At 37.2% G+C, this 121896-nt stretch overlaps 4 protein-coding genes and 1 pseudogene across 9 annotated transcripts in view; 1 reads left to right on the plus strand and 4 right to left on the minus strand.

Annotated features, from left to right (window-relative positions):
- The window catches only part of LOC127424615 (ETS domain-containing protein Elk-1-like), a 27341-nt gene extending 26423 nt beyond the window's left edge, over positions 1 to 918 (minus strand). Inside the window, exon 1 of one of the 2 annotated variants that reach the window (XM_051669964.1) lies at positions 211 to 918. In XM_051669964.1, coding sequence (XP_051525924.1) covers positions 211 to 235 — 25 coding nt within the window. In that variant the 5' untranslated portion in view covers positions 236 to 918. The remainder of the gene's footprint in view (positions 1 to 210) is intronic. The other variant, XM_051669965.1, reaches the window with a different exon arrangement.
- An 834-nt stretch (positions 919 to 1752) lies between these two features.
- uxt (ubiquitously-expressed, prefoldin-like chaperone) lies at positions 1753 to 5850 on the minus strand. 3 transcript variants are annotated; one of them, XM_051669975.1, is made up of 7 exons: positions 5761 to 5850; positions 5504 to 5619; positions 5130 to 5211; positions 4825 to 4892; positions 4615 to 4722; positions 4449 to 4512; positions 1753 to 4339 (listed from the first exon to the last, which is right to left on the minus strand). In XM_051669975.1, the coding sequence occupies exons 2-7, from the start codon at positions 5587 to 5589 to the stop codon at positions 4277 to 4279; spliced, it is 471 nt and encodes a 156-aa protein (XP_051525935.1). In that variant the 5' UTR covers positions 5590 to 5619; positions 5761 to 5850; the 3' UTR covers positions 1753 to 4276. The 3 variants fall into 3 exon arrangements, with proteins under 3 accessions (XP_051525935.1, XP_051525937.1, XP_051525936.1); XM_051669977.1 differs by having other exon boundaries at positions 5504 to 5604; positions 5761 to 5817; XM_051669976.1 differs by lacking the exon at positions 5761 to 5850 and having other exon boundaries at positions 5504 to 5754.
- A 17-nt stretch (positions 5851 to 5867) lies between these two features.
- LOC127424623 (ER membrane protein complex subunit 3-like) lies at positions 5868 to 11919 on the plus strand (annotated as a pseudogene).
- Positions 11920 to 13390: 1471 nt separating this feature from the next.
- On the minus strand, positions 13391 to 35399 carry LOC127424609 (ubiquitin carboxyl-terminal hydrolase 11-like). Of its 2 annotated transcripts, XM_051669951.1 has the most exons (21): positions 35187 to 35399; positions 34115 to 34224; positions 33806 to 33936; positions 31692 to 31809; positions 30349 to 30494; positions 28935 to 28996; positions 28343 to 28442; positions 27495 to 27668; positions 26759 to 26917; positions 26242 to 26466; positions 25310 to 25393; positions 25097 to 25191; positions 23126 to 23332; positions 20976 to 21097; positions 20428 to 20895; positions 19705 to 19775; positions 17984 to 18096; positions 16896 to 17045; positions 16645 to 16760; positions 16465 to 16553; positions 13391 to 15644 (listed from the first exon to the last, which is right to left on the minus strand). In XM_051669951.1, exons 1-21 carry the CDS (start codon positions 35297 to 35299, stop codon positions 15480 to 15482), a joined length of 3018 nt encoding a protein of 1005 aa, XP_051525911.1. In that variant the 5' UTR covers positions 35300 to 35399; the 3' UTR covers positions 13391 to 15479. The 2 variants fall into 2 exon arrangements, with proteins under 2 accessions (XP_051525911.1, XP_051525913.1); XM_051669953.1 differs by lacking the exons at positions 33806 to 33936; positions 34115 to 34224; positions 35187 to 35399 and having other exon boundaries at positions 30349 to 30480.
- A 5791-nt stretch (positions 35400 to 41190) lies between these two features.
- Positions 41191 to 120498, minus strand: LOC127424610 (metabotropic glutamate receptor 6-like). Of its 2 annotated transcripts, none has more exons than XM_051669954.1 (12): positions 120192 to 120498; positions 106752 to 107357; positions 87105 to 87321; positions 86466 to 86601; positions 73377 to 73531; positions 72739 to 72879; positions 71719 to 71919; positions 67918 to 68057; positions 63250 to 63873; positions 57103 to 57414; positions 49485 to 49736; positions 41191 to 42823 (listed from the first exon to the last, which is right to left on the minus strand). In XM_051669954.1, the coding sequence occupies exons 2-11, from the start codon at positions 107307 to 107309 to the stop codon at positions 49494 to 49496; spliced, it is 2727 nt and encodes a 908-aa protein (XP_051525914.1). In that variant the 5' UTR covers positions 107310 to 107357; positions 120192 to 120498; the 3' UTR covers positions 41191 to 42823; positions 49485 to 49493. The 2 variants fall into 2 exon arrangements, with proteins under 2 accessions (XP_051525914.1, XP_051525915.1); XM_051669955.1 differs by having other exon boundaries at positions 49481 to 49736.
- Positions 120499 to 121896: the final 1398 nt, after the last annotated feature.

Below are 121896 nucleotides of genomic sequence, written 5' to 3' on the forward strand. Positions count from 1 at the left end.
TTAGCACTACTTTAAGGCAATCATATGGGTATGAACAAAATGTTCTGGTTTATTAAACATCATCCATTTACAAATGAATAGTACACAATGAAGAGCAAGCTGTGAATGTATTAACACTTTTTGAACAAGCACAAATTCATCCAAAACTCTGCAGTCACCAATTACTAATACAATCACTCCATTGCCAAGCTTCAGCAGAAATAAACTTACCACTGATCAGAGAGTTGGACTCCATCTCTCCACAAAACAAAACGTGTTAACGGATATTTTATTCTTTGGCGATTAAATCACATCCATAATTCTGCTTCGAGGTGTCAAAAGTCGATGATATGATTGCGTTTGGATGTTATGTAACACATGCACTTCTCCTTCCATATTAGTTGACATTAGCGGCTAAGTCGCTAGCTCTTGCGGTAGCTCAGTCTGCGCGTGCATTCGCTCGCGACTGTCCAACGTTCCTGTCAGACGGAGTGAGGACTTGTTTGAACGTCAAAACACTCCGGTAAAATAGACAGAGGTCGCGTTTAAAAGGTGGAATATCACGCCCTGGCTTTAAAGTAATAAGATACGCCTAAGTTATGGTTCATTCCTGTGTGGTGAGCGGCCAGGGAGAGCAAATAAATCGAGACCCCATATCTGGTAGCCGTTGGTCCGTCCACTTCAGCGCGAGCTTCCCTCGTTCAGTGGCGTCCAGGCAACGGACAGAAAGTCCTCGCGCTCTAATCATCCGCGAGTGCGGCTGCTGCAGTGTTGACAGTGTAAAGAATGCAATTCAAAATCGCGGCAGAATGGCCCCTTTATTTAAAAGTTTTTGACAATAACAAACCCTGCTTTGCTCCACCCCCCCACCTTTCCTTCCTGTTTCCACAAGCGCCTCGACTACATCTGTTACACACAGTTTTTCCCACCTCTCTTTGGTCTGCGAGTCCTTGTGCGGCCGTGACGTCACCGCACAGGCATGACGTTGGTCGGCTGAGCAAAATGAATGAAAAGACAAACTTTTGTGAGATTTGTGTGTGTGCATTGTTTTTTTCTGTGCAACGAGGCTTGTCATTCATCACAAAAGCCGAATAAAAATCCTTGCACAAAGAAAATACACATAGGCCTAAATCAATTTGTGTAAATTCTCTCTCACAAGCACAATCCACAGGTTGTTGGTGCAGGAGCGTTTCCTAAAATGTTGCTTTTCGTGCACATTTGTGGCATTGCTAAAAAAAATATGACAAAATAATGTCTAGCACGCATAGGTCATCTTAAATGCCTTAATATTTGAAGCATAAAAGCACTTTAGAAAATTTCCTCCTTTTGGGAATGTACAATAAATTCTCCTCTAAATTCTGAATTCTTTGAACCATAAATCCTCAATCTGTAATTTGAGATCCAGCGCTGACAACTTCACATCACAACGATTGTGTTGTGTGTTATTGTGCCCAAATGCGGCAGTGAGTCTTTGTACAAAGAAAAATAATCTATTTCAGGAAGCAAATCTAACACTGCTGCCACAATTCAACATCCAGTTTCCATGGCAACCGTTACTTGTATGACAGGGTAGCCGTCACACGGATGCTGCAGAAACGTAAAATCAACCGCAGTCTTCATCAGTTAGCTAAAACTGAAGTTCAATGAATGATCAGTCAATTAATTGTCACTTTAATCCCAAAGGCAGCACCCACAAATAAAACCTGTTTTTGAAAGCATTTTACAAATGTCATACAAATAGGATAAAGAACTGACCATGAGGACAAGTTATTCTAAAGTTTGTTCTCTTTTTATTTGTAGATATAACAACATAATGTTAACTACATTTTTAATTACAGTAGACTTTGTGCTAAAATATATTTTATATACTTAAACTGTATTCAGATAAACATCTGTTCTGAAATGTTCACATCTTTTTTTACAACCCCAATTCCAATAAAATTGGAACAGTATGGAAAATGCTAATAAAAACAATTTTTAAATTCTATTCACCCTGTGCAATATTGAAAGCACTACAACAACACATTATTTGATTTTTCCCCTTTTTCTCCCAATTTGGAATGCCATATTCCCAATGTGCTTTTAAGTCCTTGTGGTCGCGTAGTGATTCGCCTCAGTCCGGGTGGGGGAGGACGAATCCCAGTTGCCTCCGCGTCTGAGATCGTCAACCCACGCATCTTATCACGTGGCTTATTGAGCATGCTGCCACGGAGACATACCATGCTCAACTCACCACGCGCCCACCGAGAACGAACCACATTATAGTGATCACGAGGAGGTTACCCCATGTGACTCTACCCTCCCTAGCAACCTGGCCAATTTGGTTGCTTAGGACACCTGGCTGGAGTCATTCAGCTCGCCTTGAATTCGAGCTAGCGAACTACAGGGGTGGTAGCCAGCGTCTTTACCACTGAGCTACCCAGGTGCCCAAAAAATGCTGGGAGAGTTGAGTGTTTACCACTGTGTAACATCACCATTTCTTCTAATAACACTTATTAAGCATCTGGGTACTGAAGACACAAGTTTGTTAAGTTTAGCAAGTGGAATTTTCCCCCATTCATCCATTATGCAGGTGTTAGTATGGGGTTTTCGTTGCTGTATTTTGCACTTCATAATGTGCCACATATTCTCAGTTGGAGACAGATCAGGACTACAGGCAGGCCAATCTAGCACCTGCATGCTCTGCTCACATAGCCATGCACTTGTAATCCGGGCAGAATGTGGTTTGGCACTGTTCTGCTGGAACATGCAAGGACGTCCCTGGAAAAGACAGCATCTGGATGGCAGTATATGTTGCTCCAAAATTTGTACATATCTTTCTACCTTAATGGTGCTCTCACAGATGTGCAAATTACCCCATACCATGACAACCACTGGCTTTTGGACCTGATGCTGAACAGATTGGATGGTCCTTTTCCTCTTTGTCCCGGAGAACATAACGGCTTTTTTGTCAAAAAACTATTTGAAATGTGGATTTGTCTGACCACAAAACATGATACCACTGTTCTACTTTCCATCTCAGATGAGACCGAGCCCAGAGAAGTCGGTGGCGCTTCTGGACAGTGATGATGTATGGCTTCTCCTTTGCATAGTAAAGCCTTAACTTGAATCTGTGGCTGCAGTGGCAAATGGTGTTGACTGACAAAGGTTTACCGAAGTATACCCAAGCCAAAGTCATGATATCCATTATAGACACATGACACATGGGATCAGAGATTATACGCATTTAGAAGTGGTTTTCCAGCAGGCCAACCCCAAACCACATACTGCCCGGATTAGAGTGCACGGGTGCTAGTCCTGACCTGTCTCCACTTGAGAATATGTGGCGCATTATGAAGCACAAATACGGCAACGAAGACCCTGTACAATTATGCAGCTTAACACCTGCATAATGGATGAATGGGAGAAAATTCTGCTTGTAAAAACTTAACAAACGTGTCTTCAGTGCCCAAATGCTTAATAAGAGTTATTAGAAGAAATGGTGATGTTACACAGTGGTAAACACTGACTGTCCTGACTTTTTTGAAGCATGTTGCAATCATCTGATTTGAAATGTGTATATTTAAAAAAAAAAATAAGTTCACAAGGGTGAAACATCAAATATTGTGTTGTTGTAGTACTTTCAATATAGCACAGGCTGAACAGAATTTACAAATCATTCCTTTTTGTTTTTATTAGCATTTTCCATACTGTCCCAACTTTTTTGGAAATAGGGTTGTAATATTAGATCTACAAATAATGGCTTTGTAATATAATCTTAAAATAGACCAAAAAATAACAGCTTAGAGGTAAATAGTAATATATAACTATGAATGTCGTGTCATTACCAATTAATATGCATGATTTGAACGGTCTGCCTAAGATACTATAAAATCACACATGACATTCCTCCCTTTAAAATAATAACATTTCCTGATCTGAATTTAACATCATTCTGTATTTACAGGTACCTAAACCTTTTACAGCAGAATCCTTCTGCTCTAGATATGAAAAGAGGGCTTGCACATGTTCATCTTTCTTTGCAGAAATATCTGCATTTATATAAACTGCATGATCTTAAAGGGGTTTAAGTAATAAAATGTGCTAGTGTATTGCATGCACAAACAGAGGCATAGTTAAAATGATCACCAAATGGCACAGAGGTGCAATTTATATAGCTAATTTTTCAAAACAACAGTATAACCTGTTAAAAGGCAAGGTTCATCCTAACCTAACTGCCATAATGTTAACATTGTTTGAAACAAACATTAAGTCATGTGCAAAAAGAATACTCCGTGCTTTTATAAGCTGTATTATACTAAAACACCTCTCTCCTTCTGGTCTCTGGAAGATCCTTTAGACCTTGCAATTCCCTCAATCCCTGTAAAAAAAGAAAAAGAAAAAAAATATATATATATATATTTTACAGTTGTTACTTCACCGTGTATTGTAAAAATAAATATAAATAAGTGCATCATAATCATTTGCACCTCCAGAACCATGCGAATATTGGCCTTTAACTTTGCCGCATCTTTAGTCAGAACCTCAGTATATCTGAAAAATGTAAGCAATGATAAACATCTCAAAGTAAATAAAAGAATACAAACAAACATAAGGATATTTCACTAAAAGATCAAAAAACAAATGTACTCTCACTCGGTTAGTTGATTTGTCTTCTTTTCGATGAACTTCAAAGCCTCGGCATGTGTGAATTCTATGAAGAATCCATATCCGACTGCCACACATATTTTTGATGTATCAGGCCTAAAGCAGAAAGAATCCTTTATGAGACTGCCCTTTTAAGAGGTATTGAGAGAGGTCTTGACACACATTTGTTTACCAAGACACCAGACTTGCGTTACTTACACATGAGCCTGTACGTAGAAACTGCACCCAAGATCAACATCTGTTTTGAGTTCTTTGCTGTCAGATTCCTAAAGATGGGTAAAGGGAATACAGTAAAGCAAAATCTCATAATCACACACAATACAGAATGAAAGAGGCAGAGATACAGTAAAAATATAAACATAAATAAAAGACACTCAAAACATAACATCATAAGATCAGTTACAAAGCACACTAAGAAAGTTTGTGGGTAAAAACACATAAAAGCTGTTCATCAGGCCAAGTGCAAAATGTTTGTTGGTGGACAAACGCTGCAAATCCCCAACCTGAATGCTTTTAATTGTGTTCTTCAGCTGCAGGTATTGTGCCATCTTCTCATACACACCATCTCTTTGCTCCAACACTCTCCTGTCAAAAACACAGGAGAAAATAATAATAGACCACCCTTACAAAAAGTACTATGGCAGTGCCACGGTATAGTGATATATACTACGGTATGAAAACATTACCATATTCATTTACAATGGTTTTATATGGTGCTCCAAGGAATAATATGGTATTACCATGCTACATATAAAAAAGAAAGAAATAAAAAACCCATCGGATTTAGCATGATTCAGTTCCTAAAAAACAAGGTAATATAATGGCCCTTCTTATCAGTGCATGTTCCATCAACGTCATGAATATCAGTTATACTTACTGTAAGTCTCGCCTCAATACCTCACTGATGAAAGTCTCATACTGCAAAACTTTTTCGTTAATAATATCGGGTGCCCCAGAAGTCATGATATGCGGGAAAATCTGGTTGCAGATAGACTAAAATAAGACAAATGCAGTCAGATACTTTCTTTAAAATTAGTCTATGTATTTAATCTTAACTTGCATTAAACATAGCCAGTCGTACGCTGGGCTAATGCGACGATTAAAACCTGCAGCTTTTATAACGCAATAAGTTACCTATTAGTTTGTTTAGACTGAAAATCCTCTGCTTTTCCTCCAGTGTGTCACGTGGCTCTCCGGTTGTTTACAAGATACCCGGAAACGTCCCTGCGACGGGAAATGACGTCATAGCAAAACTATTTTCTACTTTTTTCAAAACTTTATATTTTACATAATTATAGAGAAGAGCTGCATAATAAAATACGAACGTATATTTAAATTTTGTCAGTAGGTTCAAAGGTCAAACAACAGCTGCGCAGATGGCGCATGCCCGTGCAGCAATGTGCTTTTACTGTGGCAGAAAGTGCGTTATAATTAGCTTCAAAAGTGGCAGTGATGGGTTTTCTTAAGTGATGTAATAGTTGTTTGACTTCAGACAGTTGTTGTGCGGGGATGGCAGGTCCAGAGCTGTTGGACTCCAGTATTCGCCCGTGGGTTGTTTTGCCCATTGTCTTCATCACATTCTTCGTCGAGGTTCTGCGGCATTACGTCACTCAACTTATTCACACGGAGAAGAAAGTTGATCTGCAGCAGGTGTCTGACAGGTGTGATGACTGTTATAAAAAATAATGGAATAATAACTGATGATCCATTTATTTTATTTGTTTTATGTTTGTTATTATTATTTCAAGAAGTGGTAGTTGCAGTAGTATTTCATTTTTTTATATTTTTTATTTATTTTGTTCACAACCAGGTGTTGCTGCGTAGCCGTGTACTGAGAGAAAATGGAAAATATCTTCCCAAACAGGTATTCATTTCTTCAATTACCTTACACCATATGTTTGCAAGGAATACCTGATCACTGATAACGTTATTTCTTCAGTCATTTGTCATGAGAAAACACTATTTCAACAACCCTGAGACTGGATTCTTCAAGAAAGTTAAGAGAAAGGTGATCCCCAAAAACCCCATGACAGGTAAATGCTTCTTAAAGGAACAGTGTTGGGTGTAATCTGTTTACTAAGTAATTCATTACTGTAATCTGTTTACTTTTAGTCAAAAAAGTAGTGCAATGCATTACATTTTAAATTCTTGTACTCCGATTACAGTTACTGACTTTCAATTAATTACTTTTAAGAACATTATAGGGAATACATGAATTATGGCCTCGTAATGAATCATTGTAAAGGAGAAATGTGAGGTGCTGAGTGTATGACTTTTGTGTAACAATAAACAAAAATGAAATATAGACATTATATTTAATTTGTTGAGCAGAAAAGTGGTTATACTTAAATATAAATTAAAAGTAAAGTAATTAGTAATATGATTACTTTTTGAACAAGGTTGTTGTGGCTTACTATTTTACTTACTATTACTGATCCCAGATGTGTATGACTTTCTTTCTACTTTCTACATTGAAGCTATTTAGAAGAATATGCCAGCTATGTAGGTCCTCACAATGCAAGTGAAGTGTGACCAAAACTTTGAAGCTCCAAAGAGCACATAAAAGCAGCATAAAAGTAATCCATAAGACTGCTGTGGTTTAATCAAAGTCTTCTAAAGCAATCTAGTTGGTTTTGGGTGAGAACAGACCAAAATGTAACTCCCTTTTCACTATAAATCTTGCAAGCAGTCTCCTTGGCGATCATGATTTCAAGCTCAATTACACTTCCTATAGCACCATCTAGCACTCTGCTCATGCGTCAAGCACTAGGAAGTGCAATCGAGCTTGAAATCATGATCGTGCCTAGAGATGGCAAGATTTACAGTTAAAAAGGAGTTATATTTTGGTCTGTTCTCGCCCATACCCGACTGGATCGCTTCAGAAATCATGGATTAAACCACTGGAGTCGATTACTTTAATGCTGACTTTATGTGCTTATTGAAGCTTCAGATTTGGAACCCTGTTGACTTACACTGTATTGACCTACAGATCTGAGATATTTTTCTAAAAATCGAAATTTGTGTTCTGCAGAAGAAAGTCGTACATATCTGGCATGGCATGAGGGTGAGTAAATGAGAGAATTTTCATTTTTGGATTAAATGTTCCTTTAAAGATGTAGAGTAAGTCCTAGACATCAAAGAAATCACCTATTACATGGCTTCATTGTAATGTCAGTCTTCCATCACTCTGTCTGTATTGACAAGACAACCTTTCCCTTTTTCACTCTCAGACACCAGCATGTTAATGGACATGATGAAAGGCAATCTGACCAATGTGCTGCCAATGATTCTGATTGGAGGATGGATCAACTGGGCCTTTTCTGGTTTTGTCACAAGTAAGGGCAACCTGTATACTACTGTGCAAGTTCTGCGTCTTGTGATGAGTCTTCTAATCTGACCACCACAAATGAAAATATTCAGATATAAAGAGAATAATGAGTAGGACTCAAAATTTGGGTAAACTAATGGAGAGAAAGAGGGGTTTTTGTTTTATGGCCATCACAGAATAAGTAGTATAAATGATTAGAATACATCCATAAGCTTGTAAGAGTTGCATTAAATTGCTGTAAAGGTAGAAATGTTTTTTATGGTGCATGTTTCCTGCGCAGCTAAGGTCCCGTTTCCGCTGACACTCAGATTCAAACCCATGTTACAGAGAGGAATTTAACTGCTCTCTCTGGACGCCTCGTGGTACAGTATTTGCATGTCTCATTGTACCTGATTTTTCTGTTTATTTTTATCAGAATGTGTTTTTGGAACATTGTTTACTCATATTGATAATTTATTTTTTAATCTCTATATATGGTATATGTTGGTCTTCTAGGGTGAGTTCAGCTTCATGGTATTTCCTCAATATTTTTGGGCTCTGAAGCATGTACACCCTCATCCTTGGATAAAATAACGGTTGGTTTATACTTTCCATGATTTTTAGACCTTTTTATGACCACAGTTTGTGTTACTATTGATTATATGCAGCATGTGTTTTTATGCAGATAAATAATGGTTATGTTTGTGTTAAATCAGTAATTTGCAGCAATTTAAATCTTGCTAAAACAGTTTTGTTTATTCCTAGCTGCGGATCAGTCAAGAATTATGCAGGATCAAATGACTGGGGCAGTGATGGCTATGCCTCCTGCTCCCAATAAGGCATTTAAAGTGAGTAATATGTGAACTTAATTTTTATATGTGATGTTTATCTCTTCATGTGTTAGATGAGAAGAGGTTTATTTCCTTTTAAATAATATGAATCTCTTACATGATGAACATGCATATAGAAACATAAAACAAACATGGTAAGAACAGTTTTAAAGGGTTAGTTCACCCCAAAATGTAAATTCTCTCATCATTTACTCACCCTCACGGCATCCCAAATGTGTATGACTTTCTTTCTTCTGCAGAATACAAAATATGATTTTTAGAATAATATTTCAGCTCTGTAGGTCTATACAATGCAAGTCAATGGGTGCCAAAATGTTGACGCTCCAAAAAGCATAATAGTAATCCATAAAACTCCAGTGTTTTAATCCATATCTTCAGAAGTGTTATGATAGGTGTGGGTGAGAAACAGATCAATATTTAAGTCCTTTTTTGCTAGAAATTCTCCTCCTTGCCCAGTAGGGGGCAATATGCATGAAGAATGTGACTTAAATATGAAGATATGGATTAAAACACTGGAGTCATATGGATTACTTTTATGCTGACTTTGTGCTTTTTGGAGCTTCAAAATATTGCCATCCATTCACTTGCATTGTGAGGACCAAAGGAGCTGAGAAATTCTTCTAAAAATCTTCATTTGAGTTCAGCAGATGAAAGAAAGTCATACACATCTGGGATGGCATGAGGGTGAATAAATGATGAGAATTTTCATTTTTGGGTGAACTATTCCTTTAAATTAGAAATGCACATCAGTTGGAGTTTAAGTCAAGACTGTTTAGCCCAAGACAGACCACTTGTATTAGAATGAATGGGAGTAATTGGGATGCCAATGTGGCAGATGTAGAAAAGGAAGTCATGCCTTACGGGTAAAAGAGCCAATTACCATTTTGGAGGGTATTTAACACTTGGTCACTTCATGCGCTTTTAGTGATCAGATTGCTGTCCGATTTAAATAAGCACATTCTGTTTACACTTGTCAATGTGTTTCCTTGGCAAAAGGATATAAATCCGATCTTGAATTCCCACGCTATATGCAAATAAATCAGAGTTCACTTCTGTGATTATGCTAATGCCGGGCTGTGAATTTAATGTGATTTATTATTTGATTCAAAGTGACTTTGCCCAGTGTGCATGTGTTTTTCCCCATTTAGGGCTTGTTGTACGTAAGATATGTCCATGCACGTCAGCTGTGTTTAGTTTCAGTTTTGTCTGTGATCTGCAACCAATAAATGAAGAAAAAAGTTGTTTCTCCTACAGCGTGCATCCGTTTCTTAGTTTGTTGTTATTTATTGCGCGACACAAATACTCTGTAACAGCTGTTATGTTTTGCCTATACTGACGGAGAACCATTTGGGCGGAGTAAAGTTTACATGTGTGGCTTGAACAGCCAAATTAATTTACACTTGACCGAGTTTTGTCTGGAATGCGTCTCAAATCACCTCTTGAGTGATTAGATTTATATCCGTCTCAGATTTGTCTTGGAGTGTATTGACACTTGGTCTTTTCATGATTGGATAGCTATCCGATCAGCAAAAACGCATGAAGTGTCCAAGTGTAAATACCCCCTTAGACCCCCCCTGTCAGTCAACTCAAGGACGCATATGCGCATTAGCTGGCCCAGCCTGAAAAATAGTATTGTTTTAGCATGATCTGAGCTAAAGAAGCATTATTTATGATACCATTGTAGTTAGATGTCACTGCTGATCTTAAATGTGTTATTTGATCGAAATCTTGACCCACCGTTTTGATGATTTCTGTGTTTCACCATTCAAGTGGATAGGAGCTGTACTTTTATTCCGGTCTGTGTATCCTTAGAAAATAGCTGCCCAGGAGCGTTCCAAAGACTGATGCAGAGTGGACTGACTTGCCTTTGTTTGTATTTATAATATGGAAATTAATTTAAGTACATTTTATTTGGTAAGACTCCCAGTGGGATAGTCTTGGTAACAGCAGGCCTGATATGTCGATATGTCAAAAAAAAAAGTCTGAGAACTCCACAAACTGAAGTAAACTGTTTTGGTTGGCCATAATTTCATAAAAATTCAAACCAATTGTATTCCAAACCAATATGTCAGATTACGACTGGATGATATGACTAGAATCCTACATCACGGTTCGAGTAATTTTATCACAATGTGGTTATTTTGAGCTATTTTTGTTAAAACACCTACTTTGGTAATCCAATGACTTTTCAATTAAAAGGAACTTTTAATTTGATTTTCATTTTTTAATGTGAGCTCAATGGATTATTCATAACAAGATTATGCATAACAAATGATGAAATGGCAAATTGTCATTTGTGAATGACAAAACACTTATGTTCCTCATTTGCAAGTCGCTTTGCATACAGTAAAAGTGTCTGCTAAATGTAAATGAATGGTAAGTCTGGGATCAGTGCTAAATTAGCTACTTCAGTTTATGTGACAATTGAGTTGATGGATATTTCAGAGCAAGTGGGAAGGCCTGGAGATTGTGGAGCACAAATGGGCCCTGGAGAACATTGAAGATGAACTGATGTGTCAGGACCTGAACTTTAGAGGAGTCTTCAGCCAAGAACTCAAATCAACCATGTTCTGATGTTGCTCTAATTGCTAAATGATTGAAAACTGATATCAGCCAGTGCTCTGTTAATGATACATTTCACAAGATGTGATTCTTAACACGATTCTATTGTTGGTACTTCAAAGCAGTTGATTTCAATGATCCTGATACAGTGTTTACACCAAAGTTAATATGCAGATTTTTTCATACATGTTTTGTGTCTTTTAATATATTTATGTTTGATGTGATGCCTTGAACATATAGTGCTTTCTGGCCAGTTCTTAAAGTAACATGGTTTTGTTAGTGTCTTTGATTATACCGGTTGCTATATGGTTGTGAAACGGATGTTTTTTCTTTTGTGGTTTGTGACTATGACACCCAGTTCTTTAACAAGCCGTTCTGTCAGTCGCAGATATTATAACAGCAAATTGAATGTAGCGAACAGATACTATTTTTGATCACTCTGCAAGAGCTGGAGATGTAAATGAAAAATGTAATAATTTAATAAACATTGTATGGAACCCTAATGTGAGAAGGAAATTAATTTGTGCTTGTTTCTCTAATTGAATCAACTGAGAGGAAATGATGGAGCCGGAAGATGGTTTTTCTAATGTTTGTAAATCAAGCAGAGCTGAATCTAATGTTAACACTTAAATGGACTCGACATTTCAAAGGGGAACTCATTTGAAATGATCATTATGGCTGAACACACATTCTCATGTTGTTTGCATGGAGCTATAATATTAATATTATAAAATATTACGCACACTCAATTCAAATAATATTTTATTTTATCACTTATTTACAGTGTTTAATGTCTATACGTAAAGTGTCCCCACACTGCAAAATCGTAAATATAAAATTTGACTCCTGGTGGGATATACTATGGCAGTGAAATGGGCTTTAAAATATTGCTTCAAAAACTTGTTTATCATTGACACAATTTTGTGATAAAGCAGAATTAATTGCTGTGATATTTGGAATTGATCATATACAGCTAACCATCACCTGATGACATTTATTGGAAAATTAAGCCATTGGAGGTTACATTCAATTTGATTATGTACATTTCACATAGTAGCTCTAAGACATATTTTAATTTTATATTTTAAAACGCTCTGCATAGGCATTTATTTGCTGTAAAACTGAAACTCTCTCTATAAAAGTATTTAATAACCGTGGATTGAAACATACCGTAAGCCTTGTACAAATGGAAGACTATAGATGTGAAATGAATCTGCTGTTCATTGTAAGGTTTCATCTGAGGAACTATTTTATAAAAATAAATAAACTGTCTCTTTGTACAGTGTAAAGCGTTTCACACTAAGTCTTTATCACAAATGTGTGAGTGAATCTCACAAAACCTGTCAAAAAACACGTACGGGTCATATTTCACCCCAAATTCAAAAGAAAGAAAGAAATTATATTTTGCATTAAATGGACCGTTTTTTTTCATTGCTGTATTAATTTTCATAAAAATGTGACACCTAAACCCCAAACCTTATCATTACTGTAAAATTGCATTTAATCCTTACAGTATAGTAATTTTCCACTGTATTACAGTAAAATTACAGCAATATTTTACTTAAATCGTTGTAATTTAATTAAAACCATTAAATACATTTTTTATTAATGATTTTTAATTGGTCAGCATACATTAATGTATGCTGATTAATAAAAATCAGCCTACATTAAATGGCAGTACAACAAACAAAAAAGGAGATTTTTTCGCATTAGTTGTCATAAAATTAATTAAAATATGCACAATATAATTTCCTTTTTGCTCTTTGTCTTCCTCTCTCCTCTTACATAATGTGATGCTATTTGTATTTATGTAAAAACTCTTATTCTAATATGAAAACAGTAACATTAGTTTAAAATGTACACCATATAATCTGAGGAATGCAAAAAAGCACCTCCAGTATGCGACAGCATCTGAAAAGCACTGCCTAAAATATATATATATATATATTTTTAATACTGGGTAGGCCAAATTAATTACAATACTACGAACAGCCAAGAAACATTAATATGCAACCAGTACAAACCAAACAAATGCATTTGCAACTGCCCCTACACGTCCCTTTATTCAGAGGTAAAACAATGTAATGGAAGCCAAATGTGTCCAAAGTGTAAAATCCTTAACTTTATAGTCATAATTTATTCATATCAAAAGATGTGTATACAATTATATATTCATTTTATAATTATTAACAAAATAAAATGAAAGCTCTCCCATCCCCAGCATCTGATCCAGATGATCAAAGATAATACATCATTTATTACAATACAAAAATACTGTACAGAGGCGCCTTAAAAATCAACACAATAAAGAGCTCTATCCAGAAAGCACTTTGCTGAAATATTCTCATTGCTCCAAAGAGTTCATTATAAATTGCACACAATTAGTCCAACTTAATGTGATATTTAAATCCTGCTGTGTATTTTCCTTTTGTTTACAATAAAAATGCAATTCTCTCTGGAAAGCATGCCTCCGTTTGTGTTCTGCAACAGGGGGCCATTACGACAGCAGAATAAAAACGATCACAATAATGAAAAATAAAAATGAAAGATCTTTAGAAGCCTTTTGACATCGCTCTTGAGAATCAGAATTACAGCTCTCTCACTCCATATTAGCATCTGGCATTATGAAAATAAATAATTCACGAGTGAGTGGATACAAAGCTTTTTTTTTTTTTTACCTCCATCTTATTTCCCACTTTTTACAAGAAGATTGCAAAAATCATATTGCATTAGTTGGATTTCTGACAATGATGTCAGAGATTCCTGACAGAGATCCTCCATCCCTGCTACAAACTACCACAATGAACGTTGCTGCTCGGAACAACTCGAAGTTCTGATGGGCCACCCAAAATTTCTGATGGAAAAAAATAAAAGTTCTGATCAAACAACCAGAGGTTCTAATGGAACAACCAAAAGTTTTGATTGAACAACCAAAAGTTCTAATGGAACAACCAAAGTTTCTCATGGAAAAAACGAAGGTTCTCATGGAACAACCAATAGTTGTGATGGAATAACCAAAGGTCTCGACAGAACAACCAAAGTTTCTGATGGAAAAACTACATTTCTGATGAAACAACCAAAAGTTCTGAGGAAAAAACAAAGATTATGATGGAAAACAAACAGAATTTCTAATGAAACAACCAAAGTTTCTGATAGAACAACAAAATGTTCTGAGCAAAAAGAAGTTCTGATGGAACAACCAAAGGTTATGATGGAAAAACAAACAGAATTTCTAATGGAACAACCATAGTTTCTGATGGAACAACCAAAAGTTCTGATGAAACAACCAAAGTTTCTGATGGAACAACCAAAGATTATGATGGAAAAACAAACAGAATTTCTAATGAAACAACCAAAGTTTCTGATGGATCAACAAAAAGTTCTGAGCAAAAAGAAGTTCTGATGAAACAACCAAAGGATCTGAAGGGAATACCAGAAGTTCTGATGGATGAACCAAAGGTTCTGATGGAAAAAAACAGAACTTCTTACGGAAAACCAACATTTCTAATGGAACAACCAGAAGTGATTGAAAAACCCCAGAAGTTCTGATGGTTCCTGATGCTAGCTTCAACATAAAAGCAGTCGAGCAGTGGAACTTGGCCCAGTGTTGTGCATGTAGATCAAACATCACTGTGGATAGCAGCTTAGCTAGCTCAGAAAAGCAAACTTAAGAAAGAAAAAAAATGCATTGATGTTAGCATGTGATGATGAACTGCAGTGCAAACGACCATATGGCTGACCACAAACTCTGCTGCAGCGCAACTTCATTCACCAGATTCTCATCATTGTTGGAGCAATGCAGACAAATCAGCACGCAATCTCTACACTGGCCACCAGCCTAACCACTTTCCTTGAGTATGTCGTTAAGAAAAACAAAAAAATCTGCATTCCCACCCCATGATGCTCTTGCACCAGCCTGAGTGAGTAGCCTCTGCCACCCACTTCCTGTAGGAGTCAGAGCAGAGGCAGAGGTTCAAGTTTCTGTTGAGTAAGACTAAACAAATCAAAAAATCCCTCATGAATCTGAGAGAGGAAAAGGATGATCAATAGAATGTGAAGGAGGAAATAATAAGAGATGGAAAGACGGAAGTGTAGCGAGAAATAGAAAAAGCAGATGGAAGGACAGACGAAAATCAGTCAGTCTCCATGCTGACACAGGAAATGGCTCCATCCACTCCATCGTGGGTCTGGGATGTGATGTGGTTTTCTGGCTGGGTGGATGAGGGTACGGGTGGAGGGACGGTGGGCTGGCGGATCTTGTCTTGGCGCTGGTAGAACAGGAGGTAAGCGGCATTCGTCTAAAACAAAATGGGAAGATTGAACTTTATGGTCTTATATCAGTTTCAATGACCTGCACTATGTACAAGAGTCAAGTCAAATCAAATACAGGAAATTATGCTATAACAGAAAATAAAGCCTTTAATGTCTTAGTCATCATTGTGCTACATGATAAAAATGTGATTGTAGATTGTGCTTTAATAAGTAAATAATATTTGTTTTTAGACCTCCAAGTGAACAAGCCGAAGGTTGTAAACTAGTTTAAAAAATAAACTTTTTTTTATTTTTTTTTTAATATTTGCCTCCTGGGTTTGGTTTTAAGGGGCTTTTTTTTTTTTTTTTTTTTTTTTTTACCTTTATGAGGGGATCTAAACAAATAAAATAAAATAAAAACAAAGTGTCATCCTTGTATGCCATAAAGCTTAGCATTTAGAATACCACTCAGGCTGTAATTGGTGTCTGTGACACTGCTTATATTAGGTTCTTACACTTTAATGAAAGACTGAAAAACTTCTGTTTTTATTTTGAATAACATGCACTGCTGAATTTTGATTTCATGTAGACTTTAAAGCTGAAGTGTGAAATTTTCAAACAGCTTTCCTGAATACTCCCTCCACTGCCATTAAACAGAAAACTGATAGTGCTGCCCATTTACATGCATTGTATGGACAAAAAGAGCTGAAATGTGCTTATAAAAAATCTTCACTTCAGTTCTGCTGAAGAAGGAAAGTCATACACATCTGGGATGGCTTAAAGGTAAGTAAATCATGAGAGGATTTTAATTTTTGGGTGAACTAACCCTTTAACAAATCAAACCACATAAATACGCATTAATCTTACCACAATTTGTTCCTCCCTTGCAAAGGTCACCTTGCTGTCATCAAAGTAATACCACTGGCTATTGTCCTTGTTCCGGGCATAACTAGTATCTATTTTGTTTAAGGAGAAAAAGGCAGAAATGAAAACAGTGTATTTTGCTTAATCATAAAACAGTAATTTATATAGTAGACTGATTCATACAATGTCCGTCTCGGAGTCCACCGTAGTGGTTGGACACAGAGATTAGGTCGTATCTGCAGGGAGGTTCAGCACTGTTCACCATCTTCTTTAGGAGAAAACCTGAGAAGTCCAAATTCCTGAAAACATACAATGAGAGCTACTTTTTACAAATTCTGTGACCACATTGCAGCAACAAATGGAATCGTTTAAGAATTAGCCATTGACATTAAAAAATTAATCTGAGTATTGTGGGGGGGAACAATAGTTCTTACCGCAGAGGAAAATCCACAATTGTCTCCAGTTTCTCTCGAGAGTACTTGGTGTAGGAGAAACGCTTTAAATGAATGATAAGAACCTCCGGCAAAGACCACAGATCCAATTTCTTAGTGGCAAGCTGATGCTTTTTACACGTCGGACAATACCTACAGACAGCATTAACAAAAACTTGCTTAAATTGCATTAGCAAAATGGTTTATTGAATGCTTTACTAGAAATTATACAACAGATTACGGCTATAAAATGTGACGAGCACTGTAAAATAGCCAGGGTCAACATCTGTGACCACATTTCAGTTTTTTTTCTACATTGACGCTGCGTTCATGTTGTGTCGGAATTACTGTAATAACGAGATGGCAGTTCAGAGTTTCTACTTGGAGCCGTTTACATCCTGGAACCTCGGAAGTTCTACATTTCTATGACAACACTCATAACACCAAAACGGCTTTGTTGTTGGGAACAATCCCTACATTAATTTATCTTTATGCTCTTGCAAAATGCTCAAGGACAAAGAAAACTTCCAGGAAACAATGGCATAATAAAATGGCATATCAAACAGAAACATGTTCTTACTCTCTTTAAATGTTGAGGACATTGCCATATTTACATGACGCCACAACTGTCAAGTCGGAGTTTACAACTTGAAGTTCTTTCAAGACAGGAACACTTTTTACAAGTCGGAACTTCATAATTATGTTAATTCCGACATGATGTGAACACACCATAATGCAGTAAGTTGCTTGGCAACCATGAACAGCCTTTAATTTGGCCACAAATTAATTAACAAATGCATTAATTTCGCTACGTTGGATTGATGTGTTGATGTCGCCTTTGGCTAATAAAATATTTACTTGGAGGAAGAACTGTTTATTGTGATTATACAGTAATTAAAATAAATGTATTTATTAAAGATTAGTGTCTTTCATGATATTGCTGTTGCTTCTGTGCCTCACGTTACCTCTTGACCGTGGTACATCACAGTAAAGCACATCCTCTCATTGTTTAGCTTTTAAAAAGCACCATAAGATGTTTACCATCATCAAATTCAAGTAGGAAATGAAAGACATGAATCCGTGAAAGTTACCAGGGGTTTTCTTCTTCCAGTGTCTCTACTGTGGTAAAGAGTGCTATACATTCCTGCAGCTGTACTGTCATCTGCTGGTGAGGGACGTCCATGCTTTGATGCTTTATATATTTCTGCATAAACAAATATATAATATTGCAACAGGGACACTCAGATATCAAGTGAATACTTCAATACTATAATAAAATTTTGCTGTGGCCGATAACCGATATGATGACCCAAATAATAATCTATAATGTTTTGCCTTGCCTATCACTTGAAAAAGCATTCACACAAAAGCTTTAATCTACAAGGTGGTACATGCTTCAAATGAAACCAGGCATCAAACCGTTATAATGTACAACCCCAATTCCAAAAAAGTTAGGACAGTGTGAAAAACAAAAAGGAGGGATTTGTAAATTCTACTCAGTTGGGACAGTTGAGTGTAAACCACTGTGTAACATCACCATTTCTTTTAATAACATTTAAGAATATGGGCACTGAAAACACAAGTTTGCCAAGTTTAGCAAGCAGAATTTTCTCCCATTCATCCATTATGCAGGTGTTCAGCTGCGCAATTGTACTGGGCCTTCATTGCCGTATTTCGCGCTTCATAATTCACCACACATTCTCAATTGAAGACAGGTCAGAAATGCAGGCAGGCCAATCTAGTACCCACACTCTCTGTAATCCGGGCAGTATGTGGTTTGGCGTTGTCCTGCTGGTAAACCACTTCTGAGTGCGCTTGTTCTCCGATCTCTCAGTCGTCACGGTCTTGAAAACGGGAGTGAGTCTATAATGGATATCATGACATGGGCTAAGGAGTACTTCAGTAAATCTTTGTCAGTCAACACCATTCGCAGCTGCATCCACAGATGCAAGTTAAGGCTTTACTATGCAAAGGAGAAGCCATACATCATCACTGTCCAGAAGCGCCACCAACTTCTCTGAGCTCGGCCTCATCTAAGATGGAAAGTAGTACAATGAAACTAAGAGTCCACATTTAAATAGTTTTTGGATAAAACAACTCATGTTCTCTGGGCCAAAGAGGAAAAGCACCATCCAATCTGTTTTCAGCGCAAAAGCCAGTGTTTGTCATGGTATGGAGGTGTGACAGTGCCCACGGCATGGGTAACTTGCATATCTGTGAGGGCACCATTAATGCAGAAAGATATGTATAAACTTTGGAGCAAAATATACTGCCGTCCAGACGCAGTCTTTTCCAGGGTTGTCCCTGGATTTTCCAGAAGGACAACGCCAAACCACATACAACCTTTAACTTGCTTGCGGTCCTCACATTGAGAATGTGTGCCGCATTTTGAAGAGAAAAATACGGCAACGAAGGCCACGTACAATTGCGCAGCTGAACACCTGCATAATGGATGAATGGTTTGTTAACTTATTTGGTAGACAGTGCCAGTACCATTAAATGTAAGGAGGGAAATCTAAAATTAAGAAATAATATTAAAAGGTTAAATTAAAAAAGCTTTAAATACAAATGAATTTTAATACAAATTGTTGTTGGGGGGGGGATATATAACGCATCTAAATCAGATCAAAGAATTCCATTCACTACACTGATGCAGTCTAGACAAGTCACAGCATTAGAGCTATACTTCAGTTGAACACACAATAAACCTCTTATGGAACAAGAGCCTTATTTGAAAGAATACACTTTTTCTTAGCTGAACAACAGACACAAAGTGTTTCTTAAGGATCAAAGATCTTATTAATGATCTTACCTCAGCCTCGTTCTCATTGTAGTATTTCTTCTTCATGTCAGGGTCCCAGTCAATGGCAATGTATGGCTGAGCTGAACACAAACAGTGAGTCACACCATTAAGAGCTGGAACATTTACGCTCAAATACACTCTGAGTTAAAAGACAACATAACAGCCATTGCTCAGATCTGAATAGATGTGGATTGAGCTGCAAGAGAAGGTAAAGGAGACCCAGACGTTCTTTATTATGACCCTCACTTGTGCATACACACGACCTGGAGTACAAAAGCATCTCCTAATAAGAAAGTTTAGAGAGGTCTGTCATAAGTTGTATTTCTCATTAGCATGAACAGCATCAGGGGCAATGCTTTTTTTACCAGACAGAAGTGCATATTTTTCTCCTTAATGGTCGATTGATTTGGGTTTTTCAATAGCCAATGCGGATACTGATAAAAAGAGAGCAGGGTGGCCGATGAATATGTGATTTATGTAAATACAATATCATTAAAGCAAATGAGATGTAGACATATACAATAAAATGAAACGTTTGAAAACGTATACTTATTATTGCTTAAAATATCTGTAAAAAAAAAAAAAATCACTATGAAACAGAAAACAAAAATCACTATTGGGACATTGATTTTTTTTTTTTTGCCACAACATTCTTTTTTTAATTTTTTTGTCACTTTCTGCAGGATTTTTACTCTGAGCCCTGGTTCATTTCTGACCCTGGTGTGTACTCACAGCTGAAAGAAAAGCTGCTGCCCGCCTCGCCCATCCCTCGCTCTGTGGTGCCATTAGAATTCACCGCCTGAATTGTAAACAGGGCTTTTTTACGCCTCAGTCCGAAGTGCCGTCTTCCGGGAAGCCTTTTATTTGCCTGCGCACAAGTTGCAGCCTCTTCTCCATCTTCCTCCTCGTCTTCATCCTCTTCCTCTTTTCCTGAGGGCTCTGCGGCAGCACTTTGATCCCCATCATTGGCATCTTGGAAGTTGATGTCGGTGCTGCCGCATGCTGATTGGCTCTCATCTGTACTGCTGCCCCGGTCTGGTTCACTTTTTAACGACGACTCCTCAGCTCTCTCCTCTCCCTTGCTGCCCGGGCTGGCTTCTGGCAGGCCATTGTTCTGTCCATCAGCTTGACTGCTCTCCCTTGACTGCTCTTCCTCTTTCTTGGATGGGCCCGCCTCCTCAGAGTCTTCCTCACCCTCATCTGTATGAAAATGAAACATTATGATTGTACTGAAAGGTGTTTGCATTATTTTGACTGTGATAAAGGAAATAAGGACATACCATCACTAACTCCATTGGTCTGAGCTTTGCACAACTCTTCCTCTTCTTCTTCCTCTCCTCCATCCTCACCCTCCTCTTCTTCCTCTACTTCTTCTGAGGGGTCTGGGGGACGGACATATCGCCTGTGCAGTGAAAATAACCCCACATAAGTAAGCTAGTGGTCATTTGGCAGATGGTTTCATCCAAAGCAACACTACTGGTTCGATACTAACTAAGCTCTATGGACATTAAAGGAATATTCCGGGTTCAGTATAAGTTAAGCTCAATTGACAACATTTGTGGCATAATGTTGATTACCACAAAAAATGATTTTGACTCGTCCCTCCTTACCTTTAAAAAAAGCAAATATCAGGTTACAGTCAGGCACTTACAATTGAAGTCAATGGTGCCCATATTCAGAAATCTGAATGCTTAATTTTTTTAAAGAACTTACATTAATCCTTCTGTTAAAATGTGTATTATTTGAGCTGTCAAGTTGTTTAAATCATTGTTTTTACGGCTGTTTTAGGGTTTTAGTGTTTACAGCTTTACAGTACATTGTCACGTTGTAAAATTGGATATAACTTTACACATAAAAGTATAGTATGCAATTTTATCACACTAAAATCATGTTAACATACATACTGTTTATGTCTTGTGGTTATACTTTTGAAACAGTAAGTATTTTAACATTTATGAATTGGCCCCATTCACTTCCATTGTAAGTGTCTCGCTGTAACCACAATTTTTACATAAAAAAAAAAAAAAAAAAAAAAGAAGGGACAAGTCGAAATTCATTTTTGTGAATTTCTTGCCCCTCCTTTTCTTTCAAAAAAGCAAAAATCGCTTTTAAAGTGAGGCACTTACAATGGAAGTGAATGGGAGCCAATTTTTAAATGTTAAAATACTCACCGTTTCAAAAGTATAGCCACAAGACATAAACAATCTGCATGTAAACATGATTTTAGTGTGATAAAAACACTTACCTTTTCTGTGTAAAGTTATAGACAATTTTACAACTTCGTAGCAATGATGATCTAATGTCAACAAACCCTAAAACCACTGTGAAAATGACAATTTAAACAACTTTACAGCTCAAATAATACATGAGTTTTAACAGAAGAATTCATGCAAGTGCTTTTATAAAATTATAAGCTTCACATTTCTACCTTTAAACCCTCCAAAAATTGTCCCCATTCACTCCTATTGTAAGTGCCTCACCGTAACCTCGATTTTTTTATTATTTTTTAAAAGAAAAGGAGGAACGAGTTGAACTTCATTTTTGTTGTAATCAACATTATGCCACAAAAAATAAATAAATAAATACATTTGTGCATTGTCTGTGATTGCGTTTTGTGTCCTAATTTTAATTATTACGTTATTTGTTTATACTCTGTACAGCATTTTGGCCAACAGCTGATGTTTTTAAATGTGCTTTATAAATAAATATGACTTACTGGCAAATGCTGTCAATTGAGGTAAACTAGTATTGAACCCACAATATTCCTTTAATTAATTTGATGATATTATTAAGCGACTCAAGAGCAAGCATAGAGTTATTTCCTTATTTTCTCCCTGCAGTGGAGGCAACATAAATAACATAATGTGCCTAAGTTTCAACATGTTCATATACTTTAAACTCATTATTAATGCTACGATAATTCCATAAATACTTTTAAATCCACGAATTACACTGCGTACACTCCTTTTGTATGCTGTATGTATTTAGCACTTTTTAGGCTGTGTACTCGCTGAACGACGCAGACACATCAACGCAGAACTATACTGTAAATGCAAACCAACGCATTAGCCACAACACGGAGCCTACGTCGTAGATTCAATGCAGAAGTACAAATCAGCCTCAAGTGTATTAATGTAAAAGTTATTTCGTTTTTTTTTTTTTTTTTTAAACTAATGCTGTCATGGAGGTTAACCTGTATTGAACCCAGTACATTCCATTATGTATCTTTCTCAAGGGCTCAGTATTGATTGGATGGATCAACCCTTACTGGCTTTGTACCCACAACCTTTTGGTTACTAGCCCAAATCTTTAAAACACTGGAACACACTGTCATGTAGACTGGCCAATAACCCATTGTAAACTAAACTGATCCTTAAATTTGGTCAAAATCAGTCTGTAGCATGTCACATAACAGATCAGTTAGACTTACGACAGCCTTCTCAGTAGGAGCTGGTAAAGCTCTTCTTGTGTGCATTGAGCGCGTGGTACAGACATCAGCAGCGGGTGACCGAACAGAGAGGTGCCATAACTGTTACTGCCCGAGCCGTAATCTCTGTAGTGAGAGCGCTCACGCAAGTAGATTGCCAGAACCACCTCCTCACCATCCTGGTCCACAGAGCCGTTGCTCAGCTGATACCTGCATCAACACACCAAAAAACTCACAGTAAGAAACCAATATACAAGATTAATTAAATGTCTAGTGCCGTTAAATGTATTTAACATATTTACCTAATTTGACATCTGTGTCCATGTTCAGTGTACACACGACAACTTTGCCGACTCTCATAGATCAGCAGAAGACAACAAAAGACTTTCTTATTGGCTAAGTTATTTATAACTAAAGTGCCTTTTAACAAAGGTCTTTACATGGTGGAATTTAATGATTATCAAAACTCAATAGGTCTAAATCATATCTATAAGCAAAGCGCACTGTTGTACTTTAATCCAAATGTATGGATTTAAACTGAATGGAACAAAGAAATAAATGTAGAGGCATTTTTAAGATTAATCGCATTAACAACGGAAATATGCCCATGAGATTAAAGGAATATCATACAAGCAATACAAGTTAAGTTCAATCGACAGCATTTGTGGCATAATATTGATTACCACCAAAATTAATTTCGACTTGTCCCTTTTCTTTAAAAAAAAAAAAAAAAAAAAAAGAAAACAAATTGAGGTTACAGTGATACACTTATAATGGAAGTGAATGGGGCCAATCCATAAACGTTAAAATACTCACCGTTTCAAAAGTATAGCCAGAAGATGTTAACATTATATGGGTGTTTATATGATTTGTGTGATAAAATCACTTACTAGCCTTTTCTGTGTAAGGTTATAGCCAATTTTACAACTTCATTGCCATGACAATGTAATTTAAAAAAAAAACCTAAAATGACTGTAAAAATGACCATTTAAGTTTAACTTTACAGCTCAAATAATACATGAGTTTTGATAGAATTAAAGTGATTTATAAAGTTGTAAGCTTCATATTTCTGCTTTTAAACCCTCATAAATTGGCCCCATTCACTTCCATTGTACAGTAAGTATCTTAATGTAACACAGATATTTGCTTTTTTAAAGAAAATTAATTTTTGTGGTAATCAACATCATGCCACAAATGCTGTCGATTGAGCTAAAAGGTGCTTCAAGTGATTTTTTCATGGAAAAAAAATGTACTCTACTCCCTTAAAGATATGAATGAAATAAGTGTCCTGAGATATCTCACCGGTCTCTGTGACAGCTGTAGACTTTGTAAACAGCAAACAAAAATGTGTCGGACTGTGTACATTGACACTTTTCACCTGTCAATCACTTTGCTCGTTCTCATAGTGTTGTATTTGAACCGGATCATTGAGGCTATGATTCATACTGTTGGTCAGTTGAGGGCGCTATTGTGCCTCTGCTGAATTTGACAGCCACAGGAACAAACAATGCTGCTCTTTTGCTCGGTTTTGGTCTCAAAATTATATTTGGAGTGTGGGGTTTCTGAATGAGGCGGTGTGGCTAGTTCAACAGCTCAGTCACATGAAAGCTTCAGAATGCTAAACTTGCTTACAGCACCTTTAACCTGTATTGAACCTGGAATATTCCTTTAATAGTGATTCATTTTACAGTTTAAGTTATAACACATAAGATCGGAGCACAAATAACTTGAAATGGCCCATCATCTAAATCATTTTTGATATGTCCCAGTCATAGTTATGTTTATTGACTACTGTCATACTTTAGAGTTCTCAGGAATTAGAACAATACTGTTATAAGCTAATTTACAGGAAAAGTTAGAAGAGCCAACATTGCAATTTTTATGTACAATATGAGTGTGCATGTGCTTGTTTTGGTGTGTCTTTACAATTAAGACTCAGATTAGTTCCGTTTACTCAGATTAGTTCTCTCTTACACAAATATGTCGTCCTGGTCCAGTATAGAGCTTAAGAACTCATCAGCTTGATAAATCTTATAAAATCGGTGATTGAACACATCAGCCACAACCATCTGTACAGAGAAAATCAATTATTAGCTCAATGACTAAATCAAAGCATCACAAACAAAACCAAAGTTTATATTGTGAATTGTCAAAGTGTTTTTATAGTTGAAGAAAGCCTATTTCAACCTGGCTGGGTGGGACGTCTGTTGCCTGAGAGAGTGCAGTGCACAAGTCAAACACTCGGCCAGCTTTAGGGACAATCAACCGATACTGCAGGGGAGGCGAGACAAACACATTAAATCAGTTAACAAGAAAAACAAAAATTACAGTAAGACTGTGTCTTAAAGAAGAGAGAGGATTTATCCCTTGTCGCTTTACCGCCTTACATTCAAATATCTGCATCGTGTTATTATTCAAGTAACTAGCTTTAAACATGTTAACAGGTTTAAGTTTGGGGTTTAGGTTGGGGGGTACAGTTTATAAACTATGCATTCCTCTTCACTGTATTACAACCTATATAGCTGAAAACAACTCGCTTCACAACTCGCTTTTGAAGCCCCTCTGTGGACATTTCACCCAAAAAATGGAGCTTATGCATGCCCATATGCCCTACAGTGTTTTTGCATATCGGTGAGCACAGACTGATTTCAGCTAAAGAAAAGTCAACCTGCTGCTTCCGATTTCACTGTGAGATCAGTGTGGTCAGTTTACACTAATGCCTGCTTTAGTGCCCCTTGTGGCACCCTTTTTCTGCATAATGAATTGTGTTTGGACACACTGAAATCGAGCTTGTGTAGTTAGAAGCGTTGGCTTTCATTTCTTTGCGTAGAGTATCTTTTGGGCCTAAAGCTTGAGAATTTCTGCTTGTGATTTTCACAAATGTCAGATTACTTGGCCCTTAGCAAAACCGGTTCTGATGACATCACTACACACCACAAGCTGTCTTCCTGTTTACAGTCATGAAGCACATAATTCACATCTGCTAAACTCTTTGGCATAGGCTTACTCTCTAATTAGTATTTCTGTTGAAATCTGCTTTTATCTAGCATTTTCTGCCAGAAATAACTGTGCATTATGGTATTTTTGCAGTTATTTTGTGTATATGGCATAACACACACCTGGGCTGGTTTGGCCGTGGGGTCGAGGGAGACGTAGAAAACCTCCATGACTCTCTCTTTACTGACAGGTAAGGGCACGCTCAAGTAGCAGAAGGGGTCAAAGGTCACAGAGACCTTGTAACATTCTGGGCACACCAGCGTTGACTTAAACAACCCATGGAATGTGTCAACGATGACCGAATCATTCCGCCGTAGATGGTTGTGCCACGCTTCCTCAGCCACATCCTATAAAAAAATATATATAAAATGCTTTGGAATTACTATAGTGACACTTTTAGCAGGTTGACAAATTAAAACCATTATTAACATCTGTTTCAGGTGATTTGATCACAAGTGGACAGCGCTAAATACAGTTTTAAATTGGGTTCAAAATGTTTTGTGATCCATTCACTCAAACCACATTCAGAGGTAGTTAGAAACGCATGTGACCACACTGCACTTGTAGTGAACATTTGAGAATGTTCAGAAAGTACTACAGTATGTATTTTTGAAAATGTATCTGCAGTGGTGTGATCACCTGGTCAGGCCTGCCGTCTGCATCCCCGAGTTCAATATACTCCTTCTTCTTGACTCGGTTGAGGTCTTCATGAAGACCATCCAGCAAGAAGGACAGCAGCTCCTGAGAGTCATGTTGTTGGTAGCCCAGAAACTGTGACGCAAAGTGTCCGACCTTAGTCTACATACAGACAGACACAAGAAACGTTGGTCATTGTTAAGAAGGAACAAGTAAAAATATTAACAAAACAAAACAAAAATGTCACATAAGCACTACAGATGCGTGAGCTAACCGCCATGGTGCCAGCATCAACAAGAATCTTCATATCTTTCATTATGTTAAATTAAAGGGAGAGTTCACACAAAAATTAAAGTTGTCATTATTTACTCACCCTCCAATCCCATATGACTTTCTTTCTTCCGTGGAACACAAAAGGATATGTGAGGCAGAATGTTGACATCAGCCACCATTCACTGTCATGGCATCTTTGTTACACACAATGAAATGGACTGGTGACTGAGGCTGACTGTTATTCTGCCTAACATCTCCTTTTGTGTTTCATGGAAGAAAGGAAGTCATATGGGTTTGTAACACATGACACTAAATTATGACAATGTTTATTTTTGGGTGAACTACCCCTTTAAGATTTGTGATAAATGTAAACTTAAACAATTTCAAAAACTTAAACCAAACAGCTCTACTGGCATCAACGTGTATTTCCACAAAAATAAAAATGGATCACCACAATTTACATTACCTTAAAGACCCGGGGAACCACAGAATAGTGCCTCCCTGACCACATCTGTTTGATGACATCAGCATAGGCTTCTGCAATTTCACCCTTCATGCCTAGAGGGTTGGAGAAGTTCAGCTCCTCCAGATACAAGTTCTTTAGGAAGTACTCAGTCAGTGGTGGTATGTTACTCAGACACTGCAATGTAAAGAATGATAAGGGTTATGGATCCAAAAAAAATAAAGAATAAGTTAAAGGGATAGTTCACCCAAAAATGAAAATTCTCTTATCATTTAGTCACCTGATGCCATCCCAGATGTGTATGACTTTCTTCTGCTGAACACAAACGAAGACCTTTAGAAGAATATCTCCGCTCTGTTGGTCCATACAATGCAAATGAATGGTGGCCAGAACTTTGAAGCTCCAAAAAGCATATAAAGGCAGCATAAAAGTAATCCATACGACTCCAGTTGTTAAATCCATGTCTTCAGAAGTGATATGACAGGTGTGGGTGAGAAACAGGTCCATTTTTATTTATTTATTTATTTTTTTTTTTTAAAGTATAAATCTCCACTTGCGCATTCTTCTTCTTTTGTTTTTTGGCGATTCGCATTATTTGCGCATATCGCCACCTATTGGTCGGGGCTGGTCAAAGTTGGAGGTTTATAGTAAAAAAGGACTTAAATATTGATTAGTTTCTCATCCACATTTATAAAATCATTTCAGAAGACATGGATTTAACCACTTGAGTGGTACGGATTACTTTTATGCTGCTTTTATGTGCTTTTAGGAGCATCAACATTCTGGCCACCATTCATTTTTTTGTGTTCTGCAGAAGAAACAACTAAATATCTTTGCTTGTGACCTCTGACCTGTAAGGCTGAATTCATGAAGCAGGTGTTGCCAAGGTTTGTAAGCCCACACACTCCTGGAGGACCACGATATGAGTCCTGATCGTCAGCAGAGTTCCGCCTGGAGACACAGAAGCCCACATTAATTCCCACGTGTCCAGATATTTAATAAAACCATAACATATAAATCTGCATTTAAATGTTTGTTAATCATGTTAAACAGATCTGCTTTTGGATTACTGTGTGAACAGCAAATATCCAACTGAATCTGACAATCTCAGTTTCGATCAGGGCTATTTTCATACAATCAGATAAGTAAACGTGACTTCAGTGTGAACACTCGGATCAGAATTCATGCAATTTTTATGTAACAAACAATGCACTTCATTTACCCATCAATCACAAAATAATTAATAAATTACACTATATGATGTATTACACAGCAAGTTGCCAAAATATAAAGACAGGGCTGGAACTGACGATACATACATTATATGGACATTTCTGAGTGTTTTGTGCTTAAGACACGTGACTTTCCATTTGCCTAAACAAAAACAGAAAAGGAAACTTGCGCTAGCGCATGAGAGAGGGAAGCAGTTGTCTCCACACTCACATGATCTGAGGCCTGGATGTGGGCCACGTCCCATCTACATTCCTGATCTCCATGATCACTGTCTGCAGAGTGAGCAGAGCGTGTTAGAACACAGTCAATCCAACACACACACACACACACAAAACGGCTTTTGGGTCCATGAGAAACACATCAAGTGTTAAGTGGGTGTGCACATGTCAAAAAGGTAGTGTATGTGTTTTTACGTTTTATTGTAAGTTGTAGTAGTAACAAAATTTGTCCATGTTACTAACCCGATGGGTGAGTTTCTGGCAGTGCCTACTACTGTAAACGTCACTAAATGATTATATAACATGCAAAATTACCAGATTTGACTCATGAATATGAATGAGAGGTGTGTGGCAATGTTTGCTGCAACTATGCTGAATCTACACTGCATGGCAAAATAAATCACATTTTACCAGTGCAGTGAGTTTGCAGTCTAAACGAAATGAGTAAAAACCACAAACCATGTACAGCAAAATAAAACCAAGACAACAGATCTTTCTATTGCTTTATTGGCTGTATGCAAAAAACAAGTTAACAAACAGGGAGACCAATGTAGTCCAAGAGTGTGTCTCAATCACCTCTCTTGTTCAGTAGTCAGGGCACAGTTGGCCATTTCTAGGGCTGTCTCAATCGCAAAATCATTCCAGTGCGCTGACACATTTGCTCTCTAACAAATCCCAGAATACACTGTAAAAAAAACAGGGAGCTTCGTTGCTCACTATGTTCCCTTACTGGAAGCACCGTCAGGTCTTCTGAAGTCTCTCAAGTCGTTAAAAGACAAGCACAAGCCAAAGTTCTATTTTCTCTTTAAAAGAGATGTTGTTTGTAATGTCTTTAATTCATAATGACAATGAAAGGGAAACAATCTTTTAAATATTAGAATTGTTCGAAGAAGTTTAAAAATACACTCCTTTATATTTATATTTCTTTATGTCATTGATCTTTCATAATAACACTGTACGTTTGAATACCTACAATGAAGATGCATGACAGTGTCATTTATACAGCAATATTGTTGATTAATGCCAGCTGTGTTTTAATGCGTGAGCTTGTAATCATGTGGCAGGTGATTAAGTTATAAGTGCCCCAATGTTCAGTGGATGAACACCTTTGCCAGTGCCGAGTTTGTGTTCACAATATACTGATTCACAACACAAAGAGCTAGGGAGCTGATTGCGACGCATCTCAAGTCATGAACAAATGACTCTTATGCCAAACAGACTCTCAAACTCCTGAATAATTGGTTTGACTCATTCTAACATATGATGTGCCTAATACATCGGAGCGCAAGCTTTCATTCATGGCTGACTCAAAATGAATTAGTATTGTTTTGTATAGTATGTAGTTAAGACCTATTAGTTGGGGGGGGGAGAGACTCTCCTCACTGCATTGTGTGGTATGTTTTTACCATGCCAGAGCTGAGGCAGGCATCCAGTACAGACATGTTAAGGTTGCGTAGCCTCTCCGAGCTTGTATCTGTACTCCTCATCCACATTCGGCTTTCAGCAGTATCTGACACTTCAAACTGCTGCCGTACCATCTGATGTATGGCATCTGTCAAACACAGACTCACACATTAGTTATTTACACACAGCTACTGTACCAAACAGACATCTGCTGCTCAGATATGCCAGTCTTTCTTCCTGAAGGGCCAACGCTCTTGTTTTACAAACCATAATTACAATACGTGGCAAACACAAAAGAGATGCTTTAAAATAACATTCTATTTATCAAACCGTAATACATGGTTGGAGCTTGTAGAAAACATTTAGAAGCTGCTTAATAGGCATAAATCATTGTTTATCGTTTTCAGTGGCTATGGGCAGAAATTATAAGTTCTGAAAGCTACTGTCAACTGGTTTAAAAGATAATTTTCAATAATATATTAATAATATTTGGACACTTAATGCATTAACACTGACCCCGTTGACACCTGGTATTAAAATGCGTCTACGGTGATCTGATCACATGTGGCCAGGTGAGACATCACTGCTTCACATAATGTGGTCACATAAATGTGTCTCCTGTGACCACTTGTGTTTGGATTTGGAGGGGAGGGACTCTGTTTCAGGATGACATACATTAATCACTATGTCAGTGTGTTACTGCATGATAATAAACCGCAACAAAGTCTGAAAAGACAAAGAAAGAGCAAAAAAAAAATGGTGCGCTATTTCTCCAAGATGCAGCTGAAATTTAATCTAAGCACAAATGCAACATTTCGAGCAGAACTGTCTGTTATTTTAGTGGATTAGTTGTATTAACCAGAGCTGCAGACGTTCATGCTACTCATAAGTCCCTGCATGTTGATATCAGACACAAAGAAGAAGATCGTGAAGTTCTCATCCTTGTGTAAGTTTCTGCTTTTTAAAATTTTCAGATCGACGGTTATTTCCTTTAAACCGCTCGCAACCAACAAAGTTTAAACTCTTGTGTTAGCGCAGTAGTTAATTGACAGGTGAGGGGTGGTGCTTCACTTCTGCAAGGACGCATACAGGATGGATTAGCGTTTACAAATCAAATGCGATCACATGTATTTTTGACCACATTCAGATGTGGTTTTTGTGATCTGATCACGAAACGTTTTAGACTCCATTTAGACCTGTACTTAGCACTGACCACATGTGATCGAATCACCAAAAACTCATCTTAATACCAGGTGGAAACAGGGACTGCAGTTTAAAAAGACATTTAAAAGCCTGGCTTAAGTGTCCAACAGCTTTGGGCCACTAAATACAAGCCAACACTCACGTATCTTGTCTGCCCGACTGAATCGTGCCGGTACAGTATTCTCCAGGTTGCTAGAGAGACAGAGGTAAACCTCCACAGGGTAGACCTCGACTTTAACAGTGCTGGGAAGGTCAACGACCTGGAAAAGAGAAAAAATAAATCACTCAATTATCTAAACTCTTATAACACATAACTTAGCAGTCTTATGGAGACTTTTCTGACTATTTAATATTTATTATATCTTACTGTTTTACGGTGTTATGGCTGCCAAATTGAAAATTTACAGGGAGTATTCTGGAAATTCACATTGCTTATTAAATAAATTGTATTAATACCCCAGACATATATCATCATGCTTTCTATTAGCTTTCATAAAAATGTAAAGTTAAAACACTGGATTTTGGAATATTATTCAATACGAGTACTGTGGGCTCTATTTTCGTGACTGCGCTAGGCGTGTTTATGGCCTTGAGCAACACCTTATCTAATATTTCTGAAAGCGCTAATTCTAAGCACAATTTTCATGCCAGCGCAAGTGTTGGTGGGAGTGTATGCCCCATCTGTGGGTGTATTGTATGTTAATGAAGTGGTGCAAAGCGCAATTTGCTATTTTCCTGAGAAATAGGTCATTGCGCTAAGACGTTTTAGAAGCTAAGTTTGCAGTTTGGACATTCTACCAGCAGGTGGCAATACAGTTCATGTCCAAACTCTGAAAATATTGTGGAACATTAAATTATGTCCCTGACAATCACTTTTGCAGTTTCATGAAAAAAATGTATGAGATTTGTGTTAAACTTTCTAACTTAAATTATTATTGTATTTATACTGTATTTACAATTGTAATTATGATATGATTTATATTGGTATTTTTCCACCTGTTTTCGTAGAGTGATTTTTATGTCACTGCTAAAGGGGCCAGTGGAAGAAGCTGGAGAGGGTAAAATGTTTGGATTTGGGAAGGTGGTTATGCAGGTTTTGTTTTTTTTCCTACTTCATTTTATTATATTTTTGTTTAGTTTGAAATGTACTTTGAATTTAGAAATCGAAATCAACTGGTAGAAGTGAAGTGCACTGCATTGCACGTCACTGTTAATTCTAGCCATGATTTATATTAGATCAATTGGATTAATAATAATTACATTCTCTATAATTACAAACCACATTTTCCATGTGTATAAAAGGAGTGTGTCACTGTCATAGAGATATGCCTGACATTCAACAAGGACACAGTTAATGCACAAAAGAACACAAGTCCATATTTCTATTATTTTAATTCACTGCAAACAGTCCATTTACACAAGCAAATTCTTATGAATGTGCTGTCTTTGTTTATATTGCTGGGAATGGACTATATAATAGGACACAGGCGGTGGAGTAACCAGAAAAGTCCCAGCCCAGTAGAACTTTGCATGCACAATTTCGCCCGAACCCACTTGCACGAAAATACCTACACTTACTACACTGCTCTTTGGAATACTCTATTCTGATTGGTCAATGGCACCATCCAGTGGTCAGAAATAGCTCTGAAACAACCGCACATCCGGGGATTAAGCCGTATCACACCGCTTATCCGGGTTTTGCGAGCCATCTCTCCTTCTTCTCAGCTCAATGTGCGATCTCTACAAGTAAGCTAATAAAATAATTTCAACTCAAATCAATGTTTCATGTTGATTTATGTATTTATTTGGCAAGCAGTCTTGTAATAGGCTGAATATTGGGGAGTCAGATGGTCATTTTCACAAAATAAACACCAACAGAACTCCGATGCAAACTGGAGGTTGATTCCAGCTGTTCAGCGATTTCTTCTCAAATTACATAATTTCAACGTAAATCAATATTTTATGTCCATGTATTTATTTATTTATTTGGTTAGTAGTCGTATAATAAGCGGGATAATGTACAGTCACCCGGTTGTTATCACACAATAAACCACTTCTGGGTGATACAAGACCCCTCCACTTCATGTCGGGGTCCTGATCCCCCTGTCGAGGTTTATTGTGCGATAACAACCGGTTGACTGTATATTATCCCTTATTTAATGGACATGCCCTCTTATGTATCGCATAGCACTGCGCTTAGCACTCTTAAATAGGGCCCAAAATGTACAAAACTGTCAACCGTCTGGTTATCGATACCTTTCTCTCCAATGGAGGCTGATCGTCCATCATGTCATACCATGACAAGAGTTTGTGCCAGGCTTCTGCTGGGACCAGGACAAAGTCCTCATTTTCCACCAACCTCTCTTTCAGATGGTAGGAATCCAGATCTGCAGAATACACATAAAATCCTTCAAAAAAGCTTCTGCAGCCACAGAGTTTAAAATTATTAGGATTCACTAAGTACATCACACGCTCAGCGAAAAGTCTCGTTATACAGACATTCAAGTTTTTATGGGGCAACTTGAAACAATCTTGTGCACTGAATGACATTATTACTAGACTTACCTTGAAAGAGCTCTGTGTTGTCAATCTTCCCAGGATAAGAGGAGGAATTTTGGTCCCCGGTGTCCACATACTCTTTCCATTGATCGAACCATCTTTTGTCCAACAAATACCTGCAATAAAGGCAATCAACCTGTCACTAGTGGTCAATGTAACATAATGTAGATACATACAACCTGTCATACCAAGACCAATAAAATTCCGATACATAACATGACAGCAAATGAGATTGCGAAACTACTGACAAGGCAGACAGTATATTTTTTGGAAATGACTGCTTCTGTTTGTCAGACAGAGTTACAAATTAAAAATGGTCAAATATCAGTTGATAAATCGATATTGGTCTATCATTACTTGTCATCAGCCATGCATAGTTTTATCAACCATCTTGACAGATATCAAAGTTTATTGGTTAGTCAATCTTTGTTTTTTTTTTAAAGATAATGAGCTTTAGCACAAATCTGTTTCATGTAAACTGTGCAGGATGTCAGGGATAGACATGCATTAAGACACCAGATGCCTGTCACCTGCCTTCAGAGATGGTAAGGAATTTGAACCAGCTCTGCCTTTCCTGTCCAGAGACAGAGCACAAACCTAAAGTAACTTGTCCATCACAGAATGACACCTTTCAATGGTGAAAGCGAAACTTCTGAGAGATGTATGCAATCTTAAAACACCATAAAAGCACGTCATGTGAACAACATCTGTTCAATGAAAATAGACTTAATAGACGTAATGAGAGCAGGTATATTGGAATGTGACTGGACAAACAACCGGTCAAAACTTAATGCTGCTTAAACTGACTTAAAGAGCATTAATTAAGCAGGCAAACACATCTATTAGGCCTGAGGCATATTACGCCCCACCTGTGCGTCTCTTTATTTTATCTCTAAATCATTTTTGCTCAATTTCACATTAGCCTGGCTGCTAATAAACCTCAAAACCACAAACACAAACCAATTTATCAGCTTTATAGTGTTTTATCAGGAACGTCACTCATGAGAGCGCGAGTCTTTGTTATTGTTTACTCTTGTTTGGTTGTTTGTTTATTATTTTGGTCTGAAGTTTCTCTCACCAGCTGTCCCCGGCGCGGAGTTGCTGGTTCTGGTTGAGGCTGTCGATCTCCCGCCGCTGGGTCTCCAGTCCTGGAGGCTCGGTGGCCGAACCGGTGCTGCTGTTAGCAGCCATAATACCTTACACAGCTCGGGAAAGCTCCGTTAAAGCCCACCGCCGCATACAAACACCGGAATGTTTTGATGCAGGAAGTAGGAAGCGGTTGGGATGACAATTTCCGCCCTGCGAGACAGCGCTATGGGGGCGCGGCTTAAAGCTAGCGATAGATTGGTGTATCTTAGCTACATAGAAATACAAATAAACATACAGAGTTGGGAGGGTTACTTTTGAAATGTATTCCACTACAGATTACAGAATACATGCTGTAAAATGTAATTTGTAACGTATTCCATTACATTACTCAAGGTCAGTAACGTATTCTAAATACTTTGGATTACTTCTTCAGCACTGGTATATTTTTTCACTTGTTTTGACTATAAAAACTCTGCCAGTACAGTAAGATAAAATACACGTTAAACATACATTCTCTGAAAAACCGAAATATCTTATGCAGTGTTGTTTCTAAAACAAGATCAATCTAATTGATCTTGTTTTAAGGATTTCTATATATTTTTACAAGAAAACAATACAAAAATTATTATCAAGAATATGATTTTTGCCCTAATATCAAAGGTCTTACTAGAAAAAAAGAAATTATGATCCAACGTGAATTTTCTTGATAAAAAAATATGATTGTGCCTGGTAACTGCATGTAAAATGGCTAGAAATAGCATTTTAGCTTAGCGTAAAGCGGACAATTTACACAAGGTTTATTTCTATTTCTTCTGCTCCAAACTTACTTCAAACTTACTTCTCTGTCTGCTCGTATGAATGTAACACATCATAAGAAAGTGTTTCACTGCTGTTCAAATGCACTTTGGATCACATCATTTATATGTATACATTTTTCCATCTAAAAGGACTAAATATGAAATGAAACAAATGACAATAAAATGCAAAGTAATCTCTTCAGTAATCAAAATACTTTTTGAATGTAACTGTATTCTAATTACCAATGATTTAAATTGTAACTGTAGTGGAATACAGTTACTTATATTTTGTATTTTAAATACGTAATCCCGTTACATGTATTCCGTTACTCCCCAACCCTGTAAGCATATAAATATATGATATAAACAGTGTTGGGTGTAATGCATTACTAAGCAATTAATTACTGTAATTAAACTACTTTTTAATTGAAAAAAGTAAAGTACGGGATTACTCTTAATTTTTCAGTAATTTAATTACAGTTACTTTTGATGTAATTGCGTTAAATACTGTATAGACTATAGAACAATTCTATATAAAGCAATAGTGAATTTAAAATCGAAATGTAACATCTAATGTTAAAATATATGTTTTCTAATTTAACGCTGCCCCCTTAAATTCTTTGGCCAGTTCATGAATAATATATTTGATTGTATATGATTTCTTTGAAAGAATTAAAAGAACAGTTTCAATGTCTGTCCTTGTATTTTTCATCTGGTCAAGGTTGATAAGGGTTTTAGAAAGTAATTAGTAATAAGTAATGCAATTACTTTTCAGACAGAGTAATTAGTACAGTAATCTAATTACACTGTAGAAGATGTAATTAGTTGTTAGTAATTAATTACTTTTTTAGAGTAACTTACCTAACACTATATAAATATATTAAATAAATATAACACATTTGAACATAAATAAATGGTCAAGTGGTATAATTATCTTTCAATTTTCACAGTAATATGTTCTCCTGGACGAGTTTACTTTATATTACTTCTCCTTAATTCATTAATTCCTGTAATAAATTATAATAATAATTTACTATTAAGATTATTAGTTCTTAAATGTATTTAATTATGTATTTATTATTTAACGTAATTATTCCCAACTTTATTAATGATGTCATTTATTTATTTATTAACTTTTGAAAATATCGCCATAACTAGATCAGATTAGTCAAACGATTTTTCATAAAGAGTCTAAATAAGAAAGTTTTTTTTATAATTATTGATTTATTTATTTTTTCAGTTGTAAAAGTGCCAGTTGTATTGTAGAGCCAAGGTTGGGGTTTGAATGAAATATATACAGTAGTAGTGTGTAAAGATTGGAAGACAAAAAGAGATGCTTGTGCAGAAAGACAGCCTCAGTCATCAGGGCCGTTTCTAGCTATACGCGATATAAATGGCCGATTAGGGCCACCGAGCCACCAGAGGGCCCCGCAAAGCAAGATAATTTATGTATAAAAAAAAAATAATATATATATATATATATATATATATATATATATATATATATATATATATATATATACTGTATATATATATATTAAAAGCTGCTAGTAAGACGTTGGCAGCTGTTCTGGCTTAATTAGACAGTATAGGGGGCCCCCTTGTGGCCTGAAAGGGAAGGGAGAATGTAACTGCAAGTAGAGAGTTGTAGCTAGATGTGACAGCCACGTGCACGCTCAAATGATTTTTCATAAGGGTAATGCTTTTCATCATCTTCTTTTTTTTTTTCCATACAATGAAAGTGAATGGTGGCTGACATTCTGTCTAGCATTTCCTTTTAAGGACCCATGGAAGAAATAAAGTCATGCAGGTTTGAAACCACATGAGGCTGAGTAAATGATGACAGAAACTGTTCTGTTCACTTTCCCTTTAATTAGACTATTATAATATACCAATACTGAATTCATTTGTTTGAATATGGCCAGTATTTAGAAGCAAACATGTTAAACTACTATAAATGTCATTCAACTGCATAGCTTGGACTGCAAACACAAGGTTCTCAATTTTAAATAATTTAATATAAGAATATGCATCCAAATGTTTTGACTGTGTGACAATTCTTGCACCACAGGGTGGCAGAGTTGGCCAGTAATGCACAGCCACTCACAGTCAACTGATAAAAATAACCCAAATCAACTTTTGATCAACAACAATTGATCACTATTAAATCTAATAACAAATATTAAATCTTATTTATGTTTTTCAATGGGAACCTGTACTGTTGTAATTTTCATTAAAAAATGTTTTTATTATTATTACATTCTGATGCTGAAGGTCTTGTAGATTCAGACCATTGATGTTCCTGTAGTTCTGTTGGCAGTACACATAATGTGTAAACTAGACTTGTTTGTAATGAGTCATTTCTATAATGCTGTACATTTTTCATGTCCCTATCATGAATATCTTAATAACATTGGGAACTCACAATTTTTAAAGATTAAAGATGTATGATTATGTGATGTTTTGTGGAATTCGCTGGTTTGCGCCACTCTAAAACATTTCATCCTGTTTGATGAAATAACAGAAATCAATGTCTTCAAAATTTCAAAAGATGGTTAAAACATATTGAAATTAACGCTTACTCTTAATCACTCGCTGAACAAAAAAACTGTGTTTTCATTCTATTAAGTTCCATCCTGTAAATTTTCTTGCCATTGTGTAATTAATCAATTTATAATTCATCAAGTGAAGAGATTGAGCATATATTTAATAGTCTGGCACACCCTTTTGAAAAATAACCTGCTTAAATTACCTTAAATGAAAACACAAATGGTTACAGAGTTAAAGAGGTACTGCATAACAGGAGTGACCCTAGTATCTACATAGTATCAGACATTTAGAGTCTCAGACTTAATGCAATGCAAATATGTCATTCTTTTATTCTATTCCCTGCCTCAAAGAAGAACTTGACCATCAAACATTTCTCACTCATTCAGCACTGATTCTAAGTGCACAGCAGGACTGATGCATGAGCAGTTTATAATTTGCGGCTGCTTAATGTTCACACTGCAAAGTAGACTTGCCACGATATAATAATTTTCACACCAGTGCAGTGTTCACTAACACCAGCATTATCACTGGTTGGATGCTAAGAGGTACTATGGGGTAATTTTCGTTAAGCAATAGCCTAACACAAGGCAGCTTGATTTCAAACTTTGAACTTATTTTTTTATGATTATTTTAACAAAAAATTTAAATGAAACTGAAAAAGTGCAATTAAAATGTGTGTTGTTCAACTTTTTGAAAGATGGCTTTTCAACAGTTGTGAAGGGCAACATCTCTTTGGCATCGAACCTACTTCATCCGTTCATTCTCTCCATCATGGGCTACCGGTCGGGTATTTTGTTGTCTGGGCAAATACATCACTTATTGTGGGTTGTTGCGGGTTTAATGTTGGTGTTTTATTACCTTTCATCCCAGGACCCAGTTTAACTTTATCACAATATTCAATTACATCATCATTTTGTATTATTTTATACAAACAGCCTCCGAACAAACAGCGTGTCATACATGCGCATAGACGGCTTATCTGTCAACTGTTCATAAATATATAATAAAGTGTGTTTCTTCAAGCGCGTATCTGTGTCTAACAGCATTTATTGTGTCATTCCGAATCCGAGACATCTTACTACCCACCATGCACATTATATTCGCTACCTGCAATTAAATGTTGTCATTTCTTCACCTCCAGCGCACATGTCTGTCATCTGCGTTTAGTGTTTATGAGCTCTGATTTGAGTTGAACTTAGACTGAGTAAAATGTGCAGGAAATGATGGTTCCCCAATGGTGCCAACATAGAGTAGAATAATATTTATTATGATCATAAACAGAGAGATCATATGTTGTCAAAAAAGAAAAGACTTATAAAATCCAATGTACTTGCAGCATCATAATATGCTTATTTCTAGGTAAAACTTTACAATAAGGTTCCATTTGTTAACATTATTTAACAACATCAGTTAACATGAACTAACAATGAACAATACTTTTACAGCATTTGTGAATCTTTGTTAATGTTATTTTCAACATGTACTAAAACATTTTTCAAATCAAAAGTTGTATTTGTTACCATTAGTTAATGCACTATGAACTAACATGAACTAAAAATGAACAATTGAACTTTTGCTAACTAACATTAACAAAGATTAAGTAATGCTGAAAATAGTTAATTGTTTGTTCAGGATACCTAATGCATTAACTAATGTTAATGAATGGAACCTTATTGTAAAGTGTTACCTTTTTCTCTCTGTACTATCACACATAATTTGGGTTCTAATGTAAATAGAGCAGAATGATTCTCTTTAATGCATATTCATATTTATACCAAAGTAAAGTGATTTGTGCATTGCATGCGACAATACAATTTAGGCCTAGCTGTGCATGCAAAATACATGAGAACATGGACCCTTGCTTTTTAGCATACATTATAAGTGAATCTTGTTCTAATCTTAAGAGAGAGAACTATCTGACATTTTATATCTTGAAGTCAGGCAGCATTTGCTTTTCTTTTTTTTCTTTTTTTTTATTAATAAAATCTATTCTATACAGTACAATTTGGTTGTGATGGTTTGACTGTTGTGGTGCTCATACATGAAAAATAACATAAAAAAATCCATGGAAGGAATGTTCCTACCATTGCAGCAATTCAAGCTTGATGTACCACTTTGATGTGGCAGTAGCGGGTAGTTAGCTAGGTAGTTAGCACGATTATGCACGTTAATTAATTGGCACATCATGTAATTAATTTGATTGAAAATTTTTATTTATTGTGAACACCTGTACACCTACTTATTCATGCAATTATCTAATCAGCCAATTGTGTGGCAGCAGTGCAGTGCATAAAATCATGCAGATACGGGTCAGGAGCTTCAGTTAATGTTCACATCAACAATCAGAATGGGGAAAAAATGTGATCTCAGTGATTTCGACTGTGGGTTGATTGATGGTGCCAGACGGCTGATTTGAGTATTTCTGTAACTGCTGATCTCCTGGGATTTTCACACACAACAGTCTCCAGAGTTTACTCAGAATGGTGCCAAAAACAAAAAACATCCAGTGAGCGGCAGTTCCGTGATTGGAAACGGCATGTTGATGAGAGAGGTCAACAGAGAATGGCCAGATGGCTCAGTACATATACACACACACATATATTCATACAGTATAAATATATATATACATACAGTATATATACAGTATAAATGTGTATGACACATACTGTTTGTATATAGGCCTACATTCCTTGTAGAATGCTAGATTCCTAAAATAAAATGACAATAAAGGACTGTAAGATCACAAGACAACAATAGACAACATTATTAAAACATTTATTTTGTTCTCTGGCATATGTGAAAAACACACACTGACCATAACTATTTGCCATAAATCATTTCTGAAATAATTTTTTACTATTTGCTGTAGGTTTTTATTGAATGAAATTTGAGACCAGAAACACTAAGAAAATGTAATCTGCAAGATTCAGAAAACAATGAGTCATACAATCAGCATACAATCATGCTCCTCTGTTTTCATTTAAGGAAGTCTTGTGGCAAAGCCTTCTGACCAGCATCCATTTCTTTTCTTTGAATAAATAACAGCTGATTTGCATTACATTTGCTTTGCTTTGTCTGTTAGTGATTGTACCATTCAACAAACAGTCCATCTTCATAGAGACAATGCTTGAGACAATGTAGGTGCGTTTACCCACGCAATGTAGAGTATGAACTCAGCAGAATACATGGATATCCTAAACACTGATTAAAAAATAAAATAAAATAAAAAGTGTAAACTGCCATTCTTTAAATTGATTTCATGGGGAAACACACAGCAGTCATGTCGTAACATAACATTGTGACATAATAAGACTTTCATAATAGGAGTTTCCCATGCAAACTGTCAGTCAAACACAGAATACTTGCCTTAGAACACACAAAATAATACTTTTTACACATACAATTTCCACTTCTTCACATTCTTCTATTTACAAAGTAAAGCCAGTTTAAATGTACATTATTCTTTACTCTGGTGCGTTCTGGATACTGAATATTGATGTTCTGAGACACACCTTTCCTACAGGTTACTTTATAAAAGCACCAACATAACTTTGGCCATGGAGATCAATCTTTTAAGAATTATTAACATTAAATAAATGTTTCCTCTGAACAAGGTTGAACGAGCTAGTTAAACAATTCTAGTTACAATTATTTACATAAATATTAGATGCACAAAGCTAAAATACAGGAATGACTTAAAATAGTGTCTAATTTATTATTTGAGCTTATAATATAAAATAAAATTGAGTATTATGAGACAATTTGAGCTAATCTGAGGAAAAGTGAATTTGCTGTAGCCATTTTTAAGGTGTGCAAATGTTTCTTTAACACCAGTCAAAATCTGCATTTTTAGCAAAACTTGTGGTATTTATTTGGGTTTTACTCTGTTAGTGCTCACAAGTCCAAAATTGCACCATTGTAAACATCTTATGCTACCTTAACGAATCAACCTCATAAATGCAAAAAAGCTTTTTCCTTTTTGAGGTAAAAAAGGGAGAGAAAAAGGGAGATTGTGTTGGGCTATCTGCAAAAAATCATCTGGATGAGAAAGTTTTTTGGACACATTCTATATCTACAGTATGAAGCATATCAAGTGTTCAACAAAGATGCTCGATAAAGTATTTTCTGTTCGCAGTGTTTGCAGTTTATGTTTTACAGTCAGTAACGTTGGCTTTATTATCGTCCTCACCTGGAACAAGCAAAATACAACACAGCAAAACCCTCCCTTTGATGCAGTTCTTCTGTGATTTGTGTTCTACACAGCTGCTCCAAGGGTCACCTGTAAGTACACAGACAGATCTGTAAATATGAGAAACTCAGCAACACTCAGCAAAAAAAATAAAAATAAATTAGCTTGGCACTTTATAAGTGTGTGTGTTTTTTTCCTTTTGAGACATGAACTTGTGGGAACCATGAAGTAATCACATTCACATAAACAATGGTGGGCATGATTCGGAAGTTGCATTTTTGCTCTAAAATAAAAATTTTCCTCCACTGAGGGTTGGGTTTAGAGTAGGGGTTTTGCTAAGGGAGTAGGGTAAATTAAACATGCATTGCTGTTGACCGCATTTCATAATTTACAACTAAAATACAGCTGTTTTTGAGTGCCACCCTGTGGACATTTCACCTCAACAACACTTCCAGCTTCAGCCACTGGGGGCAGTGGTTTCGAATTTTGGTAAGCGCAGACCAATTTCAGCAGCAGAACTTTCGACCTACTGTCGCCGAATTCACAGTGTGATCAGTCTGTAGCTTTTAATGTGGAAAGAAAGTTCTTTTGTTGCATTTTTAAGCTCGAGTGCGGGAACAAAAGGTCAAACAACAACTAAAATTTTGTATGACAATGCGAAAGGGATATGGCCTCTGGACATGAAAAGTTTGGTGTGCTGACACATTGTTTATCTCTTCTAACAACATTCTCTTGTGAGCAACACCCACAAATGTCAGATTGGGAGAGAAAGCATGATATGCCATCACATCCAGTGTGTCTGCTCTGAACAGATCAGTGCTGTTTATATATCATGCCATTGAACACTCCTTTGACAAAACAAAAATGCTTCTTGGAGTCAGTTGTGGTGGATGTGGGTGTTTTCCTTTTATAACAGAAGTGAGTCATGGATGTTTTAGTCATGCTTCTCATGAGTGCAGCATTTTCTAGTAAAGACAAATACATTCCATTTGTAGATCCATTTCTTAGCAAAAGCCGGGATTTATAATAGGTGTTTTTGATAGTGTGAATAAGGTCGCCACCCATTCCATAAATACGGGATTGTCTCATATTTAAAGATGAAATGATGAGTCCCGCATCAAATCAATATGGGATGCAATTTGTCCTGTATTTAAACTGGTCAGATGTCGTCATGGTGAAATCGTTCCAGATCGTTAATTTGACATTGATATGAGTTGGAAAGTTCACCTGCGATGGGTAAGGGGCTGTCTGAAAAGTCCACACATTGTGCTAAAACTGTGAGGTTTTATTTTATTGAAAAACAGAAGGTTCAATAATATGTTCAATAAGATGTACAAAATTACACAGATCGAACAATGTATGAATACAATCACTGAGTTATAAAGACACGAAGTACAGGTGAAAGAAAAAATAAAGAAAATAAAGAAAAAAGAAATATACATATAAACCAACACAAATGTATACATAAATAAGATAAACAAATAAATAAAAATAAATATATTTTTATATGTCATGGGTCAGGAAAGTTCTAATTTGATCATAAAAGAAAGGTTATAAATTATTTAGTAACGCATTTTTTAATAACTCTAAAAGCATTTATTGCTAAAACTGTGGAGGATATGGCAAGGGACCATCTAAATATGTCACATATGCCCTTCATGAATAGATCATTTTGAGACCAAAACCAAGCAAAAGAGCAGCATTGTTTGTTCCTGTGGCTGTCAAATTCAACAGTGGCACAATAGCACACTCAACTGACAAACATTATGAATCATAGCCTCAATGATCCGGTTCAAATACAACACTATGAGAACGAGCAAAATGATTGACAGGTGAAAAGCATCAATGTCCGCGGACACATTTTTGTTTGCTGTTTACAAATCCTACAGCTGTCACAGAAACTGGTGAGATATCTCAGGACACTTGTTTCATTCATATATTTAAGGGAGTAGGAAGTGTAAACATTGTGGTGCTTTCAAAAAATTATTTTGATCCAAATAGACTGACATGGTAACCTTGGCTCAACCAATGGCGTGAGTTTGGGGTGGGGCTATCTGTTTGTCCATCCAATGGCAGGGGGTAAATATTCTGGAAACCTGTTTGAAGTGGTCATTATTTTGGCTTAACATAGTCTGCATACTGTTATTCTATCTTTTTCCAAAATCCATAAACCAAGATCAAAATGATGAATTCTAACTACTCTAACTACTCAGATTTGAAGCTACATCCATCAATCTATGTGTCTGTCTGTCTGTCCGTCTGTCTGTCTACACTATCTATCTATCTGTCCGTCCATCCATCTGTCCGTCTATCTATCTATCTATCTATCTATCTATCTATCTATAGTGCTGTGAAAAAGTATTCTTCTGTTTTTGAGTATTTTTCATACTAAATTGTTTTAGATCTTCAAACGAGATATAACATAAAACAAAGGCAACCTGAGTAAACACAAACTACAGTTTTCAAATATATATATATATTTTTATTGAAGTAAAAGAGTTATCCAACACCTATATCACTCATGTGAAAAACTAACTGCCCCCTTAAACTTAATAGCTGGTTGTGCCACCTTTAGCAGCAACAACTGCATCCAAACACGTCCGATAACTAAAGATCAGTCTTTTCACAACACTGTGGTGGAATTGTGTCCCACCCTTCTTTGCAGAACTGCTTTAGTTCAGCCACATTGGAGGGTTTTCGAGCATGAACTGCCCGTTTAAGGTCCTGCCACAGCATCTCAATTGGGTTCAAGTCAGGACTTTGACTAGGTCACTCCGAAACTTTCATTTAGCTTCTTTTAAGCCATTCAGAGGTGCACTTACTCCTACGCTTTGGATCTTTGTCTTGCTGCATAATCCAGTTGCGCTTGAGTTTCAACTCACGAACTGATCACCAGATGTTCTCCTTTAGGATTTTCTGGTAGAGAGCAGAATTCATGTTTCCCTCAGTTATTGCAAGTCACCCTGAAGCAGCAAAGCATCCCCACATCATCACACTACCACCACCATGCTTCACTGTTTTTGACTTTTTGTGGAATTCTGTATTTGATTTTCCCAATGTGTAAAAGGACCCCTGTCTTCCAAACAGTTCCACTTTTGACTCATCAGTCCACAGAACATTCTCTAAAAAGGTTTGAGGATCATCAAGGTGTGTTGTGGCAAAATTCAGACGAGCCTTAATGTTCTTCTGGGTTAGCAGTGGTTTTCGCCTCATCACTCTTCCATGGATGGTATTTTTGGCCAGTGTCTTTCTGACAGTAGAGTCATGAACAGTGACCTTTATTGATGAGAGAGAGGCCTGCAATTCCTTGGCTTCTGTCCTTGGCTTTTGTGTGACTTTCTGAATGAGTCGTCGCTGTGCTTTTGGAGGAATTTTGGAAGGTCGGCCACTTCTGGGAAGAATCACTGCTGTGCCAAGTTTTCTCCATTTGGAGATAATGGCTATCACTGTGGTTCTTTGGAGTCCCAGAGCTTTTGAAATAGCTTTGTAACCTTTCCCAGACTGATGTATTTCAGTCACCTTTTTCCTCATCATTTCTGGAATTTCTTTTGTCCTTGGCATAGTGTGCTACTGGGTGAGAACTTTTAGCCAACTTCATGCTGCTGAAAAAGTTCTATTTAGGTGTTGATTTGATTGAACAGGGCTGGCAGTAATCAGGACTGGATGTATCTAGTCCAGCTGAACCCCATTATGAATACAGTTTCATAGATGTGGGAATTTAGTTACTAAGGGGGCAAATACTTATTCACACAGGCCCAGTTGGAATTGGATAGCTTTTTTGCTTCAATGAATAACATTATCATTTAAAAACTGTATTTTGTGTTTACTCTGATTGCCTTTGTTTTATGTTAGATTTTTTTAAAACAGTTTAGTATGAGATATACACAAAAACAGAAGAAATCTTTTTCACGTATCTGTCTGTCTGTCTGTCTGTCTGTCTGTCTATCTATCTATCTAACTATCTATCCTTTGTTATGCAGTTCCTAGGGTGTTGCTAGGTGTTTGCTCACTGACCCAAAATTAAGAGTCCACCCCTAAGTCTCTATGATTTTCTGGTCCCTAGATATGGCTCTGGTCCCTTCTTTAATGTAAGTCTATAATCACAAAAACATAAGCAGCCTCAATAGACTGTACATTGCCATTCATTTGAGGTCAGTAGTTCTAGTAGATGCCTCATTATCAAAATTGATTTGTCATACTGACATCTCGACCTGTTTCTGTGTAGTAGCCAGGGGAAAATTTCCCTGTTTAAGGGCAGAGGAGTGATAGGGCAAGTGTAAGACTGCGGTAACTCTCCTCTTCAGGGATCAACACAACTAACAAAACAGGTCATTGCTTATAACTGTCAATCAACTGTCAAGTTGATGATCTGCATTAGCATTTGTTTATTCAATGACAGAACTGTATACTTCAGCACTATGTATGTACAGTATACATATGAATATGACATACATACGAAAAGAAACTGCGGTAACACTTTACAGTAAGGTTGTGTAACGCAATAGTTGTTAGTTAGCGCAATAGTTAACATGAACTAACAATAAATAACACTTAAATAGCATTTATAGGTAACACTGTACAATAAGGATCAATTTGTTAACATTAGTTACAGTTTTTCACAATTGCTTAGACATGTCTTGAAACCCAATTTATCACAACTTTAAACACAAAACCAAATCTTCAAAAAACTAGATTCACAAAACCCCTGACTCTTCTGGCAAAATCAAACAATCGCCTCAAAACCATTTCATCTGTGCTCAAAATCAAACGATGCTACACACAGCCAGTCAATTTATAAACACTATAGAGCGTTCATTAGACACTACATCAGAAAATGGAGGACACAGCGTCCAGGGCATGTAGTTATAGATTGTTTTTATTTTTTATTGTATATAGTAAGTACATTTTGCAATTACTGTCAAAAAGAAATATATAGTAATCACAACTTACAGTAGTATAGTGAATATACTGTATACTGTAAGTACTGCAGGTAATACAGTACTGAATGTCTGTATATTCAGCACTCGCATACTGTAAAAATACAGCAGCCCAACTGCAAAACCCCAAAGAACAAAACACTAATCAGTGTTTCCCAACCCTTTTCCTGGAGGCCCCCTAGCACTGCACATTTTGTATATCTCCCTTATCTGAAATACCCAATTCAGGTCTTGGAGTCTCCACTAACGAGCTCATGAGTTGAATCAGGTGTGTTTGATTAGGGAGATATCCAATATGTGTAGTGTTGGGGGGCCTCCAGGAACAGGGTTGGGAACCTCTGCTCTAAATGAAAAACACATTACAGTACAATCAAAAATGTTGTGCAACTGTAAAATCACAGTCAGTGAGAGATTAATTCTGCCTCAGCATCACTGTGTTGTAGTTGTACTTAACTTTTGCTGCCCGTGTTTACCGTTTGGCAACACGAGTGCATCACAGTGAGAAATGTGTTTAAGTGAGTGAGAATGTGTTTAGAGTTTTGCAAAAAGAGTGACTGATTCGACAAATGGGTTTAGGCCTTTAGGAAAATGGGGTTTAGTGTTTTAGCAATTCAGAAAAACTGTAATACATTATGAGCTAACAATGAATATTTAAACCATCCAGTTTGAAAAATGAAGAAATCAGCAGTCTGTGAAGCTGCATGCATGTTGAGTAATCTAATAATCAAAATTTTACATTATACATCATAATCAAAAATATAAAAGAGTCGAACTACATCTGTTTATTCACATTACAATTAATATACTCCTAAAATGTGCAACAGAGAAGAGAATTTGTATTATTAAAACTGTTATTAAGTGCAGTTGTTTTAAAAACATCATAAATTCATTAGCTGCAGAATCAGCTTTCATCAATGTTCTTCTAAGCACACAACTTTAGTAATTCATTTGCTTAGTTTCTTTGCTTCAGCATCCAAATATCACTGGCACACAGAGGACAACCATATCAACAAGCATCAATTCAGGAATGTCATGCAGGCTTAGTGATTTTTGCTTCTAAAAGCTCAGTAATATGGACGTAACGAGATGTGCTGCTTCAAACTCGAAGAAGCAAATGTGTGCTGCAGAGATAGAGAACAAGAGCAAAATAACCCCAAAAGCATTTCACTGTTATTTAAAAGAGTGAGATAGAAAGCAAGTAGAGAGAGAGAGAGAGAGAGATGCTATGGGTATAAAAATGTGAGGGGGCACTCATTACAATTCACTTAAAAGTATTCAGGGCACCTAAAATCTTGATTTTAAAGCACTGAATTGCCTAACAATCCCATCTTCGAAGCTCTGAGGACAGTTTATTGCAACAAAATATATGACTGCACATAATTTCTCGGCAGATCCCTGTTATAAGTCATTTGACAGCAGCTTGCCATAAACCATTAGAGATCACTAGAGCAAGTTAGGGATTTTCTCTGAATTCTAGTTCATGGTGGTACTTATATTCTATAAAAAGACAAAACGTGTTGCCATGATGCTAGGGAGATAAGGATGGTTGCCAGGGTCTTGTGGTTGTGATTTAGGTGATTGATCACCTGGACTACCAGGTGATGGGACCAATGTGGACCATCTTGTTCAACTTGGTTAGGGCTGATAGGCTACCATGGCTAAACTGGTGAGATCCTAGCTGAGCTGATTAACCACATTCAAAAACACAGCTCTGACCTAACTGGTTGACCAGTTTGATCACCGTAATCTCATGTGACCTGGTTTGTCCAGCAGGGTTTTTCAAGGGTTTGGGTATGTAAGTGGGTGTTACCTACTAGGACCTGCTACTGCGTCCTGTCTGGCTCAATCTTAGTTTCTCCATTCTGCTTCTCATTGATGGATTTCTGCGAGAGGCGTGAGGACATGGTGGCAGCTTGCACCACAGCCTTGAAGCTGCGCTTGCGTTTCTGTACGTTCTGCTCTGGGTGGAAGATGATGACGTAGAATTTCGGCATGTAGAGCATCCCCAGAGACACAGACGCACTCAGACTCATGGAAACGGTCAGGGTAGTCGTCTGGATGAACATCTAGACACAGAGATGATACATCAAGAGTTAGAGACCACAGGATCATCTAAACACTGAGATTTACACTTACTTGGCAAACAGGTTACTTTCTGTGAGTTAGTCACCTAAAAATAGGAGAAAAAATACATTGAAGTTTTTTTTATTTTCTGGTAAGGTGTTTGTTTGGTGATATTTCTGCTGTTTGCCCACATCCCTGAAAAAGTTTGGTTTCTTCCATTGAATAAACTAGGCTCAAGAAAGAAAGGTCACATATGTGATCTCTTTAAAGTCCCCATGAAATCAAAATGGGAGTTCTGAATTTTTTTGTTCACGTATTTTAGCTTTGATGTGAGATAATTCAGAATTATTTTATTCTACTGACAGCCTTTGTTTTATTGACAGGCAACCGTAAGAAATAAAAACAAACCTGCAAATTTACTTTCACTATCACTAGGTTTACTGAATCTTCCCTTGTTAATATTCCTCAAAAATACATGTAACCAAGTAAACTTAATTTAACAGAGTTGTGTCAATGAAAAAAAGTTTACTCTAATTAATTTATGTTGGGACAACATGAATATTTTTTGTTTGGTGTCATTTATTGCTAGTTCCTAGTGTTATTTGATATGTTTTTGAATATAATGAGAGAATATAAATGGGGATACTTGCTGGTGCCTAACGTTTATGTTGCCATTGTGTTGAAGAGTGGAGCTTGAGTTTTGGATGAGGACAATAACATAAGGTGCATGATATTTATTGCTCTCTTTATTGAGCAATTGCTTTGCTAACCATAGCATAGTTATCAAGATGCACTCTATAGTGCTTCCCACCAGCATGTATTTAGCATGCTAACATTGACCCTCACTAGCTAATATATAAAGAATTAAAATATTAATTTGAGTCTAATTTAGTTGGGTTTACCCAATTCAAGTAGGTTCCTATTCACAAAGTACTTGAGTTGAGATTACATAGTAATTTCAAGTTACGAAAACTAATTTCAAACATGTGGAACCTCTGTTGATGATTAAATCAAGTTCAGCCAAAGAGTTATCTTTTGAGTGTATTATGAAAAATAAATAAAATAAAAAAATCGTATTTGTAAGAAATATAGGGTTGTATTTCAGGATTCTCTGTAAAGCTGCTTTGTAATAATATTAACTGTGAAAAGCGCTATACAAATAATTTTTAAATTGATTGTGAAAATGTTTCTCTTTGGGTTTATCTAGCCTAACTTAATAAAAAGTAAATATTTTCCAGATACTATTTTAATCATTTAATTTTGCTTTAGTACAATGACAATATAAAAGCCACTTATATAATTTTGCAAACATGTCTTTATAATTTCACGTTTACAATTTTTCTCACAAAGGGTCCCTCGCAAGTGGATCATCATGTGTCAAAAAATTGTAAAACCGCTGTTCTAATGTACTCCTAAAAGTTCACTTTTAGCAGATATATGAATTCTGTATAAAATTTACAGTCTTTCCCTTCCAGGAAAACTGACATTATTGGTGACTCATCATACATTCACTCATTGTGTCCAATAAAACACTCTCTAGAATGAGATTGTCCTCTCATGGTTCATGGTTGTGATGCAAATTCAAGTCTATTAGCTATTCAAAAAGCACTTTGATATGTCTCACCTGATCAAAACTATTTTATTGGGTCTTCAATGGCTCAGTTGTTTCTCTTAGACAGTCCCCTGCTTCCCATTTGTTTCTCCGGAGAAAAAGACCCCAGTATTCTCACAGGTCTCGTCTAGAGCTTCAGAAGAGATCTCAACAATTTCTCAACCTGTGCTACGATTTGCAAAGATACCAAAGTCTGCAATCAAAATTTCTCATCAAATTCTTTTTAAGACCAGATCATCTGAGCTACGCTACTCACATGAATTTTACAGATTTATACTCTTACTGTACGTCAACAATTGTCTCAACTGTGTCTAGGTGCAGTTTAGGTAAAACATCTGAGCTAATGCTTTTATTTGAAACATATCTGAGAACTCCTAGAGTCTCCTGAGCTATGAAAGAGCAATCTTAGAGTAATAAAATGTGCTTTTGGAAAGAATGCCGTGCATCAAAAGACACAATAAACACTGTCAAAATGCTCATATATAGACTCCAAAACTAAATAAAGGCACAACTGCGCACAAAAGGGTGCCCACCAGGAAATGGCACATATATTATTAGCGGCATGAAATGGTGTGAAGCAACCTGGTTCGTTTAATCTATGCAGCAATAGCTCATGCTCTAATTCGCTAATTCCCGCTGACGAGGCTTCTGGCTTTATTAAGATGAGTAGACATTGTCTTTCAGGCCTCCAAACATTCCTGTTATCAGCCTCCCTCCCACAGTCAAACCCCCGGAACCTCTTTGGTGGGCGAAAGAGTCTTTGTCTCTGTGTCATGGTGTGTCTTTGGGAGATAAAGGGGAGAAGTGAAATGTTGTCTTTTTTCTTCTCAAATCATCCTGCGATATCCAAGGCCTCTTCAAAAGAGAAACTGCGAGCAATACAATTTGGACTTGCTATCGTAAAGCTGGCAGGTTGTTGCTAACTTCAATGCCTACACATTGAAATGACTTCATTTCAAATATTTTTTTACTTAAGGACTTAAATGTCGACTAAGCTCAGCTCTTTTGTTGAGGGATTGCAGCAGAACTGTGAGAACATTTTGTGGTGTAAATATCAGGAGTTGTTTCACAGAGAAGGTGGTGTTGTATTTCTATATGTTGTGCTTTTAAGATGGGGAAGGCAACATTTGAAATGTTATTTTGTAATATGCCTCTCTATAATATTGTATATGCATAAAATAGTGAGAGTCATATTCTCACTGTCAATGAATGTGGCATTCATTACAGTTTTTATACAGGAAAAGTAATACAGAAACAACTAGTCATGCCAGCGGAGAATGCAAAATACATGACATTATGCTGTAATTGTAGGAAAAACTTGGATGAACAAATGTCTATTTTTAACACACACACACACACACACACACACACACACACACACACACACACACACAAAAGATGTAAGGCACAATGTTAGGGACTGGCAGCCTCAGTCACCATTCACTTTCATTGTATGGAAAAAGATGCAATGAAAGTGAATGGTGACTGAGACTAACGTTCTGCCTAACATCTTTTGTGTTCCACAGAAGAAAGAAAGTCATTCAGGTTTGGAACAAGATGTGAGTTGATGACAGAATTTTTGGGTGAACAATCACTTTAAACAAAAGTTCATAAATAAATGAGTTGAGTTAGTGGGTGTAAAATCATTTTTTCAGGAATGTTCCAGGTTCAATGCAAGTTAAACTCAATCGACAGCCTTTGTGGCATAATGTTGATTAACACAAAAAATATTTTGACTTGCCCCTTTTCTTTAAAAAAAAAAAAAAAATCAAGGTTACAGTTGTAACGATGCTGAGCGATGCGATAAACGAAGAGACGATGGAATGAAGAACCCAAGTGCAATTTTATTTACATAAGTGATATCCAATAACCCTAACTATAAACATGAACTAAACAAAACATAAACATGAACTTGACTTGACTAAACTTGACTTAGCTTAAACAACGTTACATAAACACAATACCTGACAAAGGAAAATGGAAAACTTGAGGGCTTATATACATGGACAAGGGGAAAAACAAAGATGAGGAAACCAATGAACAGACATAACTGATAACAAGACAATAACCCAATGAAAACAAGACACAAGAACATGGAGGGAAACAGGAATCACATGACTAGGGAACACATGACATGAAACAGGAACTAAACTTAAAACACAATAAACACGACATATTTTTCAAAGTTCAATAGGGAGCTGGAGGGGGTCTTGAGGCATGGCTTGGCAGGGCGTGGAGCATGGGATCAGGGTGGAGCCCGTGGGGGGTGGAGCCATGGAAGGCGGAGCCTTGAGAGGCTCGAGGGGTGGAGCCATGGAAGGCGGAGCCGTAAGAGGCTCGAGGGGCAGAGCCATGGAGAATAGACGAAGACTCGAAGGGCCAGGGTGGAGCCGGAGGCAGGGAGGACCAAGGCGGCGCCGGAGGCTCGGAGGAGCAAGGCAGAGCTGGGGGATCGGAAGACTGAGGCGGAGCCGGTGGGACTGAGGACCAAGGTGGAGCCTTAGGGAAGGAGGTCCCCGGTGGAGCTGATGGATCAGACAGACGAGGCGTAGCCAGAGGATCGGAGAGCCAAGGCGGAGCCAGGTGACTGATTGACCAAGGCGGAGCTGGAGGGATGAGGGACCCGGTAAAGCCAACAGGCTGAAGGACCGTGGTGGAGCCGAGGGAACGTAGAGCGAGGTGATGTCAAGGGATCGACAGGCCAAGGCGGAGTCCAGGGCTTGGAGGGTCTAGGTGGGGTCGGAGGGTCGAAAGTTCCCCTTGCCTGATCAGGAGAACTAAGGGTGGGTACAAGGGCGGGAACCATCTCCAGGTCCAATAGCTCAGATGTGCTTTTGACATGGCATGGAGCAGACTCAGGCGTGGCTGTGAAGTGGCATGGAGCAGGCTCAGGCGTTGCTGTGACGTAGCATGGAGCAGGCTCAGGCATGGCTGTGACGTGGCGTGGAGCAGGCTCAGGCATGGCTGTGACGTGGCGTGGAGCAGGCTCAGGCATGGCTGTGACATGGCGTGGAGCAGGCTCAGGCATGGCTGTGACGTGGCGTGGAGCAGGCTCAGGCATGGCTGTGACGTGGCGTGGAGCAGGCTCAGGCATGGCTGTGACGTGGCGTGGAGCAGGCTCAGGCGTGGCTGTGACATGGTGTGAAGCAGGCTGAGGCGTTGATGTGACATGGCATGGAGCAGGCTGAGGCGTGGCTAAAGATGGCGCTAGCTCAGCAGCCATGACGTGGAACTCTGGCTCGGCGGCAATGACGTGGATCTCTGGCTCCGCGGCCATGACGTGGAACTCTGGCTCGGCGGCCATGTCGTGGGACGCTGGCTCGTCGGCCATGTCGTGGGACGCTGGCTCGTCGGCCATGACGTGGGACGCTGGCTCGTCGACCATGACGTGGGACGCTGGCTCGGCGGCCATGTCGTGGGACGCTGGCTCGTCGACCATGACGTGGGACGCTGGCTCGGCGGCCATGACGTGGGACGCTGGCTCGGCGGCCATGACGTGGGACTCCGGCTTGGCATCCGCCTCCCCTACAGTGAACATAGAACCAATAATCTGCAGGGCAAGGTCGATATACTGAGTAAGTACTCCGACCGCTAGGCATCAGGGAGGAAACTGGCTCACTTAATCCAAAATGGAAACAGTCTTTGAGGGCGACCTCATTAAAGTCCACCCGGCAGGCCAGAGTGCAGAAATCCTCCACATAATCCTCCAGGGGACGACTCCCCTGACGTAGGCATAGGAGTTGGATTGCTGGGTTTATGGTTAGGTCAGGTATTCTGTAACGATGCTGAGCGATGAGGTAAACGAAGAGACGATGGAATGAAGAACCCAAGTGCAATTGTATTTACATAAATGATATCCAATAACCCTAACTATAAACATGAACTAAACAAAACATAAACATGAACTTGACTAAACTTGACTTGACATGACTCGACTTGACTTGGCTTAAACAACGTTACCTAAACACAATACCTGACAAAGGACAATGGAAAACATGAGGGCTTAAATACATGGACAAGGGGTAAAACAAAGATGAGGGAACAATGAACAGACAGAACTGATAACAAGATAAAAGACAATAACCCAATGAAAACAAGACACAAGAACATGGAGGGAAACAGGAATCACATGACTAGGGAACACATGACATGAAACAGGAACTAAACTTTTCAAAATAAAAGACATGAAAAACATGAATCAACAAAATCAGATGACAACAGTGAGGCATTTACAATGGAAGTGAATGGAGCCAATTTTTGGAGGTTCAAAGGCAGATATTTGAAGCTTATAATTTGATAAAAGGACTTACATTAATTCTTCTGTTAAAAATGGTGTGCTATTTGAGCTGTAAAGTTGTTTACATTTTTATGGTCATATAGGGTTGTAAGGTTTACAGCGTTAAGTGGTCATGGCAACAAAGTTCTAAAATTAGACATAACGTTACATAGAAAAGGCTAATAATGCGATTTTATCATTCTAAAATCATGTTAACATGCATACTGTTTACGTCTTGTGGCTATACTTTTGAAACAGAGAGAATTTTAATGTTTACAGATTGGCCCCCATTTAATTCCATTGTAAATTTCTCACTCTAACCGAGATTTTTGCTTTTTTTAAAGAAAAAGAGGGACAAGTTTGAAATAGAGATTTGTGTTAACATTATCCCACAAATGCTGTTGATTGAGCTTGTATTAAGCCCAGAATATTCCAGTCTGAAATTTACGTGAACATGACAACATACAGTATTTGTAACACATTATAACATGTTTGGCTGCAGGTTTCCAGTGAAATGTTCAGCTGGGGGCGCCAAAAGCGAGTAAAATGGTGTCATATTCAGACGAGGTATTAAGGTGAATTTTAGATTAATGTTTTTAAAACATACCTCCCTAACGTAAAACTTTTTAAAAACCTAACCAGTAGTGTTTTAAAATATAAATGAGACCTTTAAAAAAAGACATCCTTACCAAATCAACGCCTAAACCTAACCATAAGTGTTTTACAATATAAATGAGATGTTAAAAAAGACATCCTTACCTTATCGACACCTAAACCTAAACATTAGTGTTTTAAAATGCAGAAGCAAATTGAAAAATCACATTTTCTGATCCAATCACATCATTTTGTACCACTTCTATTACTCTATCATGTCATGTCTCAGCTCGAGTTCATGGCTGGACTTGATCCGCAGCCCTCCTACTCTAAGTCCAATGTCCTAGGTGAGCTACCGCACACACTAAGCATGTTGTAATAAGTGTATATATGTAGGTGGGTTTGTAATACAAGCATTAAAATTTATAGTTTTTCAAAAGATGTGTTAGAGTATAAGTGGGTCGATATCATAACATAGCAGGGTCTGAGTTATAGAGAGAAAAATAAGTATTTATAAAGTCATAATCAGCCATTAAAGTCAGGATTTGAGTGAAAGTGAATAAAACACACAGTTGTTGTAGTGCCTTTAGTGTTCATTTAATCTGGAAACCGCTGGGAATTGTACCTGGAGACACATATAACACATTTAGCAAAAATGCATTTAGAGTCACATTTCACAATGAGACCAGGTTGGAATATTCCTTTAACCAATCATTTCCCTTAATTCCTACTGTTCCAACAATGAATGTGATCCAGGAACATATCCAGCTTTATCATGTTGTGTGAATAGAAAATACAAAGTTAAGTACTGTATATATATATATATATATATATATATATATATATATATACAGTGTGTACAGTAGTTATATAATATACATCTAACCTTCTCTGTGGACTGTGCTGTGCCAAAGAAAATAGGCACAAATGCCAGCCAGACGATGCAAGTGGTATACATGGTGAAGCCGATTGGTTTTGCTTCGTTGAAGGTCTCGGGTACGCCACGGCTCTTGACAGCGTAGACTGTGCATGTGACCATCAGCAAAATACTGTAGCTCAGACAACAGATGAGTGACAAATCAGACATGTCACACTTCAGGATTCCACGTGCCAGCTCTGGATTGGGCGGCCGCAATTCTTCATAGTCCACGATGGTGTGTGGCGGCATCACGCCAAACCAGACAAACACACCCACCACCTGCAGAGAAAGAGAAATGGGAGGAAATAAAAGCTTATGATCAACGCAGAGACTCAGACAGAAGGACAGACGCATTTGTCAAGGGATTGATGTTGAGCAGTGGTTAACTGGTGGATCGTGACCCAAAAATGGGTTGCAGGGCTGTTCTGACATAGTTGTGGACTGCAGGGTAAAATTCATTATGCACATAATAAAACATAACTAACTGTATAATAGTGTATAATTAATAGAGCAAAATAAAGAAGCATTGCAACTTTTTAAAGGGAGGAGAAAATCTTTTGTTGTTCACGTCAAAAGCTATGCGTCCAATCAGATTCAACAGTAGTTTGGTTCAAATTTGTCACTTTGTTGTAGCTGTAGCCAAATTTGGTAGATGCCAACATGGAACAGTTGCATGACATGCCCTCATCCTCAAAGACCATGAACAAAACTAGACAAGGAAAAAGAAAATAAGACCCAGACCTCATAATAAAAAATGGGTTCATCCCTAATGAAAAAAACAAAACAAAAACAGGGTGAGGTCTCAGCTGGTTTAAGCAGGTCTCCCAGCATGGCTAAGCTAATGTTTAGAAAGTCCTGTACCCAAAACTATACTAAACACATCAGAACAGACCAGCCTGACTTGGTAATGAGGTTTTAAAAATTAGACATGGTTTGTGCCAACAACAATATGGTTTGTGCTGTGAATTATTGGCTGCCGAGAGCATGACCATATCGAAATTTAAACATTTAGAAACCAAAATTGTCCTATATTTTGCTATTTAACTTATGTCATATTAAAATGTTTTGCATATTGTTGAGTGTATCTGGTTAAAAGTAATATTAATACATTTTAAAATATAACTAAAAATCTTTAATTTTTGTACAGTAAACCATCTGGACCGTTCTATTGTTGTTAATATCAAATGCTGTGCACACTGAAAACCCTAATAAGTTGACTCAACTCTATTGATTACGTAAACTCTTTCCCTCGATTGAATTGAGTAAAGGCGTCTCCAAAACTTGTACAGTTAAGTTCACTTAACTTAGTGTTCATATGGAATTAACTTAAAGGAATAGTTCTCCCAAAAATGAAAATTATCTCATTATTTACTCACCCTCATGCCATCCCAGATGTGTATGACTTTCTTTCTTCTGCAGAACAAAATTGAAGATTTTTAGAATAATATTTCAGCTCTGGAGATCCATACAATGCAAGTAAATGGGTGCCAAAATGTTGACGCTCCAAAAAGCACATAAAGACATCATAAAAGTAATCGATACTACTCCAGTGTTTTAATCCATATCTTCAGAAGTGATATTATTGATGTGGGTGAGAAAAAAGATCAAAAGAATGTCAAAGTGAAAGTTAAAGTTAAAGTGGAGATTGAGCAGGAAGGAGAATTTCTAGCCAAAAAGGACTTAAATATTGATCTTTATTCTCACCCACATCTATAATATCACTTCTGAAGATATGGATTAAAACACTGGAGTCATGTGGATTACTTTTATGATGTCTTTATGTGCTTTTTGGAGAGTCAAAATCTTGGCACCCATTCACTTGCACTGTATGGACCAAAACAGCTGATAGAAATCTTCACTTGAGTTCAGCAGAAGAAAGAAAGTCATACACATCTGGGATGGCATGAGGGTGAGTAAATGATGAGAGAATTTTCATTTTTGGGTGAACTATTCCTTTAACTTTTTAAGTTAAGGTAACTAGATGCAGGTAGACTTAACTCAAGAGTTGCTATTTAAATGCTGTCGTTTCAACTTTTTTCATCCTTTTTTCAAATTAATTTGAATTGAATGGACTCACATTTAGGTCATATAATCACACAGCTTAAATAACGAAGATTACAACTGATTCTAGGTCTATCAACTTATTTTTCACACATAAATGCATATATGAAAATACACACTGAAATAGTGTTAACAGGGTTCAAGTTGACCAAAGGGGACACAGATCACTCTAATGGTGACATCACAAAACAACTATTTGCAACAAAACAACATAAATAATACCACAAAAGTGGTATAAGTAACAACTATTTAAATGTCCCCATATGTTCCCTATGACCAAGGAAACATAATTAAATAATTCAAGCAAGGCACTGTGGGTATTCCCCATAGCCTCAATTTTGTACTCAGTTGTTATTAACACTTAAAATCTTAAGTCTATATATATATATATATATATATATATATAAAAAAAAAACAAGTTAAAGGAACTGACATTTCAAGTAATGTTTAATTAAGACAACTTGAAAATCTACGAAAAGCGAACTACAATATTTGAGTAGTGTTTTTACTAGTTGAATATTTAAAGCTGAACAAGTACTCAGTTAATCAATTACTCGTACACATCCTTACTTATGACATCAAAACACTTTTACTATCGTGCATTACTTGTAAGGTGATACATTCTGATGTTTGCAAGTAAGCAATTGCGTATTTCATCTCACATTTGCTTTTTATGACATTATCGGTTAGGTTGAGATTTAATGTTTATGGTAGGGAGGTAGGATTTGTTGATTTAAAACTCCATCGGACATTAACCTTAAAAACCTCATCTGTTTGGGAGAAAATGTAACTGTTTTAGTGCCACCCAGTGGACATTTCACCTCAGAACTCCCGTGAAATGTGTAATGGACTATGTAATGTCATTTTGCTAAAATGTCGCCACAGTCATCTAATATTTATGAGATCAGGCTGATATTTTTGTTTACTTTTTGTACAGTAAACCATCTGGAATGTTAGGTCACCATTTGATGTCCAATATAAAAACTGGGTCGTGAAGCAAAACCAGTTGAGAAGCACTGATATAAAATAAAGTGTAAGAAAAGCTGTATTTTAGCCAGTCTTCTCCAGCCACAACTGCACTTAATGTCTGCAAGAGAGACTATAAATAAGATTACTATTTAAAATAGGCCAACTTTCAACTCGATTGCTCTTAATGATGGGTTTTAAAGTGCTTTCTTCTAGACACAAAAGAAGCTATACAATGTTCTCCTTGCTTTATAATGCTGCAAAGTCATTCGTCGTGTAAGTGCAGAGGGTCAGTGAATGATGTTCTTTGCACCTGTTCACAACAAGAACATTCACACTAGAAAGTGTGAACCTGATCGAAGGTGCTCATCAAATAACGTGCACAACTTTCAGAGAAACTTCTGCAGCTGGGAGGAGAACGGAACAGCAGCCGGGTGGCCGGCGTGTTGCCGCGGAGACAGATGTTGCTGTCAGAATGCTCGGTGGAGTTCCGCTCTCCACACAGCATCGGTGACACTTCTGCCAAACACACGCCGGAGGAGGTGCCGAAAAATGTCCTGCTGTCAATCATTCTCATGCTAACGTCCTGCTAATCTAGTCTCCCCCACGCTCCGTTTCCAGTGAGTCATGCACATAATTCTGGGGCTTTGCTCAAACTACAAAGGCTTTTTAAATATTCTTTTGTAAAAGTTCAAATCAGCATTTTATATCGCTGGAAAGGTGTTTATCAGCAGATGCAGTTTATAATGGAGGAGTGGGGCTTTCTTGTCACCCATAAATTGCTCAAACATTTATAGCCATGACTGTTGCTGAAACGGTTGCTTTTGCATATTAGCGTTTGCTGGCACAAGCGGAGTGAATCCAAGCACTCAACATGATGAGGTTTGCAGGAAGCTTATCAGCTTCTACACAGAGAACAAACACAGGAGAATCTGCCTGCCTGGAAAAACTGCTATGACAAAACCTCAAAACTCATCCATGTTACAGTAGCTTTAGTTACCATAACCAAAGGTCCAATATTGCTTAAGAACCTATTTTAGCAGACAGCCCTGCTAAAAAAAAAAAACAGGCTTTTTGACTAGCTTAACCAGCAAAGACTTCATTGGTTAACCAGCATTACCACTAGGGCTGGGTATTGATACAGATTTTTTGATTCAAATGATTGCAAATCACAAGCTCTCAATTCTATTCAGATAATGCTGTTAATTATACTAGGGTCCTTTTAACTAGGTACATTATGAAAATATTAAATAATAAAATTGTATTTTATTTGTTTTTCATCATTTTGGTCAAATCCTATTTCCATGTATTCCATCAATAAATATGATAATATATTGCATGTATTATACATTGTTACATGTTTATGTTTTACATGCATAATTTGTACCATTTACAAGAATTTACATTGATTTGTTGGACATGTGCTAGAACCAGCAGTTCTTTAAAGAGTGTTTTTGTTTTGATCAATAACTGACTGTAAAGAACAGAAAGGGTATTAAAAGAGACATTTTTCAATGACATCTGAATTGCGTGGATCTCGTCTTTGGACACACGGACCAAACTTTAACTCTCAACACGCAGTGAAAGGATCTCGCTGCTACACAATCACTGGTGAGTGAGATCTGAATATTTGCCTGCCAGTGGAGACATTTTTAGTCACATAGTGTGAAATTTGGTTGCAAAGGCAAGTGATTTCCTCTCATTGTAGTAGAGGGTTGCGCATGGTGTAAAAGTTCCATCTTGGGATTTAAGAATTGATATCGAGATAATTCGTCGGAAAATCTATATTTTTACCCAGTCCTAATTATCACAAAACTTTACTTTTCTTTTGGAACATGCAAAAGGAAGTGTGAAATCATTGCTTACAGTATAATCAAGACATATTTAACATTTTCCACATTTTTGAAAACATTTTCTGGAGCACGTCCAGAAAAATTCTCATTACCGCAACACGCAAAACCTGAAAAGCTGAGTAATTAAAAAAATTATCAAAACTGATTTGAACTTAATATTTTAAATTTTGAACTTAATATAAAAAAATTATCATAACTCACTACATTTTTTTAAAATAAACAATTTATCTCATATCTCCAAAACATACCAACCAAATAAAATAAATATATATATATATATTATTTTTTTTTTTTTTCAGATTAGTCTGAATATATTTTAATAACTATATGTCTAATGGTTGAGCTAAGGAAAAATGATTAAATTTTACAAGATATTTAATACAAGTTATTTTCTTGTATGTCTTTATTCTTAAGGTATTGGTTCATGTTTCAGTAATAATAGGTAAGATAATTATTTACAGTTTATGTTTAAAAAACAACTCAGAAAACTTAGACGATCTCTACTCATTTCTCTCATGCATATAATTTATCAAACACACAATATTATGAAAATCCTTGAAAATGGTCCTTTGTGATCTGGATGTGCAGTAATGAGAAATTAACCAGAACATTCTTAAATATTCTAAAATAAAACTTGAAATAAACTTGTAATCTTTATGTACACAGTGGAGCACTTGTATTTCAATTGTGTTCAAGTTTCAGAACAGAATTTCAAAATAATTTTAATATAGAAATCCTCACTGCCATTGTTCAAACTTGGTTTCATGACAATTGCCCACTAAAGTTATTAGTTGTAATCGCAATCAAATGAAGCTTTTCTGATTTCTGATTTGCAGTCTCTGAACTGTTTAATTATTACGTACTATAACAATTTTTTTAAAGAAATACACCTGAATAAAATGCTTTGTGATATCATGCTCCACTCAAGTTTTATCAATTGATGAGCTAATTTTCATGCAAATCACGCTATTCATGATAATCTCTGATTCAGATTAATTCAGTAAAGCTTGTCTGAGTGAGCAACATTAGCCAAGGAGGTTGGAGCTTGGCGAAGTATCAATTCTAATCCTACATACTGTTTAGAATGGATATTATGCAAATTGGAATGCAGCCCCTCATTATTGTAAAGTAACAAATTAAATTCAGATTTTTCGACTGCAGGAAACATAACAATAAAATGATAAATAAATGGCTCCAAGCCTTCAATAAAGAGCTACACCTCCACCACACTAACCTGTACTGAGATCATTATGAAGGTAATCGCAAGCTGTGAAGTGGGGCTGATAAATTTTGGTGGTGTGACGGACTTCTTGCCTTGCTCGAAGATGCGGTAAATGCGATTGGTCTTGGTGAGCATGGCGGAGTACGTAATGCACATGCCCAGACCGAGCAACAGCCTGCGAAACGCACACACCACCGTTCCCGGCTCGGCGATCATGAGGAAGGTGATGAGGTAGATAAGGAAGATTCCAGTCAGGAGCACGTAGCTGAGCTCACGTCCCGCGGCTCTCACGATGGGAGTGTCGTTGAAGCGGATGAAGGTGATGATGACGGACAGGGTGGCCAGGATGCCCAGAATTGCCAGGAACAGAGGGATAATGGCCCAGGGCGAATGCCACTCCAGTTTGATAATAGGTGTGGGCCGGCAGGCTGTGCGGTTAGGGGTCGGCCGCATGTCGAAAGGGCACATCTCGCAGTTGAACTCGTCGGCTTGAAATTGATACCCGTCACAAAGTTCACAGTGCCAGCAGCACGGAACACCCTTCACCATCTTCTTCCTCTCGCCTGAGCGGCACGGAAAACTGCACACGGAGTCCGGAATCAGGCGGGAGCCACCGGTCCACTGCATCTCTTCCACCTGACAAAACAGGAAAAATATTTATAAAGAATGGCTCCAGAATATGGCTGTTCAACTACTATACTGCCAAAACTAGCTTAAATCAGTCAGTGGCGTAGCCAGGGTGGCCCACCCCAAATTAGACCAAGGCCCACCCCGAATATTAGAGATTATTCTTTGACTTCATATATGCTGTAAATTTATAAAATAGTTTAAAAATTGCATAAATTCTGATTTCTGAAAGTATGAAAGAATGTTTGAATGAGCCGTTTGTTAAGTCACCTTTTTACTCTCTCTGACGACTGTTATTTTTCTCCCCCAGTGGCATTCGCAACCTGGTCCTAGAATCATTTTACAATAACTACATTTTTGAGAAATTATTTTTATGTGGCCTATTGTATGTAACATGGCAATTTCCTGGTGGAGTGAACACTAGAGGCGCTAAAACAACAATGACTTTTATCCACTTTCACTCAAATCACGAGTAAAAACGGCAGATTATCAGTCTATAAACACTTACTTTTCTCTCTGTTCCTCACACAATGCAATCTTATGACATACAGTGCATCCGTAAAGTATTCACAGCGCTTCTCTTTTTCCACATTTTGTTATGTTACAGCCTTATTCCAAAATGGATTAAATTCATTATTTTCCTCAAAATTCTACAAACAATACTCCATAATGACAACGTGAAAGAAGTTTGTTTGAAATCTTTGCAAATGTATTAAAAATAAAAAACGAAAAAAAAAAAAAAATCACATGTACATAAGTATTCACAGCCTTTGCTCAATACTTTACAGTATACTCAATAAGCCTCAGGTCTTATTGAGTATGATGCTACAAGCTTGGCACACCTATTTTTGGGCAGTTTCTCCCATTCTTCTTTGCAGGACTTCTCAAGATCCATCAGGTTGGATGGGGAGCGTCGGTGCACAGCCATTTTCAGATCTCTCCAGAGATGTTCAATCGGGTTCTAGTCTGGGCTCTGGCTGGGCCACTCAAGGACATTCACAGAGTTGTCCCGGAGCCACTCCTTTGTTACCTTGGCTGTGTGCTTGGGGTCGTTGTCCTGTTGGAAGATGAACCTTCGCCCCAGTCTGAGGTCCAGAGCGCTCTGGAGCAGGTTTTCATCAAGGATGTCTCTGTACATTGCTGCATTCATTTTTCCCTCAATCCTGACTAGTCTCCCAGTTCCTGCCACTGAAAAACATCCCCACAGCATGATGCTGCAACCACCATGCTTCACTGTAGGGATTGTATTGGCCAGGTGATGAGCGGTGCCTGGTTTCCTCCACACATGACGCTTGCCATTCAGGCCAAAGAGTTCAATCTTTGTTTCTCATGGTCTGAGAGTCCTTCAGGTGCCTTTTGGCAAACTCCAGGCGGGCTGTCATGTGCCTTTTACTGAGGAGTGGCTTCCGTCTGGCCACTCTACCATACAGGCCTGATTGGTGGAGTGCTGCAGAGATGGTTGTTCTTCTGGAAGGTTCTCCTCTCTCCACAGAGAAATGCTGGAGCTCTGTCAGAGTGACCATCGGGTTCTTGGTCACCTCCCTGACTAAGGCCCTTCTCCCCCGATCGCTCAGTTTGGCCAGGCAGCCAGCTCTAGGAAGAGTCCTGGTGGTTCCAAACTTCTTCCATTTACGGATGATGGAGGCCACTGTGCTCATTGGGACCTTCAATGCTGCAGAAATCTTTCTGTATCCTTCCCCAGATCTGTGCCTCGATACAATCCTGTCTCGGAGGTCTACAGACAATTCCTTGGACTTCATGGCTTGGTTTGTGCTCTGACATGCACTGTTAACTGTGGGACCTTATATAGACAGGTGTGTGCCTTTCCAAATCATGTCCAATCAACTGAATTTACCACAGGTGGACTCCAATCAAGTTGTAGAGACATCTCCAGGATGATCAGTGGAAACAGGATGCACCTGAGCTCAATTTTGAGTGTCATGGCAAAGGCTGTGAATACTTATGTACATGATTTTTTTTCGTTTTTTATTTTTTATAAATTTGCAAAGATTTCAAACAAACTTCTTTCATGTTGTCATTATGGAGTATTGTTTGTATAATTTTGAGGAAAATAATGAATTTAATCCATTTTGGAATAAGGCTTTAACATAACAAAATATGGAAAAAGTGAAGCGCTGTGAATACTTTCCGGATGCACTGTATAAACACTTTTACTATAGCGCATGACTCATTTTAACATTTGCATTACATAACCAACTACATTTACAAGCTTGTTTAAGTGTGATCAAATTGCACGGAAGCTCAACTGATAGAGTGTTGCATATTCCATACAAAGGACCGGGATACGAGTCCTGAAGAGCACGCGAGTCCACACGTCAGCCGAAAGTGTAATAGAAGCACCACAAAATGACATGGTTGCTTCAGAACTTCAGTCGCATTTGCTTTTTCTGACCCTATCGGTTAGGTTTAGGTTTAAGGTTTAGGGTAGGGAGGTAAGTTTCAATCTCGATAGAATATTAACCTTTAAAACCTCATCTGTTTAGAAGAACATTGCACCAGCACAGTGGACATTTCATTTCAGAACTGCCCTGAGACGTGTAATGAAGCACATAATTTTATTTTACTAAAATGTTGCCACAGTCACGCAATGTTTGTAGCATGGGAGAAGGCACTCACGAATTGCGATGTCAGAGCACCCTGCACTTTGAGACATAAAATAAGATCCTAAAAATTCAAATTAAGCTTTGAAGAAAGTTAGTAATGTTGTTGGTTTTGTGAATTGTCTTCTAAGGTTTGCTACCAAACCTTGCTGTTGAGCAGATGGATGAATTCAATAAAATTAATAATTAATATTTACTCAGATTCCATTATTTTTATTATCATTATCATCATCATCATCATCATCATCATTGCTGGTTTTATAGTTATTATTATAATTAATAGCTGCCTAACAACAACAGCAACAATAATTCAGTAAATAGGGAGTAGAAATTCATAGATATGATTTAAATATGAAGGCAAGTGTAGAAATAAATGACATGTACACATTTAATTACAAAAGCCTTTTGTTTTTATATATATATTTGCAGAGTGAATGATCATGATCATTTTGACTTCATAACTGTCCAATCTGTAGAAGAAGCAGGTGTTTAGAATAAAGTTTAGTACAAAAACCATCAGTGTTTCTCACTTCCTGCTCATAGTTTTGAATGAATACATCACATTCAGTCGGACGGTCACATACGGTCGAGTCGCACAAATATTTCAACACACAGCCGCCATGCGACACACTGCCATTTGTCAATCTGTCATTTGTTGGATGCAGTGAAAAGGCGGCTTCAGTCCAGTAAGACGAAAGAAAATTATCGGCAAAAATGTAATGAGTAATTTTCAAGTTGAAATAAAACTGTAAGGAGTAAAAAGTACTATTTTGTCTTTGGAAATGTAATGAAGTAAAAGTACAAGTATTCCATTTAAACTGCACTCGAGTAAAGTACAAATCCCCCAATATAATACTTAGGTATAATACTTAAGTATTTTTACTCAATTACTTTACACCGCTGGTTAACAGTTGGATTTAAAAATTTACATACATTTCTAAACATTTGGTATATCCTCAATTTTGCTTTAATGACAGCGTTCACTCAAGCTGGTACGGACATGTTATACAGCATGATCTGAGAATGTTTGTGTAAGAAAAGAGAATCTTGTGTTTCAATGAAAGCAAGGAAATTTGACCTTCTGAAAAAAGAGTTAACATGGTCAATGTCAATAATTTACTTACATTTTATTAGTGACCTACAAATAGTGCAAAATCCGAAATATTTCGTATTCATTGTGTTAAAACTATTCTTCCTTTAAAATGTTTCAAAAAAATGTATTTCCAGTTTTAAATGAAAACAATAATACCAGATTTTCAACGTGGTCTCAGAATATTAGACACCACTGTGTCTTTTGAAAACCCAATTGTATATAATGTCTATAAAGAGTACAATTATTTATTAGCCTGTACAACTCTGATCTAACCTTTAAATGTTAGGGTTTAAATCAAATTAAACACACTGTGCTAATGTATGATTAATGTCACTTTACGTTGAGCCGTAGGTTATTGGTCCATTGGCCGATGACTCTGTATCCTGGACTGGTGGTGTTGGTCATCTGGTACTGAAAGATGTCATAGCGTCCAGGAGCATCACCATTTTCATTAAACAGAACCGCAGTGCCAGCGCTACCTGATAATCACAAAAGAATCTGCATTCATATGACATTAGCATAAAAGAAGAGAGCACAATGTAAATATTTCACCAAAACTTTTTTTTTTTTTTTTTTTGGCATTTGCGAAGAAGGCGGAGCAGAAGGGAAATCTGTTTGGTGCCACTAGTGTCATAGATATACACTATATGGCTAAAAGTACTGTATATACAGTAGACACCCCCTTCTTATTTACGGGGTTTGGCTATTCCAGTAGTTTGCGTCATTGTGTGCTTCAAACTTTGTGTCAACATTTTTGGGGTGGGTTCTTTTCTGTTCCAGCATGACAATGCCCCTGTGCACACAGTGAGGTCCATAAAGGCATGGCTTTCTGAGTGTGGAAGATCTCGACTAGCCAGCACAAAGTCACTCTGAACACCTCGATGAATTTGGAATGCTGACTGTGAGTCATGTCCCACTGTCCAACATCAGTGCCTGACCTCACTGAAGCTTTTGTGCCTGAATGGGTGCAAGTCCCCGCATCCAAGTTCCAACATCTTGTGAAAATCTTTCCCAGAAGAGTGGAAGCTGTTATACAGAGATATTAATACCTTTGATTTTGAAATTAAATATTCAACAAGCACATATGGCTGTAGTGTTTGGGTGTCCACATACTTTTAGCCATATAGTGTAACACACTTCAGTGAAAAGGGGACAATTAATAATTGGAGAATGCAAGAAACCACAGCCTGAAAACAGAACAATTGTTAAAGAATATGGCATCTTGACATTGCTAGGAGCGGGACCACAGTCAGAGATATCGTAAGGAGACGTATGGTGCTTAAAACCCTTATCACCCCCTCTTCCTGTCAGCCCTTCTCCACCGAGACTCCTGAACATCTTCACTTCGCTCTAGAACCATCTGTCGTTTAGACTCTACATTCATGCTGCTTAATATTACATGCGGTGCTATCTGGTTTTAGTCCATGATTAGGTTTTAAAGGTAATCTCCCAATGCACTACAGATAAAGATTCAGCTATTAAAATGTCGGTTACACTTTCTATGAACTCAGAGTTATAATGCATTGTAAAGACATTTTAAATACCTTCCACTGCATTCATAATGTCTCGTAATACACCTAATAATATGTTTTAAATTCTCATAAATAATTGTAACTGCAGTTATAATCTATTATAATACTTACAGTACCTATTCATAGTTATACCTTAAAGAGTATAATACATAATAACACGATCAACATCCAATTTTATCAGCAGAAGTTAATAAAGTTAATTACATAAGTAATGTCATGCAAAAGCAGCATAGTGTAGTCATAAGTCTTTATGATATGATAATATGCCATTATAAATAGTATTTGCTTGCTTTAAGTTAAGTTACAAAAGCAATGTCTTCCTATAAACATCCATAACATAAAGTTGTAACATACAATAAATCAGAAGTCAAACTTTGGAAGTTATATGAAAATAAGTCTCCAAATAAGATGCACAAACATTAAAGTCCAGTACAGAATCAGTTTGATTCTCTTGATTCTTGGGTGTGTTCTGCATTAGAAGAGACAAATATTTGGCTAGATTTGTGATCAACATGCATATTTTTTTCTTAAATGAAAGTTACTGCCATGTTTTAACCATGCAGCTTTACGAGTGTTTTCCTTAAAGGGATATTTCACCCAAAAATGAAAATTCTCTCATCATTTACTCACCCTTATGCCATCCCAGATGTGTATGACTTTCTTTCTTCTGCAGAACACAAACAAAGATTAAAAAAAAAAAAATCTCAGCTCTGTAGGTCCATACAATGCAAGTGAATGGTGATCAGACCTTTGTAGCTCCAAAAATCAAATAAAGGAAACATAGACCTAATCTATAAGACTCCAGTGGTTAAATCCATATCTTCAGAAGTGATATAATAGGTGTGGGTGAGAAACAGAACAATATTTAAGTCCTTTTTTTCCTCTAAATCTCCACTTTCAGCTTCAGCGAAAGTTGAAGACAGCTTCATTTGAAATTCTGGGGTGAAAATAAGGTTTATTTTCATGAGATTTTTTTTCTCTGTGCAATAATGCATATTGCTTGTTCAGCCGATTCCCTCCAGGCAAGCTCTCAACAAAATGTTTTCAAAATGACAGTCACACTGGAAGAAGTGTGTGTGTGGGGGGGTCTTTTAATGGGAATTCCTTCATGGAAAGCTTCAGAACATCAGAGCAAAGGTGGATTTATTTGCCAGAGATTTGCATGAGTGGATAATGCAGAAAGATAAGTTTATACTGAACTACCACACCTGTACTGTAAAGTCATGAGCAAATGCTGCATTTATAGTCAGTGTGAAATAAAATTTGACACTATTTACTTTTTTAATAGACATTCTTGGTGAGGGCCTTGGTGGGTGGCTCAGTGGTAAAAAATGCTGGCTACCACCCCTGGAGATTGCTAGCTCGCTAGTTCGAATCCAAGGGTGTGCTGAGTGACTCCAGCCAGGGAGGGTAGAGTCACATGGGGTAAACTCCTCATGGTCACTATAATGTGGTTCGTTCTTGGTGGCACGTGGTGAGTTGAGCGTAGTTGCCTCGTAGTGAATTGAGCATAGTGCGGTGGATGGCATGAAGCCTCCACACGCACTATGTCTCCGTGGCAACAAGCCACATGATAAGATGCACGGGTTTACTGTCTCAGATGCGGAGGCAAATGGGATTCATCCTCCGCCACCCGGACTGAGGCAAATCACTACACGACCACGAGGACTTAAAAGCACATTGGAAACTGGGCATTCCAAATTGGGAGAAAAAGGGCAACAAAAAAAAAATAGACGTTCTTGGTGTTATTGACCACAATTCGTCTCCACTAATGCCAATGAAAATGTCACTCTACACTTATTTTGGTCAGATCATTCTAACGAATAGTTTTTCTGTTATTCGAGATTATTCATTAATCGATTAAAAGCCATTTTTGTGCATTTCCTAGTTAGGTATTCTGCTTCAGGCACACCCATATACGGAGGAGAGGAAGATTTTAATTAATAACAACTTAAATTTCGATCTGTGTAGCCTGTTTGTGTGTTTTTGTTCATGTTTCATATCATGTCTTTTATTTTGTAGTTTAGTCTCCATGGCTGAGTTTGAAATTGCATACTACCATACTACTCATGCTATTTCTGCCATAGACACATACTGTATGGCAGAAGTAGTAAGAGTAGTATGGGTAGTATGTCATTCTTAACTCAGCCCATGTCTTGCCTTAGTTCCCTCTTTCCTGTTCCTGTCTTTGTCATGTGATTTCGCTGTTTTGTCATGTGGCCCTCTTGTTCCATGTGTTTATTAGTTCTCAAGACCCTCTTGTGAAGTCAAAACAAGTCAAGACAAGTCAAGGATTTTAAGGTACTTTAAGGTGCTATTATGAAAAAAAGAAAGTCATACAGGTTCAGGGGCGTAGATTTTAGGGGGGATGGTATGACCCCCCCCAAGCCAAATCTACGCCATTGTACAGGTTTGAAATGACGCAAGAGTGAGTAAATAATGATTGAATTTGTTATTTTGTTCATACCAAATATTATTATGAGGCACAACAAACAGGGTTTGGTTTTATCCTTTGAACTCAAACGGCTGGCATCCAGCCTGATGCCACTACTGATGCCAGTCATGTCTTGTGTTTTGGTGATGCTGATCTGGTGTGATGTTGACTCACCATTGAAGTTGACGGAGCGGATGTAGCTAAGCAACAAGCGTCCCTCCACTGTGTCCATCTTATCACACACACCTGCGGCTCCTGGGCACAGATCCTGATGCATGTTGTGCAAAGCGTGAGCCATGGCGTATACTGCATCAATTACAAATTGAACCTTTCCCTCCTGCTCGTAATGGGAATCGCGACTGATCCGTTCTTCTCCTAAGAGAGAGAGAGAAAAATGGGTAAAATTAAGACAAAGAGATCACTACAAGAGATTCTAAAGGAATAGTTCACCCAAAAATTAAAATTCTGTCTCATTCTATTTTATAGAAAATTCTGTTTACTCACCCTAATATCGTTCCAAACCAGTATGCTGTTACATTTTTCCGTCAAACACAAAAGGAGACTTTTCACCCAACAATGTTCCATACAACAACATTATGATTATGTCTGTCAAGCTCCAAAAAGGACAAAAAAACACCATGACATTACTATTAAAATAGTCCATTTGACCATAAAAGCTATATTCTATGACAGTTTTGTGTGAGGAACAGGCCAAAATTTAAGTCATTATTCACTGAAAATATTCTCCTCGGCTGCAGCTCTCAAATGCCATTCTCTATTCTGCATATTTAAAGTGATGTTTCACATTTGGTTACGACATACATAAGAAACAATGGCCTTTGGTGCCAATGACATCAAACCTCGAATGACACCTCACCATGCTATTTTTCAGTCTAAACTCGGATATGAATGACATTTCAGAGCTTGGCGCCAAAAGATTTGGAATTTAGCATAGACTATTTTTGGAGCTTGACATATGTACTGTCACTATGAACTGTCATTGTATGGACAAGAGCTGCATGAAGATTATTTAAAGAAAACACTTTTGTGTAGGTTACCACAGAAAACATAGCAGCATATAATGTAGGTTTAAAATGACATGTGAATGAGTAAATGAAGACAGAATTTTCATTTTTGGGTGAATCATCCCTTTTTAACCCAAAAAAGTCTCTCTAAGCTATCAGGAACTCTCACCTGTACATTTCTTTTTTTCCGGATCAATCTTGATACCTGGACGTGTCAGTTTACACCTAAAGTCGTCCTCCCAAAATTCAGCAAACCAGATATTTCTGCGGTTGTTCTCCAAGGATCGAGTGGTGAAGTACTGGTCAAACCCTGAGCGAAAAGTAGAGGGATACTAACATGATTACAGAACTCAAAAGTGGAATCTTTTTTTTGGGGGGGGGATTTTTCCCCTTTTTCTCCCAATTTGGAATGCCCAATTCCCAATGCGCTCTAAGTCCTCGTGGTGGCGTAGTGATTTGCCTCAGTCCGGGTGGCGGAGGACAAATCCCAGTTGCCTCCGCGTCTGAGACAGTCAACCCGCGCATCTTATCACGTGGCTTGTTGAGCGCGTCACCACGGAGACATAGCGCGTGTGGAGGCTTCACGCCATCCACCGCGGTAACCACGCTCAATTCACCATGCGCCCCACTGAGAACAAACCACATTATAGCGACCACGAGGAGGTTACCCCATGTGATTCTACCCTCCCTAGCAACCGGGCCAATTTGGTTGCTTAGGAGACCTGGCTGGAGTCACTCAGCACTTAAGTGTGGAATCTTAAGTGTGATTTGCACAGTTTTTAGGATGAAACTCTGTGTATTGCAAACCTTCAATAGATGCTCTTTTGGGTAGGATGGTGACAGCACCTTCAGCCAAATCCTCCTGGTCCAAGATTGGAGAGCTTTTGGCACCCCAGCTGTCTGATCCAACAAACTTGAAGTGACCGGTCAGATTGGAATTCCTTGCAGCCTCCAGAACCTGTCTGGACAAGGAACAGCAGAATTAGGCTTGAACACTGAAGCAAAATCATGTTAAAAGCATAGTTCACACAAAAAATGAAAATTCTGTCATCATTTACTCATCCTCATGTTGTTCCAAATCTGGAGGACTTTCTTTTTACCATGGAACGTTAAAGGAGATGTTAGGTAGAATGTTAGCATTAGTCTAGCTTTCTGCCTAACATCTCCTTTTGTGTTCCACAGGAATAACAACAGTCAGTAAGGGTTTGGAACAGCATGGGAGTGAGTAAATGATGACAAAATGTTCATTTTGGGTGACTTTAACGACAACCTATTTTAAAGGTGATGTAAGTGATTTCCACCACTTTGCTAACTTCTACCATTTTGCTAACTCTCCCCAAAACCCCACCCTCCAAAGGCATGTCAGCCAACCCCATGTCAGCAAACCTGAACTTTTAAAATGATTGACAGGCAGAGAGTGTTTTTGATTGATCTCATTGCAGCAACAAACCTTGACTAATATTATGAGTGGACTTAAAAAATAATTGCTACAAAAGTGTTGAATACGGCAACTTTAAGTACCACAATCAAATTCTTGTCATAGGTGATTTTGTAATTCAGTATGCTTTACGGGCATCGAATAAATACATTTTCCATAAACAGCGCACTATTGTTATTATTAGTCAAATTCAATTAAATTCATTTGTATAGCACTTTTCACAATACATATAGTATGTTCCAAAGCAGCTTTACAAAGAATAGTGCCTTACAAACCTTCAAGTTAGCAAGCCAGAGGTGACAGGATATAAATCACTTTCATTTATAAATTCATAAAAAAATAAAGTTTAAATCTCAAATTGTGATTGTGTCAACTATCCACATATAAATTTATACATATACATTGTTAATGTAATGTCCATGTTAAAAAGTCTCTCACTTCTCACAGGCAGGAAAAAATCTGATCCCAATCCGTTTCGGTTTTTGTTGTCTGAACAGGACAAAAATGTATAAAATCCGATTTTTATAAGCCTGATCCAAATTTTGTAGATGGTTTGGAATCCAAATAAAATCAGATTTTTGTTAATGCGACTTAGTCTGAACAGTCAGATTGATTTCATGTGTTTTTCATCATTCGTTGTGCGCGACGGGTGTTTGTCAGGTTTTGCGACAAGAAGCATTCCAAACGGCCTAAATTATGCCTTCGGAGGGCACTTCTAAGGGATTACAATCATTATCGCCATGCTTTAGCTCAAAAAATGAGTTCTAAATGACCATTATTTTTGAGCCCCACTCTTTTTAGCACTCCAAATCTCTCACAGTGGATGGTAAAGTCTTCGAAGGGAATAGGGCTTAGAGATGATCACTTCTGAATGGAACGCACCCATATACTGCATTCCAAACAGCATAAATGATGCCTTCACAGGGCTCTTCGAAGGGAAAACATTAATGATGGCCATGCTGCAGGATTGCTACAAGAGAATTTTCAATAAAAAATTACTTAAAAAGGGAGTTCAGAATGACTACCTTGGGAGGTCACGTGATGCCACGTGAGGATCGGACGTGTGAACGGTGAGCTCTGCGCACTTTGCTAGTTTTAACACTTTTAATGACATAAACCGGTGAGATTCGATACACTCTGTTCCATAACTGTTCTAGGAGGACAATATGTCAAAGAATTCAAAAACCTTGGGCTCTGGAGATATTAAAAAACACTTCCGTGCTCAAGCTGACACCCCCGAGCAGTCTCAGAATTTTAGTCTCAGATCACGCCCTGGTGTGTTTAGATGTGTTGCCACATATGAAGAAAAGGAAATCATATAGTTGGCGCTTTAATGTATCCCTTTTGCAAAATACTGAATTCCAACAAATGCTAAAAGCTGAAATCAGTGTCTATATGGAGACCAGCTGGTCCTCAGTATCCTCTGTGGGTGTGGCTTGGGAGGCACTTAAGGCGGTTCTTAGGGGCTGGATCATAGAGTATGCCTCATTCACCAAAAAATCCAAAGCACGTGAACTCGTGGAGTTGGAAGGGAATTTTAAAAGTGTCGAGGCAGAGCTGAAGCGCCGTAGGTCATATAATGGCCTCAGAGAATTGGCCCGATTGAAATACAGATATAATACTCTTTTGTTGCGGAAGGTGGAGTTTTGGCTGTTCAGGGCAAGACAGTCATACTTTGAGTCGGGGGACAAGGGTAACTTCTGGCTAGATATATAAAAAAAGAGAGAGTCTTTTTCTACCATTCCCACAGTGAAATCTGCTGGTGGTGAAATATTTACCTCAGCCACTGATATTAATAATGCTTTTAAAGAATTCTATCTTGATCTTTATAGTTCCACGTCTTTGTCTACTGATGAAGATATTAGAAACTTTGTGGAACCATTAGAACTTTAAACTGATGACTGAGCAAAAAAATTCTCTTGATTCTGAGATAACCTTGGAGCAGCTTGGCGAGGTAATTAAGGCCTTGCCTACAGGGAAGGCTCCAGGGCCAGACGGCTTTGCCGCTAAATTTTTTAGATCTCATGCTACAGAACTGGCTCCACTTTTGCTAGAAGTTTATATGGAATCATTAAAGAATGGAAAGCTTCTGCCAACCATGACACAAGCCCAGATTAGTCTGATTCTTAAAAGGACAAAGATCCAAGCGAGTGTAAGAGTTAACATCCAATTTCCCTGATCCAGCTAGATGTTAAAATATTGTCAAAAATTTTGGCTAACCGATTAAGTAAAGTTATGACATCTCTTATACATATAGATCAGGTGGGGTTTATTCGGGGCCGTAGCTCTTCTGATAACATTAGGCATTTCATCAATATTATGTGGTCAGTGGCAAATGATCAGATTCCGGTCGCTGCCATCTCACTTGACGCTGAAAAGGCGTTTGATATGGTAGAATGGAATTATCTTTTTAAGATTCTGGAAATGTACGGGTTCGGGAATACTTTTATTGGATGGATTAAGTTACTTTATAGACACCCGGTAGCAGCAGTACAAACAAGTGGATTAATTTCAGATTATTTTACTCTGGATAGGGGCACCCGGCAGGGTTACCCTCTTTCCTCATTATTGTTCTGTCTTACTCTGGAACCATTAGCAGCCTCGATAAGAAAGGAGGATGATTTTTCCAGGAGTGGTGGCGGGAGGTAAAGCTTTTGCTTTACGCAGATGATATTTTATTATTCGTCTCTGACCCTACTAGATCTATGCCTTGCCTCCACAGAATTATTAATTCCTTTGCTTAGTTCTCAGGATACAGAATTAATTGGTCTAAATCTGAAGCTTTGGCTCTGACAGCATACTTCCCGGTAACTGCTTTTCAGCCTGGCGCCTTCCAATGGCCCAAACAGGGCATTAAGTATTTGGGCATTTTATTCCCAGCAAATTTGTGTGATTTAGTTAGAGTTAATTTTGAGCCTTTAATAATAAGTGTTTTCGAGCGATTTGGGCAGGTGGGCTTCATTACATTTATCTATGATTGGGAAGGTTAATGTTATTAAAATGAATTTTATTCCAAAATTCAACTATGTGCTACAGTCTCTCCCTTTAGATGTCCCCCTCTCTTATTTCAAGTAATTTGATAGCATAGCGAAGTCCTTCATTTGGAGTGGTAAACATCCTAGATTACATTTCAGCAGTATCAAATTCTCAGGGCCAGCAAAGCCTTCTCTGCTGGCCTAACATGCCAAATAAATAAATATTTTTCATCCTTTCATTCTCAATCACCTTTTTGCCTATGTATTTTTAATCGCTTTCCACTCTTAATTAATCTACAAACAAACAGAGAAAAATGAAAAGTTTATCCAGTCAGAATTTATTCCTTGATGCTTACAAGCAAAGTGTGACAACTGTTTCACAAATTGCATGCCTGAAACAGCACATGAGTCTGAGCTCCACCCCCGCAGGCCTTCAGAATTTCTTCAGAATCCCTCAACAGTGTAAGTGAATAGGCATCTAAAGTCAGACTGTCAGATTCATCAGCCAATCAGATTGATTTATTTGTTCTTGGTAGGTGTGATCTTTAGGATATGTCCTGGTCGAGGCCTTCTAGCTGGCCTTGAGTGACGCAAGCACGCTTTAAGTGATGTACGTAATTTGAAAGCGAAGAGCGTGAGATCTTGCTGACGAGTCAGCTGTCATCACTGCTGGTATTGCCATTGAGAAAGAGATCCTTATGGATTTAAAAACCTGAGATGTTCTGCATGACTGTGTGATTGCTTAATTTATTAAACAGGAAAAGTAGACTGATTTTCACTTCAAGTAAATTGGTAAGTGCTTTTTGCATTGTTATAGCAACATCAGGAGTTTTCTAAGTGTAAATTAGGCTACTTGAGCATTCAGTGTTGGATCAAGTTTTGAAAAGTAGTGCTGCGTTCCATTCAACCCAGAAAGTCAGATTTTACAACTTTCTACTAGGAAAAGTGTAATGGAATGCATCTTTAAGTCAGAATTACAACTTGTAGGCTCGTGCAGAAATTCTCAACTCCGATTCCACCAAAATGCAGGGGCATGATGTCACACAAACATGTCGACACTCAGGGAGATATACAAAGTAAGTGATAAACATTCACTTTATTAAGTAATATCGATAAATGAGTTTGTTTCCACATTACATGATATTAAAACTTGTTTAACAAACGCCTGCAGAAACAGGTGTATAAAACATTATGATCTCTTTTGATAATTGTACACCTGTAGCACAAATTCTAACACTTCAGCATTGTTTTCAGTTGGGTTGCTAGGAGACATCTCTAATGAGAGTCAAACCCCTGCTAAGCTAACGGGAGCATTGCAGTTCTGAATATCGGGGAATGGAATGCATTTATGGTCGGAGATATCAAGTAGGATTATCCCACATCCAACTTGAATGGAATGCAGCATAACCATGTACACTGATGAAAATAAATTTATTGCAAGCAACATTTAAATCGCAAATATTATTAGATAGATTTTTCCAGGTATTATAGACCTCCTTGGTAGATTCATTTGAAAAATTCAGATTTTTGAATGTCTGTTCGGGAGACGTTCATTTCACAAAACAGTCATGCTGCAGTTAAAATTAGGCTTGCTTGGGCATTAAGTGTCGTTTCAAGTTCTGGCTTTCGTGCGTGGACATGTTTTTAAAATGTCAATTGGTATTATTAGTTAGCTGTGACATAATGTATGATGCCCAAAGGCATAGGGTGTCTTATTCATTATGAAACTGTGTTTTCTTAATGGCATGAATCACACTGAAGGCCTAGACTTAAAATGCACGGCCCGCCACTGCATTTCAGTAAGTTGGGCTAGGCCTAGCTATGATTTTGTTTTATAATTATGCATTTGGTCTCAGACATTTGGCTCAATGGTCACACCTGAGAGAGCCCCTCCCTGGTTTTGTATTGAACAGGAAGTTCTTGCCCCTATTTCGCCATTGCAGAGCCTTTCTATCAAGCTAATCGTAGAAGTTAAGTTACGCCCCGTTATCTCGCATTTTTACTTGGTATAGACAAAAGTGTCCAGTGTGTTTAATTCTGACATTTATTTAAATGTTGCTTCGAGCATATGGCTGAACCCAAAGTTATGTATTAATAAGTTCCATTTCTATTGGACAGAGTGGATTGTGAGGCAGGTTACGCTTGGTTACCTGTATGAGAGTGGAGTATTGAGATCCTTTGAAAATATGGTTCAACATTTTTGGATTCCCAGGTTTCAATTGTTTAGGTATTTACAGCTGCGTCACCTGCTTTGTACTATTTTTGGGAGTAGCATACACGCCCCTAAAGTGGCAGATACTCTGGGAGTGGTGATTACTGCTTTTGGAAAAGGTCATGAGGCATCAGTGTATTACTCCCTGCTAATTCAGAGTCTGGGGGATGGAGTTTCAACTTCTCTCAAGAGATTATGGGAGAAAGATTTAAACTTGGTATTGGAGGAGGGAGAGTGGGCTAGGATTCTAAAAAACATCAAGTCTACATCTAGAGATGCAAGGGCGTGCCTTATGCAATTTAAGATTTTACATTGATTCTATTCGGCCCCCTCTAGGTTGTATAGGCTTGGTCTTAAAGACACACCCATCTGCTGGCAATGCCAATCAGAAGATGGGGACACAACCCATGTTTTTTGGTGGTGTGTTAAGATCCAAGAATTTTGGTTGAGCGTTCAAAGTTTTATGTGTGACATATTGGGTACTCAAATTTCGGTTTGTGCCATTGAAGAGATTGTAAGTCTATCCCTCACAGCCACGTTGTCATTCCCATTAAAAATCAAAGATGGCACAAGTGTGAATAAGGACACAAAGCCTTCAATACAGGACTTTCGCTGCGCGCTAAAAAACAGGCCAATTGGTATGACGTCGTAAATTTGGCCAAAACACGGGATGTCCTAGCTAAATCCGTACAGTTGAATTCAATTCAAAATTAATTGTTAACCATCATCGTTACTATGACAACTAATGTGTATGTGCTAGCAAAAACGACTGCAGTCTGAACAGAAAAATTCAGATCTGTTCACTTATAACCTGCAGTTTGAACAGTCAGTCTATAAAAATCAGATTTGAGAAAAAATTAGATTTTTCCTGCAGTGTGAACAACTGAAAAGTCAAAGTTTTGCTAAAACAATACATCATAGTTTCTTAGTTACAGTGACACAAAACTAAGTTATTATGAATTAAGCTTTTCATTTATGTGTTTGATTTGAGCCACTGAAGACATGACTGACAATTCACGCGGTGCAGGCGACAGCTCTTGTTCACAGGAGTGCATTAATGAGCGGGAATCTTCATCTGCACAGACGTTCCCTTCCTCAGGAGCCTGTCAGAAAGCTTGTCAGCATGAGCCATATGGATTAGGAACTGCCACACCTAAACACAAAGTGGCAAACTGACACTCGTGAGTGTAGACGAAGATAGCAAGTATAGTTTCTATTGCTTGTGTATTTTTTGTTACTTTTGAATAAATGAGGTCAAATGTTAATAATGTCAAATAAAATTATGAAAGCATCATAGAATGTATTAAATTCTGTATCTGGGTAGCGGACACATAATGTGTTCATGGACTCGTGGTAGAATGTAGAATTTAGGTCCTGTATGTATTTCACCATTTTAATCGCCTTATTGACTTATTGAGTTTATTTTAAGTGTTTCTGCTGTGTGAAAAATACATTTTTAAAAGTACAAATGTTTCATGTAGTCTCTCAGTTAACATGAGGTCATAAAAGCTGCATGCATAATAACTATAAAGGAATTAACAAAATGTTGTTTAAAATAGTTTTAGATGAAGTATATGCCACATTTCTAAAATTATTTTATGTCATTTACCCATCTACTCTTACCATATATGAAAAGTTAATCTATGCTCGAAGATATACCTGTAAAATGATTGCGACTATGATAAAAAGTTTAAAGAGTTTATTTTGGTAGATTTCACACTTTAACACCTTCGCTCCACACTGACATTTTCCAGGCAGTTTTAGCACTTCCTGTGTGAAGGGTGGCACCCATAGACTGCACAAAAAGCAATGACGGATCATTTCTAGAAAACATCTTCAGATGTTGAACCTTCATTTCAGACATTTAAATGAAGTAAATAATTCCTCTTCAGCAGAAAAGAGGATTTTTTTTCCCTCTTGGTACCAATGTGACCGGCAGGCAAATAGAAGAGTCAGTAGAAAAACAGAGCATGTGATAAAGTCTGTACTTCAACATAATAGAGATGCCCAGAGATAATAGAGTTAATAGATACAGAGATAATAGAGATAAATGCTCTTCAATGGTTCTTTGCAACACCTTACAACACAAATACATAAATGATGTACAGAATAAAAAGGCTCTCCTTTGAATTTTTCAAGTATAAACAATCTGGATTTTCTCTATACCACTTTACTTTCATTATGCACATTAACTATCATTACTATATTATATTGCATTATGTACACTGGCGGCCAAAATTTTGGAATAATGTACATATTTTGCTGTTTCGGAAGGAAATTGGTACTTTAATTCACCAAAGTGGCATTCAGCTGATCACAAAGTATAGTCAGGACATTACTGATGTAAAAAAACAGCACCATCACTATTTGAAAAAAAAGTCATTTTTGATTAAAACTAGACAGGCCCCATTTCCAGCAGCCATCACTCCAACACCTTATCCTTGAGTAATCATGCTAAATTGCTAATTTGGTACTAGAAAATCACTTGCCATTATATCAAACACAGTTGAAAGCTATTTGGTTCATTAAATGAAGCTTAAATTTGTTTTTGTGTTTGTTTTTGAGTTTCCACAGTATGCAATAGATTGGCAAGGTCAATATTAGGTCAAAAATAGCAAAAAAGAAACAGCTTTCTCTAGAAACTCATCAGTCAATCTTTGTTTTGAGGAATGAAGGCTATACAATGATTGAAATTGCCAGAAAACTGAAGATTTCATACAAAAGTGGACACTACAGTCTTCAAAGACAAAGGACAACTGGCTCTAACAAGGACAGAAAGAGATGTGGAAGGCCAGATGTACAACTAAACAAGAGGATAAATACATCAGAGTATCTAGTTTGAGAAATAGACACCTCACATGTCCTCAGCTGACAGCTTCATTGAATTCTACCCGCTCAACACCAGTTTCATGTACAACAGTAAAGAGAAGACTCAGGGGTGCAGGCCTTATGGGAAGAATTGCAAAGAAAAAGCCACTTTTGAAACAGAAAACAAAAAGAAAAGGTTAGAGTGGGCAAAGAAACACAGACATTGGACAACAGATAATTGGAAAAGAGTGTTATGGATCTTAACCCCATTGAGCTTTTGTGGGATCAGCTAGACTGTAAGGTGCGTGAGAAGTGCCCGACAAGACAGTCACATCTATGGCAAGTGCTACAGGAAGTGTGGGGTGAAATGTCACCTGAGTATCTGGACAAACTGACAGCTAGAATCCCAAGGATCTGCAAAGCTGTCATTGCTGCACATGGAGGATTTTTTGATGAGAACTCTTTGAAGTAGTTTAAGAAGTCCTGAATTATTATTTTTTTTTAATTGTAATAGTAATTTTTCACCTTATTAATGTCCTGACTATACATTGTGATCAGTTGAATGCCACTTTAGTGATTAAAAGTACCAATTTCTTTCCATAAGAGCAAAATCTGTACATTATTCCAAACTTTTGGCCACCAGTGTATATATTATACAATACCACTGTACATCACAGTGCTTGAGTGATCATCAATTAATACTTAGAAATGTTTCCAAAAATGTAAGTTCTGTATTTATATTTCTTCTCAACCTTTGGTTGAAACCCCTAGTTCTATGATATCAGAGAGTAAAACTTTTATTTGTTTCTATTGGAACCTTTTTAAATAGTGAGGCCATGATTCCCTTTCTGATTCGATGGTCAGCAGCCAATTCCATTTATATGCAGACATGAGCATGTGTGTGTTGCATTGCATATCAAAAGCAAAGGATCCCATATTGTCTTATCAGTACATCAAAGGCTGTTTCCTCTAATTACTCTCATTCTGACCAGGTTTACAGCACACCCAGATGCACTGAGGCTGTTCTCCATTCGCATTTTGTGGTTTTGTATTTTGTGTTTGATCTATTCTGTTAAATAAATCTCCCCTAAATATGAACAACTAGGTGAGTTGCTGTCACTGTGCTGGTGTGTGTTGGGAGGTCGCTAGAGGGTTGCTAGGTGGTTGCTAAGGTGTTCTTACTGGCCCATGTCAAATGAGCCCATCCCCAAGTCTCTATGATGTTCTGGTCCCTAGATATGGCTTGGGTCCCTTCTACAATGTAGGTCTACGGAACTTGCCCGTTTTATCATCTCTCATGTGAAAATCATCTCATAGTTAAAAAAGTAATAGCAAACCTCTCTTTAACAAGCTGCATGATTTGAGGTATCAATAGCTGGGTTTCTATTAAATTGCGAAAATATTGCGAAACAATTTCCATTCCTTGTGTTTAAGAAACTTCTGGGGAAATTGGTGCACATGGAAGTTGTAGCCACTGGGGAAGCCACTGTGGCTCCTTTATGGAATGTAATACATTACTGACAAAACGCTCAGACAGTTCTGGGAGGTAATAGCAGCCAATCATTTTGATGACAGGCTTTGGCTCCAGCATTTCAGAGTGACCAGAGCAACAACTGAGATGCTTTGAAATGATATTGGTCCAGTTATGAGTGAATTATTCAGTCACATGACTTATTGAGGCAAACACTTATATTATTTTTTATTTTTTATGCAGAACTTATACAATGTTTCCATTGTAGTTTATGCGCATGTTTTCTTACCGAATAAAACATTTATCCAACTCAATTTTATGCGCATTTTGGACATTTGATTTGCATCTATGTGTTTCCATCCAGGATTTTTTTATGCAATATAGCAAAATTTGCAGAAATAAAAGTTGATGGAAACCCAGCTAATGGGGTCCACAGTAACAACGAGCTATGGCCAAAGTTTAATACTTAGTGTTAGGGATTTGTTCAAATGTCAGATAGTATGAGTAATAATATTAGTAATGCTTGCCTTAGGAAACACCACTAAAAAAAAGTGTTTGGTCAATAATATCAAATAATCCACATCATTGCCAGTGAAACATTATCAAATTTGTGACAACATCACAGATCTGTTTACAGCACAGAGTGTTCCAGACATAATTATCAATATTAAGAAAAAATAAAAAGGACAAAAGCCTCAAAATCCATAATTTAAATTTAAAACTGTTAAAAGCATTAAAGACTGCTCATAAAAAGGCTCCAGTGATGTTTTTGATCTTATGGGAATTTTCAAAATAGAGCTTCTGAGTTCTGTTAACACATCTGTGGCCAACTGTCTACCACAGAACATAACACTGACTCATCCCTTGCCATTTGTAAAGAAGATTGGGAAATTATTTTACAACAAAACCAAACAATTATTTAAAATTATTGAACAGATTCTGTCGATAGAGCTTAACTGGATAGTTCACCCAACAATTTAAATTCTCTCATCATTTACTCACCCTCATGCCATCCCAGCATGAGAATGCGAGTGAATGGTGACCACAAATTTGAATCTATAAAAAGCACATAAAGGCAGCATAAAAGTAATTCATAAGACTCCAGTGGTTAAATCCACGTCTTCTGAAGGGATCTGATAGGTGTGGGTGAGACACAGATCAATATTTAAGCCCTTTTTACTATAAATATCCACTTTCACGTTCACTTAGCTAGTTGATCTTGTTTCTAAGGCTAAATGTTCCAGCTGTGAGACAGATGTTATTCCAGCTCGTCTTGTTAAGGAAGTGTTTGAAACTGTTAGCCCAGCTGTAACAGCTATTATTAACAGCTCTCTAGTAAATGGAATTGTACCTGCCAGTTTTAAACATGCTGTTGTTCACCTTCCGCTTAAGAAACCTCATCTTGACATATCTGTCCTCAGTAATTTTAGACCTATTTCCAAACTGCCTTTTATCTCAAAGCTCTTGGAGAGTTGTGTATTGTCAGTTGAATTCTTATCTTAGTGTGTTTAATATTTTAGATACATTTCAGTCTGGTTTCAGATCTTTGCACAGTACTGAAACTGCACTGCTGAAGGTCAGTAATGACCTTTTACAAGCACTCAATACTGGATTGCAAGTTGTGCTTGTCTTGTTGGATCTCAGCACTGCATTCGATACTACTGATTATAACATTCTGTCACATTGTTTGGATAGTGTGGTGGGCATTCGGGGTGTCGCCCTGCAGTGGTTGGCCTCCTACCTCAAAGACAGAATTTTTTCGGTGAGCATTGGGAAGTATTCTTCTTCGTCGGCTCCCTTATCATGCGATGTGCCTCAGGGGTCCATTTTGGGCCCTCTTCTCTTTTTGCTATACATGCTCCCCCTAGGTGCTATTTTTCAGAAATTCACCTAGGGGTGAAAAACCATTGCTACACTGTTGACACACAATTGTATCTACCGGTTAAAACTGACAGTGGTTGTCCTTTTGAAGTGCTTTGTGACTGTTTTGAGGATATTAAATGTTGGATGGCAAAACATTTTTTACAAACGAAAGTAAAAGTGAAATTTGGATTTTAGTTCAATTTTATTAATGTTGTCACTTGCGTATTTGCACCTGGATTTTTAAAAAATATGTTTTATATTTTACTGTACAGCACTTTGGTGCAACTCTGTTGCTTTTAAATGTGCTCTAGAAATAAATCTTGACTTGACACTTGCACATTCTTCTTTAGTTTTTTGCCGATTGGCATTCTTTGTGCATATCGGAGCCTACTGGTCAGGGTTAGTTGAAGGTAGAGATTTATATCCCACACCTATCATATCGTTTCAGAAGACATTAATTTAACCAATGGAGTCTTATGGATTACTTTTACGCTGCCTTTATGTGCTTTTTGGAGCTTCAAAGTTCTGGCCACCAGTCACTTGCATTGTATGGACCTACAGAGCTGAGATATTCTTCTAAAAATTGTCATTTGTGTTCTGCATAAGAAAGCAAGTCATACACATCTGTGATGGCATGAGGGTGAGTAAATGATGAGAAAATGTTCAGATTTGGGTGAACTTTACCTTTAAAAATGTTGACAAAGTTCTTTGCTATACAATGGAAAGCCAGTGGTCACTGTATCAGGGTCCCTATAGTCATGGAAAACCCTGGAAATACCTGGGAATATTAAAATTGTGATTTCCAGAACAGGGCAAGCCATGGAAAAACAGCAAAATATCAAAAAGTCATGAAAATTAGTTAAATCTCAAAAAGTCATGGAGGAGTCATTTAAATTTCTATGTAGTGAATATACATTTTTATAGTTATGCTCTGCACTAAAATATTTCATTTTCTAGAAATTTGTCTCTAAAAAGTTATTTTAAAAAATCCATGGAACACATGAGGGTGAGTAAATTATGACAGAATCTTTATTTTTGGATGCACTACTCCTATAAGTTGTATTTAAACCAGAATATTCCTATAAAGCCTTCATAATCAAGCATACATTAAGCTATATCATTCACTTACTTGATGTCATCCTCATGGGCGAAGATGATGACCCCTCGGGCATTGGGCGTCTCCATTAATCTCTTAATGATCTTGTCAAACTCTCCTGGTTTGGGCTCTCGTGGGATCTTCAAGGACTGGGCGATGCACAGACCTCCTTTGTCAGAGACAAGAGACAGACAGAAATTTTTCTCTCCCCGAATGTGACTCACTTTCTATTTATATTAATGACCACCATGAAGTTTTGGCACCAGATGGGTATAAATGCATGCAGCTGTCTCAGTCATATTTCTCTTTGGAACTTTTTGAAATATAGCATTTTAATGGAACATCCAATTTGGAGCTATATACTCTAATTGTCGTACTGTATGCAGCGCAGTGTGATGACAGACTGCTTTACATCCAAAAACTCTCAGGCCACGTCAACACTAATATATTTTTTGGTTGAAAACTCTGTTTTTCGTTTTCTAATGTCATCATTTTCCAAAGTATGTGATACTAGAGAGCATTTGCGAAAATCTCTGTTTTCAGTGGATGAAATCGCTGTTCCAGTGTGGTTGGGAATCGAAATCAATACGTGTTCAATCGAAAATGTATTGGTGGGAACGTGGCCTCAAAACATCAGAATCCAAAGTTTTGCTGACTGTATGGTGACTGTACCTGCCTCTCGAGAGATCTGAACGAAGGCATCAACTCCACTTTCCCCATAATTCCCCTCTGATGCTAAAGTTGACACATAGTTCCAGCCCAGTGCCTTGACAATGTCCACCATAGCTTGGGCCTGGTAGGAGTCTGGTGGTACCACCCGTGAAAAGAAGTCGTATCGGTTGTTGTCGCTTAACTCAGGCGCTGTGGAGGCATAACTGATCTGGGGGATCTGAAAGGAAAAGAAAAGAGAGGGGATTGAGAAAAAATCCTTTTTAAAATAAGTCAGTCCACATGCCGGCCATGTTGGTAACACCCCTGGGCAACTATTTCCAGTCATGTAAGCCATACAGCTCCTATACACTTGAATCAGCAAAGGCAGAAATTTCAATATGTCAATCACCAATAAAATATGACAAAAATGATATTATAATATGTGCTTCTGTAGCTCAAATCAAGCTAAACAAATGTTTTAAGATTGGTTAATCAAATGTTTACAGTGTGCATCAAGGAATTCCTTTCCAACACCGTAAAAAGGTTTTGTCAGGTTGCCTAAAAAATTGGCTTCTTGAGGCAGAGCTAAATGAACTGATTTGATTGACATCAAAAATATTATAACTAAATCAATGTAACTACATTAAGTTACACCAGAAAAAAGTCATTTTAGTTGCTTTAAGAGTCAGATCAAGTAGAAATAGCACCTTGAAGTACTGTAGCAACAACATGTTACCAATACAGTGTATTGCTGTCATGTTACATCATGCTTTTCTCTGGTTTATGTGTAAACAATCATGCTAGAGTGTATTTTAGCATAGTATTTTTTACTTTTGTAGATAACTCAAGCTTTGACGGGAGAATAAACTGTGATATGGTAGTGAATAATCTGTGCTATTACATCATGTGTCTGGTCAAACGCAGATTGGTTGCTTGGTCCAAAAACGGTTCACCCAGTGACTGATAAACCTAGATTGACTCTGGCTTTTTTTAGCAGCAAAAGTGGAGCAGCGATTGTGTCTCGTTAGCTAATGCACAGAAGGTAACCAAGGTCTCGGCATGTGGGTGAGCCATAGGCCGTTCTTACAACAGGTAGATGAATGAACAAACCATTTGACCGATCATCTGTGAGGATTAGAGGGGTTTTAGTCAAATGAAGTTAAGCACAGGGGGACAGATCCAGAGATTGGAGGGAGATGGGGCGGCAATTGATTATTTGTTACTGTCTGCCTTCAAAAAGAAGACTTTAACCCAGTGTTTCCCAATCCTGCACATTTCAGGTGACTCAAAAATATGACACACCCAATTCAGGTCATGGAGCACTTCCCTAATGAACTGATGAGTTGAATCAGGTGTGTTAAAAAAGAGGCAAAAAAGTATTGTGGTGGTACTATAGTGCAGTTATTTTCAATACCACATTGTACTGAATGATTACCATATTCATGTAACCATAGTATTTACATGGTACTCCATGATACTTCAAAGAATGCCACCATGCTATCATCTAAAACCATGGTATCATGTCTAAAAAAAAAAAAAAAAAAAGTATTACCATGGTACCATGTCCTAAAAACACAGCATTGCTATGGTACAATCTCCAAAAACATGGTATTTACAAGGTACCATGTCCTACAAAAAAAGGTATTATCAAGGTAACATGTCCAAAAACATGGATTTACTATGGTACCATTTCCACACACACAAACACACAAAAACATTATTAAGGTACCATGTCCAACAAACACAGTTTTACTATTGTACCATATCCAAATATATTTCACCATTGTACCATGTCCAAAAACACAGAATTACTATGGTACCATATTCAAAAGCATGGTATTTACATGGTTCCAAGTCCATACAAAGGTTTCAAGATTCCATTTAAAACAGTATTACAATCGTACAATCTCCAAAAACATGGTATTATCATGGTACCATGCCCAAAATATAATATTATCAAGGTAAAATGTTACAAAAACACAGTACTACTATTGCAAATATATGACTTTACCATTGTACCATGTCCAAAACAAAGTATTACTATGGTAAAATCTAAATAAAAATGGTATTTACATTATACCATGTCCGAATAAAAGTGTTATCAAGGCTCCATGTTCAAAAACACATATGGTACAATCTCCAAAAACATGGTATTAGCATGATACCATGTCCAAACAAACACAGCATTAAAATTGTACCATGTCCAAAAATATTTCACCATTGTACCATGTCTAAAAAACACAGCATTTCTATGCTACCATCTCCAAAAACATGGAATTGTGGAAAATGTCCAAAAAGGCATTGTCAATGCAACTTTAAAAACAAAAACACAGCATTAATAATGAACAATCTCCAAAAATATAGTATTATCATGTCTAAAAAATGGTATGAACATATTACCATGTCCAAAAAGACAGCATTACTAATGTACAATGTCCAAATATGTGATATTACCATTGTATCGTGTCCAATAACAGTATTATTACGGTATCGTACAGTATGCAAAAATATGGTATTAGCATGGTACCATGTCCATAAACACATTTTAATGCAATAATATATTTATATTGTGTTATCTTCTGTATTTTCTGTATATTCTAAATTCTGAATATTGGCTCCCATATTGTAATACCATAGGTATTACATGGTACTCCAAGTTACTTCAAACAATACCATCGTATTACCATCATGGTAGTGTAAAAACAGCTATCTATGATCCATATATGGCTTCAGAAGACTCAAAATACAGCACACAAGTCGTATAGATCAATTTTATGGTGCTTTGTTTGGACCTTGACAGATGTGGTCACTATGAATTTAATTTCTTCTTATGTGTTCCAACAAAATATGGGTTTAGAACAACATGAGTAAATAATGACCAAAGTTTCTATTACAGTATATTCAAGTTTCTGTTATATTTAATAAAATATTGAAGGACAGTCAGATTCAAGTTACAGCCACAGACTAGAGAACACACATGCTTCAACAATGCAATTTGAGCTTGAATATGGCTCGCAGCTTTTCCCATTTCTGTCCCCCTGCCCCTATCTCCCCATTACTTTCTGTCATATCTCTACCAAGAGTCTACAAATAAAAAGTGACAAAAAGGCCCATGGTAGCTTTAACAGAACTGCTACTCAGAATTAATAGTGGAACTGTGGTAAATTTTACTGCAACCCCCCCCCCCCACACACACACCCCACAGGAATGTTCATTGCCACTCCACAGAGATGACACGATCCAGATCCAATCTTTTAATCACAGTAATGGCTCCTGTCTACCCCTGATCTGTGTCCATGTACGTAACAGAAGCCTTAATTTCTTTTACATATAGTGTGTAAGTGTTTGTGTGTGAATGGTGATGTTGGTGAGCATGTCCATCTCTGGGCCATAAGCAAGTAAATCATAAATTATATATTTTAATGTCTCTAATTATGATTTTTGATTGAAGGAAATGTTCACCCAAAAATAAAAATTCTCTCATCATTTACTCACCCTCATGCCATCCCATATGTGTATGACTTAGCTCTGTAGGTCCACACAACCCAAGTTAATGTTAGCCAGAAATCTGAAGCTTCAAAAAGCATATAAAGGCAGCATAAAAGTAATCCATAAGACTCCAGTGGTTAAATCCATGTCTTTAGAAGTGATATGATAGGTGTGGGTGAGAAACAGATAAATATTTAAGTCCTTTTTTACTATCAATCTCCACTTTCACTTTCACATTCTTCTTTTGTTTTTGACAATTTGCATTCTTTGTGCATATCGCCACCGACTGATCGGGGCTGGTCAAAGGTGGAGATTTATAGTAAAAAAACTCAATAAAAAAAAAAATCTATTATTTCATAGCCAAATTATCCGAGTTATGCTACCCACATACATTTTATAGCACTATACTATTACTGTATGTCTCGTTTGATTCTAAATTCAGAAGAGATATATCAACAACATCTCAAACTGGGCTCAGATTTGCCAAGTCTGCAATCAAATGTCAGAAATCTTAATATGAAATCAAACATTTCTCATCAGAATCTTCCAAAACAAATTATCTGAGCTAAGCTATCCAAATTAATCTATGTATCTCTATACTCTTACTGTATGTCAATGATCCTCAGAACTTTTAGTGGAAACATCTGAGACAAAGTCGATGCTTCAATTAAACTTAATTGAGAACTCCAATAAGTCTACGGAGCAATAAAAGAGCAACCTTCGTAAAGTAAAATGTTCCCCTGGGGAGTCGATCTACTGTCTGTCCTTTTCTCCAGCAGCCAATCAAGTCATGCTGATGTCACTATTGGTTTTCCTTAAATGACCTGAGTACAGTCCAAATGAATCAACTTTTAGAGTCAACTCACTCCTAGACGTACTCCTTGCCAAAGGCATATTATGAATCATTAGTTAAAGCCTACAGCTACAGTTTTCTTGATTAATTAGTACAGAGCAGTTAATTAGAAGCTTTCAGCGAAGACTGCTGCTCCCCAGAAAAACATTTGATAAAAATTTAATCAACCAAAAATGGCATTTTCCCTACATATTAATCTTGGACCAAAAGCTTATGAAATTTACAACACACTAAATAAGATATTTATCATTTAAACTCATTGTTAGTGAGCCCTTAATTGCTTTGAATTGGATTGAAGTAATTGCTATTGAAGTCTAAATAACACTCTAAAATATGATGATGTCACAAAGTATGATTATGCACCTTGGAAATCCATGCAGATTTCAAAAGTCACCTCATGGCAATTTGGACAATGTTAACTATGTCTTAATTATGTTTTGTTTGTCCCCTGGATACACATTTTAGCTGTGCTTGCTAATGCACGCATCACTATAACTATTGCTCATACCAATAATTTGGGCAGGGCTCATTTACTCATACTGTAAATTCAGCGACAGTAAAATTCTGCTGCTGAAATCAGTCTGTGCTCTCAAAATTCAAACCACTGCCCCCAATGGCTGAAGCTGGAAGTGTTGATGAACGCATGGGCACGTGTGAGCTCTCAGTTTCCAAGTGAAATGTCCACAGAGTGGCGCTAAAAGCGAGTTGTATTTTTAGAAGTAAACAGATGATAAATTTGGGCGGAACGCTCCGGAACGGCATTCCGGCACCTCCAATTCCAAAAAGAAAAATGTCCAGACTATGTCGGAACCTGTTCCGCTGTAACTCGCCAAGCACAGCACTTTCTTAAGCGCACATGTGCTATGCCATAGGCTTTCATCTCATCCTCTCTAAAAATCTGTGATCATGTAATATTTCTACGTTTACTGAAAATAGCAGCTGCAGTAAGATATTTGGGATATTTGACCACCACATTAATACTAGACACCGTGTCAAGCTCCAAAAAGGACAAAAAACACTATAAAAGTAGTCCATACAGCTTATGCACCATATTTCATGTCTTATGGAATCATACGGTAGCTTTGTGTCAAGAACAGACTGAAATTTAAGTTGTTATTAAGTAGATATACTGTATATAGTAGTTGTGAATAATGACAGAATTTTCGTTTCAACGTGATCACACATTGCGGGAAAATCGAAACATTGTGAGCACTTCTTAAAGTTTATGTACCCTGAATCAACCCCTTTCAGCCGAACTACGGACAAGTGTGTTTTTACATCAATACAAGCGTGAATACATGTCCCTTTAGTGCAACTGATAGCATGTTACGCGAGCAACCTCTGAGACACGGGTTCTGGTCCTGCGGGAACCAGGAAGTAATTGCATTCACATAAAATAATGTTGAGTGCGATTTGGAGGTTGTATTTTCACTCTAAAATGACATTTTTCTACACTGATGGTTAGGTTTAGGGTTAGAGTTTGGGTTAGGGTGTAGGGTTAATAAAATATGCATTACTGTTGACTGAATTGCATCTAACTAAAAATCAACTCACTTTTGGTGCCAGTCTGTGGGCATTTCAAGGAAACTAGAGCTCACACTTGCCCAATACGTTCAACAACACTTCCACTTTCAGCCACTGGAGGCAGTGGTTTGAATTTCGGTAAGCACAGACCGATTCCAGCTGAAGAAACTTCAACCTACTGTGACCGAATACAAAGTGAGATCAGTCTCTTCGTTTTTGGGTAAATTATTCCTTTAATTACATACAGTGGAACCGCACAATTGGAGTTTGTGTACTTGCGTAGAGTACATTTCTGGCCTAAGCCATCTTCACATCCAAAATCTCTCGAATCTTTGCAAAAGCACAAACTTACAAGTTCTCCTTTACATTTCAGTGAGATTTTTTAAAATGCTGACTTTAAATAATTTGTGTGGGATTTTAGACAAACTACAGTATGCTTCAATGTTTCTCCAGGGAGCCCAGTAAAAAACTTTTAATATTAATGCTGTTCGGATTTTTGTGCCACAGGTCCTCTCAGCAACATTTCCTCACTCGCTAATTAGCCATTACATAATAATAATAAAAAAAACATACTTTTGGTTATCTATAAAAAGAACATGAATATCTGTCCCACATACTGTATGAGCTACAAGGACTTTTACTGTTCTATCATTCTTTATGCCATCTGATCCTTTTGGTGAGAGGCAATCAAACAGTGTTGTTCTATAATCATCTCGGTATGCCTCATAAAACTAGGAGTCAGAGAGGATCTCTACCAAGTTTTATGCCACATAGAGAGTAGATGTTAAAAAGTGAGTACCTGCAGCTGTTTCATGAACCAAAGCACTAAGTCATAGCATTAAAAAATCATGCCCTTTGCTGCCAAGTACCATCCAGCCAGAGCAGCCACAGAGATTATGCAACTGCTGACCTTCTAAAGTGCTGATTTTTACCACAGTTCATGCAGCCTGTTGGTTTTTTGGTCGCTATGTAGTTGCCATCCTTCCATGTGTCATTTCATATTTTTGATGACTTTACTATTATTAGAAAACGTGGAAATTGTAATAATAATGAATAAGTACAGGTAGGGATATATCCAAACTAAAATTAGCGTGACAGAAGCTCAGCTATTTTCACAATGGACTAGCATTTCCATTAACAAGGAATATTTTCCAATGAGTAGCACTGTCTGTAGTGTCACAAAACACTACATTTGTCACGCTTATTGTGAACGCAGCTCTCACCTTTCATTTAGTGCTAAAGGAAATCCAAATCATATAAGTGAACTGGTTCTTTTGTATAGTTAATGTAGTGAACAGTTAAAAGCGATTCATTAATATTTAGCATTGGGAAATATATGCGTTCAAATTAACGTTGTCACTCTAATTCTTAATGTCACCATATTAAATATATAACTACTGTATAAGGTGATATTATCTAATTCTGCAATCAGAACTTCTGATTGCATAGGTCATTAATATCATCTGATATAAATGTATAAATGGTTTGAATTAAAATATATTTGTTTTTCTTTAAATAGCTTCATTTCAATTTAGGTAACTTTTAGCTATAAAAAATATATTTAAAATATTTTCTTCAAGTAGCTTCAATGTAGTTAGTTATATAAAATATTATGTTTGCTGGTTTTATTAGTTTGTTTAGTATAATTTATATTTTCAATTTAAGGTTGTCGCCTTAATGTTTTTATGTCACCATGATTAAATATATAACTATTAGGTGATATTATTTAATTCTGCAATCTGAACTCCTGATTGCATCATTGTACACTGATGAAATCAGATGGTAATACCATGGTGCTTTGATATACAGAGGAGTCAAAAGTCAGAGACCAAGTATTAAGCAAATTTGTTACAATAAACATGTTAAATCCCTCATATAAAAGGTCAAATTTAATTGTTTTCATTGAAGCAAACAATATAATTTAATATAATATAATGTAATATAACAATAATAGGTAACACTTTACAATAAGATTCCATTTGTTAACATTAGTTAACAAGAACTAACAATGAACAATACTTTTTAAGCATTTGTTAATCTTAGTTGATGTTAATATCAACATATCCTAATACATTTTTAAATCAAAAGTTGTAATTGTTAACATTAGTTAATGCAATATGCACTAACAATGAACATTTGTATTTATATTAAATAATAAAGCTTAGTTAATGCTGTAAAAAACAACTAGTTTATTGTTTGTTCATAATACCTATTGCATTAACTAATGTTAATGAATGGAACCTTATTGTAAAGTGTTACCCAATAATATAATTTTAAACAAATAATTGTGTATTCAATTAAAAAAACTGCAAAGTAGAAGATTTTCACTTGTGGTCTCAGACTTTTGGACCCCACTGTATACAATGGAACTACTGTATATACAGTTGAAGTCAGAAGTTTACATACACCACCTAAGCCAAATACATTTAAACTCAGCTTTTCACAATTCCTGACCTTTAATCGTAGAAAACATTCTTAGGTCAGTTAGTATTACTATTTTAAGAATGTGAAATGTCAAGGGGCTTGGGTAGCTCAGCGAGTATTGACACTGACTATCACCCCTGGGGTCGTGAGTTCGAATCCAGGGTGTGCTGAGTGACTCCAGCCAGGTTTCCTAAGCAACCAAATTGGCCCAGTTGCTAGGGAGGGTAGAGTTACATGGGGTAACCTCCTTGTGGTTGCGATTAGAGGTTCTAAATGGGGCACATGGAAAGTTGTACATGGATCGCGGAGAATAGCATGAGCCTCCACATGCTGCGAGTCTCTGTGGTGTCATGCACAGCGAGCCACGTGATAAGATGCGCGGATTGACTGTCACAGAGGCAACTGAGACTTGTCCTCCGCCACCCGGATTGAGGTGAGTATCCCCGCCACCACGAGGACCTAGTAAGTAGTGTTGGGCATGCCAAATTGGGGAGAAAAGGGGATAAAAAAAAAAAAAGAAAAAAAAAGAATGAGACATGTCAGAATAATAGTAGAGAGAATTATTTATTTTAGCTTTTATTTCTTTCATCACATTACCAGTGGGTCAGAAGTTTACATAAAATGTGTTATTATTTGGTAACATTGACTTTAAATTATTTAACTTGGGTCAAACGTTTTGGGTAGCCTTCCACAAGCTTCTCACAATAAGTTGCTGGAATTTTGGCCCATTCCTCCAGACAGAACTGGTGTAGGCTTTGTCAGATTTGTAGGCCTCCTTGCTCGCACACACTTTTTCAGTTCTGCCCACAAACTGTCTAGCAGATTGACTAACCATTTTGCCAAAACTTTGGAGGTATGCTTGGGTGTCATTGTCCATTTGGAAGACCCATTTGCGACCAAGCTTTAACTTCATGGCTGATGTCTTGAGATACTGCTTCAATATATCTACATAATATTCCTTCCTCATGATGCCATCTATTTTGTGAAGTGCACCAGTCCCTCCTGCAGTAAAGCACCCCCACAACATGATGCTGCCACCCCCATGCTTCACGGTTGGGATAGTGTTCTTCACCTTGCAAGACTCACCCTTTTTCCTCCAAACATAACAATGGTCATTATGGCCAAAAAGTCCCATTTTTGTTTCATCAGACCAGAGGACATTTCTCCAAAAAGTAAGATCTTTGTCCCCATGTGCACTTGCAAACTGTAGTCTGGCTTTTTTATGGTGGTTTTGGAGCATTGGCTTCTTCCTTGTTGAGCAGCCTTTCAGGTTATGTCGATATAGGACTCGTTTTTACTGTGGATATAGATACTTGTCTACCGGTTTCTTCCAACATCTTCACAAGGTCCTTTGCTGTTGTTCTGGGATTGATTTGCACTTTTCGCACCAAACTACGTTCATCTCTAGGAGACAGAATGTGTCTCCTTCCTGAGTGGTATGATGGCTGCGTGGTCCCATGGTGTTTATACTTGCATACTATTGTTTGTGCAGATGAACGTGGTACCTTCAGGCATTTGGAAATTGCTCCCAAGAATGAACCAGACTTGTGGAGGCCCACAAGTTTTTTTCCGAGGTCTTGGCTGATTTCCTTTGATTTTCTCATGATGTCAAGCAAAGAGGAACTGAGTTTGAAGGTAGGCCTTCAAATACATCCACAGGTACACCTCCAATTCAGTACACCTCCTATCAGAATCTAATTGGCTAATTGTCTAAAGGCTTGACATAATTTTCTGGAATTTTCCAAGCTGCTTAAAGGCACAGTTAACATAGTGTATGTAAACTTCTGACCCACTGGAATTGTGATATAGTCAATTAAAAGTGAAAGATTTGTCTGTAATCAGTTGTTTGAAAAATTAATGTAGATGTCCTAAACGGCTTGCCAAAACTATAGTTTGCTAATATTAAATCTGTAGAGTGGTAAAAAAATTTGTTTTAATTACTTCAACCTAAGTGTATGTAAACTTCTAACTTCAATTTGTAAATACCATATTCATCTAACATGGTATTGACACAGGGTTATGTTAAAAATTATATATCAAGGTACATTTATAAGTGTGATATTCCTGGTTTGATTTGTAGGAAGGAATTTTTGATTCTCATGTTCACTGGTCTCATGCACCTACAGTGAAATTTGAGAATATATAAAGATGCCCTTGATATTTTGTCATAACACGCTAATGCATGCCTAGTAGCAGTAAAGCACTTAAACATGCATACAAATCAACTGAAGGGCTTAGCAATGGCCCTGTTAATGAGATTACAGAATTTCCATGACAACTGTGAACCGGATATGCTGGATTTATAAACAGTAAAGCCATGTTTTCTCCTCTTTTTTTCCTTGATCAATCACAAATACATTTTAAGGTCTTAAAGAGTATAATTTTATATTTCTTTAGACTTTAATTTCTCAGTTAAGTTTCATTCAAATATATCAACTTAATCTCATCAGCTGTTGATATACAGTACGAGTATAGAGTACTAAAATTTATGTGGATAGCATATCTCAGATACATTGCCTGGCCAAAAAAAAAAGTTGCTGTATACTCTGCAGGCAGTGTTATAATCTAGGGTTGCTTCAATTGGTCAGGTCTAGGCTCATCAACATTATGCGGCAACATAATGAAGTCAGCTGACTACCTGAATGTTCTGAATGACCAGGTTATCCCATCAATGGATTTTGTCTTCCCTGACGGCATGGGCATATTCCTGGACGATAATGCCAAGATTAATCAGGCTCAAATTGTGAAAGAGTGGTTCAGGGAGCATGAGGAATCATTTTCACACATGAATTGGCCACCACAGAGTCCTAACCATAACCCCATTGAAAGTCTTTGGGATGTGTTGGGGAAGACTTTACGGAGTGGTTCGACTCTCCTGACATCAATACAAGATCTCGGCCAAAAATTAATGCAACTCTGGAAGGAAATAAATGTTGTGACATTGCATAAGGTTGTCAAAACAATGCCACGACTAAAGCGCCATACTGAAAGCTAAAGCCAATCTAACTAAATATTAAATTATGTAACTTTCTTTTTTTTTTTTGGCCAGGCAGTTTAATGTGTCTTGCAATAATCTGATGAAAATGTTCATGTTAAAAATAAAGATATTTTATAACAGACCTTGGTAGGTTACAGTAAGGCACTTACAATGGAAGTGAATGGGGCCAATCCGTAAACACTAAAATACACATAATTTCAAAAGTATAGCCACAAGATGTAATATGTGTTATGTGTGTTAACATGAATTTAGTGTGATAAAATCACTTATTAATCTTATCAGTGTAAAGTTATTTCCAATATTAAACTTTTTTGCCATGAGGATGCAATGTCTGTAAACCTGTAAGTGATTTTTATCACACTAAAATCATGTTGAAGTGTATAATGTTTGTCTAGCAATAATCTGACAGATTTTCTGAGTTCATGTTAAAAATAAAGATAACAGACCTTGGTAGCTTGGCAATCAAAGCACAGTTTGAGGCATTGTTGAGATCTCTTCTGAAACTCATGTGAGGCATATGCGAGATTACTGGTGTCTTTTTCTCACCAGAACAATCTAAGAAGTTACTCTAAGAAGTTTAAACTCATTGATGTCTAAAATAATATTTTTTGGGATTTTTCTTTGCTATGGTCTGTCTTGACCATTTTTGTTTTGCCAAAGCAGACCTATCATAACATCTTAAGCAGAGTATACTGAAGCAATAGACGGCATCTACAACCCATCCTACCCTGTTGTCTTGTTCCATTAGGGCAGAATAAAATTTTTTTAAAAAAAGCTTGATTTGTCTGTCACTCGGTTGGCTCTCATAAAATCAATTTCGCATTTCACCTTACAAAAGAGATTAAAAGCCCTCTACATGCACTCAGAACAATATGGCCGCTTCTCAATTAACTCCAAACATAAGAACCATGTAGGAAGGGATTTGAGTCTTGTGGAACCGGAGGACATATAAAAACAAGATTCAAGCCCTTTCAAATCGCTTACACTGGGAAGCAAATCACATCATTCATCACAGAGATGAATTTCCCTTGTCTGATGCCAGCAAGTTATGTTTTCTCAAATGGAGAGTAGCTAAAATACTGCGCTACATGACAGAGCCTCCAAATACAGCCACTCGGAAGAAAGTTGGAGCTGTATCAGAATGAATAAAGAGTACTCGTTTATGCTTGTTTAATGAAATTCTTCCATCATTTACACACACTTATGTAGTTTCAAACTGTATGACTTTCTTTCTTCTGTGGAACACAAAAGGAAAAGTTTGATGACTATACTGGTCACTCTTTTCAAAGCAAATACAATGAATCGGCACTAGAGCTTGAAAGCTTCAAAAAGCATGCAAAAGTACCTTAAAAGAATGTTAAACATAGTCCGTACAGTACAGAATATTCCAAGTCTTCTGTAACCATTTGTCTGAAATTTAAGTCCTTGTTCACTTCTAATGTCTTAATTCGAAAAATTCTGCGTTTGGATGACTGAGTCAGAGAACTGAACTCAAGAACCAAATCAGACTGATTCGAGACTTCAGAAGACTTGGAATATAGCACCTGAATTGTAGGATGCTTCTATGATACGTTTATGGTGCTTTTGCTTCTGTTTTGAATCTTAAAATCACTTGAATCCTTTTGTGTTTCACAGAAGAAAGAGAAATGAGTTGAAACAACATGAGGATTTTAGTGATCTATCCCTTTAAACCGTACCCTTTGTGCACATATTTTTTGATTGGGTTGGGAGTACAATCCTGGTAACGTATGAGAACACAAATGGTACTGGTTGCCAAAAATGCCAAATCGAACCCATTCCATGCCAAGCTTTTCAGTTTTCGCCATGGTTGCTCTATGCTTCTGTTATAGCAAACATAAAAATTTGAATGCCTGAATTTACCCTCTAATCTTAGTCCAAATTGAGCTTGATCCAACAACAATCACGCCCGCCAATGTTTCAGTCAAATTGGACAGTCTGAGCCACAAATTCACTGATGCAAATGGAAGATTAATTTACATAAAATGTTAAATCAATGTTTAGCATGTATAATTGAACAGAGATGCAAGGAATAAAGTGTTCTGAGGTCATATGATTTATGATTATTATGTGTCTGACAAGTAAACAAAATGAGTAGTCATAATAAGTATAATAAGAATGCTCTGGGTTCAATACGGGTTAAGCTCAATCAACAGTTTTTATGGCATAATGTTGATTTCAACAAAAATGATATAGACTCGTCCCTTGTTTATTTTTAAAAAAAAATGTGCGGTTACAGTGAGGCACTTACAATGGAAGTGAATGGGGCCAATCCGTAAACACTAAAATACACATAATTTCAAAAGTATAGCCACAAGATGTAAACATTATATGTGTTAACATGAATTTAGTGTGATAAAATCACTTATTAATCTTATCAGTGTAAAGTTATTTCCAATATTAAACTTTTTTGCCATGAGGATGCAATGTCTGTAAACCTGTAAGTGATTTTTATCACACTAAAATCATGTTGAAGTGTATAATGTTTGTCTAGCAATAATCTGACAGATTTTCTGAGTTCATGTTAAAAATAAAGATAACAGACCTTGGTAGCTTGGCAATCAAAGCACAGTTTGAGGCATTGTTGAGATCTCTTCTGAAACTCATGTGAGGCATATGCGAGATTACTGGTGTCTTTTTCTCACCAGAACAATCTAAGATAATCTAAGAAGTTCAAATTCATTGATGTCTAAAAGAATATCTTTTGGGATTTTTTTTTTTTTTTTTTTGCCAAAGCAGACCTATCATAACATGTTACGCAGAGTATACTGAAGCAATAGATGGCATCTACAACCCATCCTACCCTGTTGTCTTGTTCCATTAGTGCAGAATAAAAAAAAAAAGCTTGATTAGTCTGTCACTCAGTCGGCTCTCATAAAATTAAATCAATTTCCCATTTCACCTTACAAAAGAGAAGAAAAGCCCTCTACATGCACTCAGAACAATATGGCTGCTCCAAACATAAGAACCATATAGGAAGGTATTTGAGTTTTGTGGAACCGGAGGACATATAGAAACAAGATTCAAGCCCTTTCAAAATGCTTCCACTGGCAAGCAAATCACATCATTCATCACAGAGATTCCCAATTTCTTTGTCTGATGCCACACTAAAATCATGTTAAATTGTATAATGTTTGTCTTGAAACATGTATTTTAATGTTTATGGACTGGCTCCATTCAATTCCACTGTAAACACCATACAGAAAACACAATTTCTGGCCTTTTTTTTAAATAAACAAAGGACAAGTCGAAATTACAGTATTTTCCGTGGTAATCAATATTATGCTACAAATGCTGTCGATAGAGCTTGGGTATTAAACCCCCCAAAAAAAAACATTTAATGGAAAAATTGTAATTCTGCCATCTTATTCACCCTCAAGTTGTTCCAAACCTGTATACCTGTCTCTCTTCCGTGAGACGTTCTTTTTTGAAGAATATCCTGGCTGCTATTTTACATTCAATGAAAGTGAACAGGGACGGAATCTTTAAGCTCCAAACTGAAAAAAATAAAATAAAAATACCATAAGAGCATCATAAAAGTGATCCTTGTGTACTGCTGTATAAGCATTATGAAGCCATTCAGTACCTTTTTTTTTTTAACATTTGTTTTTAAAAATTGGCAGCTGTGGTTGCCACATTTCAGGCTTTACGTGATGTAATTTTAATGCCTGTATATTTGACGATGCATTGCCGTCATTTGTATTATTAAATGATAAACATGATATATTAACCTTCTGAAACTGTAAATATCTGCTTTTTACTTCATAAGGTATTGTTATTCAATGTAAAAATTACAGAAGAGCACATGATGATATGAAGTTCATCAATAATGGCTCTTCCAGGAGCAATGACCAATAAACATGTAGAGACAGTGCTCAGTGTCACACAAACACTAAACACCATCAGGGTAACACATGTGAAATTTAAATAATACAGTAAACATTAACTAAAGCACATTAAATATAAAACAGAACACCCCAATGTACATAACTGATATTAAAAATAAGAAGCAACAACTAATCCCATAAAATATATTGAAATGTAATGGGTCACACAGGGAATTCTGGGAATAGACATCTTAAAAATGTAATTTGTACATAAAAATACAATTTTTTCTTTTTTGGTCTTTTTAAATATATTTAAATATTTTACCGTATTTTTTTAAGGTAACTACCCGTTAACCAATTAATGTTTTTTTACTGTAGAATTTTTACAGTCTTTTACCGTTAAAATTATAGACACTTTTTACATTTTGTACATTTAAAGTTAAATACTTCCATCTGGTGCACTTTGAGAGCAAAATTAAGAGGCTAGTGTTGTGCTCTTGTAAACAATTTTGTGCTCATAAAACTGCAGTAGGCAACTTTGAAATAAATGGAACTGTGAGAAACAGCGCCCCCAATTCTTCCCCATATGCATGATGCTCTTCACCCCCAGCCAGGGTTTAATTGACAGCTGTTAACAAACAGAGCCAAGGCCTGCCTCGCCAAAAGCAATTGGCTAAAATTAGCTGGATTGTGCTAACTAATCTCTCACAGGGCCTCATTTAACTTAGACACCATGTTTATATAGAAAAAATTTTTTTTCAATGAATAAATACTACCTACTGTAGCTTTAACAATTTCGTGCTCTAGGAAACAGTTTAATCAAACACATTGTATAGACAAATGGTGATGACATGGTGAGTCACACACACACACAAAGCATGGTAAATGAGGTGGTAAACACAGATTTATTATTATTAGTTAACGTTACATACCTCAAAGATTTGTCATCCTCCTCAACCAAATAACGTTAGACGGACCCAGGAATACTCCAGTACATATATCTGCGAGTGTGTGTGAGCACATGAGTTTAAAGCGCGGGTGAGGAGCTGACTGATCTGACTGGCGTGCGAGAGAGAGCGCAAAACACAACCTTTTATTTTATGTTATTATGAGACTGAGAAGAGCAAAAATATTTTAGATGAGAAGTGTAAAAATGTTTTCTGTTCATTATGAGACCGTGGCGGGCCGCCAGAGTCTAGTCAATTAATGGGAAACACTGCATAAGGTATCATTAACTAACAATGAACAATATATTTATTACAGCATTTATTTATTTATTATCCCCTTTTCTCCCAATTTGGAATGCCCAGTTCCCAATCCTCGTGGCGCCGTGGTTACTCACTTCAATCCGGGTGGTGGTGGACAAGTCTCGGTTGCCTCCGCTTCTGAGACCGTCAATCCACGCATCTTATCACGTGGCTCGCTGTATATGACACCGTGGAGAATCCCAGTATGTGGAGGCTCATGCTACTCTCCACGATCCACGCACAACTTACCATGCGCCCCGTTGAGAGCGAGAACCACAAATCGCGATCATGAGGAGGTTACCCCATGTGACTCTTCCCTCCCTAGCAACCGGGCCAATTTGGTTGCTTAGGACACCTGGCTGGAGTCACTCAGCACACCCTGGATTTGAACTCACGACTCCAGGGATGGTAGTCAGCGTCAATACTCGCTGAGCTACCCAGGCCCCCAATTACAGCATTTATTAATACTGTTAGCTAATAAAATTACAATTGTTCATAATTAGTTAATGTTAGTTCATATTGTATTAACTAATGTTAACAAATACAACTTTAGATTTTAAAAATGTATTAGTAAATGTCATAATTAACATTAACAGATATTAATAAATGCTGTAAAAATATTTTTCATTGTTAGTTCATGTTAACTAATGTTGTTAACTAATGTTATCAAATGGCACTTTATTGTTAAGTGTTACCGGATATTCTTTAAAATGTATCTTCTTCTTTTTTACTGTTTAGAACAACATGAGGGTGAGTCATGTGAATGAAAATTAATTTGAATTTTTGGGTGAACTATCCCTTTAAATAAATGAAAACAGCAGAGGGTTTTGAAGCTCTGGGTGTTTGGATGAGGATCACTAAATGTGATCGCTGTTCAGCATGACTATCAGCATGAATATGATATTGCGATGATAGTTTTCCCTCACTATAGAACGCATCAGAGGAGACTGACATTTTGAAATGCAGATAAAACATTTGTCACAACAACATGTAGAGCTTTGTGCCACGTGCCTAGTGTTCCTGTAGTCCAGTTTCAAGTTCTCAAAGACTTCCTATTAAAATTCCACAAAATTATTAGTCAAACCTAGCCTTTGATATTAACAGAAATAGCAAAAATCTACACAAACTACCACAGCATCATCATTTGAAGACTGAATGTTTCACAGAATGAAAACAGAGAGCTGTAGGGAATAAAATTCAGCTTAAATGCTTGCTGGATTTAAGACAAAATAGGGCTAATATTCAAAGGCCTATAGGATTGCAGAAAGCCAATGGTGGAGTGCATGGTTTTTTGCTCTCTCCAAATCTTCTTTGTCAATCAGCTTCGGGTCCTGGACTGCAAGCATCAGGATGCTGTCAAGTGTCCATATCGAAACTGATTGGCTGGTGTGGTGGGGCAGATGCACAGTTAAGGGTGTACAATCAGGGAAAAAAACAATATGGTCAATGTGAGCTCATGCAGAAATTCAAGTTTACACATGAACTATGTACATGTTCCATTAATAGTTGACAACCAGAAAGTGTGCAAAATCTTCATTTTGAACAGTCTGTCTTTTGTTTTATCATTTCAAACTTAACAAACCTCTTTTTGTGAAATTTATTGGCTTGAGTGTGTAGCTTAACACTTATGTTGTATTCTGGTCATTTTAACCCGGACAACCTTTGTTTCCTTTTTTTTTTTTTTTTAACAGCTACAGTTTATGCATTGGAAAGTCCAGATTCTAGGCTTTAAAATTACACCTATTTTGTTCAGATCAAGCAAGTTGTTATTAATTTATTACATAATTATTATTATTATTATTATTATTATTATTATTATAATTTCTGCAGGAAGTGCCCCACACTGACCCAGTATAAGCTCAGTTCAATTAATCCTTCTATCAATAAACATATATATATTTTTAAAAATATGTTCAAAAAAAAAAAAAAGTCATTAGTCATTATTACTAAAAATCTAGTTGATAAATAGATCTAATGCAATATCTTTTAATAAATGCAATATGAGTGATTTATAAACATCTTAGGGGGCCAGTCATTTTTTACCGGGAACACAAAATGTTTTAGCACAAAACGAACACAACACAAGGGTTTATATTGATTACCACAAAAATGTATTTTAACTCGTCTCTCCTTTTCTTTTTAAAAAAAAAAAACAAAAGGGAAAATCGAGGTAACAGTAAGACAATGTGGCCAATTTTTGTAGGGTTAGCAGAAATGTGAAGCTTATCATTTTATAAAAGCACAGATTAATTATTCTGTTAAAATTTGTTTAGTATTTGAGATGTAAACTTGTTTAATTTGCCGTTAATTTTGTCGTTTTTGTGGAATTACAGGATTTATGGCGTTGTGTCTTCATAGCAATGAAGTTGTAAAATTGGATACACAAACCAGGGGCCTAGTTTCCAGGGGGGATGGGGGAGGTTAATTGGCCCCATTCACTTTCATTGTACATGCTGTAACATCGATTTATGTTTTTTCAAAGAAAATGAGGGACAAGTCGATATTAATTTTTGTGGTAATCAACATAATAACACAAATGCTGTCGATTGAGCTTAACTTGTATTGAACCCAAAATGTTTCTTTAAGATAAATGACACGGTGTAATATACAATTTTTCAATGCAATGATAGTCACACATTTTTTCAGTGTGGTTTAAAGGAATATTCCAGGCTCAATACAAGTTAAGCTCAATCGACAGCACTTGTGTTATTATGTTGATTACCACAAAAATTAATATCGACTTGTCCCTCATTTTCTTTGGAAAAAAGCATAAATTGATGTTACAATGAAAGTGAATGGGGCCAATCTATAAATGCTAAAATACTCAAACTCTCAAAAGTATAGCCGCAAGACGTAAACAATATGCGTGTTAGTGTGATAACATCACTTACTAACCTTTTCTGTGTAAAGTTATATGCAATTTTACAACTTCGCTGCCACGACAACGTAACGCTGTAAACCCTGCAATCCTTAAAAAACAACGATTTAAACCAATTAACCACTTAAATCCATGAGTTTTAACAGAAGAATTAAAAGAATTATGAGCTTCACATTTCTGCCTTTAAACCCTCCAAAAATTGGCCCCATTCACTTCCATTGTAAATGCCTCACTGTAACCTAGATTTTTGATTTTTTTATTGCAATCAACATTATGCAATCAATGCAGTCAATTAAACTTAACTTGTATTGAACCCAGAAAATTATTTTAAGTGTCTAAATAATTTTTGGTGCCACTGTATGGGCATAAATATATTCACTCAACAACATGCATTCAAGAGGTGTTCTTACCTCAAACAATCGCAGCACATTGGCGACCATGATGGACACAGAACTGCCAGATGCCCCGATCACGCCCACCACACGCTCAGGCTTGCGTATGATTGGTTGTTCCCCGTTAGAGCAACGGATGTCCGATGTGTCTTTCTGAATGAGAGCCTGGACAAAAGTCAGAGACTGCTCCAGAGCGTAAGTGTCCCTGGAACATGTGTCAAGAATCCGGGCCCCTAGTGTGATGTTGGGTAGCAGTTCTGGGTCACTGTTAATCTGGTCCAGGGCATAAAGCATGGCCTCCAAACGGTGGATTCCTTTCTCCTTTTTTATTTCCCCACACGGGACCCCTGCATGGCCCCTGGCATGGACTGGGAAAAGGCCCCCCAAGGTGATGTCCCCAGGAATTTTGATGGAATGTGGGTGTGAGTGTTGGTGAGCGAAGATACATGGGCTTAGACACACCCACAGCATCCATAAAAGGTGTGGCCATGTGGATGAGTGGCAGCCACTCCAGCCTAAAGTCCAAATCATCCCGACCTGATGGTCCAGTGACAATGGAGGAGGGTGTGATGTCATAATGACCACGACTCAAACACTCAAGTGTTCATCCACTATCTGAGGAATCTGGTAGAGATATACAAAAATATGTACTGCAGTGAGCTATTGCAATTATGAGTGGTATCAGTGGATTATTATTGCTCATACATACTTACTTCAGTCTTTCAAAAGCCCTAACCCTAAATATTCAACATAGGAATATAACTCATCCTTCATGGTTCGTGCTACAGATGTGAATGATCCCTCAAATCGTGTGACTATTACATTTCTAAGTGATCAGAATTGCAATTTTCACCTGTTGGATAATAAAGCAGGCAAAGAAATCCCACAGACTTGAAGGGGGGACCCGAACCATATCTAGGAATCAGAATATGATAAAGATCTAGGGGTGGGATCTTTTGAATTGGCCCAGTAATTAACTACCTAGCAACCACCTAGAACACCCTAGCAATCGCAAAGATAAAAGGTGATAAAATTAGAAATATTTAAAAAAAATCTAGTTTAAAACAAGAGTCAGATTTGTAGAAATGTAAACTTTGTGTCAAAATTTATTTCTTACATTTTTGAAAAACATTTATAGCAGTTTCTACAAATAATAATAAAAATAATAATTTTATGTCTTCAAAAAATTTCATGTGGTGTAACCATCAAGTGAAAGGTATTAAAATACTTTCCTTGCACTTTGAATACATGAGAGTGTACACAACTTATTTTATTTATTTTCAAAAACATTTTGGAGGTAATTTTTCATATTATTGTCAAAATATCTGATATATTTGTACAATTTCACCCACGGTTTAGAGGATCTAAAGGGGTCCTCTCTGTTTTATTTACTTTTATTTATTTATTTATTTATTGGTCACTTGAATGGCAACCTATATCTTGGTCACACCAAGGAACTTTAATTTAGTGGACAAACATTTTGTTTTTTTTTTAAATAATAATAATATTTTAAAAAGTTGTTTCACTGCTTAATTTTTTTAAAATAAATAATAATACAATATCATTCTGCATTAATCATGCCAACATTTCTTTTTTATTTATTTTTTCTCTTTCCCCCTTTTCTCCCCAATTTGTTATGCCCAATTCCCAATGTGCTCTAAGTCCTCGTGGTGGCGTAGTGACTCGCCTCAATCCGGGTGGCAGAGGACGAATCTCAGTTGCCTCTGCGTCTGAGACCGTCAATCCAAGCATCTTATCTCGTGGCTTGTTGAGCACGTTACCACGGAGACGCAGCTACGCTATACCACGCTATTCTCTGCGGCATCCACGCACCCCACCGAGAGCGAGAACCACACATTATAGCGACCACGAGGAGGTTACCACATATGACTCAACCCTCCCTAGCAACCGGGCCAATTTGGTTGCTTAGGAGACCTGGCTGGAGTCACTCAGCACGCCCTGGATTCTAACTTGTGACTCCAGGGGTGGTAGTCAGTGTCAATACTCGCTGAGCATTTCGTTTTTTTAAGAGTTTCAGCTTTTAATGAGACTTTGATTTAACAAGTATTTTTGAATAACTTAATATATCCGGACAAAAGTGGATATGAGCATCACATAACTGCCCAAAAACACCTTAGCAACCATATAGCAATGCCTGCCATTATAGTGGTAAGTTTTGCACAGGCAAGCACCGCATTTCTTCAGAAAATGTAAAAATCAAATTATTTGATTGTCATTATGTTTCAATTAAGCTGTAAAGCATCATTTGCAAAACCTGTCAGGAAATGATTAATTTATGTTTTCTAGCTCATTAATTAATTATTAAAATAATTCTACAAAAACTCATTTGAATCTCTGCTGCTCCTCAACTACATGTCCATTGTAGATAACACAACATAAACAAGACCAAATACAATCTGCTTTAAAGGGGTCATGGCATGCATTTTTTATTATTTTAATATGTTCCTTGAGATTCACTTATAATTTTAGTAAAGTCTTTTGCACATATATTAGTAAAACATGATCATTTTCCACCCTCATACTGACCCTCTGTCAGAAACGCTTGGTTTTGGAGCTGCTGGTAATGACTGGCTCTATGCTCTTGACTGACCTGGGCTGCGTTTCCCATAAGCATCGCAAGCTTAAGCTGGTCGTAGTGACTATTGGTGCCAGTGGTTTCTACAATCTACTTAGGCTTACGATGCTTTTGGGAAATGCAGCCCTGCTCTCTCCTCTTGCCATCTCACTGCTCAACACTGTTGGGCGGGGCTCTGAAGTGATAAGGTAAAGTAGGTGTCGATGTGTTGTTGTGGAGGCGGTCAGATGCAAATGTCAACCACAGTGTGACATCACAGTGTGGAGGAAGTTGAGAACGAGGTCGTTTTGGAAGCTTGGTTTCAACAAATGCTCTTTTTGCAGTGAGGTGGAAGTTTAGAGTTCTGAAACTTACAGTATGTTTTCAAAGAACAATGACCTCTTATAGGTCAAAAGATCAAGGAAAATTTGATTCCTCATGTCATAACCCCTTTTTTAGGTTTTCACTCTCAGGGTGTCCATTGGGAGCGGACCTGCATTCAATCGAAGTGAATGGAGAGCTTTATGAGCTATGTGAGCTGAAGCTCCAGGGAATGAAGACCAACTGCTCTGATGTCTAGTGATTGTAAGACCAGCTGTGGAATGAGTGCCCCTCAAAAGGGTTCAAGGGTCAGAGGATAGACTGAATTTGTTAAGAAAAAAGTGAGAGTATGCAAGAAAGAGGGAAAGACAAGAGAAAAAATGAGAGAAAGTGTGGCCAGTAGCTAAAACTCCAAAACAAGAAAAGATAACTTTGATGTTTAGGGTGCATAATAATGATATATTCAGTGGTATGATGACACATTTATTCAGAGATTCAAAGAGAGAATGTATGCATGGGCAGTGCACGCCAAATGCATATTTATGTGCATCTGCGCCATTTTTCCAATTGTTTTTCTTTATAAATATGTGCTAGATGGATGTCTTTGACATTTGCGCCACATCTCACTGTTTTGACATTTGCTCGTGCAGGAGTGCCCCATTTTTAGACACCGTTTCGTTTTGAGAACTTGAGACACCTGCATTCTGCAAGGCAAGTCAGTCCACTAGGCGGTCATCTTTGGAACACTACAGGGCAACTATTTCAAACAAGCGGCATAGAAGTACAGCTCCTATCTACTTAAATGGGGAAAGACGGAAATCTCCAAAACCGTTGGTCAAGATTACGATCAAAGAACATATTTCAAATCAGCAGTAAAATCTGACAACAATGGTATCATAAATTGTGCGTCTTTAGCTCAGATCACGCAAAAAAAAAATAGCTGTTTTTCAGGCTGCTTCAGCTAATGCGCATGCGCGTTACCGAGTTGACTGACAGGCAATATCTATATCTGAAAGATGATTGGCTCTTTTATCTGTAAGATGGGACTTTCATTTCTACATCTGTTGGCCATTCCAGTAACTCCCATTCATTTTAATACCAGTGGTCAATCTCTACTAAACTTCTCTGGCTGTGTCTAGCTTTAGCACTAGAATGCGTTCTATCGACGCTACTAATCTAAACGAAATTTTTCTGTCGCGTGACCATGTGTTTTCATAACAGAGTCACTTTTCAAATAACAAGCTACTGTTTTCAACAAGTAGCGGTGTAGTGCTACAAAATGTGCATTGTCTAGGGTAATCAGACACGCTCACCTAAAATGTCCAATCTCTGTCATAAAGCATCGGAAAGTCCAATTCATTTTTGTTAATCGGTTCTTTCGGACAGTTCGTTTGAAGGAACAATTATTCACCAATTAATTTGAGTCAAGGAGTTGAGTCCGCACAGCATTGTACATCTTTTTTGTAGCTATGAGTATACATGGTAATATTATGATATTTATAACAGTAATCCATTGAGAAAGAAACGCATGCTAACACCCTTGTGTTATGCACACTACAAGCACACAATACATAACATATGGCCTACAGACATTGACTTACTGTATTCAGTGTGACGGTTGAGCCATTTCTGACAGCACATCCCCTAACAGCACTCTATTTGATGTGTGTGTTTACATCTGGAAGACATATTTTTTAGGTTGTTTGCTCATCTGCAATACGTCTATAAGATGTTTCCTTTCGGATGTCAATAAGACTTTCATCAGATAACTTCAAGACGTTTATGACTTAGAACGTTTGTAAATCTGATCTTTTTAGGATATTTAGTAGATGTTAATTACACCAACACTAGTAATGTTTTGTACATGAAAGAATCGGTGTTTTGGATGAATCTTTTAAATGAACAAATCGTTCTCGTTCACTTCCATTGTTTCGGTCATGAACTACTCCGTTTTTAAGTCAGTTGAATTATTGTTGACTAAAACACATAAAACATGCTCATATGTCAGATATAAATGAATCTTTGGTGAACGGATTAAAATTATTTAACTCACTAGGATAAATCAAAATCACCACCATTATAAAACAATGTGATCTCGCACCATTCTTGCCAGGTGCCTAATTTCTACAAACAAGATTTTAAAATCATCTTCTTGACTTATTATTTTTAACTGGAAGCGTCTCACAGATTTAAACATGCAATCCAGTGTGGTCATGTAAAAACAATGTAGCATACTACTAATTCAAATATCTATTGTTATACACTGCATACTGTTTTAATATATAAAAAATAACAGGTAGATTACAGTATGTACTGTGTAGTATGCATGGAGCAGTAAGGCAGCATTTCATTTTGAGCATAGCCATGGTTCATGTACGAGAGAGGTAGAATAAATCATTTGGGCTGCATCTGACAGCTTTCAAAACCTCTCAGTAGAGAAGTATTACATTTGGATGATAATTTTAAACTCCGAAACACATTGCTGGTACATTAACATCTTAACTGTTTTTTGCAGCAGTTGCAATGTGTTGCTCTGTGACAGGTGTTCAGTTGCGACTTTAGATATCAAACACAGCTGCTGCAGTCCATTGAAGTCTGAAAGTTCCTTATGTGCAGCCTTGATTGCATTAACAATAGGACCTGGAAAGTGAATTTGCTTCGAACAACCTAATCTAAACCTTTCACATCACTATCTCTTTTCGCCAGTTTCTCGGCCTGCCTGCCAAAGGCCTTCCCTTTAAATTCACTCAGCCAACACAAATCAGATTGAAAATCAAGTGCGAAGAAATATGTCTCCATTACTGTTATCAACTATGTTTCCTCATATGAGCTGGAGGGAGTATGTGCATGAGTATGTATGTGTATGCACAAGCCCTATAAAGTGCCACATCAAGCCAGTGCTTCTATTGAAAATGAAAGACATATTTAATATTGCAAACTAATTATTTTGTGGTGTCATTTGATTCCGAGCAGGCAGTAAAGTAGCAGAGGTAGAGAACTGGACAGTAATCGGAGGAGACAAGCTCTCCCCAGCACTCTCTTTGGTAAATATAATTTTCACGGTGATAAAACATCATTTGAAGCTGTTAAACATAATGGGCTGCCTTAATAATCCATGGTGGCATCCACTCATCAGTATCACAATTTGTGAAGGGCTGTGTATGGATGGTGTTATAGGGCATCAGACAAAGGCAACACATTCAGTAATGTGACTTCATAATAAAACCAAACACTGCTTGTGTTTTCTGAGATACACAAAAAATTGCAGTAAAAAACAAAACAACAGTGGGTCATTCCATGTCAACTCCACCAGAGTTCCCCAGCTCAGTATTATTTTTTGGTAATTGTTTTACTGGTGAAAGATAAACATAAATTATGATGAAAGCCAAAAAATGAAATGCCATGGATCAATACAGTATTTACTGAGTAATCCATTATTTTGTACAGAGGAGTCAAAATGACAATTTTCACCTATGATTTTGAAGCAAAATACAGGTAAAAAAATAAATAACCTTAGAAAGGTGGCAGCATCATTATGTTATATTTACACAGAGATAGGTAGGTCTATTACTAAAATTAGTTTAATTCAACACCCCTTGTTGCATTATATGCTTCTCTGCAGAACATTAATGGGTGTTTTCAATTCTGTGGGTGTTTTCAAACTGGGATGGGCTTTTCTAAACTATCCAATGAAAGTAGGGAATCTCAATGGTTTGAAAACGCCCACTGATTGGGAAAAGCCCATTTTTGTTCTACAGAGACATAAGTCTCATGAGGGGAGACCATAAAAAGAAAAATATATATATATACTTTTTTGTATTGTTTTTCCAAAGCTGGAGTGCCTATAACTCCAGAAGTAATATCCTTTTAGATTCTGGTTCTGAAAAAACATTTATTTTTGTATCTTCATTTTTAAGGCCCTTAAAACTTTTTGCAAGGAGTGTGCATCCGAATACCAGCAACATAAACAGAAATGTTTATGTATGACCTTTATTATCATACATTGCATCCGGAAAGTATTCACAGCGCTTCACTTTTTCCACATTTTTATGTTACAGCCTTATTCCAAAATTGATTAAATTCAAAATTCTACAAACAATACCCCATAATGACAACATGAAAGAAGTTTGTTTGAAATCTTTGCAAATTTATAAAAAAAATAAAATAAATCACATGTACATAAGTATTCACAGCCTTTGCTCAATACTTTGTTGAAGCACCTTTGGCACAAATTACAGCCTCAAGTCTTTTTGAGTATGATGCTACAAGCTTGGCACACCTATTTTTGGCCAGTTTCTCCCATTCTTCTTTGCAGGACCTCCATCAGGTTGGATGGGGAGCGTCGGTGCACAGCCATTTTCAGATCTCTCCAGAGATGTTCAATCGGGTTCAAGTCTGGGCTCTGGCTGGGCCACTCAAGGACATTCACAGAGTTGTCCCGGAGCCACTCCTTTGTTAGCTTGGCTGTGTGCTTAGGGTCGTTGTCCTGTTGGAAGATGAACCTTCGCCCCAGTCGGAGGTCCAGATCGCTCTGGAGCAGGTTTTCATCAAGGATGTCTCTGTACATTGCTGCATTCATCTTTCCCTCGATCCTGACTAGTCTCCCAGTTCCTGCCGCTGAAAAACATCCCCACAGCATGATGCTGCAACCACCATGCTTTACTGTAGGGATTGTATTGGCCAGGTGATGAGCGGTGCCTGGTTTCCTCCAGACATGACGCTTGCCATTCAGGTCAAAGAGTTCAATCTTTGTTTCTCATGGTCTGAGAGTCCTTCAGGTGCCTTTTGGCAAACTCCAGGTGGGCTGTCATGTGCCTTTTACTGAGGAGTGGCTTCTGTCTGGCCACTCTACCATACAGGCCTGATTGGTGGAGTGCTGCAGAGATGGTTGTTCTTCTGGAAGGTTCTCCTCTCTTCACAGAGAAATGCTGGAGCTCTGTCAGAGTGACCATCGGGTTCTTGGTCACCTCCCTGACTAAGGCCCTTCTCCCCCGATCGCTCAGTTTGGCCAGGCGGCCAGCTCTAGGAAGAGTCCTGGTGGTTCCAAACTTCTTCCATTTACAGATGATGGAGGCCACTGTGCTTATTGGGACCTTCAATGCTGCAGAAATTTTTCTGTACCCTTCCCCAGATCTGTGCCTCAATACAATCCTGTCTCGGAGGTCTACACACAATTCCTTGGACTTCATGGCTTGGTTTGTGCTCTGACATACACTGTTAACTGTGGGACCTTATATAGACAGGTGTGTGCCTTTCCAAATCATGTCCAATCAACTGAATTTACCACAGGTGGACTCCAATCAAGTTGTAGAACCATCTCAAGGATGATCAGTGGAAACAGGATGCACCTGAGCTCAATTTTGAGTGTCATGGCAAAGGCTGTGAATACTTATGTACATGTGATTTTTATTTTTATTTTTTTATTTTTTTTAATATAAATTTGCAAAGATTTCAAACAAACTTCTTTTACATTGTCATTATGGGGTATTGTTTGTAGAATTTTGAGGAAAATAATGAATTTAATCCATTTTGGAATAAGGCTGTAACATAACAAAATGTGGAGTGCTGTGAATACTTTCCGGATGCACTGTACTTACATTATTACCACATATGGTAAGGTATCTTACAGTTAAACAATTAACAGGTTTGTGATGTAGCATTTTTACATTCTCTTTCAGTTAAAATTACTATAGGGCAAACATTTTAAGGCAGATGCTATTAACACCCTGGTGCAAATAATGGTATAAGCTATTTACACCCCAGTGCAAATAGTGGCAGATATTATTTTCACCCCAACACTGGTGCAAATAATGGTAGATACTAATCGCACCCTGGTACAAATAGTGTCAGATACTATTTGCACCCATATTTAAATACTAACATACAGTATGTGGGCATCACTGCAGTATGTTTATTGTGTTTATTTAGAGTCCCACTGACAAACTACATTAACCCCTACCCCTAAACCTAACCCTAACCTTACCTTAGAAAAAAATTACCTTGGTTTTATTACAGTAACCATAGTTTCACCATGGTATTTTGTCAGCAGGAATCGAACCAGGGTCACTAGGACAACACGACACATTCACATCTTTGTTACACCCCACGCCACTGCAGCGACATCTATTGTCTAGTTTGTTGTATATTCCTGTGGTTTCACCAGACTATTAGGGCGCAAATAGCTGCACTGTGTGGCAGATACTATTTACACTGGGGTGCAACTAGTCACTCCGAAATTTGAATTATTAGGTCAAAAGGTTACCACAGGTTACCTCCCAAAGGTGACCCTATTTGAAGACAGAAATAAACCAGTAAACAAGCAATAAAAGCCACCGACTAGAAAGCCCACCCTCTACCCCCCAAAAAAACCCAATGAATGAATGATAAAGGCTGCATGTTTATGAGGCATTTCAAAGGGAGAAAAAAACACTTGCTAAATCATCATTTGCACATCAGAGGTAGCTAACATGACTAGTGGTAACAGTCAAAAGCATCTACAGGCTATATCACTGGGCTTTGGATTATATTTCTGTCTGTCTCAATGAATTTCCCCTTTTCACCCCACATATATGGAATTAACTAAAGCATTATATGGCCCTAAGGACTTGAATTAAAGCAGAAAAGTAATTATTAGGATAGGCCTTTCTTTAATCCACCCTCTCCCAAAAAACCTTTCTGATATTTTCATTTCACATTCAACCAAAATCCCAATTTCATTTTCTAGTCTGTGAACAGAAGCCTTGTTAATGCTTTTTAAAATTCATCAACTGAAACTATTTAATGCCCATTCGGGTGTCTGGACTGATGACAAATGGTGAGGTCATTCCCTGGATGACATACTTATTGAAGATAATGTGATCACACTTCAGAATAAAGGGCTGGAATAATGGATAATACAACAAATCATTGGATTTTTTTTTTCTTCTTATTCTTCGTATTAGATCTAAATCTTGCAGCAGATTTCCATTATGAGCTGTTGGAGAGAAGTTAAAGAGAACTCGTTCTGAAATGACAGAGCAGCCGGAGTCAAAGTGACCCAGCAGAAAAAGGTGTCACATAAAGGATCTGTATCTAGATTAAGATGGACTACTTTTCTGTAATGAGATCAGCAGTTCAGATATAAACCCACCGTCTTTGCAATAGACTGTCCATAACTGTTGTAACAAGCACAGAGACTCTTTTGAAACCAGATCCATCTTCTTGTTACCTGGATTTTAGGGTGTATTCAGGATATAGTGGGCTGGAGGACATTAAGAAAATCCCACGTGTGCGAAAAAACATGCTGTAAGCCAAAAACAAAAATTCTGTCATTATTTACTCACCCTCATCTTGCTCAAACTCAAATGACTTACTTTGTGAAGAACATAAATGTTTTGGAAGAGCATATGACTCACGCGCTTTATTCCAAGTCATTCAACAGTTTTGTATGATGGAGAGACCGAAATTCAAGCCATTATTTACTGAAAACCGTACCCTCCATTCAAATCAAATATGGCGCCATTGATGCCAGTGATGTTTGGTCATCATGAGACATTAAAAGCCACGGGTGTTTGGCATAAATAGTATTGTTGCGGCATTTTTGTAGTCCACACAACTATTGTAGTCCATTTCAGAACTTCAGCGCATTAAAAATGACTGAAAATTACATATATTTTGGATTGTTTCTCACATAAAGTTGTGTGACTTCAGAAGACTTGGAACATAGCGCATGAGTTGTATGGAACATGTTCATGATATTATTATGGTACTTTTTGGTCTTTTTTAGGGCATGTTAGACCCAGTGCCCATTCACTTTCATAATATCAAATTTAGGACATTTTCCAAAAAAAAAAATCACACAAAAACGAATTTTATGTTCTACATAAGAAGGAAAGTGCTAAAGGTTCAGAACAACATGAGAGTAAATAAATGATGACAGAATTTTATTTTTTGTAAACTTTTTTAACATTTCTGCCAAATTTCTTTTTTTTTCTTCTACTTTTTTTTTTTTTTTTTTACCTCAAAATAAAAAAGGGTGAGTAATACTTTGCTTTTCCCAAATGCTGCCTATAGTCCAAACCTGAATATAACAGAAGCTTATTGATGGAAATTATGTTTTAGGGCTTTAAGAGAGATAACAGTTCCTAAACAGTTCATACGTGCATTGAACCACTGCTGTATTGCAGGAGCTCATCTCTAAGATGTTTCCCAAGACCTCTTGCTGATCTAGGGCCATCTCTCAATGCATATTCGCTATCAAATAAAAACTAAACACACCATGAATTCTTGACATTATCTGAGAGGGCAAAGAGAGCAGATGTAACACATTTGCAAGCATTTCTGATGACATATGACATTCTTCACACAAACTGAACCTTTTTAAATGCTGACCTCTCATCTGCGGAAGCATGACACAGCTGTCAGGGGCTTCACTATTGCAATGATAATTCAAGGAGACTCAACAAACCTCACAGCGTGGATTAAGATGCTAGGAATTCATCCTACAGGACATGGATCTTAGATAAAATGGTAGGAGCTTCAAGGCAAATGCACAAAGGAGCACAAAGGTCATCTAAATTGCTATGGATGTCAAAGCCTTACAAGAACTACTTAACTGGCTTCTGTTTTTGTACAATTAATGTGATGGATTATTTAAATCAATGTATTTGATAATCCATATTATGAAATCAAACATGCATGAAGCACTAATAAAAATGGAGGATGGTTGTCCGATTGACTAAATCATATTATTTGTGATCTACACAAACAAAATTGTGTTTCTCTTCTAAACTTGTTTTCTTCACTTTCAATTAATAGAATTATCTAAAATGTGCACACTACTAGATTACATCATGTAGGGTGAATGTAAACCAATCAAGAATGTTCAACAACAGCGCAAAAAACATTTTTGCTGCTTGTTAAATTTACTTAATTAAAATGAGCTAATGTAACACAATTCTTGAACATTTTTGTCACAACTTAATTTCTTTGCATTCAATTTACTTACATGTCTTAAATGGAAGTTTACTTAATCCATTTGTGTTGGGACAACATGAATAGTTTTTCGTTGACAAAACTGAAACTGGGCAGGGGATTTGTAGTTCCCAGCATGCTTTGCACGGGACTTGATGTGAAGAGTAAAATTGCAAATTAAGTGTTATTTATTTTATGTATTTTTGAGCAAGAAAAGAATAGGGGGTGGCTTAATTGTGTTTAATGTTGTTATTTTAGGATTGAGAACCGATTCTGTTTCACTGGATTACCATTGCAGTGAAGAGTGGAGTTTTCCTTAGGTTGAGGATGGGTACACAATCAATGTGTTGTATGTTACTAAATAGGGTCATTTAAAAATAACATTATTCCATTATGTTGAAATTATGTGAACAAATTATGTTTTCTGACAATAAATGAATTAACTAAACCAAGAGGAAAAAAAATATGTTGATGTAACTTAATTGATTCATGTGGAACTGATGTACATGATTAAATCATGTAAATTCAATGCATTATTTTCAGTGAAGTTAATTCAGGGCCCCTGTATGTGCTTCCGAATGTTCATACACATCATGTGATCACTGCCATCTAAATTCAGCTTAACGAGATTCACCAAATACAGTACATGAAAGCCATGTAGGAGTGAAGATGAATCACCCAATAGTAAATGTGGACAAAAATAATGATAATTGCTTTCTGAAAAGAAGGCGTGCGTATAACATGATATAAAAGACATTTGCAATGTAGGCATTACTTCATGAATGAAGGTTTCACTTGCAGTCTATTGAGACATTCAGTACCTAAATACATAAAAATACATTTGAAAATGTGAAAGGGGTGTTGAATAAAAAGTAGCACTTTATAATAACTTTCATTCTCTTATAATTCTGAACGTCTGTCATCAGTGCATTTTCAGATGGTTAGAAATGTCATGACACTTTGATTAATATATGTTCAAATGCATTCGTATCTGAATGCACAAAAAATAATCTGTTAAGGACCCTTACAAAAAGTACCATGGTACAGTGAAGGTATAAGGTAAAGGCTTACTTATAATAGTAAGAATGCCATAATATTACCATCATAGTAGTGTCCAAAAATCAAGGTATTACCATTTACAGGCATGGTTTTATGTGGTAATACCACTGTACTTTGACATGTATACAATGTTACTTAAAGATTATCATTCATATACCATGGTATTTGCATGGTACTTTAAAGTATTCCATAGTATTACAATTATGGTAATGTCCAAAACCCATGTTATTACGATTTTTCTGTGTCCCACCATGCTATTCCATGCTTCTCCAAGGTACTTCAGAGAATATCAATACCATGGTGGTACCTTGGTACATACCCCCCAAAAAATGTAATACCATGGTACTTTTTTCGTTTCTTTTTCTTTCTTTTTTTTTTAAACGACGTATTAGTAAAAGTTGATGTAAGTGTTTTCGAATGATAAAGCCTTATGAAAGCAAACGGCAGATGTGCAGAGCGTTGGAAACATATGCATAATTATAATAATAAAATCATAAAAACAACGACTGAGAAAGTAAGAAAATACAACACATCATTGTCTAATCTCTTACCTGTTCATTCTGATGTCGAACTTTCTCTAAAAGACGCGGGGTCTGTCGAAACATCCAGGATTTCTTTTCAAAGCCTCGTTGACATTACGGCTCATTCGAATCATTTAGATCACCTGTTTAAAGAGCGCGCGGAACTCTGTTTCATTGTTACACTGGATTGTTACAATGTTGCATTGCATTCTCTCTCTCTCTCTCTCTCTCTCTCTCTCTCTCTCTCTCTCTCTCTCTCTCTCTCTCTCTCTCTCTCTCTCGCTGTGTTTCAGCATGAAATGAGATTGAAATCGAACATACAATATTTCTGAACACTGTGGCGCTTCTAATCTCAATCAAATCTCGGAAAAGCTCGCGTCCCACCTCTCCCTCTCTCTCTCTCTCTCTCTCTCTCTCTCTCTCTCTCTCTCTCTCTCTCTCTCTCTCATACAGAGAAAATATTGTTTCTATGGGTCAAATCCTTGTCAGAAAAAATAAAGGATTGCCAATTGAATTTGTAAAATAATGTTAATTGAGCAAATCCTCAAGAGATCATATTTTAGGTTTGTTATTCAGACTGTAAGTTTACCCAGTAGGATACAGTATTTACTCGTTTATATATGATTAGCATTGCAAATATTGGTTCCTCCCAACGTTTCTCTCCCTCCACTACCTAAACATCTTGTGGAGTTGTTTCCCCCATACCACACTCCCTTTTGGTTTGCTTGCTTCTTTTTTTTTTTTTTTTTTTCAAAAGCACTGCATTGTCAGCCAGGGACACATGGATATGTCATCCTAAAACTAATGTGAGGTCTAAATGTTGCTGCCATCATTAAAAATCATTAAGAAATAACAATGTCTATGTAATAGTGTTTCAGAAGGAAAGTCAGGACATTACTGATGTAAAAAGCAGCACCATCACTATTCAAAAAAAGTCATTTCTGATCAAATCTAGACAGGCCCCATTTCCAGCAGCTATCACTCCAACAACTTATCCTTGAGTAATCATGCTAAATTGCTAATTTGGTACTAGAAAATCACTTGCCATTATATCAAACACAGTTAGAGCTATTTGGTTCGTTAAATGAAGCTTAACATTGTCTTTGTGTTTGTTTTTGAGTTGCCACAATATGCAATAGACTGGCATGTCTTAAGGTCAATATTAGGTCAAAATGGCAAAAAAGAAACAGCTTTCTCTAGAAACTCATCAGTCAATCTTTGTTTTGAGGAATGAAGGTTTTTGTTTTCAATGCTTGAAATTGCCAAAAAACTGAAGATTTCATACAAAGGTGTACACTACAGTCTTCAAAGACAAAGGACAACTGGCTCTAACAAGGACAGAAAGAGATGTGGAAGACCAGATGTACAACTAAACAAGAGGATAAGTACATCAGAGTCTCTAGTTTGAGAAATAGACGCCTCACATGTCCTCAGCTGACAGCTTCATTGAATTCTACCCGCTCAACACCAGTTTCATGTACAACAGTAAAGAGAAGACTCAGGGAAAGATAAAGCCACTTTTGAAACAGAGAAACAAAAAGAAAATGTCAGAGTGGGCAAAGAAACACAGACATTGGACAACAGATAATTGGAAAAGAGTGTTATGGATCTTCACCACATTGAGCTTTTGTGGGATCAGCTAGACTGTAAGGTGCGTGAGAAGTGCCCGACAAGACAGACACATCTATGGCAAGTGCTACAGGAAGTGTGGGGTGAAATGTCACCTGAGTATCTG

Source organism: Myxocyprinus asiaticus, chromosome 33, assembly GCF_019703515.2.
Source record: "Myxocyprinus asiaticus isolate MX2 ecotype Aquarium Trade chromosome 33, UBuf_Myxa_2, whole genome shotgun sequence".
In the NCBI taxonomy this organism is placed as follows: Eukaryota; Metazoa; Chordata; class Actinopteri; order Cypriniformes; family Catostomidae; genus Myxocyprinus; species Myxocyprinus asiaticus.

Coding starts and splice junctions, on each gene's coding strand:
- uxt (XM_051669975.1), bottom strand. CDS start 5,589: ATGACTTCTGGGGCACCCGATATTATTAACGAAAAAGTTTTGCAGTAT. Junction 5,212..5,503: donor GTATTGAGGCGAGACTTACA/GTAAGTATAACT, acceptor TGTTTTTGACAG/GAGAGTGTTGGAGCAAAGAG. Junction 4,893..5,129: donor ACACAATTAAAAGCATTCAG/GTTGGGGATTTG, acceptor ACCCATCTTTAG/GAATCTGACAGCAAAGAACT.
- LOC127424609 (XM_051669951.1), bottom strand. CDS start 35,299: ATGGCTGCTAACAGCAGCACCGGTTCGGCCACCGAGCCTCCAGGACTG. Junction 23,333..25,096: donor GACCAGGACGACATATTTGT/GTAAGAGAGAAC, acceptor GTGTTGATGCAG/GTATCAGCTGAGCAACGGCT. Junction 16,761..16,895: donor ATTGTGGATTTTCCTCTGCG/GTAAGAACTATT, acceptor GTATGTTTTCAG/GAATTTGGACTTCTCAGGTT.
- LOC127424610 (XM_051669954.1), bottom strand. CDS start 107,309: ATGACATCACACCCTCCTCCATTGTCACTGGACCATCAGGTCGGGATG. Junction 71,920..72,738: donor GGAAAAAAAGAAATGTACAG/GTGAGAGTTCCT, acceptor TCTCTCTCTTAG/GAGAAGAACGGATCAGTCGC. Junction 63,874..67,917: donor CCAATAACCTACGGCTCAAC/GTAAAGTGACAT, acceptor CTGTTTTGTCAG/GTGGAAGAGATGCAGTGGAC.